The sequence below is a fragment of the Pezoporus wallicus genome, unplaced genomic scaffold (assembly GCF_028554395.1).
Source record: "Pezoporus wallicus isolate ANWC-B61680 ecotype Strahan unplaced genomic scaffold, APGP_CSIRO_Pwel_v1 contig_3489, whole genome shotgun sequence".
In the NCBI taxonomy this organism is placed as follows: domain Eukaryota; kingdom Metazoa; phylum Chordata; class Aves; order Psittaciformes; family Psittacidae; genus Pezoporus; species Pezoporus wallicus.
In genome coordinates, this window is record NW_026635093.1 from 1,235,004 (window position 1) to 1,363,654 (window position 128,651).

General features: G+C 39.3%; 3 protein-coding genes and 2 long non-coding RNA genes across 6 annotated transcripts; all 5 read right to left on the reverse strand.

Annotated features, from left to right (window-relative positions):
- Positions 1-463: 463 nt before the first annotated feature.
- Positions 464-25,835, reverse strand: LOC130595145 (loricrin-like). Its single transcript, XM_057401602.1, has 32 exons — positions 25,785-25,835; positions 25,410-25,451; positions 24,435-24,467; positions 22,830-22,868; positions 22,674-22,712; positions 22,462-22,497; positions 22,316-22,345; positions 21,968-22,006; positions 21,385-21,414; positions 20,183-20,221; positions 19,616-19,657; positions 19,382-19,423; positions 17,882-17,923; positions 15,334-15,375; positions 15,192-15,230; positions 13,931-13,975; positions 13,436-13,477; positions 12,404-12,439; positions 10,801-10,839; positions 10,070-10,108; positions 9,762-9,800; positions 9,452-9,490; positions 9,027-9,065; positions 8,337-8,366; positions 5,114-5,152; positions 4,364-4,402; positions 4,055-4,093; positions 3,648-3,686; positions 3,251-3,292; positions 2,374-2,418; positions 1,914-1,949; positions 464-472 (listed from the first exon to the last, which is right to left on the reverse strand). Exons 1-32 carry the CDS (start codon positions 25,833-25,835, stop codon positions 464-466), a joined length of 1,221 nt encoding a protein of 406 aa, XP_057257585.1.
- Positions 25,836-26,300: 465 nt separating this feature from the next.
- LOC130595571 (uncharacterized) lies at positions 26,301-31,062 on the reverse strand. The gene is made up of 3 exons (XR_008971345.1): positions 31,032-31,062; positions 30,715-30,747; positions 26,301-26,332 (listed from the first exon to the last, which is right to left on the reverse strand). It is a non-coding gene; the product is annotated as an uncharacterized LOC130595571 (long non-coding RNA).
- A 2,636-nt stretch (positions 31,063-33,698) lies between these two features.
- On the reverse strand, positions 33,699-37,187 carry LOC130595577 (uncharacterized). Its single transcript, XR_008971346.1, has 5 exons — positions 37,152-37,187; positions 36,279-36,314; positions 34,929-34,967; positions 34,267-34,284; positions 33,699-33,735 (listed from the first exon to the last, which is right to left on the reverse strand). It is a non-coding gene; the product is annotated as an uncharacterized LOC130595577 (long non-coding RNA).
- A 1,826-nt stretch (positions 37,188-39,013) lies between these two features.
- On the reverse strand, positions 39,014-78,756 carry LOC130595149 (putative defense protein 3). Its single transcript, XM_057401617.1, has 9 exons — positions 78,751-78,756; positions 47,159-47,354; positions 44,837-44,973; positions 44,465-44,556; positions 42,553-42,661; positions 42,100-42,126; positions 41,673-41,711; positions 40,772-40,816; positions 39,014-39,118 (listed from the first exon to the last, which is right to left on the reverse strand). The coding sequence occupies exons 1-9, from the start codon at positions 78,754-78,756 to the stop codon at positions 39,014-39,016; spliced, it is 756 nt and encodes a 251-aa protein (XP_057257600.1).
- A 3,189-nt stretch (positions 78,757-81,945) lies between these two features.
- Positions 81,946-118,364, reverse strand: AGL (amylo-alpha-1, 6-glucosidase, 4-alpha-glucanotransferase). 2 transcript variants are annotated; one of them, XM_057402167.1, is made up of 34 exons: positions 118,305-118,364; positions 117,776-117,925; positions 115,459-115,669; positions 114,414-114,580; positions 113,763-113,966; positions 109,377-109,558; positions 109,036-109,147; positions 108,610-108,730; positions 108,328-108,430; positions 108,139-108,236; positions 107,467-107,606; positions 104,444-104,631; positions 102,816-102,939; positions 102,081-102,244; positions 101,506-101,607; positions 101,035-101,187; positions 100,804-100,954; positions 99,333-99,457; positions 99,116-99,228; positions 98,857-98,991; positions 98,225-98,355; positions 97,089-97,225; positions 95,424-95,557; positions 94,127-94,302; positions 92,272-92,374; positions 90,846-91,071; positions 90,345-90,456; positions 89,873-90,008; positions 87,269-87,381; positions 85,727-85,938; positions 85,074-85,171; positions 84,343-84,430; positions 84,121-84,254; positions 81,946-82,745 (listed from the first exon to the last, which is right to left on the reverse strand). In XM_057402167.1, exons 2-34 carry the CDS (start codon positions 117,855-117,857, stop codon positions 82,628-82,630), a joined length of 4,593 nt encoding a protein of 1,530 aa, XP_057258150.1. In that variant the 5' UTR covers positions 117,858-117,925; positions 118,305-118,364; the 3' UTR covers positions 81,946-82,627. The 2 variants fall into 2 exon arrangements, with proteins under 2 accessions (XP_057258150.1, XP_057258159.1); XM_057402176.1 differs by lacking the exon at positions 102,816-102,939 and adding an exon at positions 103,297-103,420.
- Between the last annotated feature and the right edge of the window lie 10,287 nt (positions 118,365-128,651).

Below are 128,651 nucleotides of genomic sequence, written 5' to 3' on the forward strand. Positions count from 1 at the left end.
GATTAAAGAAGTAAACAATTTAGTGTTAGTTCATCCTCATTTCTTCAAATTATTTGTTTGTAAAGAGAAGTAAACTGATAATTTACATGTTTTCAGTACTTCAGATTCTCAGAAGTGGCATATATCCCATTACTGGTGTATTTATAGCATGTGGGTTTTGCTTGATTTCATAATCTGAGAAAGAGAAGTAGTCATCTAAGCAATTTTGACTCTTCTGAGACAACAGATAACTGAACCTTCCCTTAAAAGTAAATTAGCTGAATTTCAGCAAAGGGGGGGGGGGGGGGGAGAGTTTGTGGGGAAGGGTCTTGTTTTGTTTTTTTTGTGTGTGCATTTTTGTTTTAAGTATTTACCCGAGTACAGGGAATATACCCATTAGACAGAATAATGGAAACAGCTTTAACTTTTTAAATGTACAGCTCTGCTATTTTGGGCCAAGATTTTAGAACTGAGTTTCCCTAGCTCAATCATACTGGTAATAACCATCATAAGAAGAGTACTATTACACACACATGTCCAAACCTCAGCGGATATACTATGAGACACCTGGGAAAGATTCTTAACAAAGTTCCAGGTATCTCTTACAAAACAAAAGAAATAAAAGCTTTGAAGCAGTTTTTCATGTCTGAATATTTTACAGAGTTAGCACTATTCATAGTATTAAATACAGATACCAGGAGTATTACTACTTGTTTAATCCAGGGTGGGGAAAGGGTAATTTATTTCCCACGTATTTCCTTGAAAACAGAAATGTGTCTGGGTGGCTAGTTTTGAATACAGGAACAGTTGCAAGTCACTTTGTATTTTTGTTCTTAGCAGGTTCAAAACTCCTCATTTTAGCACAATGTGAAAAAAACTTCATCATACATATACATTCACAGTCAGAATGATTTCAAGAAATGCAGTTCCTTGGGAATTACATCCTATGAACAATATAGAAAACCAATGAATACTTACTGTACTTCCACCGGGGCACACACATCCACCCTGCATAAAAAACAGCCAAACTTATTTTCCTGAGTCTATGACTGAAGGAAGCCTCTGAATTAGTAAATCAAACTCACATTCTGCTACTGCAAGAAAACGGACTCCAAACTCCTGCTCATAGACTCACCAAACTCCATTTAAAAAGGAGTTTCTTTCTTTACCATCCTTTCAGGCTAGCTGTGTACCTACTGATCAAAGTTTTAAATAGAGTCTTCTAATTTCTCATTTAAAACTTGCAGTAAAATCCTTACCCACTGAAAGAGTAAGAGGCCAGAGCACCTGGAATATACGCAGCACTCTTTCATGCTACAGATGTTACAGGAAACACTACACATTACTTCCAGTGGAGGCTTACTAGGTGATAAAACTGAGAAGTGGCCGGGAGTTCACCATTCAGTGTCTCACTTTCCACATTCATTCTGCATGAAATGGGTAAGGACAGTGTTGGCAGCACACAGTTGTTGTGAAGGAAAGATAGGCAAAGTAAATTGTGAGCGCCTGCCAATAGCACAACTGAACTGCGTGGAGAAAAGAAAGTGTACCTGTCCACCGTACTGGCTGCCTCCTGAAGAGCCCTGGAGAAAAGGAGTAACTGATTATTTCTGTGTTAATGAGTAACATTCTCACTTGTTCTCTGTGGTGCTTAGACTTTCAAATCACTTCTGTTTAAACATAACAACAAAAATGGGCTTCTCAGAACCACAGGTTGTTTGAGGAAGCATTTCCCTGCAGTCACACACGTCCCTGTTTCATTTGCTCACATCATGATATGACGTAGCAGACAGACCCATACTTGGCAATCCTCAATCCATTTGGCTTAAAGCTATTCTTTCTTAAAATGTTCCTTTTTTTGCAAAAACCATGAGTCAGTTTTCCAAATGAATTGTGTCCTGAAACTGCAAATACTATGAAAGTAGAAGCTTTACCTGTCCACCGTACTGGCTGCTTCCTGATGAAGCACCCTAAAAAAGTGAGAAAGAATTTACATTTGGAGCACATTCTTTAACTTAAGTATGACCTGGCATGGAAAAACACACTTTTATTTTCTTCCATGGATTTAAGCATCACAGGAATGCCAACACTTCCTTTCTAACCACACTGAAATCTAGTAGCTTTTACAATGGCTACTGTTTAAACAGAAGAGTAAAGTTTAAATCAGAGTCAGCTTCAGGCAGAGGTGAGCAGTGCTGTTGCACTGGATTGTGTGATGTTTTACTTTCCTGAGTGGGCTGACACAGCAGAAGGTCGTAACTTCATGTATTCTGCCTAAACACTGCTTTGCTGTAAGCCACCCCTTTACAAAATGTTCTGGTTTTCACCCCAAAAAGCCCAGAGAGAGACATGAACAACTTAAAAAAAAAAAAAAACAGAAAAAACAATTCTCACCTGTCCCTGTCCTCCGTACTGGCTGCCACCATAGGAAGATGGACCCTGAAGAAAAGGTGCCAATTATTCTCTATTAAAAAGCTTTTTTAAGGGTTTTTGAAAGAAAGACTATTTCTTTCTCTGCTATACAATGAAGGATTACAGAAAGATAAACACCCAACCTATCCCTGTATGTGTTCTGTGCAAATTAGGGATAGTCTGTAACAGGTGAATCATCCAGAATACTGATCATGAGCTATTGGGATTATATACCTAGTTTCAGGAGACTGTATATGGACTGAAAATGTCTCCTCTGATTTCCTCTCCAATAAATCAGACAATGAATGTTTTCAGAGGCTAAGGATGAGTTTGTTGGGGACTTTACACCATAGTAAAGGCTATACCATTAGGGAGCACCAGGAACCTTTCCATCATCTTTCATTTCACAAGGGCATGGAACACCTCTTGGGAAATCCTGACTTTCTCCCCATTCACTTGGTGAGACATACTGCTTCTCTGGTATCAACTCTGATACAGCATTTTGCTGAAGGGATGAGGTATTCCATAGATTGAGGTAGAGAAAGAATGCAGCCTGCTTCCAGCCACCCTTTACTGTTAGAGGTAAGAATCCCTAACAGAAGCAGAAGGGAAACAGATCTAGAATGAGGAGGGCATGTGGGAGGGTGAAACAAAGCCAGAGCTGCATTGACTGTGATACAACAGAAGTACTGGGCCTTCATAGGTTCCATATTGTTTCACATCACGTATCTTTAGATACTTGATCATCTATTACCCGATTTTATTCAAAACACAATTTTTTTCAGTCCACAGAAAAGTACCAAGTTTTGATGTAGAAGGTAGGTGTTAGAATAAGGACTACACGGGAAGAGATTCTTACCTGTCCTCCATACTGGCTGCTGCCTCCTGAATAAGATGAACCCTGAACAAATAGAATTTAATAATCTCTATATCCATGTCATAGTGCTCCTTTAAACAGTACTCCATATGAAGGAGAGATACCCAATTCCTTCAGTGCAAAACTGAGTAGACTGAACCAGACAGTGAAAAAGGAGTGAGACTCATCTGCATTTACTATGATGCATCAGAAATTACATCTCCTAAAAGCTCTCCTGGGGCTTTGTATCACTTACATTTATAACTACTATATGTTTAGCAACACATTAAATAAAACATGAGGGGGAAAAAACCTCAACCCCCTTAAAATGTTCTTTTACACAGATAAGTATCAAGTCTCTTGGATAAAGTAGTAGACACTACAAGGAAAGGATTCTCACCTGTCCACCATACTGGCTGCCTCCTGAATAAGGTGAACCCTAAATATCAACAAAAAGGGAACTGAAACTTTTTTACACCCATTTCACGGAATCATAGAATCAATTCATGAGGCTTTGAAAAGTTTTGGTCAGCCTCATGAGTTTATTTTTGAAAGACAGGACCTCTAATCCTGAAAATTTCAAGAGCCAATTGAGTCAATCATGTATTTCACATTCTATTTTTAGTCTTAAATAATGCTCTTTATCTGAGCTTGTTTAGTTTAATCATAGTAGCACAGAATGCTACAAAGATTTATTGAGAAGATTTTAGACTAAGATGAGTCAAGCTAAGGTTGACAGTCAGACAATAAATAAACTACAAGTTTGCATAGGTCAGAACTACAAAAGTGGGGACTATCAGTGCTTACCTGTCCTCCGTACTGGCTGCCTCCATAAGAAGATGCCCCCTAGAAAAATATTGAAAACCAATTATTTCTAAATACCTCATTCATGGAGATGAGTGTCAAAGACATCTGCATTTTGTTATTTGACTGTAATCTTCCCAGAATAAACTCTGTATCTTTGTATTTCTTGAATTCACAATACTACTACAGAGAATAGATCATTATAAAGTTTCTTGGAATACTGAGATAGCTATCTGGGTAATCCTTTACTTGACAAGAGTCAAATAACGGTAAAACAAATAAATCACATCAAGTATGAAAGGAAGAGCTTACCTGTCCACCATACTGGCTAGCTCCAGAGGAATACGAGTCCTGTAAAAGGTACCAAACAAGTGAGTTATCTGCTGTAGGGTTTCCTTAAATCAAAACATGACTTTTCCAGGGCAACAGAAGCAAAGGAGCAGGACTTTCAGTATGATTTAATAACTAGAGTTCAAACCTTACAAGGTACCGTGGGAGAATACCCAAGTTCCTAAGCAAGGGTGGAAGACAAAACCCCTGCTGCTCTGTTTGTGTATGACTTGCTGGGAAGATTAAAGCAGCATTCTTTCAAGTGTTTTCTCTGCTCATTTCAGGAGAATGGCATTTCTCTACTTGGAAAGCTGAATCCTGGGCCAAAGCTATCAGTAAAAATTGCCCAACAGGTCTCTGAAAACCAAAATAGGCAAGTTCACTGGACATACAAGTTCATACAACAAGACGTCTCTTTAAAGAGGGGAGATTGGAACTGTTATTCTTCTTAATGGAATTAGGTCCACTAGGAATCAAAAATGCTACATTTTGATTTGTTCTTTACCCACACCTGGGTTTTGTGTGAGCTTCATTATGCAAGTCTTACAAAAACAAGGGCACTATTTACTAAAAAAGCCATAATGTATAATCTTTGGGACATACTGAATTCTATGCTGAATTTCATTTACTGAGTTTTTGCTCTTTAAACATAGTACCCATATAAAAACTGAACTGAATTGAGTTTGTGAACAACCATCACAAGCTGGCTCTCCTGTTGGAATGAGTACTTACTTGGCCACTGTACTGGCTGCCTCCAGAAGAAGATGAGCCCTGGGGAGGGAAAAAAATAAAGAAAAAGAAAAAAAGAAAGAAAACCAGAGAAACTGGTTACTTTTCTCTAACAACAGAACTATTTCAAAGCAAAATTTCTTGAAAGACAGCAGTTTATACATCCCTATTTTAATTTTAATTTGCTTGGGTTTAAAATCTACTTAAAATATAAAATCCAGCCTTCCCTACTTTGTGAATACAGCTCAAATTTACTCTGTACCTGTCCATCACGATATATGCCTCCAGAGACCTTTCAGAAAGGAAATACCTGTTGTTTCACTTTAAAGGATCTGACTGAAGGACAGGCAGCTTCTTTCTTTCTGTTTAAAATCAGCACACTGAAGAATGACGTCTCCACAAAAAGCTTTTAAAGTTCATTCTTGCAGAGTCCCACAGAGCTTTTGAGTACTCTGAGCTTCCACAAGAGCTGCTAAGCTCATAAAGAAATGAAACTGGTTTGCATTTAGTACATAACGTTAAGCATCTATCAGAAATGTGGCCTTCGTTGGGAATTGTAACTGTGTAAAATGGCTTTTCAATTGGCCTCTGAAGAAGATATTAAAGATAATGTTCTGAGGTGGACTAGAACATAGAGTTGGGGGAGAACCAGGATCTACATTCAGTATGCAAAAGCCATTCTCCCATGCTGAGGTGTTGGGTGCATTAAAATAGAGATCAGTTGTGTGCTTTGAGATAGTCCCCACTCCATGATGCAAAACAAACAACACTGAGTCTTGGAATGAATTAACTGGATACTTTTTAGGTTAACCTAAATTGTAGAATGCTTTCTAGGGTAATACTTAGTGCGTTCATGTAGCAAATGGACTTTTGATCCATGGGATCAGACCAGAGCAAACCCTTCCTGAAATGTGTACAGTGTGGCCATCAATTCATCAGCACTGGCTGTTTCACTCTGTAAGGTGAAACAGGCCTAGCAGGTTGCAGTACTTGTTGGTGTAGACATAATAACTTCGTTCCCTCAATCTATGCACAATATCCCTGATTACAAACTGCTGTCCAAAGATAGCCAAGCCAGTAAAAGCAAAACAAAAAAAACCCAGTCCCAACTGGAAGTTTCAAAGGAAACAAATCCCAGCACCAATAATATGAGGTATGTAGAACACAGGTGGGTAAGAATATTTTCTTGACACATTCCTCTTTCCTTCAAGGCAGCAGTCCTGTTTATCATGTAATGCTGTTTTTTGTCTGGACAGAAAGCTGTGTCCAAGCCAGCCTGGTATCTATTAGTTCATGCCACTCCTGGCAACAATGGTAACAATGCCGCAGAGCTCTGTAGCAGGTACAAAAAGACCCAAATAGTTTTTCTCTCTTTAGTGCAGTACACACAGAGCTCCAGTGACATACGCTGCATAACTTCCTAACACATGATGAACAGAACTGGCCTTGGGAATGCTCTAAACAGGTCTCTCCTGCAAAAGAGGAGATAAATATCCATGCAAAAGAGAAGATAGATACCCATGCAGGATAAATTAAAATTCCTATCTATGAACACTAATCTTTCTTGTGGTAAATTATCTAAGAAGAATATAAACACATAAATCCATGCCCTTACGGATATTTTGACATAATGCCAAGGAAGCCAATGAAACTAATACCCAAAATAAATATTGTTATGTACCTGTGTTTGTGCCAAACAGCATTTTCATTCAAAGACTCCTCTTTGAATGAATACCATTTCAGATGGAAAGAGAAACTGTGAGCATTGCATGAATGTCCTGTGTGTACTTTTAATTGTAACCAAGGAAGGTTTTTTACAAAAGTGTGTGACTTTTATTAGGTACTGACACTTTTTAACCTCTCTAGCCATTATATTGACAAAACAAAACCAGGGCACACTGAAAAGCTGATGAATATTGCTTACATTTGCAGAGGTATCACTCCTGACTAAGGTAGGGGATCCACCCTGTAAGGGGGAGGTGGGATGGGGAGAAAAAGAAAAAAAAAGCCTTTGTCTTTGATCATAAACTAAAAATGAAATAAAACCTTAGAATGGCTGTTCTGTGGCATTGGAAAGGAGGAATACCCCGGCCTGCAATTAAATTACACTTACACTTCACTTACGTTTCTTAATTTGCCAAGATAGCAAATAGTCCTTTTTGGCCTGGAAGACCATGTGTCACAAAGAATCATTTGTATCTACCCATAACTCATTGCATAATGAATAAAAATGCTACCCAAAGTGCAGGAATGTCCTTTACATACTAGATATTGATGGACCACAGCCTAAATAATTTCATACGGACTTAAAAGCACAAATGAGAAGTGGCTCAGGTTTTTTGGTTGTGTTTTGTTGTTCTGTTTTTGTTTTTTAAATTTGGTAAACATTGATTTCTAAGACAACTCTGAATGGTTGGCAATTTTATACATTTGATATTATTTTAACTTTCCTACATGATAGATCTTTTGTCAGTTAATTTTGCTGTTTAATGCAATCTGTCCCCCTGCACTGGGCACTGGTGATGCTGCATCTCGAATCCTATGTCCAGCTCTGAGGCCCTCACTACAAGAGAGACACTGAGGTGCTGGAGCGGGGCCAGAGAAGAGCAGCAGAGCTGGTGCAGGGCCTGGAGCACAAGTGTGATGGGGAACAGCTGAGGGACCTGGGGGGGTCAGTCTGGAGAAGAGAAGGCTCAGGGGGGACCTTATCGCTCCCTACAACTGCCTGACAGGAGGATGGAGCCAGGAGGGGCTGGGCTCTGCTGCCAAGGAACAAGGGATGGGACAAGAGGAAACGGCCTCAAGCTGCACCAGGGCAGGTTTAGATGGAGCTGAGGAACAATTCCTTCCCCACAGGGTGCTCAGGCATTGGAACAGGCTGCCCAGGGCAGGGCTGGAGTCACCGTCCCTGCAAGTGCTCACACACTGTGGAGAAGAGGCCTCAGTGCCATGGGTGTGGCCTTGGCAATGTTAGGTTTATGGCTGCACTTGATGATCTTAAAGGTCTTTTCCAACCTGAATGATTCTGTAATTCCTCATTCTTCATCTTGGCATAATGAGAAGTAACTCCTACTATGTCAGTAATATATAAGTCACCAAAGGAGCAATGACTATAAAATTAAGAGTACATTCAAATAAGTAACGTAGACATAAATAGGGCCACAGATAATTTTCCAGTTAAATAATTTAGTAAAAGAAAATAAATAATTAAAAAAAAACCACTTACAGAACTTGTCCCAGAACAATCACATCCACCCTGTAAAGAATGCAGAAAATATTTATCAGGAGCACAGGACTGAGAGGGACCTCAGTTACAACTCAGATGACTTTTGCTATCATCCCAGGTACATTTATAATTGTCCAGGTTCCCATCTTCTAGAAACTAGGCTGTTTTCTGTTCTCTTCATCCTATGCAACTATTCCTGTCCTTACTGCTTTGATGAGGAAAAAATCTTCTAAAATAATTATCTTCTAATTTGTTATCTACAGTCTTTACCTTCAAAACCTTACTCACTAAAAGGACAAGTAAAACATTCCGAGTCATACTACAGAGAGCAATTTTTTTTCCGTACAGAAACATGTGATTTCTACTCTGATAAGCCTAAGTGAGAGGTGGCCAGGAGTTCACCATTCAGCGCCTCACTTCCCACATTCAATCTGCGTGAAATGGGTAAGAAGAAAAAATATATAGCAACAAAGCAGGGGTAGAAGTTCCAGTACAACTGCCACTCAGTCAGTACTGGTGACTCTGGCCTGCAGGATGTCTGAATGACATGGAAAAAGAATATGACATTGCTGAGGCTTTAGGCAGAAAGGACAGTGTTGGCAGAACACAGTTCTCATGTACGAAAGGCAAAGTAAATCATGAGTGCCTGCCACAAGCACAACTGAACTGTGTGGAGAAAGGGAAGCATACCTGTCCACCATATTGGCTGCCTCCTGAAGAACTTGAACCCTGTAAATGTTATATTTTCATTTAAAAGACTTTCTTTAAGTTTGACATGTACGTTTGATTTACCACCAATTGTCTTTTACTCTCAAAAGTTTGTTTGAAGAGATCTATCTGGTTACTAACCTAGTTTTATCTATAGAAAGATTAATGAGGATAAAAAACCCCACAGTAGTCTGGAACTTTAGGTACTGCCAATCTGGTCATATTTTCTTGATATGTGTACATTGGGGGAAAAACAATTAAACAAAAACCTCCAAACCTCAAACAAAACCCACAAAAAAAACCCCTACCAACCAATACCCAACAACAACACCCCCCCCCCAAAAAAAAAATACCAACCCCAAACTCCTTAACCAAAACCAAGCCAACAATGAAGAGACATTTCCCACCTGCCCACCATACTGGCTGCTTCCAGATGAGGAGGAGTCCTGAAAAATATAAAAATAACTTAATTAATAGTTAACAATAGAAATTAATATCAAATATTTCTTATTTTCACTTGTTTCTTGGTGTTAGGACATCAGTTGATAGATGAATAGTGTTTTGACCACTCTGCTTACACTTGGACTTTTACATAGAGATACATAAGGATAAGGTGTTTGAGTACCAAATGAATCTTGCTCCCAGATAAAAGATTGCTGTAGTACAATATGGGGGCTCAAGCTTTTGTATAACAGATACTTGGGGTCAAGTATTTACCTGTCCACTGGAGTAGCCACCACTTTGAGAGGATGAGCCCTGCAAAAAGTAGACCCAATTTATTTTTGTTTCCAATAGTTTTTGGAAAACAAGACTACGTTGTATCTTACGCACATTTCTTTAATCTTTCAATCATTATTCTTTTAAAAACAGTTTGCCATTTGTTTTTACAAGACATGATGCCAGATGTCATGAGAAATTCTAGGAGATAAACAGTTGGGTATCATTTACTCATCAGGACAATCGAAATAGAACAGCCATGTTCTATTGGAAGGGAACTGCAAATAAGGAATAAAATAGATGCTTACATGTCCACCTGACTGGCTGCCTCCTGGGGAATAAAAATCCTGGAAAAATGCATTGAAATTACATGAAAAAAAATCCCAAAACCCCCAAACCCGGAAAGATCAGGATGGAAGCTGAATTTCTCCACATTCCTTAATTTTCTCTTATGTATTGTTTAGGAACAACAACAAAAGTCTTTCTGTTTAACACAGCACATGTTCCTTTATGCCTGTTGACAATTGCTCCTTTAGTGAAAGATATTCTTTTGAATGCAATGATTAAAGAGTTCTTATATCTCCAACAAAGTAATTTCTCAGTCTGTGTCAATTAATTCTCATTAGAATAAATAAAATGTGTGCCATGTATGAAGGACAGGAAGATGGAAGCCTTCAGAAGTGAGTAATACAGCACATTACAGCAAAGGGTTATACTTAAATAATGTTGGACAAATCATGGTATTGAAGCCTTCTGCAGCCAGGTAATGAGTAAAAGAGTACAGGAACCTGAACAAGTAAATTGGGTTACTGTGGTTTGTAATGTTAGAGATTCAAGAGTACACCTCAGCATCACCTCATCACCTGGGATTTCTATCAGTACTTTAGCCATATCCTCATTCCCTCTGTGCTTGTGGGACTTTTCTGTCCCACACTGGAAGCTGCTATGACAGCTTCCACACAAGCTGTAATTTAGGTGGCTAGGAGTTGCCAGGCCCTGGGGCATACACCCTGGCAACATGTAAGGAAGAAGTACTTACCCGTTCATTCTGCTGGCTGCCAGATAGTGAGCTGGAGCCCTAAAAGAGGTTAGAATCTAGTTACTGCACAGCAAATAGTTCCCTTTTTTTCTAAGCAAGGGTGGAAGGCAAGGAATACCACTGCTTGCTGGGAAGGTTAAAGATGTAGGCTCTAGGGTAAGCAGTATTTTTTCAAGTTCTTTCTCTGCTCATTTCTGGAGAATGGCATTTCTTTGGCAAGCTAAATCCTCATATAGCATTAACAAAAGAATGAGATCACATCTCAAACTATGTTATTTCCTCTTAGAATGCTATAGTCGAAAACAGCAGCACTTTAAATGCTGTCTTGGTTCCTGTAAGAGCTCAGTGGAGCACACCAGTGTTGATGTACCTTAGTTTCTTTCATACCATTGTTTCCTTCAGAAGGCCTTGGGGCCCTCTGTGATATCGTATTTTAGCTTAGTTGAATATCCACAAGAAGATTTTGATACAGAAACTGTGGAAACTAATGACATACTATACTTGTGGCTGACATGCACAGCTGAATTTTTAGAGAACAATTTCCTGCTAAGCAGGATACTGGAAAACAGTCGTTAGAGATCCAGTTAAACTGTGAGAAAATGAGACATGAAACCTACAAAGTTGTATTAACAGTTCCACCAGAATAAATAGGAAATATACTGTAGTCAGGAGGACAGGCATGTTCTTAAGCAGAAAAGCAAGCAGTTGTCACCACACTCCATGGAAAGGGACCATTCCTATGCAATATATAGATGCAGGAACTTGAATCTTATATATCCAGCGTCAGAAAAACACAAATGAAATGTGACTTGGAGATGGCAAGAGCAGGAACTAGTCTGTGCAGGATTGAGAAGGGAAGTTGTATTGTAGAAAAAGAATAAAATAAACTGAGAAAATGCTTAAGGGTAAAGAAAACAACAAACAAAAACACCAAGGAAAAATTGAGTTTTTAAATAAATCTGGACTTCAAGAGCAATTGCATTTGAAAGTCTTAATCTGTGGGAATTGTTGAGAGTCCAGAATAGTAAACACAAATGGCATATGCTCTTGAGGAAATAAATCACAAAATATAACCCTTAAGAACAAGAATGGCTGATCTGACATATCGATAATGCTGCTCTTGTAGTTAAATCAGTATTATTAAATTTAATCAGTGAAAAAGTAGCCCAATTAAATTGCTGGAAGTCTCTGGTTCTGTATACCTTGAGCATACACTAATATTGAGTTTCAGTGGAAATCCTGAAATAAAGAAAAAAGAGCTTCCTTTGTAAATGCTACTTCTAATAAAGACTTCCAAGAAATCTTGACAGCTGCAAGTCAGAACTGTTGTAAATGGAGTTTTAATTTGCTAAGTCCTTACCATACCATAGCACAATAATGTGACATAATTTAAATCTATGCTTTCCTTTATCCCTAGAAGAAAAACCCAACATTTCAAGCAAGTTATTGCAGAAAACTACTAACCAACACAGAAGATTAGAATGTACTGGGAAGGAGCTCTTGAAGATAAGATGATGAGATAAGGTAAAGGTCTGGGTAATCACCTAGATACTTAAAAAGGTAGCAAATGCTGATATTGCTATGCTTGAGAAGAAATGCTTACATTGTCACTGTCACTGCCTCCTATGGAAGACGAATCCTGTAAAATAAAGAAAAAACATTTCTTTTCATATAAAAAGGACTCTCACATGACCTTGCTTGTGAATGATATAAAATAGAAGAATAAGAATAAGCAGCCACTTAGAATTTCCTACTTTACCTAAACCAGTGAATGCACAAGAAAAGAAACAAATATGTAACTTCACCTGTTGCTTAAGCAAAGGAGGTTAAAAAATCCCAACTCTCCCTGCAAATGTGTGTTTTTACAAGGAAAAATTTTGTATAAAGTTGATTTGCAAAATTAACCATTCTTTATATTCAGAAATCCCACTATCCATGCTTTATTTCTAGAACCCGCCCTAGAAGTAGCAGCACAGCTATGAAAAAAATGGGATTATATGTCTTCTTAGTTTAAATAAATAATTAGGTATGACTTGGGCTAGTTAAAATGTGTTGCTAAACAAAACATAAGATAGTCTCAACAGAATGATCCCCCAATGACATTCACATTCATAAATACAGACTTCAAATATAGCTTGTGCCTGCCCCTAGACTTGGAACAGCTTCTGCAGAGGTAAAGAAAATGCACAAAACATCTTATTCACGAATGAGCTGATGCATAAACAATCAAATAGAATTATAGAATCATAGAATCATTAGGGTTGGAAACGACCTTAAGATCATCTAGTTCCAACCCCCCTGCCATGGGCAGGGACACCTTACGCTAAATCATATCACCCACGGCCTTGTCCAACCTGGCCTTGAAGACTGCCAGGGATGGAGCATTCACAACCTCCCTGGGCAATAGTTAAAGCATTGAACAGTCACAGTGGCACAGTCAGCAAGAGAGTATTTATAGTGCATCACAACCCCTCCATTATGGAAACATTTGGAGTGGTAAAAGGGTAAACACAGGAGAGACAAGCAAAAAGTAAAATAGGCATCACTTCAAAATAACTGAGATATAGAACCCAGTGCACAGAAGAACCAACACAGTGAGCTTGAGCTTTTGATGTATGAGACAAATAACATTTACCTGACCATAAGATCCAGCACCACTGTATGTGGAAGATCCACCCTGTTCAGAACACATAAATCATTTTCATATTGCAAACAGACCTGTTTCTTTTTATTTTGTTAAAAGGAAAAAGGAAATATTTTAATGCTTATTGTAGGGATATTTAAAAAAGGTGAATATTACTTGATCAGAATGGCTACTGAGCAACTCATGTCCCTGTGAAGCACTCCTTTAGCATCCTTTAAACTCAAATTCTATTTCTACTTTTGGAGAGACTTTCACCTTGCAGATGATTCAAAGCTACTTTTGTTGAGAAGAACAAGCCTTAATGGTTGGAGGCATCCCACTTTTTACTCCTGCATAAATTTTAAGGTTACTTAGTTAAAAGTAGATGTAATCTTCCCTCCACAAAGAAAAAAACCATGTTCATTAAAATGAAGAGCCAAAATACAGAATACAGCTGTATAGAGGAGTCCTCAGCACCCTTTTTACACAGAAAACCACATTACTTACCTGACCATAGGATTCACCGCTGCTGTCATAGGCAGAAGACCCACCCTGTACAGAAAATAAAACCACGTTTATTATTTTGGCTCCCGCAAGAAAGAGTATTTATTCCTTCTTTCAAAGGGTAGTTTAGGAATGAGAATAACAGAAGCCTCCGTTACCTTTTCAAATGAGGAGGAACACTCACCTGTCCGTAAGATACACCAGGAGAGAAGGAGGACCCACCCTGTAGAGAAAACATTAAAAATTACTGGTTTGTAGTTGAAATGGTCTCTCAAGGAGGACTTTTAGGCTGCTCCTGTGCAGGCACAAGTGACCACAAGATTTACCTGGTTACCAGAGTAAGAGCTGTAGGAGGAATCTTGGCCGTCCTGAAAGGAAAATACAGACAAGCTATTTTCTTGCAGACAAGATGAGTATTTAAATACCAGCATATCTGGTTCTCAGCTATACCCTTTCTCTTAGTTTTGAGCTAACTTTTATGTACCTATGCAAAAATCAAGTCCAATAGTGTTTAAGTGGAAGAAATCTTCTGGTGGTAACTTTCTTAGCCTGCTAAATCTGAATTCTGCTAGGAACCTGTAGATTCCTTTCTGTGCTGTTCTCTGTCAAACCTCACACCACTAGGTTACAGCAGAGTTAATGCAAGTTTTCTGCTCTGAGACAACTGTATCATAGCAAGTCACAGCACCCACAGTATCAGGAGTGGAGGAACCAGAATGATGGGAGTCTGTGTTATCCTGGTAAGGGAGGAAGAACAGCTACCTGTCCATAGGATCTTCCAGGATAGAAGGAAGGCCCTCCCTGTGCAGAAGACAGAATGGGTTAATGCTTTATATTTGGCTGCTTCTTCAGGGAAGGTTTTATATGGAGCTTCTGAACAGGGCAATTTATCTGCATGTTTACCTGGTTACCAGAATATGTGCTGTGTGAAGAACCTGGGGCTCCCTGAAATGAAAACACAGACTGGCTATTTTTTTGCAAACAGCATCGTGTAAATAGCAATGGACCTGACTCTCACTTGAGGCCAATATTGTCAAAGAACAAAGATCTTGTTATCACTGATTTTCTTAGCTGGATGAAAGATCATTTCATGGAAGTCGTAAACACAATTTAATATTTTCCTCTGATAGACTTCATGGTGCAAATTACAACTGATCAATTCAGTTCTTGGGTGTTACGTTTCACAACAGCTGCTGTATGGGGAGTGCAGGAATGGGAATAACAGAAGCCTCCGTTACCTTTTCAAATGAGGAGGAACACTCACCTGTCCATAAGATCCACCATGATAGAAGGAAGACCCACCCTGTAGGGAAAACATTAAAAATTACTGGTTTGTAGTTGAAACAGTCTCTCAAGGAGGACTTTTAGGCTGCTCCTGTGCAGGCACAGATGATCACGAGACTTACCTGGTTACCGGAGTAAGAGCCATAGGAAGAACCCTGGCCGTCCTGAAAAGACAATACAGACAAGCTATTTTCTTGCAGACAAGATGAGTATTTAAATACCAGCATATCTGGTTCTCAGCTATACCCTTTCTCTTAGTTTTGAGCTAACTTTTATGTACCTGTGTAAAAATCAAGTCCAATAGTGTTTAAGTGGAAGAAATCTTCTGGTGGTAACTTTCTTAGCCTGCTAAATCTGAATTCTGCTAGGAACCTGTAGATTCCTTTCTGTGCTGTTCTCTGTCAAACCTCACACCACTAGGTTACAGCAGGGTTAATGCAAGTTTTCTGCTCTGAGACAACTGTATCATAGCAAGTCACAGCACCCACAGTATCAGGAGTGGAGGAACCAGAATGATGGGAGTCTGTGTTATCCTGGTAAGGGAGGAAGAACAGCTACCTGTCCATAGGATCCTCCAGGATAGAAGGAAGGCCCTCCCTGTGCAGAAGACAGAATGGATTAATGCTTTATATTTGGCTACTTCTTCAGGGAAGGTTTTATATGGAGCTTCTGAACAGGGCAATTTATCTGCACGTTTACCTGGTTACCAGAATATGTGCTGTGTGAAGAACCTGGGGCTCCCTGCAATGAAAACACACTAGCTATTTATTTGCAAACAGACATTTAAGTGAGTCCATTTCTGAGTTTTAGTTCTTTCAAAATACAGCTTTCAAAGAGGACACTACTGAAATCATTAGAAGAGAATGCTGGCTATTTTTGTTAGAGATAAAAAAACCTTTACCACGTACTTTCTCATTCAGGTTAGAAAATCTCAAAGTACTAGTTACTTTTCATTTTACCCTTTCTAATCCAGGAGTCCGATGTCAAACCTGGCAGACCCTGTATTGTCACAGATGGTCACGACCCTGATCATGTTTTGAAAAAGGCTTTAGGAGAGCAGATTTTTCAGCTCACTTAAAGGAGAAGAATATTTACCAGTATGTAACATCCATTATTACTGCCACATCGCCTTTATTTGCAAAATAGATGAAGTAGTATTCTATGGCTAGACTGCTTCCTCAGAGTCTACTTGTAGACTAAGTTCTTTAGATGAGGTTTAGAGAAAAAATGGAATAATTGCAGAGCGAGGAATCTGAGGATCCACATAAGGCAAACCCATTGCCTCCTTTGACACAAGATAGTTTAAATATGCATAGCTTTGACTATTTCAGCACGCAAAGAAGGCGGCCCTATTAGACTATTAGAATGAAAGATGTCCACCTTTCCCCTTGTAAATGGATTTGCTTACATAGCATTACGATCACACGACACAACAAAGCTTTTCCTTGATGAAGCTTCAATATTAAGTATTTCAATAGAAAAGTCTCTATTTTAAAACATGTAGGTCATGATTGCTGCTCAGTCTCAATTACAGGGAAGAGGCGGTATTTTATTACCTGACCAAAATTACTATCACTCTATGCTAAAGTTAATGACAGTTCAGATCAGGAAGCAGTAATTTCTTTACACAATTAGTGTGTTTAAATAAAGCATGCTTTTTTATAGAAATAATAACCCAGAATATGGTTCTTGTTGAACTTGAAAACTACAAAAATATTACACCATTCAAATGGGTGTATGTAAATGCAGCTTTGAGAGAAGCTTTAAAAACTGTTATTAGGTAGAACACAGGTGACTTTAAAATCCAAGTAGGGCAATTCAAGACAGAAGTTGGGTAAAACTAGTCTCTAATGCCCATGTAATTGCATTCCTTGGGCTTTATCCTGGCAGGAAAGCACTGCCTAGGAGAAAAGTTTATCCAGAGACACTGATCATGAAATTGCAGTGGCTCTTCATGAGAAAAGATAGTTTAAATATTGTTTTAAGAGACTATATTTCAAAATATTTATCAGATTTTGACATTTTAGTCACAGTATTTTATTGCATCTGTGAGAAGGACAAGAAACCTAAAGTGGATGGGATTATATTCTATGGCTACTACAGAGCATATTTACTCTGGATTTTGAAAGTTATGAAAGAGCACATAGCAGTCAACTGACAGAGCATGTGGATTACCAAGCACAGTTACGAAAAGTTAGTGGCCAAACGGTAACTATGCAGTTAAAGTGGGACACATTCATCAGGGACTGCAGCGATAGGACAAGGGGTGATGGAATCAGACTGAAACAGGGGAAGCTCAGGTTGGAGATAAGGAAGAAGCTCTTCCCTGTGAGGGTGCTGAGGCAGTGGCACAGGGTGCCCAGAGAAGCTGTGGCTGCCCCATCCCTGGCAGTGTTCAAGGCAGGGGCTTGGAGCAACCTGCTCTAGTGTGAGGTGTTGCTGCCCATGGCAGGGGGTTGGGACTGGATCAGCTTTAAGGTCCCTTCAACCCAAACCATTCTATGATTCTATGATTCTATGTTTTCATTGTATATAATTCTATCCATACTAAGGAAATTCATCATACTGTTTAGCATTGCCCAATACTATTACTGGTAAGTGTGCTGTCCATACTTACTAGGCAATTAATTCACTATGTAGATGAAAGTGTAAACTCAGAAAAAGAATTACCTGTCTGCTACCACTGCTGCCATCAGGACAAACACAACCACCCTATAAATTAAAAAAAAAGAAATAATTATTGATTGTGGAAGTTTAAAAGAATACCTTATTTCAGATGTGAAACTGTGTTTGGGGAAATAAAGCCTGTGGGACTACAGAGTAGCTGTGACCGTTCCTACATCTAGAACAAATGAGGGGACAGCACAGTACCTTTAACATTTGCTTTGGATGCTAGGCTGACACTACATCTCTCAGTGCTATGTCCCTGCAGATGCCTCATCAAGAGAGAATTATCTGGGTAGTCAAGGGTACAGAGAATCATCATTGTGTTCTCACCAATAAACCATGTGTGAAATTGAAGAAGTATTATGAACTGATTTTGGAGAGACATTTCAGATAAATCTAATCTGAACAGGGTCACTTCAGTTATAACTCAGTGCATATCATCACCAATCCCCCATGCCAAATGACTGGACTTAAAGGCTGACTCCTGAAGTTAATTACTTCAACTACCAGCAAGCTATCTGGATAAAACTAGATAAAAATAGTGAAAATCCTGACCTGACTTGATCCATGGGTTGCAATAAATGATCCACCCTGTGAAGAATCCAATTATTTTTTATAGAAGCATTTTATCAGAATCTAAGATATATTAAATGATGTAGCGTGAAGAAAGAGACAAACTTTATGTTATTTCCCTGAAACAACAAACAGAATCTGTTCAGAACTCTATAAATCCTTGTGAAAATATCAATTTGGAAGAAACTTAGTGACTGGATACAATACAGAGGGAATGGCTATCAGGAAAACTAATGAAGGAAACTGTTACTCTCTGGAGCTCAGAGATCTGACTGTACTATTGAATTAGGCTTCAAAGTTTCAGAGACAGAGGATTATGCTAGTGTTGCATCTAATGTTGGGTACACTGGGATTCTAGATCTCTGGGAAGCTGATGAGTACCAATACAGTACAAAATATTAAGAAATACAGAATTAGGTGTCACTCTGGATCAGTTAAATTTCACATAATTCTGTAACACACAGACCACTGCAGCAGTATGCAAGTCTACACAATGGGAAAGTTGGACCTACTTTTGTAACAGAAGGTACACCATCACTAAGATGTACCTTGTTACCAAATTATAAATGAAACAGAAGTATGTATCTGAGCACAACCATCACGAGAGCAGGAATGTCTCCAAAAATAAGTGTTTAAAAAAAAAGGATTCTAAATCTGTTTCTTTTGTGTTTTACAAGCAAATTTTACAAAATATTATCAAAACAAACACCTGCAATGCTTACCTGCTCAGTGAAGGAATGAGGAGACAGTATATTCTGGCCCCATTGTAATTATTTACAACTGCAAAATCATAATATTATAGGGAAAATGCTGCCAAATCAAACTAGTATCCTTCAGCACAGATCAGGGAGTGAAATCTAATTTTCAGGAGTGAAAATTAGATTTCTCACAAAAGTCTTTGCAATATCATGCAATAGACACTGTTATTACCTGGGGGTTACTGTGGCTGCTATTTGAAGTAGAAGACTCATTCTGTGAGGAAACAAGAAATTACTCATTTTTCTGTAAGGGTAATGAGTGAAAATACATAGTTCTACTGGGAAAAAACTACCTAACCCTAACCAGAATACTCTGTTGTGGGAACTAGATCCTTATTCTTCTTTTTGTAGATAATTACACCAAGGAGCTGTAACACCATCAGAAAAAGTGACAAGAATAGTTTACCTGTGCATCGTAGGCTCTTTTGCTCAAAACATGTGAGGTATCCTGTAAAAACCAAAGACATTTACTAAGAGGAGATGAAAACTCTATGAACAGTGACAGGCCTCTCCTTTTTTTTTTTTTTTTTTTTACTTATTATGTGTTTCTAACAGCTCCAGACCTTTTCATTCATACATAGAATAGGAAAGCCTTATTATAAAATTAAAGCCTATTTGCACATTGTTTGTCTGACTTGAAGCTATACAATACACATATCTGTATCTCCCCCACAACATGCTGAGCATTATTAATTAGAAATATTATTCTTTCTCACTTCACTATTCTACATTTCTTCAGCTAAAATTTTAGCTATCCTCTGGTTTTATGACACTCATTTGATTTTAACTTTAGCTTGGACGAACTCTGTATGTGCTTCCTGAAAAACAGGAATCTGAGCTGCTCTATACCTCACAGCATGAATTTCATGTCTTTTTATTCATATATATACTTTTTTTTTTTAACATAAATTCATCCAAAGAGCAAATAGCCAAGCTATTTGTCCTTAAAGAAAAAAGAAAAGATGCTACTTACTCGGGCAACAAGAACTTTCTTCTTTGCACAACCAGAACTCTGCAAAGGAGCCAGAAGCCAGTTATTTATAGATGCAGCCGTTCACAAAATACTTTCAGCAAAGATTTACTTAAACTTGTCAAGGTGGCATATTTCAAGACAGCAAATGTCCAGATCTATCATTTTACTATCAGTAAGAGTCTTAAAAAGCATATTCTTTTTCTGTTGTCACCCTCACACTCCTTCAGCAGAAGTTCCTGCTGAGCGGAGTCTCCCTGAGCTCAAACACAATGGTTCAGAAGCCAACAGTATAAACATTTGTTGTTCTTCTTTAAATCCCCTCCCCTTCTTTGTGAGAATGTTTCAAAGCAAACTCTTTTACAATGAAATCCAGCAATATGCACTGGATAGGGATAACCAAGGGAATGATAACATCTTTTGTGAACAAAGGAGGAGGTGATGAGACTCAAAGAGGGTTTGTTGCTGAAGGATTTTTGTTTGCAGAACAAAAACCTAATGCAATGCATTCAGGGCAAAGAAAAAGAGGTTTTCAGAAGGCCTCCTTACTTCCTAGTGTACATTTTTTGGGCAGTACTAAAATACTAGAGAGGAAAAATAGGGAAAATAGTGAAGCAGTGAAGTATCTGGCTGGCAACTGAAGGTAAGTGGCTGATGACAGAAGGTTACTAAAATACTAGAGAGGAAAAATAATGAAGCAGTAAAGTATCTGGCTGGCAACTGAATGTAAGCGGCAGATGACAGAAAGTTACTCTAGATGGCAGTAGAACAAAAGGAGGCTGAAACGTATTAAAACCCATGTTACCAGTTTCTACTTGTAGGACAGAATGTTACTTTACACCACCAGCAGATATTTAAGTTTAAATGAGGACAAGTGGAAAAAGCTTGGGATGGCTACATGCCTCACCTATCTAGATGGTTAACTCCCAAATAACTATCCAGTCAACTGTATATACTACAAAAAACCTGTGTTACTACTGTTGAGTTTTAAATAATTGCCCAGCAGCCTTGAGAAGGGCTAGAAGGCACTGAGTACAGAGAACTATAACATCAAATATCTCCTTCTTCAGCTACCTTTTGAGGGGTACTATAAAGCAATCATACTATACAATCAGAGGCCCACAGGACTAATGTTGAAGTGCTCAGTTACTAACACTGTCATTAATCATAAGAATTTGAATACCACAGAAGAAAAAAGTACTTACCTGAACATTGGCACTATAGGTGGTGTCACTCTGGAAAAGAATAAATGATTTCATTCTTTAAGAGTTATTTAAATACAGTAAGCTTATAGAAACCCAATTCTTTCTGCTACTGCTTACAGACATAAAAAATAAATAATACTCTGTTACTCATATTCCCCACAGTCTTGCTTAAATCAGTCTGAAATCCTACTGTTTCAGTCTGAAAAAGATTTTCATAGCCACTGTATCTCTCTTCTTTTTTTCCTAGTATGCAGTTAAAGTTTGTCTATGGGACTTGCTTTTTTTTTTTTTTTGAACACTACTGTAAAATTTATCCTTAGGTTTTAAGTGAAGTTTTCCGTTACTGCAAAGGCACCAAAGTCTTTTTATCCATATTTCAGTTCACCAAGTTAAATGCATTTAAAAGCACAAAATGCACCTGCCAACACTTACATAATTTTCAGTAAGAAAACATGCTATTAGTGTGGGAAATCAACATTCTTTCTGGTTTATTCTGCTTGCAAGGCTGCATCTAGCAGTGCAATATTTTCCCATCTACATGAAAAATACTCTGATGAAAATATACTAGAGAAAGCATACTCACATCATCACAAGCATTATCGTCTGAGTAACTTTGCGAATCCTAGAAGGACATTAAATACCAGTTATTTCCTCACAAAAATGGATGGTTAAAACTAAACTTTGTACTCTGCAAGACAGAATTGAGGCACGTGCAAACAAAAAGCTGAATTAAATTAAGTCCTTTATAAGGAAAATAGGGAGCCAAATACAACAGTTGCTTACAGGGAATGCTGAAAAAAACAAAACCAATCCAAACCAAAAAGAGCATAGAAACTGTTATGTTCTAGTACATCTTTGAGAAAGATTATGCAGGGACTACAATGATTAGCACAAAATAATATGTATCTAGAAGACAGAAAGAATTAATTACCTGATTATCATAATAGGTGTCTGATCCACCCTTTAAAACAAACAAACCAAAATCAGAAGAAATTAGAATACGGGAAACCTGATTTTGGGTAGAGGCTAAAGCTTGTACGAAGCGATGAACAAGTAGGGAAATAGAGCATTACTTACTTGGCCACCTGAATAGCCTTGCGAGTAGGATCCACCCTGTAAAAACAAACAAATATAAACCCTATTTCAGAAGAAACTGTGGTTTTATTTGGGGGCTGTAAAGTTGGAATTACCTGGGATTCCTTTGAGCAAATACAACTTTCTGGATATCTATACAGCTTTATCAGATATGATAAAAGTTCTTACCAGGAGAAAAATCAAGGTCTACCTACCTGGTTGCCACCATAACTTTGTGAGGATGGTGATCCACCCTGCCAACAAAAACAAATAGAATTAATATTACAATGTTGTAAATCAGATATTGATAATTCCTTTTGGAACCTGTGAAGTAAAACCTCAGTGGGAGGAAATAATAATCTAGTACTTACTTGGCTACCATCATAGGTTTGTAAGGAGTATGATCCACCCTGTGAAAACAAAACAGCAACAGGTAATGCTAGAGACCTGAATATGACCAGCAGCTTTATCGGGTTGCTGAATTCTTTCTATGTAAATGGAATTTCTAGGCTGAAAACCCCTTCCTTTTCAAGAGAGTGAGATGCAGGTTAGAGCTGGGGAACCTCTGCAACAGTCTATACCCTCATGAGCAAGGAAACTGTATTCTGGATTAGACCTGCTTAAAAAGTTTTTACCGATGGATAATAAAGAGCTGCCTACCTGACCACTCTGTGATCCATCCTGTAAATGAGACAAAAATAGGTGTGCTTTTGACACTTGCTGGTTGACTATGGCTTATTTTTAATGAAAGCTATGATTCTTTCTGAGAAAGAGTAAGGAGCAGAGGCAGCTATGCGATACAGATATGATGTCTAATGTAGTGAGTATAGATCACCAATAGTGCAAAGGTAAATTCTACATAATACCTATGCCAAGGAACTACAAACTTTTAGCTTTAAGTAATGCCTAGCACACAGATGAGTTTCATTCTGAATTGTCTCTAGAGAATGTATCTTTTTTTCTTCTGTGGAAAACATAACTTCTACAACTGGAATGAAAAATTCCCCTGCTAGCATTATTACACAGAAAGCTGTGAGACGTCAAATACAGTGGCCTTGAGGAAAAGGTTTAAAATAAAGCACTCGGTATGTTTCAACATGCCCTCTTTAGAAGGGGGATGTAAATTCTCCAAGTGAAATCAAAAGAGATATTTGTAGAAGCATTAGTGACAAAAGTGCATAAGAACAGTGAGATCCTGAGCTACTGAAGAGTGGGATATTTGCCAGTCACTAAAATGGGGCTCAGACATCATCCAGAAGAGGCAAAGGAAAATGAAATGAGAAGTATTGTCTGTCAGTGTTCTAACAGTTTTTAGTACAAAATTTAAGTGTTGCCTTTAGTCTTGGAAAGAAATAGCTCTCCTTTATTTAAAAAAATAGCTATTATAAAAAAACATACTAATGTACCTACATCATATATTATTCTTTCAAGTTATGTACAGTGTATCGTGAATACTGTATCTTCTATACCACATATTATAGCAACATCTATGTTGTTTGTATATTTATCAATATATTTAGATTGCTAATACAATGAATGGATCTCATTTTTCTATTTCTTCTGAAAAATCAGCAAGAATCAAGAGAAGTGTGAACAAAAAAAAAAAAGAACAAATCATCTATTGCTGTTTTCTTCATAATTTCTAACATTTACAGAGATTGTTTCTTTAAACATAGTAGACATCTTTTAGGATAGTGCTTTTTAGAGATCCAGCACCAAAAGTTTCAGCTTTCCAGAATCTGGCCTTAGTATCCTATAGAGCTAGACATTTCACAGACATAATGCTAGGAAAAAGGGGAGAACAGCCACCAAGCCCATGTGATATTCCTGTGTATAGGAAGACAGTAAGTGCTAATCTCATAATTGGTAAAATTACATGGATTTACAGTCTATGAATCAGAAGCTGGTTCCAATTGAGTTAGTGGCAAAAATGATTTTGAATGTGTCTTAAAAATCAGAGAAGGAAAAGCATTTACCTGGTGGCAGGGATTGCTGTCATAGGAGACCCCCTGTTAAAAAATAAACCAAAAGGTAAATGTCCCAACTGTCATTTTCTTGCAGAGTAGTCAGCTTTCTTCAAACTTCTATGTGAGAATTAATGGAATAAAACTCTACATAAAACTTTACAGAGGGTGAGTTTAATTGCATTTAACCCTTTAAGTCTGTGACTTTACCCTCTGTCACTCCCATACCCACATAGTCACAAGCACCAAGACATATGCACACATATGATCAAAGGAGGACTACTGTGTGCCATATGGAAAGCAAGGTAGGCTGGCAGCTGAATGATACAGACTCTCGGTATCACTCTAGTTCCTCTTGATTGCTAAAGGTAAATTGTTTTGTTGGGTTGGTTTGGACAGTCCATTTAGGAATCAACAGTTACAGCTGTGTGACCATCTACTTCAGAATCACACTAGATTCACCCATCATAGATCTTAGGCAAGGCTACTGCCCAACAATCATAGAAGCAGCTTGGTTGGAAAAAAAACTTTAAAATCATCAAATCCAACCATTCCCCCATCATTGAAGACACTGTCTTTACACTGTGTGGGCATACAGAAGTTGAAATGGAACCAGGATGAAAACTACTAATGCAATTCTTAATCCATAGGAGCCACTCTTTAATCTTAACACTTTCTGTAGGAAGTAAATGGGCCAACATCCAAAACTCATTCCCAAGAAAAGTTTTTGCCTCTTTACTGAGAAGATACATGAAACATTACTTGGCCATCTTTTGTGTGTAACACTATATGGTGAGAAGCCACTTCATTTTGGTTACAATGACCAACAATATCAGTGCTTCTTGATCTCTGTGCTAGAAGATTCCATGTAAGAATGAAACCAAAAGATTTCAACTAATAAAAATTAGCTAACTTATTGGAAAATATGCTACTACTACAAACAAAGCTAGGTCTAGTTTTCAGATAGTGTGGAGAAAGAGGACTTACTTGTCCACAACCGTTGCTGCCACCTGAGTAACCAGATCCACCCTGTTGGAAAAAAGAAAACAAGAGTTAGAAAAGAGCAGCTCAGTAATCCAAATATTCCTTTTCTTCATTTCAAATACAAAAAAATGTTGGAAAGGGCTTTAGCTGCCTGACCACTTTCTAAGAAAACCAGGCACATCCTAGTGAGTGTTTTATTATGAAGTACTTCCCTAAGTGGGAAGGACGTGTATCAATAACCCTATAGTTAGCAGACCCATATGAATAAAGTTCACAATGTCTAATGAGACCTTACTATACTGTTTCAAGAAAAAACCCATAAAATTCTTGATATATAAAGGAACATCAGGTGTGTTGTATACTAACTGGTGTATTTACCAGGCCATAGGAAATGCTATCTTGAGGCTGATATCCCTGTAACAAAGGCATGAATTCAGTTGTAAACAAAGCTGCTTGCCCTATTGGGCAATCTTCTAGAATAGAATTTTAGGTATTTTTTAGAATAGAAAATGTTCTATCAAATTTAGAATTGTGAGAGCTTGCTGAGTGCTTTTGCAGGGCCATGGCACTCCCCTTGCTACAGTGCTGCGTTCTGACTGGTGAAGGGCAGATACTTACCAGGTTGTAGGAAACACTTTGAGGTCGGGAGCCCTGTAAGGAAAACAAGAACTCAGCTGTAAGTAGAGCTGTAGTCTCAGCAGAGCTTTAACAGAACAGCCCATTTCCACCAACAGTTCCTCTGTGCTCAGTTCTTTTTCCTTCACTCAGTGGCACAAACCAAAACCAAGGACCACTCAGCAACACCAGGAAGGAAAAACCCCAGACAAATCCCAAAGCCCATTTGCAAGGCAGGATCCTAGAGAAAAGCTCACTGCATTTCAGGAAAGAAGTCTCACCTGGCCAGAGTATTGGCTGCTTTGGGGAGTCTGTAAAAAAGAGAAGGTAATTAACACCTTGATAAGAGGCTTCTATAGAGAGCATCATGTTTATGAAAGTATAGCTGCACAAGGGTTTCCCAGAAAGGCTCATCCTGAGCCACAGGAGACAGAACAGGCTGCTGGCATCTGTGCAGCAAATAGGTTGCCCTATTATCAGTGAAAGCCTTGAAACACATTGAGGTGCAACTGCCAAAGGAAATATCGAAAACCTGCCAATGGTGCTGGTCACACAGAGGGGTCAGTGAAGAACTTCCCATGGAACGGCCAGTTTGCTTCCCTGGCCATAAGAACTGCTACTGCCCCAGGAACTTGGCCCACACTAGAACAAGGACATGTGCTTACTCTCCTTTTGTAAGGCATGCAGTCTGCATTAGGAAGAGCAAACAACTACATCCTAAAGCTGTGTGGGGCAGTATGAAGAGCCCAGACCTCCTCCTGGCCCTTGCAATGATGCTGAGTGCAATGATTTCATGTGCTGGGATTTCAGATAAGGAAGTATTTTGAGTGTGAAAATAGAGCTGTCCAGGGAAAACATCCTTAAAAGCTGCAATTGTGCGAGCTTGCTGAGTGCTTTTGCAGTGCTATGGCACTCCACTTGCTCCAATGTTGTGTTCTGACTGGTGATGGGCAGATACTTACCAGGGTGTATGAAACACTTTGAGGTCGGGAGCCCTGTAAGAAAGACAAGAACTCAGCCGTAAGTAAAGCTGTAGTCTCAGCAGAGCTGCAACAGAACAGCCCATTTCCACTAACAGTTCCTCTGTGCTCGGTTCTTTTTTCCCTCAAGGTAACTCAGTGGCACAAACCAAAACCAAGGACCACTCAGCAACACCAAAAAGGAAAAATCCCAGCCAAACCCCAAAGCCCATTTGTAAAGAAGAGCTTAGAGAAAAGCTCACTGCATTTCAGGAAAGAAATCTCACCTGGCCAGAGTACTGGCTGCTTTGGGGACCCTATGAAAAGAGAACTGTCATTCAAAATTGGAATTGTGAATGATTGCCAAAGTGCTTTTGCAGTGCCATGGCACTCCACTTGCTACAGTGCTGTATTCTGACTGGTACTGACAGATGCTTACCTGGCTGTATGAAACACTTTGAGGCCGGGATCCCTGTAAGAAAGGAATTAGTGATTCATAATTATTGTATTGATGAAGTAGATGCCTCTCTCAATCTTGTCTCTTTGCGAGCAAAACCCCCCAGAATACAACAGAGAATGTACAGTCTTCATTGCTTTACTGGAGTTATTCTAATCTTAATTCTGGATGAATATCTGATCACACAGTATTTATTAAATGACAATCACAGAGTATTTTTATGTCCATCTCAGGTGGGACTCTACTATTATAATGGTTTCCCAGCACATTCAAGGGGCACAATATTTTCTCATTGTGTTTCTTTTGTCTGCTGTTCTCAGACATTGGGCTTAGACAGCTAATTGTAAGTGAATCTTAGAGTCACAGACTAGTGTGGGTTGAAAGGGACCTTAAAGCTCACACAGTTCCAACCCCCTGCCATGCGCAGGGACACCTTCCACTAGAGCAGGTTGCTCCAAGCCCCATCCAACCTGGCCTTGTATGAGGCATCTACAACTTTTGATTTCCTGTACTTGTATTATTGGGCCAGATCTGCACAATTCCCTTCCTCTGAGGGAAAATAAAGGTGAAAAATAATTTGAAAAAATTAAGAAAGAATCTGATAAAAAGATAAAGATTCATAAAATGGAAACAATGCAATTAAAAGTAGCAGGTCAAATGAATCAGTCAAGGATGCCAGTACTGTGGGTAACTATACGCTGCTGAAGCAATCTGCCTTCAACAGAATGTCAAATAAATGCAGGTGCTCCATGTACATTCAGACCTGAGCAACAGCTTTCTGGGAGGGTTATGAAGTCAGGGATTACTAAAAAGAATTGGAATTATCTTGTGTATTTCTGCCATCTGACATGAAGATCCTGACAAAATTCAGAGTTATCTTAGGGCTGCTTTAATTCACACAGAAATGGTAAAGGGAGGTGAACATTCATCATCTGCAGGCTTAAAGACCAAATCTTCCTGCATCTAAGGACCTAAGCCAAAATTCTTCAGCTCCTCAACACTGTTTCTCTGTACTGGGACCAAAGGAGACAGCAAAAAGCTTACTGTAAATTCGCCTTGCAACATGTAAATAAACTAGAACAACAGCAAACAGACTATACCATAAAGTTTGAGGTTCCATACACATATAAAATATCAGACATCAACAGTAACTCATACTTCTGGCAGATATCCATTACAAACACAACTGTCACTTTAACAAATAAAGATTTGAAATGAATTCAGATTTGTTCTTTCTGAAGAGATCAGTAAAATTTGGGGTAAAAAAATTACATATTTCCTGCCCTTTGCAGTGTCATGGCACTGCACTGGCTCATGTGCTGTGTTCTGACAGATACTTACCAGGCTGTAGGAAACACTTTGAGGTCGGAAGCCCTGTAAGAAAAACAAGAACTCAGCTGTAAATAAAGCTGTACTCTCAGCAGAGCTACAACAGAACAGCCCATTTCCACTAACAGTTCCTCTGTGCTCAGTTCTTTCTCCCTCATGTTAAATCAGTGACACAAACCAAAACCAAGGACCACTCACAAACACCAAGAAGGAAAAAGCCCAGACAAACCCCAAAGTCCATTTGCAAGGCAGGATCCTAGAGAAAAGCTCACTGCATTTCAGGAAAGAAATCTCACCTGTCCAGAGTATTGGCTGCTTTGAGGAGTCTGTAAAAAAGACAAGGTAATTAACACCTTGACAAGAGGCTTCTATAAGTAGCATACTATTTATGAAAGTATAGCTGCACAAGGGTTTCCCAGAAAGGCATATCCTGAGAAAGCAGACAAAATAGGCTGCTGGCATCTCTGCAGCAAATAGGTTGCCCTATTCTCAGTGAAAGCACTGAATCAATTTGAGATGCAACTGCCAAAGGAAACATCAAAAACCTGCCAGTGGTGCTGGTCACACAGAAGTCAGTGAAGAACTTCCTACGGAATAGCCAGTTTGCTTTCCTGGACATAAGAACTGCTACTGCCCCAAGAACTTGGCCCACACTAGGATAAGGACATGTGGTTACTCCCCTTTTGTAAGGGATCTAGCCTGCATTAGGAAGAGCAAGCAACTACATCCTAAAGCTGTGCGGGGCAGTATGAAGAGCCCAGACTTCCTCCTGGCCTTCACAGTGATGCTGAGTGCAATGATTTCATGTGCTGGGATTCCAGATAAGAAAGTATTTTCAGTGTGAGAGTACACATATTCACATGAATTGCCCTTGAAAGTTGCCACTGTGAGAGCCTGCTGAGTGCTTTTGCAGTGCTATGGCACGCCACTTGCTCCAATGCTGGTTTTGGACAGGTGACGGGTAGATACTTACCAGGGTATAGGAAATACTTTGAGGCCGGGAGACCTGTAAGAAAGACAAGAATTCAGCTGTAAACAAAGCTGTACTCTCAGCAGAGCTACAACAGAACAGCCCATTTCCACTAATAGTTCCTCTGTGCTCAGTTCTTTCTCCTTCATGTTAAATCAGTGACACAAACCAAAACCAAGGACCACTCACAAACACCAAGAAGGAAAAAGCCCAGACAAACCCCAAAGCCCATTTGCAAGGCAGGATCCTAGAGAAAAGCTCACTGCATTTCAGGAAAGAAATCTCACCTGTCCAGAGTATTGGCTGCTTTGAGGAGTCTGTAAAAAAGACAAGGTAATTAACACCTTGACAAGAGGCTTCTATAAGTAGCATACTATTTATGAAAGTATAGCTGCACAAGGGTTTCCCAGAAAGGCATATCCTGAGAAAGCAGACAGAACAGGCTGCTGGCATCTGTGCAGCAAATAGGTTGCCCTATTATCAGTGAAAGCACTGAATCAATTTGAGATGCAACTGCCAAAGGAAACATCAAAAACCTGCCAGTGGCGCTGGTCACACAGAGGGGTCAGTGAAGAATTTCCTATGGAACGGCCAGTTTGCTTCCCTGGCCATAAGAACTGCTACTGCCCCAGGAACTTGGCCCACACTAGGACAAGGACATGTGCTTACACCCCTTTTGTAAGGGATCCAGCCTGTGTTAGGAAAAGCAAGCAACTACATCCTAAAGCTGTGCGGGGCAGTATGAAGAGCCCAGACTTCCTCCTGGCCTTCACAGTGATGCTGAGTGCAATGATTTCATATGCTGAGATTCCAGATAAGAAAGTAGCACATGGATAAAGTTTGAGTGAGAGAATTCATATGTTCATATAAAATGTCCTTCAAACTTAGAACTGTGAGAGCTTGCTGAGTGCAATTGCAGTGCCACAGCACTCCACTGTTACAGTGCCGTGCTCTGACTGGTGACTGGCAAATGCTTACCAGGCTGTAGGAAACACTTTGAGGCCGGGAGACCTGTAAGAAAGACAAGAACTCAGCTGTAAACAAAGCTGTACTCTCAGCAGAGCTACAACAGAACAGCCCATTTCCACTAACAGCTCCTCTGTATATAGAATATATATTTGAGTACATACAATGTGCCCAGTTCTTTTTCCTTCATGTTAACTTGGTAGCACAAATCAAAACCAAGGACCACTCACAAAAACCAAGAAGAAAAAAAACCCAGCCAAACCCCAAAGCCCATTTGCAAAGCAGGATCCTAGAGAAAAGCTCACTGCATTTCAGGAAAGAAATCTCACCTGTCCAGAGTATTGGCTGCTTTGGGGAGTCTGTAAAAAAGAGAAGGTAATTAACACCTTGACAAGAGGCTTCTATAGAGAGCATCATGTTTATGAAAGTATAGTTGCGCAAGGGTTTCCCAGAAAGGCATATCCTGAGCCAAAGCAGACAGAACAGGCTGCTGGCATCTGTGCAGTAAATATTCTATTTGCTATTCTCAGTGAAAGCATTGAATCAATTTGAGATGCAACTGCCAAAGGAAACATCAAAAACCTGCCAATGGTGCTGGTCACACAGAGGGGTCAGTGAAGAATTTCCTATGGAACGGCCAGTTTGATTCCCTGGCCATAAGAACTGCTACTGCCCCAGGAACTTGGCCCACACTAGGACAAGGACATGTGCTTACACCCCTTTTGTAAGGGATCCAGCCTGTGTTAGGAAAAGCAAGCAACTACATCTTAAAGCTCTGCGGGGCAGTATGAAGAGCCCAGACTTCCTCCTGGCCCTTGCAGTGATGCTGAGTGCAATGATTTCATGTGCTGGGATTCCAGATAAGAAAGTATTTTGAGTGTGAAAATACAGATGTTCAGGAAAACATCCTTCAAAGTTGCCATTGTGAGAGCTTGCTGAGTGCTTTTGCAGGGCCACGGCACTCCCCTTGCTATAGTGCTGTGCTCTCACTGGTGATGGGCAGATACTTACCAGGCTGTAAGAAACACTTTGAGGTCTGGAGACCTGTAGAAAGACAAGAACTCAGCTGTAAATAAAGCTGTAGTCTCAGCAGAGCTATAACAGAACAGCCCATTTCCACTAACAGTTCCTCTGTGCTCAGTTCTTTTTCCTTCACTCAGTGGCACAAACCAAAACCAAGGACCACTCAGCAACACCAGGAAGGAAAAACCCCAGACAAATCCCAAAGCCCATTTGCAAGGCAGGACCCCTAGAGAAAAGCTCATTGCACTTCAGGAAAGAAATCTCACCTGTCCAGAGTATTGGCTGCTTTGGGGAGTCTGTAAAAAAGAGAAGGTAATTAACACCTTGACAAGAGGCTTCTATAGAGAGCATCATGTTTATGGAAGTATAGTTGCGCAAGGTTTTCCCAGAAAGTCTTGTCCTGAGCCAAAGCAGACAGGGCAGGCTGCTGGCATCTGTGCAGCAAATAAGTTGCCCTATTCTAAAGTGAAAGTCTTGAATCAGTTTCAGATGCAGACTCCCAGCCTTTTGCATTTGATTGTTAGTGCTGTTGAGTACTTGTTTCCCGGGCTTTGGTCCCTAGAAGTCATACCTACCCTTCTGAAACACATCTTCCTGGCTGCATATAGTGGTACAGATAATATTGACAAACATTTGTCATTTTTTCTTTTTGTCTGCCTCCAAATAGAAGGAATTCTGAATAACCTTTGTACCTGAGCTCATACTACGATTGTGTTCCTCTGCAACAATTTCTGTTATCATTATGGTAGTATTTGTTAAATCACACACTTGGTTTCCACATAAGTAGCTTTGTCTGCATGGTTTTAGTAAGGCCGAAAGACATTGCACGTAGGTTTGACTTTATGATTCTCCATTGTTCACAATATGGATAAGCAACTATGTGAGATCTAATATACATGGGATCTGAATCTACTAGTATATGATTTATGGTGTGATACTGAGCCTAGAATCACTTACTCTCAGTGCCATGACTTTTATGCCCCTTTCAGAGGACACACTGAGTGGAATACAGACATTCCACTTCAACTGACCACAAATGGAAATACATTTATGAGCATTTCAATCAAAAATAGTTGAACAACAATACCAGGTGATAATTTTATGAACAAAACCCCAGAAAAATAGAAGTACCTGCACCCTGTGAAATACATTTAAACATGTAGGAAATAACTGATTTCCAAGCTGGGGAAACTTACCAGAACGTAGGTACTGCTGCTTTGTGGTCTTGGTGCACTCTACATAGGGACCAAAAAATGGTTATTTACTTTAAAAAGAAATTACTTCTGTAATAACACTTTTTAAGAAGCAACTCTATCCTTATATCTAATAGATGGTAGAATCTAATGTTATACATTTTGCAAACAATGATGTTCAATAAACATATTTCAGCTGTGGTAACTTGCTACTGATCTTTCAATGGAAGTGAGAACACATTACAGTTTGAAGAACTATCATATGCAGGAAGGAAAGCCTAAACTGTGAAGAATGGTAGGTAGGTTAAAATTGCAAAGGACCCAGAAAAAACACTCCTGAGTGATAGCCATAATACTAAACTAGTTGTTTACATTTTAAAAATAGACTGTTTAAGTGAACATGGAACTGTTCAGGTTAGGATTTATGCATATTTGATTTAATAGTGAATAACATTCAAACTTAAGTTCTAGAATTCCATGCATCTTGCTGAGTAGACTGAGATGATTAAATTTCGCAGATTTTGAGAGTACTATGGAATGAGCATACAGAGGTTTTCATATTTCTTGGCTGTGGAAAACATGCAATGGTCTTTAATCAGCAGCCAAGTACAATACCACTTTGCTGTAACCATAGAACCCCCCTACTCCACCACTGTAGTCTATGGATATCTAAGATACCCATAAGGTATTCATATTTAGTCATTCACAAAGAGATGAATCATTAGTTTATTGACACAGGGCTTCAGTCGAAACTTGAGCATAATGGAGAAAGAATGTCTACCTGTATAACGACCCTAGCAGCAGAACTTCCCAAACTCTGAAAGAAAAAATAAATCAAAACCCCACATCAGATAACATAGAATTTGACTTGTTTAAATGGAGTGCAGTTAAACAGAAAACACAAAGTTGTACTGGTTTGCTTGGGAGAATAAAGGGAAAGATTGTATATGCAATATATTGAGCATTAAAGTGCTAACACCCAGCAATAAACTAGTTTTTTTTTTATCCTCAGCTCTCTACTAAGTAATTTTCTGCATTTGCGTCTGGTTCTATTGCAGTTTCTGGTGAGAGCAGCAGAGCAGAGGCTATGCCCTCTTTACACAACCAGTGAGCTTGGCTTAAGATATGGTGAGTGAAGGTTAAGACACTATCAACCCTCCAACTTGGCTCACTGTCATCTGCACTGGACATATATCACCACACAAACTAATTCAATTACTGATTTAGGCACTTGTTTGCTGTACTTGGTGGCATGAGGGTAAAAGGGTAGCAGACACCACCCTGAGGCAACTGGTTTGATCCCATAAGAACCACATTCCTATTATAGAAATAATAAAAGTCTGCTTACCTGGGGATAGGTGTGACGCTACAAATGAAAGAAAACAACCTTTAGTTATTTTGTACAACAGCTTGTCCAACAGAACATTGCAGCAGAAAAAGGGCCCTATCTTTTGGATACAATACACAACCAAACATGAAAGAAAGATATAGGAAGGACAGTATAGGACAAATGGATTATAATCATCACTCAGGTTAGAACAATAAGATGATTGATTAGAAACTAGGCATCAGAAAAACATATTATCAAATGTTTCATCACACAAACTTTCTTTAACCATCTTCAGGCTAAATTTAATTTTGACTGACTGTGTGAGTTCCAAGTGAGCAGAGTGGAAATTGAACAGTTTAAAAATGAGAGTAAAAGTGAATTGCAATAGATACAGAAAAAGACCAATCAAACTATTCAGGAACAGAGATTGTATGCATTGAGAGACCTGTTATCTGCAGCTAATCCAGTATCTCTGCAAGTACTTATAGCAATCATAGAACCATGAGTTTTGTAGCTATCTTAATACTGGCTTTCCCTGAAGATAACTATGCACCTAGGGTAAACTATGCCTGCCAAGGGCTGTCTCCATACACCAGGAACCTTTCTGACAAAGTAAGCCTGTAGGTATTTCAAAGCTTTTTGAGTCAGAACTTTGAGTAGTGTAGAGAAAAAGTGCTTACCACGGGTGGAAAAGGGTTGCTGTTGGCCACCACCACAACCTACAGAGGAATAAGAGAAAGCTGCTTATTCATCATAGAGTTTACTTTGATAGTTCAATATGTTAGGAAAAAGAAGAATACAGAGTTCTCTAAATTTACAAACTCTAACAATAATGCTATGTATGATCACTTTTATAAAATACTATTTTTATAAAGTCATTCAATGCACATTACCAAGCAAAAAAGACTATATATGTATATACAAGAGTATAAGGAGGTAAAACACTTGCTCTCAGTCACACAAGAACTCAGCTGTATAGGCAGGAGCAGGATTTCATGTATTGTACCAAACCCACTGGCCTATATTGTGTGTCCTTTTTGATCTTCAACTTTCCACCTCAAAATGGAAGAGCAATTTCTTTTCTCTTTATTCAGCATTATGCTAAAAAAAAAAGGCTTCGTATTGAGTCCATTCAAAAAAATGAAGCCAAATGCAGTAGTAGTAACTTCTGTAAAGGTTTTAATATTGTCTAATTGGAAGCTTCTCTTCCCACCTTATTTTAATTTTTTTGACTGAAAACAGTTTGTATTATCCAGTGGTGTAAAAAAGGAAGAGGAGAGTTAGTGCTATCAGAAGAATTCTAGTATAAACCAGGGAGAAGTATTATGCTTTTAAAAGTAGCCATTACAAAAAATAATCTATCAGGATGTTTTGAATTCTTAGAACAATGGGAAATTAAATAAAAAACTATATCTGTGAGGACATGAATGGGTACATTACATTTACACAATGGTGTACATACACCATAGAATTAGCCCTGCACTCCTGGGGGCTGAACTGAGAGGAACAGTTGATGTAAATATTATCAGTCAAATACAGTAATATGAATTCTATTCATTTCACTTGCTTTGAGCCACACTCATTCTCCAGCCCCATCTAAATAATAACTGCATAACCTATAACCTTTAAAGTCCTCATTACCTCACAATCACTATGCTAACTCTTTAAAAGCAAGTCAACATAAACATGTATGGATTTTATTTTACATACAGTTAAGTCAAATACCAACAAAAGCCACCACAGCACAGCTAGTTAGCATAAAGAATCTAAGAGCCAAACTGATTTAAATCATATGACTCAGTCTGGGTTAAAACCTTGAGAAGCCTTAGAATGATGGAATGGTTTCGGTTGGAAAGGACCTTAAGATCATCCAGTTCCAACCTTCTGCCATGGGCAGTGTCGCCTCATGACCATGTCATCCAAGGCTCTGTCCAGCTGGTAAAAGGAACTGTAGCACCACTGAAATAAAAGGAGTAATGCCAAGCTATCTCTAAGTATGTTTTCCCTTTGAATTGAAAAGGAGAGCTTACCTTCTTACTGGACTCTGAACTGCTTGAAGGCACAGACTGTAAAGAATGCAGAACCCATTTGTTACTTAGGTAAGTGTACGACAAATTAATTACAGCAGTATTTGTCACAAGAATGTTAGAGCTAACATAATTTCCCTAAAATACCAAGCAAAATAAGATTCTGATGAAAAATATTAAAGTATTGGCAATTAATAAATGAAAGACTGAAAGAAATTGCCTGGTTTAATTTTTTCCTACAAGCCCCAGTTATTTTGTGAGCTTCCCACAGCACTGTGTAAGAGCTGCAAATGCTTCATCTAACATCCAATTGGGAATTTGTTCATAATAAACTCTTGGTAGAAACAAATTAATCTCTTCTACCATCACCAAAACATAAACCAACCCAAACTCCATTCCACTCAAACTGAAAAGCCTACTGTTGAAATGTGAACTTGAATAAATGGGATGTGCCATGAGAAATGTGTTAAAAGAAGCATAAAATAATCTGCAGCAAAGTTTTGCATTTCAGCAAATCATGTATACAATTGCATAGGCAAAATCCACAAAATACACTTTTAATTCATTGTAACTATCAATGAAAGCACTGACTTTTGGAAAATCATAATAGAAGTAACTGGTGTTCATTCACAGAACAAATATGGAGTTTCTGTGCAAACCAGAAGTAAATAACTTCTAACAAAGCTGATATTACAACATGAATTAAGCATATAATTCATCTGTTGAAGTTATTTCCATTACTACTTAACCATTTGGATACAGTGCTCCTTTATCCCCTTCCATGAAATTAATTACTATTTGGTAAAAGTTTGGCATTACTGCTTGGTTTCTGAATAGCTTAGGAAGCTGAAAACATGTTGGAAAGCACATAGTTACCAGGCCATAGGAAATACCACTGCTGGAGGGTGCACTCTGAAATAAAAACAGAAATCAGGTATATATTTACATAATGATTTGTTAATTATATAGATAAGTCATCACTTCTTTTTTCTTAGAGGATCTACACTTCAAATCAAACTGATTTTATCTCTATGTAAATAAATCTAGGGCAGTAGTAAACAGAACTTGCTTAAACGCAACTGAAGAAAAGATTTTCCAACATTCTACTGCAGTCATAAGATTAATGTTGCTCTATCACAAATACAGTTTACACTTACATAGTAAGCAAAGGTGAAATATATTTAACGTTTAGGAATTAACATATCTAATGATTTATTTAAAGTTAAGCATATCATTAAGTAGTTTCTTGGCTACAGTTTCAGTTTCTAACAGATATTTGACAGTGTTTTCTTACTTGCTTTTATGGTTTTAAAAATGCGAAATATGTCAGGTTTTGAAATAAACCTGTTTTCAGGTGAAAATGAAATAACTGAGATTGACAATAGAAATTACTTATTAAAAAATCATTTGATTAATACACAAAGATTGCAAAAAGAAACCCAAATAGTATTGCACAATATGCAATAGCCAAAGACAATTACTCTTATCGGACAAAGAGCATTATGCAGTTAGGAATTCTGACATTTTAGTAGGCTAACAAATTAGGCATTTATAACAGGCAATGAGTACCAACTGTAACATAAATTATTACTTTCTGAGGAAGTGAGTGCAACACCTTTTAATTTTGGTTTTTAACCTCAGAATAATACCTCAGCCTACCACCAGTTTCCTTAGTATATTTAGGAAGAATAATGTAACTCTGCAGACGTGAACAAAAAATTTTCAGTAAGGAGATGAGCACAGCATTCGACAACCAGTAAACACATATATAACCAACTTACATCTCTACAGGCTTGTTGACTATAGGCATCCGCAGCACCCCCCTAAAAACAAAATGAAATTAGTTATTTCTCTTCTGCAATTGCTTAAAGGCACACTTCAGACACCAGGCAAAATAGCCCCTTGTATATTCATGATTATTTAGTGGTACTCAGGAAACATTTTAAAACAGACACTGTCAAGACATTTATTAGAAATAAATGATCAAGATTTAATGTAAAGCTTGTGATTCAAACTTATCATCTATGTTATGTGTATGTACATATATATGTAAAACTCAGGAAGTGGGAACTTGAAAGAAATAAGAATTAACACCTCCCTGACTGACTGACACCAGTCAATCAACTATAAAATAGCAAGGTCCAGCATAAGTACTGATAGCTCCGTCTTTGAAGGAAATCTCACTTATTAATACCATCAACGGTCCCCCTCCGAACTGTAACTTTGTTGTTCTTTGCAAACACACAATAGACATTGTGATGAATTTTACAGCTTACAAAATGACAGGAATGGTTTACATTTTTGGAAACATTGTCCTTGTTGGAGCTGTGTCATCCTCATTTTTCTAATTGGAAGTGGCAACTGACAGTGCTTACCTATGACTAGCTCATTTTTGTTTACTTGCTATACTATGAAAAAACAAGCAAAACCCTGTCATCAACATAGAAAGACTAAACTTGACTGTTTCAAGCTTTTTTTGTCATTTTTTGTATTGAGTAGCAACTTAGAACATGCAGACCAATATGCATCATTTTTATCTTGAGTAGATGTATGAGTGTAATGTCATGCATGGATCATAATTCCATGATCCATAGGTTTCCATTTAACTTTTTAACATCTCTGTTTGCCAAGTACTTCATAATATTGAATAAACTGTAATCATCTTCTTGCTCACTCCAGTATTTTCTACTTACAAAAGAAACTCCCACATGAACACTCATAAATAATGCAGTCAAAGGTTAGGAGTTAGTATAAATATAGTTTATAGGGGACAAAAAAGCAAAAGTAAGAGAAGTGCTTACAGGGCCACATCCATTCTTGCTTATTGTGTAGACTACTGCATTCTGAAATAAAAACAGGAGTCAGTTATTTCCATGTAAAGAATAAAGGCGGGGCAGAAAAAAAGAGAAGCCCTACTGCTTACGGTGTGAAAAGCTGTACAATTGAGAATGTGTACGTGCAAACAGGGGATAAGCAAGTGCAAAGGTTACCAGTTCACTGGCATCTGGCTGTATCAATTCTAAGTCAGTCATCGTCTGGATCTTGTATAACTTTGCCATTGGTTGTACAATCTTTCAAAAGCTATAAGTTGTTTTACTAAATGGTCTGTATTTCAGAAAAAATAAACAACTTCATGCAGTTAAATGACAGGATGAGAAACCTAACTCTTAGGAAAGAGTATGTATCATATCTGAAGAAAATACAACGAAGAAAAATCAGTATTTAGTATATAGACATCAAAACAATTGGTATTCTCAGAGGCTGGTGATTCTGCTTACAAGTAGTGAAGACTGAACTAATGGAGTATTACCAGATAATTCATTAATAAGTAGTAAAAAATACATCTTTGAGAAGCTCAGTTCAAGAAACTGGAGACATACCAGAAAGCACCTGACAGTTCAAGTGCAAATAGGCATGTTATGGTAGTGGAGGTAATTAACTAGAACACAAGTATCCATTTCTGTGATTAAGGAAGTGAAAGCAATCGATGAGAGTGCAGACATACACTCCCCAGAAGCTTTAAAAGGCTAACTAGTCAGCGAAGTCCCTAAATTTTCAACTGCAAGTATAATCTGCTGTTAAAAGTGATACAGACATTATAGTGGAGCTTTAATGTACACATGAGTATCTGGTGAAGTTTGGAGAAAATCTGTGGGGAAGTCAGTGAAACACACGCATAATTCCAAAACTATAAAAGAAATGATTTTATGGTTCTGTATTTTATAAATACCATAGAACCACAGAAAAATTTAGGTTGGAAAATACCTTTAAGATCATGGAGACCAACCATAGAGGGGTTGGAACTAGATCTTCAAGGTCCCTTCCAATCCAAACCATTCTATGATTTTATAATAATATATTTGGATTACAATACAAATGCTTACGCTTGCTTTATAAAATTATCATTCTCACTATGACAAATAGAAATTATTCCATCTCTGCAGTTTCCTCTTTCTGAAAGGCACTGCACACAGTGAGGGGGTCCTTTTACTTCTTAGAATCATAGAATCATAGAAAGGTTTGGGTTGAAAAGATCATCCAATTCCAACCCCCTGCCATGGGCAGGGACATCTCACACTTATTGTTTCTATATGCGAAGGCTTCAGATCACAGGGAACACTCCTAAGGGTCAGCAACAAACCAGCTTGACTGAATTCACAGAGTGTTTGCTGCATACACAGGTAGGAATCCCCTAGGAAGATGGAAGGAATCTTTCTGCAAAAGGGTCAAGTTAAAGCTTGATAAAAATGTTTAATGTGTGAGATCAGAGGTGGTGAAGCTTTTTGTAGTTAAGAATACTGACAGCAATCTACTGAATTCAACAGAGTGTAGGAAGCTGAACCTAGTCCATGTACTGGACACACAGTTCAATGGAACAATAACTCATTCTGCATTAGCTAGCAGAGGTGGTATTTCAGTACAGTATTAAATCACCTGAGAACGCTGTAGTTACAGAGTTTTAGTCGTTTGAGGTTACTGGAAGTTAGAACTCTTACCGGACTGCCTGAATAGCTGCTCTGAGAGGAACTGGAAGGTCCAACCTGGAAAGAAACCAAAATGCTATTTATTATTTTGCAGAAAATTGATTTTTAGCTTATTTTTAGATTTTTTTTTAATGAAAGAAGGATCTACCTAGTGGGAAAAGGATCAACATACAAGATAGTCTTCTCTGACTTCATTATATCGACTGATACTATTGAAATTATCTCACAGATCTTTAAAGATCTCTGAATTTTTAATCAAATAATCAAAAGTTAAAATCAAATAATCAAAACTATACCAAAACAGCTGGCATAAATCAACATAATTCAGTTGCTTGCACCCTTTTTTATCTGGCCTCATATACTTGATGTGCATCATTGAGGAGGAGATCTACACTGTCAAGACCATTAAAAAGTATATGAAAATTTTTTAGTGGTATGACTATCTAATCACTGAACACTGTGGCATGTAGGGCATATTTGCTGGGAGAAAGGAAAGAAGAAAAAGAGGTTTTTTCTCTTAGCTGCCAGTGATAGCTTTCAGAAAAATAAAATCAAATACTTGAATTCTATAAGTAGATGATGATCTGCAAAAGGCAAGTTTTCAGAGCTGTTGCAATAAGTGGTCTTTAAAAGCAAGCAAGCACTATGACTAAAAAGAGAAGACAGAAGAAAGGAAACTTCTCTTAGAAAGTTACTCCAAATCAGCTCGAGAGAACCGGCAGGAGGAAATGGGAACAAGGTTGATGACCATTTAGGAAGTTTGGGACTTTCATCAACCAAGGTAAATTGCCAAATAGAAAAATTTATTGTGCAACAAGATGGATAAAGATTTGAGTAGAAGCAGGTTTTGACTGGCTCTTGAGGTCTTGAGCAATTAGCAGTGTTTCAATGTCTTTGGAGAAAGAATACTTACCATGACGCATCCGCCTTGTGTTGTGTAAGTCCCCCCAAGCTGCGAGAAAATACAGGTTCCAGTTACTGTTTATTGACTGGTGTATAAGTACTACACTATTTTAAACAGTAAATCAACTGAATGCACATTCATGTCTGAATGAAGGAGCCAAGTGTTTTATTGCTTACAATACCTCACACATTGTAACAATCCGACCCAAGAACTGACATTAAGTAATTAAAAATTAATTATTAACTAATTTAACTAATTAATTAACTAATTAAAAACTAATTCAAAACTGCATACAAGAATATAGGCAGAAATGAGATCTTACTAGGAAAGTAATTTAAATGGGACAATATAACTTTTTGTGCTATAACCATGAAACAACTGGGCCAGTATGACAGGAATTCTAAAAACTGGGAAATTGAAGAAAAACTGCTCTTACCTTCTTACATTCTAGTGCTATCATAACCTGTTGGGGGGAAAGAGCAGAAATTATTTACTAAAAAAAAAAAAAAAAAGCAACATATTATAGGAAACAGGAGAGGTGCTCACTCTTGGTTAGATCACAAGATGACATAAATCAGTATTGCTACAGCCAAGAACCAATACTGTATATTTGAACAGACTTTCTTTGCTTTAGCTGCCAGTCATGTTTAAGATGTTTCATATAAGCATAATTCTTGGCTAAAGAGTAATCAAACTCATTTCTAAGAATATGCTACACAGCTCTTGTTCCAGTGACTGAGGCTTCAGATGGGTGTACTATGCTTTAGATTAGCATAGTACACCACAAGTATAATTGAGTTATCCTGATGACCAATTTGGTTTTCTTTGTCTTTATGCTATGGATTGTTCTAAGAACTAGATTGTTAGTTTCCTTTCACTCAAAACATACCTTCCTTTTACTTTTTCCTGTCCCATTAACTGACTCAGAATGTGTAGGTGTGAGAGTTTTGCTTTGAATTCCAACCCAGAATTTCTCTAGATCTTGAACAACAGTTGCACTGGAGAGAGAACAAAATAACCATTATCTTTCTATCAAATTATTTCAATATAAATTACCAATGAACTCTCTTCCCTCCTCTGCCCCCAGCCAAGAAAATCCACTCTGTTTTGATTTTAAGAGTGTGCAGTCCAAAATTGACAAGAACATCATCATTTCCCAGAACGCTTCGCTTTCCCAGTTACTGTGTTATCATCTTGCACTATTTTGAAGATAAATAAAACAGATGCTGAGAAGGAGCAGAAAGGGCACTATTTCAAGAAGCATTGACTTCAGTGAGGCTTATCTGCTCAAATGTCCATAACAATTGTCACACCTCTTTCCTGCTCTGACAAGCTCCATGATTGTGAACTGATTTTCACCAATTAATGACAGGAAATGACTGTGGTTTTAAGTTTTGTTCTTTTGCCCTTTTTTGTTTTCCTCAAGATTTAATGAAGCAAGGCCCCTATTATAAATCTATGCTCAAACAGTATTGAGATCAAATATTTAGATATTTTCCAATTACATCAAACATGCATTTTTGTAGATCAGATGATATTTTTACAAGCATCAGATCTGCAAGAAAAGTAGCTCTGAACATAGGATAAATCTGTCTTCTATTTGCAACAATTAGTTCATGGATTGTAAACTTAAATTTATCTTACAAGCATTTACATCAAACTACTGTTCTGCTGTTCAAAAAGAAAAAAGTTTTAACTAATTAGTTCGAACTTCACTTACTCACTTAGTTATATTCATATTGCTAACCCTGTAATTAAAGAGGCCAAAGTGTAAAAACTAGTTACTCAAAGATCCATTAATAACATTATTTACATATATTAACATCTGTAGGACAGTGTTAATTTTATATTATTATAATAATTGATAATATAAATTTATATAAACATCTATATAAATTTATATACACATTTATATAAATTTATATATTTATGGAAATATAAATATGTTTATTATTATACCTTAAAATGGAAAAATGTTTTGAGAGTAGCCCTGAGGAAAAAGACTTGGGGGTGCTGATGAGAAGCTCAACATGACCTGCCAGTGTGTATTTGCAGCTCAGAAAGCCAACTGTATCCTGGTCTGCATCAAAAGGACCATGAGTAGCAGGCTGAAGGAGGGGATCCTGCTCCTCTACTCTGCTCTCGTGAGACCTCACTTGGAGTATTGTGTGCAGTTCTGGGGCCTCTAACACAAGAGAGAGATCAGAGGAGGCCACAAAGATGCTCTGAGAGCTAGAGCACCTCTCCTAGGAATACAGGCTGAAAGAGTTCAGGTTGTTCTCTTCAGGAGAAGAGAAGGCTCCAGGGAGACCTTAGAGCTGCTCCAGTGCCCAAAGGGGGCCTACAAGGATGCTGGAGAAGGATTTCTGACAGGGCCTGTAGGGACAGAACAAAGAGGAATGGCTTTAACCTGCCAGAGGGAGGATTGAGATGAGCACTTAGGCAGAAGTTCTTCCCTGTGAGGGCGCTGAGGCCCTTGGACAGGGTGCTGCCCCATCCCTGGCAGTGTTCAAGGCCAGGCTGGATGGGGCTTGGAGCAACCTGCTCTAATGGAAGGTGTCCCTACCCATGGCAGGGGGTTAGAACTGGATGAGCATTAGGGGTTTTCAACCCAAACCATTCCATGATTCTATGATTTTATGTTATTTAATGGATACAGTGGAAAGTTACAGCAAACTATGAAAACCCCACAATTGCGGCAAGACAAGAACATCAGCAAGAGCAACACAAACCCATGTCAAAATAACCCATAGAAATAAAATTTCAAGGAAAAAAAAGAAAAAATGTAAACAATTATTTACATAAATTGAAGATCTTTAACACCATGGGGAGCAATCCATGTTGTTGTAACTTTCTGTTTCACATCTGAATTGGCATGACTTACTGCTGAATTCTGCAATTAAAAACAAATACATATAATTATATAAGATACAAAAGTGACTTTTTTTGTCTCTTGAGGTAAGACTGATGTCCTCCTAAAAAGCGCCACAGAGATTCTATGAAATTCATTCCACATGCAGAAGATACATGTATTTCTTGTGCAAGTCTAAATTTTTTAACTCTATTAATGAAATAACTTTGCTACAAAAAATGCTCACTACTTCTGTGAATTCTGATTAAAGTATTTAAAAGGAACTAAGCTCAAGTAAGTATTCCAAAGACTGAACACGTACCGTCACGTTATGACACTCCATGCCTTTAGTGTTTGGATCTGTAATTTTAAATGTACCAACAGGAACATCTCCATCTATTTCTCGAGCTTGTAGATTAAATCCTTTAAACCCAACATCTTGAAGTGCTTCCAGAGTCACTGTGAAAACAGACATTTTGAGAAATTTAAGTTTCACACACAACTAAAAGCTCTTAAATGTTTCACAACTGATTTCCCTCACTGCAAAGCACAAGACTGCATGTAGAAAAAGTGCTTTAAAAATTGTTCAGCTTTTAAAAATGTTAATAATCAGGGAAATGGCAAGAAAGAAAAAGGAAGAAATTTGGAGAGGCATTTCTGTTTAAAGTAACATGAAATATCTAATTTAGTGGCAATTTTAGAAGTAACCCTGCCCTACTGAATGACTGCAACTGTCTTATTAATCTCATTTGCTCCACATTCATACTCCGAAAACAAGCCAATGGCCCTGCTGAACAAAAGGTTATTTATTTTCTGTCTAATTAGGCCTACGGAGTCAAAATAGCTACAGAGAATTACATTTCTTTCCACATCTGTTTGAACAGAAAAGATTAACTTTTGCCTAATGCTGAATCGCAAGACCCCTTTTTTTTATGTGCTAGAACTGGAAAAAGAGGAACCAGAGAGTTTGGCTCTCATTTTCTCTATTAAATATGAAAAATTAGTGATTATGAGCTTCTCAATTTGACTTCTCAATTTTGTTACTGAAGGAGCTCAGAAGACTGTGGAAGAGAACAGTTTGTGCATATCCCAGTTAAAAGTAAATTTAAAGAGGCATAACCAAATTTGTTAGGATCTGTCATAAACTTGCTCTGCTAATGCCAATATTAAGCACTTTCACAAATACAATCAGAATAACAGGTTTATGCCCAAATCTATGTGTAGTCATTAAAAATAAGGACAGACAGACTAGGAATGGCACAGAAGTCAAGGCAAGGCTCAATCATTCCTTGACAATAACACCTCCATAATTAGCCTTCCCATTTGTCATCGAATTTCAGTCCTAATTCACCAATTTTTCACAGGTCTCATAGGAGGGATGACATCAAAAGCTTAGACACACTGTTAAATCAAGCACAAACGCAACTGCAAAAGTGTTGGGACGTGACATGCCACAGGTGAAACTGCAGTGAACTCAACTGGGGGGTAACAATGTAGCTCCCTGAGACCAGGTACTGGACACTTTACAATCTGAAGCAATAAAAAGTAGTGCTAAAGCAAGAAAGGCATGGTTAAAAGAAAAAGGGGGAGAAAAAAGGTTATTAACATTTGGGATTCAGTATTTTTGTCATGGTAAATCCCATACAAAATCACAGAAGAATCCGTCTATACTTAAATCCAGCCATTCAACATTTTGCTGGCAATACTCTTTAAAAAATTGCTACCAAAGAGTCCTCCCATCCTTGTAGGAGCTATTCACATGTTTTTCCAAAAATGGAAGCTGTAATAGGACACTTCTCCATTCTTCTCCCTATATACCACCCTCTGTGGAAGCACATCCATGCTACTGGGCTTAGGTAAAACAGAATGTGAACTAGGCAATAGCATTAGTGAATAATGCTCTTTTTCAGCTACTGAGATAGAAGAATAGGTATGTGACAGGTTACAACTCCCACTTCCATGCTTCTAGCAAATGGCTAGAAAAAGCAGCATTCACAAGCCATTTAAAGTGCGATAGCACCATGAGATGGCATCATAGTATGGAGAAACAAGGCTGTCAGGGTGTTCCTTCCAGAGAGCAATTTTGGATTAAGAAGATAAATAGGTTGGTTTAAGCCACAATAGATCCACCTCCTGCAGTACGATAAAATCTGGGATGCAGCTCTTAGAAGTATGACTCAAAATGTCTCACTCTTGAGTTGTCTTATACTGCACCCTGAGATTTTATTTTCCTGTAAGATGACAGCATGTGAGCATCTACTGAGTAGGATCCCTTTGTATTGCAGAGGCCTGACACAACAGCAAATACTCATATACGAAGTTGAAGAGCAACTAATTATTAGTCTGGTTTGGCCAGTCATCATCCCATTTCATTTTAACTTTGTCATAACAATCATAGCATAAAGTTAAAATAAATTTATTAGCCAAGGAAGATAAAAAAAGAGATATACATGTGTATATATATATAAAAAGGACACAATGTATAAACAAATATATACATATATATAAAACATTTTAAAAAAATTAGTATCTCTAGTATAGATGAATGAGATTTAAATAAAAAAATAAATTGAACTAAACTGAGAGGGAAATTGGGAGAATTTTGGTGAGAAGGGGGAATTGTGGGAGAGACAGATTTTTTTACCTTGGACTTCGTTTCCTGGCTCAAAGTTATCAAAAGATACAGCAATAATATAGGGTGGTGCAGATGTCTGTGGGACAGCTTCATAGTTTGGTAACAGAGAATCACAATCAATTGAGGTATTTGTCTGTGGAAAACCAAGGGTTCCGGGCAAAAATATCCCACAGAACAAAAAAACGAAGCTGGGGTGTCTCGTCATCTGAAATAAAAAGACAATATAGATTAAAGTGACTTCTTTTGAGTAGTTGCCATGTTTGACAAACAGCTGCTTTTCTCCAGGGTAGGAAACAGAACAAGACTAGAGAGCTGGGCTTTCATTGCATTCATGTCTTTTGAAGAAAATAAGTTAAACTAAACTGCCTATATACACTGGCAGAGCAGTGCAATATATGACACAAGTATTTCCATTTGAAAATACAATCTCTCGTTATACACATGCCAGCAATCCATGAACAGCCCTGTCTGCTGCATTATGGCTTTAGACTGGAAAAGGATTTAAACAAAAGTCCTCCTGGTTAAGCCAGCAGATTTAGCTCAGTCCCTTTGTTATTCAAGAGCTAAGACACAATCCTTAGTCTCTCAAACTGCTTTGTGTAGCTCTAACCATGATTAACATGGTCTCTTTTGACTGCTTTGCCTACTCCCACTTCCAAGAGACAACCAAGAAATCTATTGTTAAATGCCCCAGAGAACTCTTAGAAGTTTTTAAAGATATTTGTTTCCTGAAGGACTTAACAAGATTTCTGCAAAGTCCTTTGGAACTTCTAAACAAGTTAAAACTACTAAATTGTTCAGCGTGCTTCCTATAGGATAAGAATATTATACCCAGGACAGAAATTCACAGAAATAACTAAGAGGCAGAACTGAAGTCCAGTCTCCAAGGACTCTCAGTGGAAAGAAAATGTATTTTCTTAAATGAACTATAAATTCACTTGTAGCACTGACATTGATAGTAAACTGTTTCCAGGAAAGAAAAGAAACATTTCCCAGCAGTATTCTCAGGTGTCTAATGCCAGATTTTCTGGCCCATTCTCAAAGTCTAAACATTCAACCATGGCACCACAAAATTTGTCAGGCCATTACATCTTATGAATATCATCACTGTTCCAGCTACAAAAAGGCTGATACAACTGTTAAATCACAAGAACTTAGTCAAATACTATATTCGATGCTGTCTGCTACAGGGTTGCCTTGTGCGATACAATAAGCTGTAAGAGAAAGGAGATAATTGACTTGAGTTTTTTTAAGTTTTACAAACACAAGAGATATGTTCAGTTTGTATCATCAACCTGTGTATCTTCATTTGCACATGAATGTGGAAGACCATTTGGTTTTGCATGTGCTAATGAATTAAGTAACAGGAGCATTTGGAAGCAGCAGGGAAAGCTTCAGAACACAATTCCAAACACTCATATACTTAACTCTGGGTAGCTTTTTAAAAAGCCTCATGAGTCAATAGATAATAAAAGAGGTGACTGTGAAGTGTTGAAAGATTTCCTATAGGAAGATGGAGGTTTGCATGGTGTCATAACCAGTAAGTGCAGCAATCAGGATACATATGCAAGTTACCATGTCTTTAAAGCAGAGGGAGACTATCCCTCCCAAAAGTGCCATGAAAATGTCACTTCAATGGGATCCTGGGCAGCATCATGTTTTGGTATCAGTGTGCTGGGTGCGGTTGTCCCATCTCTTGTGACGATTTGGACATGGCCTGCCTCTAATTAAACTTTAAACACAGCATGTAGGTGCTATTATGGCGACAGATGTGGTAAACAGTGATTTAATATGAACCAGTCTACGTGTTGTTGAAATCTCTGTCTGACTCACAGAGAGGTGGAAGAAAAAACTGTTCCTAATTAGATGTTCTATTTCAAAGCACAGAGTCCTTAGCACTAGTTCAGCTAGTACTGAAAAACTGTTTGGAGCTACACTCCGCCACGAAAGGAAAGCAGGGTGAAATCTCCTTTCCTCTTTTTTCTGACTAGAAGAAAGCACAACAAGTTGAAACACAGCTGAGATGCCTTCTCCATGCATCAGCTCTCTGACTTAACAGTTCCAAAGCTATCCTAGGCTCAACATGCCATCCTTTGGAAGCAGGTTTTAGATGAGAAAGAGGGAGAGAGCAGCATCTTACAAAACTCCAAGTCCAGACTTGAGGCAGGAGCAGAAAAAAATTCCCATGGACCCTGAGTTCCAATACATATTCAATGCAATCATGTTATCTTGCATCACAAGTTGACCTTTTCTTCATGGAAAATGTAAAGAAATTAAAAGTAAATATTTATAAAATAGAAGCAATTTTGTCAAAAGAAGGAATTTTGTCAACCAAATATCATTTGCAAGCTTCTAATTGGATATAATTGTGAAAATATGACTGTCTTCTCAGTTCCTTTATCTAATGGATTCTAATTCTTTTTATCACAGATACAATCCCTTCCTCCTCTGAGCCTACATGGCCCTCATCTTTGCAGTACCTGAGCTGCTACCTTAAATATCCACTTCAACATTTAGTTTACTACGACTTGGGGCCAACAATTAAATCCCCAGGTACTAGTTACTTAGCTACAGTATTCAAAGTCTAGTGGACTTGGGAAGAGGTGCTTTGGTGGCTTGCTTCTCCAGAGCCTTAGGCAAATTTCTGAATAGAGACAAAAGTCGTTTTAAAAGCCTTTAAATATAGAGCATTTAATATAATAAACACCTTTCTGTAATTTGAAAAAGCATAGTCCTGGCATGCCCATCCTGCCAACAGTCCTGTAGACCCCTTTCTAACCCCATCATTTATGAGTATTTTCCTCTCTTTTCTTCTCCTAGATGCTCTTGATGAGCCACAGACCTCCTCCTTAGCCTCGGAGAACAAGTACCAGCAGTTAGTGTGCACCCATCCACCACATCCCCACCAACACACCTTCCCTCCGTGCGGGCACCTCCGGTCCCTCGGTGGTCAGCGTGGAGGAGCTGCAGCCTGGCAGTGCTGGTGGCCCAGCAAGATGAGAGGGAGGAGGTGGAAGGCTCAACCAATCCGGGGCGAGGCGGGGAGCTGGTGTGGCCAATCAGGGCCAGCCATGCTCCTGCCCTGGAAATGAGGACAGCAGAGGTGGGACCGCGCTGCCCAGATGGGGCGAGGACAACACACGCCGCACTCCTCATGGGTGAGTCATGCCCCTCGACCTCTAACTCTAACTCTAACCTGGCACAGGGAAGGCTTCTCCAGGGTGATAGCCTCAACTGCTGTGTTGATTACAGTCACAGAAGTACGCTACACGAAACACTTAACTAACATTTCATGAGCGGTTCCCTTAAAGTGTTCTACACTGGTTGGTTTAACTTGACCTCGGAGCATCTCTGAGAGTATCTAGGAGATGCTCTGCTGCTGTTTTTTCACTTTTCTATGCCTTTCTTACACCTGGAAAAGACATGGACAATTCCAATCACGTATTGGAACAGGCTGCCCAGGGCAGTGCTGGAGTCACCATCCCTGCAAGTGTTCACACACCGCGGAGACGAGGCCTCAGTGCCATGGGTTAGTGGTGGCCTTGGCAATGCTGGGAACGGTTGGACTGGATGATCTTTTCCAGTCTACTTAATTCTATGATTCTACAAATACCACCAAGCATTTTCTCAGAGCAAAGAGTTATTGAGGCTGTTTCATTTCATGTACCTTGTGGGAAGGGCCTGAAATTATTTTATCTGACCTGCATTAAAAACTAACTTATTTTTTCTTTTCAGAAGCATTTTCACAGGGTCTCTGCTGAAGACTGGGAGAAGCCTGAAAGCTGGATGACATAGAGGATAGAATATTTTCAGCTGGAAGAGATATACAATCATCTAGTCCATCTGCCTGATCATTTCAGCGCTAAGGCCATTGTACAAATGCCTCTTAAATGCTGCCAGGCCTGGGGCATTGACCACATTCCAGTGCTTGACCACCCTCTTGGTGGTTTCACCTCTCATGCTGAGGTGAAACTTCTTGTGTTTTAGTTTATAGCCATTGCTCCTCGTCCTGTCACAGAATACAAGGGAGAAGAGCTCAGCACCTCTCTCCCCACTTCCCCTCCTCAGGAAGTGGTAGAGAGCAATGAGGTTGCCCCTCAGCATCCTTTTCTCCACATTAGACAAGCTCACAGTCCTTAGCTGCTCTTCATAGGACTTTCCTTCCAGCCCTTTCATCAGCTTTCTTGCCCTCCTCTGGATTCAAGAACCTTAACAGTATGACAGATATTTCCATTTAACCAGTGAATAACAGGAAATCCACGACGCAAAGACTTTTCACAAGAAACTTCTTCAACTTCTTGATGGTCGTGCATTAAAATTACAATTCAAAATGCTGACAGTATTTTACAAACAGTCTCTATTTTTAAGATTTAGTGAATTTAACTAACTGTATTCCCTTTCAGTTAATTACATTTAATTAATGAGGAGCATTTTATTTACATTATTCCATTATGAAAGACATTACTTCCTATCTGTTACTATCCACTGGGGAAGAGATTGTAATCTGCCTTCTCTTACTGTACCACCAAACTAACCATTGATACCATATTATAAATAGCAATGAAAGTGCATGTTACACACACACACCAGCTTACTGACAACACCATCAAATACGTGACACAGGAAAGGAACGGCAACTGACTGCCCTAGAAACACATAAACAAATGCACATATGCAAGACCTCCTTCTACCATCTAGGAGATACTAATAGGTCACCAGAGGGATCAGAACTATTACTCCAGGCTACTCAGAGCAGCAATCAGTACTCCATGAATATTTGGTTTGACAGATACACAAATGTCAGGCAATGAATTGCTGTAATCTTGGTAATATCATGGTTATAAAGAACCATAGATAAGACAAGCAAGATGATTATGCTGGTTGTAACACTAATAAAATACTACACTGAATAAGCTGGTAAAGACTCAGACCATTAGTTTACAATGTGAGAGTTGTAAACCTGCTGCCCCAGCTCTTACACAATACACTGTTTGTGGTTTATTTCAAAGGAACAGTATTTCCACTGAATCAAACCTAGGGCACTGATTCAGTTTTAATTTACCTGCTCTCCAGAACTGCCAATAAAAAGAAGTCTTTTCAGGTCTCCACACCTGAAAGGACAATTTGGAGATCATGAATTAAATACTGACTGAACTAGTGGTGAATTCCTCACTCTGGTGAAACCATGATTACAAAGTTTGCTACGTACTGAAACTACTGTGCCAGAGCAGATCAACTCAATGCTGGAGCACATGGGCTTTCCTGGTGCTTGGAATGCCTTTGTGCATATTCTTGTGGGAATCTTAGCTATTTTATTTTATTATTTTTAAAGATACCTGAATGTATAGTTGCCCATACAGAGTTTGTTGGTCTTTCTTTAAAATACACACATTAGATTTGTGCCACCAATTCATTTCAGGAACAAGCCAGGAGGCCAGAGATTAGAACAATGAAAGAAAGGGGATCCCTCCTGTAAAGGATACACAGAGGACAACGGGGAATCCAGTCAGCTAGTCACCTAAGCAAAAGAGCGTCTGTTTGAATAAAGAACTGGAAATGCTGGTGGAGTTTTCTAGAAACATTTTGCTTCTACTAAAAGCTCTTCAAACCAAATCAGATCAAAAAGCCCGTTTCTTTTTTCCTCACTGACATCAGGAGCTCCAACTGCCTTCATGACCCTCAACAACCTTCAGCCTGCTCTCTGCAGCTTCTGAGCCAAAGATTCTTTTTGATCTGGTACACTGCCACTGGAAATGCAAGAAAGCATAACAGTGCTTCAGCTAATGTCAGCATAAACAACAAGGTAAAAGATGTGAGGGTTATTTTCATCAGGGTCTGGTATCCTAATCAAACTGCTTTGATTCTTCCAGTAAGCATCACCACTGAGTCTTTCTGGGAGAATTGACAGACTATTTGCTTGGATACCTCAGGTGTGCTGGGAGACAATGAATGATAATCCAGTCACCACCAGAAATCATTTTCAGAGACAATGTGCAAAAGAAGTGGGTTTATGGATAAGAAGAGGTGAGTTTATAATCATACACATCTTTTGTTGAGTACTCCAAACTGACTTCATGCAACAATAAAAGTGAGTGGGAAGAGAAAGAAACTTTATTTCTTCCAAACACTATTTTCCATTGTGCTGACAAAGAAAACAGTTATTACTGAACATCATTGCCTCCTCTTCATGCCAGCTGCCTTCCCAAACTCTCCCAGTCCTTGTCTTTGTTTCCTCCTTGCTCAAAGAGGGAAGGTCAAGAAAAATCCCTGTATATCTTAAAAAACAAAATTTGCATTCCTGATGCTTACTCTGACTATCACAAGAAATATCCACAAGAGATACTTCTGGAAGATCCTACATTTCATCTCCAAATGAAAGTGGTTTGCTTACTGTTCACTATTAGTGCTATTAAGCGGATGTTATCATTGCTGCAATCCTCCAGCATACTCTCTGTAACTTGAAAGTACTCAACTGAGGTTATTTTGAAACACATTCTAGTCTAAATTTAGTGGTGAGAATCCTTACTAGGCTGTGTGAATTGTATGATAATGATTATATGAAGATATATATTTATTTACTTTTCCTTCAAAACCAGTATTTCTTCTGCCTTATACTAGTGTGTCAATATTTATATCCTATTTCCAAGGCCTTTAAGTATTACCACATTTTTTATTTGTAAGGGAACATTATACTTCCTGCTTTCAATAATTATATTGCCTTCTTAAAAATACACCAACATATAATACAGCAGAATGATTTACTGCTCAAAATAGCTCTAGCTGTAACTGAGTATAGTGTTGTTCTTCACAAAAAGAAGACTGCATTAAAATAGTGCATTGTAAGTGCCAACTAAAATTTAGACAGTATATGTTCCACTATTAAGGAAATATATTACATGTACACTGAATAAACATGTAACTAGTAATTCAGTAAACTTACATTTTTACTGGGAAAAATATATAAAAATGATCCTTTCTCACATATTAAAAACTTTCAACTCCTTGTTGTCTTTCATTTTTTGTCTTTGCTCATGTTAGTTGTCTTATCTAAACCTTGCCAACAGTAGTCTAAGTCTGGTACTCTATAAATAACAATGGTCCACACCCCGAAAGTCCTAGTTAGGTGATGTCACTGGGAGCCTAATGAGAATTAGCAAGCAAAAAAAAGGTTTGACTTGACTACAAAAGAGTAGAAAGGGAGTGAACAAATGGATTATTTCTACTGAACCTTTTCTGCCATAGTAGATGAGGGTGAAAAAGATGATTGTGCACAGCTTATGAATGCCATAGTCTTATGTGCTGCTCAGGAGAAACACCTGACATGGACAGCACACACAACAGCAATGACATGTGAACATTGCACCACCTTATCTTGTGCATTGTGCAAGCTAACAAACAGTATTGTCCTATGTGCTTTAAGGTGAGTGCTTGGGTGTGGCTGCAAACATAGGCAATACTTCATATAAGCCACTGTGACTACCATTCGTTAGTGACTTACCAGACTCCATGGGCATCATTAAGCAAATGTAAACATCTGTTCATAGGACAGAAGATACTGTAGAAGAGGGATCCCACTACTGAGATTCGCAGTCTAAAAGGAAACAGCAGCTGTAAGATTAACAATCAAAAATTCACCCTTTTCACAGTCACAGAGAAGCTAAATGATCTCTTAAACATACATCCTACTGGTATTACTGACAGGCTGAGAACATTGGAGCTGTTCAGCCTGGAGAAGCTGCGTGGAGACCTCAGAGCACCTTCCAGTGTCTGAAGGTGGCTACAAGGATGCTGGAGAGGGACTCTTCATCAGGGACTGTAGTGACAGGACAAGGGGTGATGGGTGCAAACTGAAACAGGGGAAGTTCAGGTTACATCTAAGGCAGAAGCTCTTCCCTGTGAGGATGCTGAGGTGCTGGCACAGGGTGCCCAGAGAAGCTGTGGTTGCCCCATCCCTGGTAGTGTTCAAGGACAGGTTGGACAGAGCCTTGGGTGACATGGTCTAGGGTGAGGTTGGAACTTAAGGTCCTTTCCAACCCAAGCCATTCTAGGATTCTATGATTCTAAAATTTTCTTTGTATGTAATTTGCATCTTTGGATCCAGAAGACTTCAAGCACAGATGAAATAGATTTACAGGTTATTTCTAAGTTCCTGTAGCCTAAAGGATTCACCTGGATAGTGGAGCTAATGCAATGCATATATTGGTTAATTCATTCAGCTAGGGTTCATTAATATAAGTTTAGCTTTAGAGCTCCTACCAACCTGCCATTATTGGGTCAAAATATCATAGGTGCATGATACAAAACACTGACTGGTATAAATTCACATTGTTGATTCAGTCTCATGAATTCAAAGATGTTGACTGCTTAGACTGATTGAGTTTTGGCTAATATGAGAGAAATGCTGTTGCATATCCATAACTGATATCCTGTGTGATGAGAAAAATGCACACATCTGGTACTAATAAGCACAGAGCTGCAGCTTGTAAGAGTTTCTTTCAATCTCCTGGCCAAAAAAAAGATGCTCACACTAATGGCAATTCCTTTGGACTTCAGAATCAACTTAAACACTTGGGATCCACTTCTTGGAATCTGTAACTCAAGGAAGTTTATTACTTACCTTTATGTCATTCTATACAGAAGTTCCTAGGTAACAGAATGGGACTTCAGCTTTGGGGGGAGTGGGTGTGGGGTGTGGGGTGTGGTATCTCAGGTTCATCATTTATAGAAGCTAAAAGCAGCCATCCTAGAATGTGCACAACTACTTGAATACAAGAGCATAAATGTGGCAGAGGAAAAAGGGATGGTATGATGGGCTTGTGTGGTTACTGATAATATCAGATTCCCCAGCAACAGCCAATTAACAATATATTTTCCAAGACACGATCGACAAGGTGGTTTAGATTGTACAGGTTTCCAGCAATAACTAATCACATTTTCACTGCATCTTTTCTGTTTGTCTCTGAACACACCTGGCAAACAGTAATGAAGTAATCTCCACAGCTCCTTGTAAGGCAGGGAAGTATTATTATTTGTACCTAATTCTGCAGATGAGGAAACCAAGTCACAGAGGGATTAAGTGACTCGGCCAAGGTCATATAGAAAGTCTGCTACCACTCACGGTATGCGTCAGTCCTTGTCAGCACTCAGTGACACTCCCTGAAGAGTTCACTCAACCCCTTTCTCTGTGTAGGACAGCATCTTTAAGATTTCATAAGTATCATCTTCCACTCTAACCTTGACTGAAAGAAGAAACTCCATCAGCCCAGGTCAGAGTCAGGCTGAGCATGATTCCTAGTTAATGGCTTTCCTGATGTTTCATTTAGGACACATGATTATCTTCAAGATTCTACTTTGTTTTCATCCTGCCAGGAATTCCTCCTCATGGACATCTCTAATTTAAAACTATGTAGCTAGGCAGGATAATAGTCTACAAATGGACCAAGAATATATATCTGCAGTAATTATTTTCAGAGATACATACATATTTCTGTCAGAACACACTCAGGGCACAAATCTCCCAATTTCTACTGCTGCATGTAAAAACCCTACCTTCCTTCTCTACACAATATAAATCAGCTCCAAGTTTCACACAGTTCATGTCATACTATGCATATATATACACATACAGACAAATCACAAATAGCAGAATACCTCCTGTATAGACACTTGTACTACAGCCGGAAATCCATAAGCATACAATCCTTACAGTAAAAAATAGATAGAATAATCTTAAAAAACTAGAACTCACATGCTAGAGTATTTCACTTTTACACTAACTTTCCAAAATCTCTGATATGTTTTTATGTGTAAGCATTTATGTGATGTATTTCACATATTATTATTTCACTGGGTGTTTGTGTATCAGAACAGTTTGTGTACTTAGTTTGGGTGACGAAAAACTTAAGGGCACATCATGTCCCTTCCTTCTTGCTGGTAAAGCAGAAACATGAGCCTCATCTTTAATCTTCAGTTGCTCAAACTTTCTTTTAATTGAAGAAATGTCTTCACAGCATCTTGACTTGATTGTTTTGTTCCTGAATTTGAACAAACACCCTGAATCTGTTGTTTTGAAGCTCTATTTTGTGCACATAACAACAGAATTTGTATTTTTTTACTGTTTAATAGTTTAACAGCTTTAACAGTTAAATACTCTGAAATTTCACAAGAGCCTGATGGCACCAATACCTTTTGTAATTTAATTTACTTTTACTTATACAAGTATAATTTTCATTTCAGATGCACCTTGGGGAACAGTCCACTGAATGCTGGTCCTTTTGTAAGCTCAACATGGCAGACAACAAACAGAGCAACTAACTCTGTGAAGTAAAAAAATAGTATGAATTTGTGGAGACTGGTTAACCCACTAGGGGAAGTGAGCTGTGTTGGATGGGGAAAGACAGAAACATTACTCTTTTATCTGTGTTAATCTGCAAAGTAAGAAACTGGGCATATCTCATGAGTCAGCAATTGAATAACAGCCTCTTCATTCAGCAAATGAATTAACATGGATACATATACGGATCACAGAAGTGATCAGTGCCTTTCTCACATGCTGGGGAAGAGGAAACACCACCATCATCCCCTGTGACCCACACAGCGAACACTGCGTTTTGCTCAGTACAAACAGAAATGCTGACATTCAGCCACAGCCAAATCAAGCAGCCCAAGAATGAATCAGTATGTTCAAGCCTCCAGACCAGATTAACAGTTGTTTCTTCCGTGCTCGTCATACTGGATTTTGGGTGCTGCATCAAACTGCTGAAATCCCCCTTCCCCTCCCTCACCCTCTTCAAAGTCAGGGCTAGGTTTCTTCCATCTTTTTAACCTGTCTCTACTTAAAAGCAATCCTATGCCAATAACAGCTCAATTTCTTCATTAAATTAACAGTAACGAAGCAGAGCTGCTTTTATGGTTTTTGTGTTTTGTGAGGTTTTTTTGTTGTTGGTTTGGGTTGTTTGTTTGTTTGTTGGGGTTTTTTAACTGATTTTAACTGATCACCCACCTTTTCAGTTCATACATTAGTAGTGCTGCTCCAAATGCACGTAGTACCTTTTCTCTGGGGACAGAAAGAGTCAGTTTGTAACCAAAAAAATAGGCTGGGGAAGCTGCCATTCCTTGCTCTGTCACAAATTTCCTGTGTGACTCTAACAAGTCATTAATCTGCATGTGCTTCATCTAGAAAATAGGATAATGCTGGTTAACTATTTCATTGGGAGACTTAATGGTTGTGAAATGTGCTGAGCTCCTTGGATAGAAGGAAGCTGCTGTCAGTGTAAACAGTAATAGCATGATTATGCTTGGTGGGAAGGTTTTAGGAGAGTCACTTTGTCACACCAATATCACAATTCTGCATTACACGGACAAGCCTGGCTAATCAAGTGAGTCACCAAGAAGTTTGAGGTTTAGTTCCCTTGTGCTATCTATGCACACTATCTGGACCCCAAAGTCAAGATGAATTGGTAAGTCTATGGAGATGCCTTCTTCAGAGGATGACACATCCTTTTTCTAGTCTTAGAATCTAACTGCAAGCATCAGCCTACAAAAGGTTTAGAAACATGCCTGTGGGCTTTCAATTCTGCTACAGACTAGCGCATCCCACTATGTGATAGATGAGAGTCATAGACAGTAGCACAGATGTTAGCTTCTTGTTGATTTTTCCTCTGATATTCTAGCAAACAATGAGTCTTGAACTGACTGGCATTCACATACTCTAAGACAGGAATGCACCTCCAGCTTCTGAATGCATATGTGAAAAAGAAACAAGAAAATTAATGAATTTGGTCAGTGGGAACCACAGATGTTTAGAATCTCTAGCAAAAGGCACATAAACTTTTCTGGAACTACTGTATGCATGTAGGTACCTATTGTTAGACACACATACTCAGCAGTTCTAACTTTCCAAAGTCTCACCTCTCTCCAGTGTCCTGTCCTGTCCTCTCTCTCCTTCTCATCAGTATTTCCTGATTTTGTTTTTGTTTTATATTCCTTTAACTGAGAAAAGGCCATGACATCAAATACCCTTCTATACGGCTTTTGGACAGCGTAACATGAAAAATGTCATGACTATCTCCTACAGCCTCAATCAACTCATGCTGACAAATTACTGGTAACTTATTTTGAGGTAACAACTTCAAACTGATGTCCTGCTACCACCATAGCAATCCTCATTTAATGTTTGATAAAAGGGTTAATACTGGTTACTTAAATCCTCTGTGATGTTTTAGTGTTGGTAAAATGTCAATGGACGTGTGCTGTTTTCCTCTTCAAATTAAAAGGTCACCTGAAGTAAACATATCTGTTTACATAAACTGTTTGCAAGTATCTAATACGCCGTTACTGATACCTTAACAAGTTCTTGATATCCACAGCCAGTACCTTGACTAGGAAAGGAAACAAGAAGACACCTCTTCATTTGAAAAAGGAAAAGGAACTTAATCAGGTGTTCACTTTCACCAAATGCATGTTACTAAATGACAAGGAATTAGAACAATGTTATGTACTAGTGAAAACAGTATACAAGAGACAGAGAAAGCTATTCCTGTATCACTGTCTACATAACACATTTTCAAAGTGAAGGCATGGCTTTCATGGTATTACTAGGAATGTTGTTACAACCATAGCAAAAATAAAGTCTTCTGATGGGGGTGGCAGTAGAAACTGCTTCTATCTATCTAATCCATTCAACTGGCAATGCATTGAGGTCCACCACCAAATGACTTGCTTCATGTCAACCCTATTAAAACAAGACCAATTATGATATGTAAGTGGCCAGAATACACAGCGTGGTTCAACAGGTTAAAATATTTGTTCTAGAACCAGCACCTAGGGACATACCCATGAGAGAATCAGTCAGACTCCTAAAAAGAAGAAAAATTTACCATTTACTACAGCATTTTTAAAAAACTCGATCGCAAATGAGTTTTGAAATGGAAACTTGTAACACAGGACCCCTGTGGTTGTTCCTGCTTGGCACTACTGAATAAGGCAAATCTTGCTAGCAGCACTACACTGAGTAGATGACAAACTATAAATTATGATGTGAAGGTTACAAATTAGATGTAGGAGTATGTGAATGGACCGCTCCTGTTCTCTTACTGTTTTCTGCCTGATTCTGGGCTCTTGTAAGCCTTTGCAACAAGAATAATTTTAATATCTATGCATTCTAAAGGCTCTTGCAAAACAAACCATAGCAGATATTGTACAAGAGACAGCATTAAACCTCCAAAAGCTCTTGGATTAACTTTACTCCAATTTTAAACTAAGAAAGATTCACCTGTTTTGCAGATTACTCAAAAACAGATGTATTCTGATAAGGCCTATATTCAACACCTAAAAATGACCATCCATTAAAGCTGGGGCTTTCTAGTATGTGTTTATGCTCCAGATTCTGTGGGTTTAAAATTAAATCAGGACATGTAAGTTCCAAATATTTGCTTTCTGCCAAAGGAATGCAGTAACTACACTGTGTAAGCTGACATCACATACAGGTCTGTACAAATCTACACTTGCTTGTAACAACACAGAGATTTACAGCTGAGAATGAGCCCTACTTTTAACTCAGAAGGCAGTGTCTGCCAGCAGAACCTATCACTCAGTGGAGAAAAATGTGAGCTTGGTATGACTAAAGTAGGCATTAGAAGATGTACAGCTGGGAGTGGATAAACTGGATTGGGCAACATCAAGAGTATTAAAATTTGGCCTATTTCTTCTATTGAAATGCTCACTGAAGGACTGTGCAGGGACAAGGTGCCATAGAGTTGGTATGAAAACAACGGTGAGAATAAACCACTCCAAAAGAAGTGTCAGGAAGAAAAACATGTGTAACAAATATATGCAAATTCAGGAACGTGAAGAGGCATTTAAAACACCAAAGGAAGAAGTTAGAGATTACTTTTTCCCACTGAATTTTGCTCGATATGCTTTTGGATATATGGGTGGGCAAAAAGGATATAATACGTCTCATGCTTATCTCAAACTCCCCAGTTGCTTCTTTCCATCTCATTTGAACTGTGAGAAATGAGAAAGGACATACTACCCATGTAGCTACAGAAACTACTGTGCCAAGACTTCAACTGAATAAAATCCTGTGCCTTGCTAAGAAGGTAGGAGCATATAATGGTTGAAATGAGAAAACTAAAAGGGAAGAGATTAAGCCAGAGAAGCAAGTCCTCCACTGGACTGAATCCCAGCAGTAAGAATGGCAAACACTACAGAATTCCCAGTTTGTTTTCAAAACTTCAGCTCTGAGTGAGCCTGGAGTAGCTCTAAAGGACTGAAAAGGATACTGACAAGTACCTTCAAATCAGCTCTTTCCCATTTGGTAAGAACAATGCCAGGCCTTTGAAAGTCAGGAGCTTGCTATTTTCTCCCCATTTAACTCCCCCTCACCCCCAGCATGGACAGTTACAAGATCAGGTCTTAGATAACCAACAAAATGATCAATGGCCTAGCCATTCATTCTGAGTGAAATTTGCTCCTTTTCCTCTATCAATATTAAATGTTTAATGGGTAACTATAGGAAATTTATCATTTCAGAGCATAAAAATTAGCTTTCATTCTAATTCATATTTGCAATGTATTGTTAATAAGTTTAGAGTAGAAAACTTTCTTTGTAATTCATATATATAAGAAACCTCAAATTGCAATGTTTATGTGGTTAGATGCAAGGTACCTAACATTTATACATTTATAATTTATACTTTGCAAGTGTTTAAGTGTCTTTTAATTGTAGAGGGCCACTTTGTTAGAAGGGTACAACCCAGAGTTTGAGGGCTGACAGTGACCTGTGTGGTGATGACTTGGAGCCATAGGGAACTGGGATATCCCTTAATTTATGATGATGCTGGCTGAGGCACATCACACAATTTTCTGGCCTCTTGATTAATGGTAACCTCAATTCTCATTCCCTCGCTACAGAAACATGAGCTAGTTAGGATACACATGTTCCTAAGTATGCTGTGGCAGCTTCATGCAAACCAAGTGGAAAGCAGGAATAAAAAAACACAACAGAAAATCTAGGCAAATTCATTTGAAGGCATGCAACTTCATGGGTTTTGCAAAAGAAAAGAACTAATTTTTATTAGAGCAACGCAGTATTGGCAATTCTTGTAATATATGCACTGTCAATAGGCATATATGCATATGTCAATAATGCATTTATTTAGGGCCAGAAGTGACCACATCAGAATATCAGCTTTCTTTTTTCACTGTAATTATGTCCCCGAAAAAGTAACTGAAAACATAATTTGTATTTTAAGTACTGATTATTTTTCAAACCTCATAGTTTGTATGGTTAAATTTGCAATGCTGGATATAATCACAGTGCTTTTGCTTTTCTAGATAAAGAGGAGACTCTCCTCCTGTAGAAGTACCTTACTGCAAAAATGAGATTAGGACAATGGTTTTGGCTTAGAATGTTGGGCATGATACAGCTCTTTATTTGCAATGATGCTTGTGGAAATGAGAAAACAGATTTCTTGTAAGTTGTTGAGAGACCTTTCATTCCTTAGACCTGCTACTCTATTTAAGAAATGCTAGTAATAGTAAATTAGAGCAGCATTTTCCACTTACCTCTAAAGCAGAAAGCGTATGTTCAAATGTTTTCAAGACACAAACTTCTAGGTAGGTTCAGAGCCTTTTTGACCCTCTTCTTGTCTATCAGAAATCTAGTGCAATAAAGCTTTTTGAACTTTTGGGTAATACAAGACCTACAGAGTCTACACAGGCTGCAGCATTGCTAAGCTGGACATTTTTCACTACAGTGAAAAGTTTGGGACAGGGTGCATCTGGGAGTTTATTACTGCAATATAGGAGCAGGCTCAGTCCGTAGAGTCTTAAAGAAATACGGGTCCATTATGACCGTGAATTTGTACCTAAGCAAACATGAATGGTAACAGCTATGAGATAGTCTCTGAAATCAGAAAAACAGCAAAAAGATGGGAGATGGATGAATCTATGTAAGTCTCACTTTCCAGTATTTAGCAACCACAGCAACCTAGAAATTAAAATAGAAAGTATAGCATTAGTGGCACTCTGATTCCAACTAGCCATAGCTATTTATTTTGAGAGAGAATATATAAAGAGGAGGGAGAGATTTGAGAGGGAGTGCTCTGTGTTTCACCATATCCTGTTTTGAACAGTTTCATTAGGCTTACCCTACAATTAATTTTAGGAACAATCTTGCAGCAGCCTAAGGATACCGGCTCTTTCCTGGCTCTGTGCTCCAGAAGCTCACACTCAGCTGATGATACTTCTAGACCCTAAACCTTTTCCAAGCTCATCAACAGTCAATAAAGCAACTTATTTGCTGCATTCCAAAGTTCTAGATGATAGCATTAGTCTTGAATTGCTCTGCTAGGGACTTAGTAACAAGCCTTAGTAATTTGAGTTACTTCCTACTTAACGACCTCTGACCTACTGATATTATTTTGCAACTTAGAATGAGAAAAAAATGAAACCTATAAAGAAATTGTTTGTTTTACATGCAGAAAGACAGTAGGTCCTACAAAACTGAAGTGCTAATGAAGACTGAAAACTAAAAGCACAGCATATACTGTACATATGATGGCCTAAGATAATTTTTGTTAACAAAACTAAAACTCATAATAAGCACATTCAGTATATTGGAAAGACTAGAAGCGAAATTCTAAATACAGAATCTACAGCAATTTCTTAGAATACTTTTTTCCTAATAAAAATATTTCTAAAAAATAATGAAAAGTTGAATAGAATGTGAGAGAAAATGTAACCGAGGTGAAGTTTCAAGTAGCTGTTTTTTCTGGTACTGAATAAAATGAGGTTCCTAAAAATGAAGTTTTGGAACCAGTAACAGCAGTGTCACTGAAAGTACAGCAATGGTAATTATCCTCCGCACTTGCAAGCATATCAAAATGATACCTAGTGTTATGAAAGTAGGAAGGTGTCTGCTTCAATCTACCTGCTAATCTAAATGGAGGACCCTTCTTTGCTCAGAAATGTGACAGGAGAGGTGTGGATACACTTATATATGCAAAGACAACTATTTATTTATATGGCCTGGGAAACAAGAAGTTAGGTGTGACAGGCTTGAGCAATGCCTATTATCATTTCTGCAGATATCTTGCTACACTGAAATCAGGCCTGCGATAATTACTTCCAAGGGCTTGATTGGGTGGCATTGCATCAGAACTCCATTCTCAACTTTACACCTAAACCATTTTTGCAATTCTGAAACAGATTCATCCCAAAGCACTTGACAGCTATACAATGACAGGCGATTTACTTTCAGAAAATGATGAGGAAGAACACAAACGACACAGGAAGAGGCAAGTGGCACTGAGCAGTGGCACTGCACATGGGATGCTTATTCATAGAACCAAAGAATGGTTTGGGTTGGAAAGGACTTTAAGATCATCTAGTTCCAACCCCCTGCCATGGGCATGGACACCTCACACTGGACTAGGTTGCTCCAAGCCCTTGGGATTTTGGGAACAATGCTATCATTGTTACCTGGTTACTTCTGATAAATTAGTTATGCTTCATTGTTTTAAATTAAATGATCACCAGTAGAATCTTTATCCTTATAAATCAAGGAGATTCATAAAGCTGTACCTCCTCCTAAAAGCATCCGTAGCTTAACTTGAGCTTAGTTCAATAAGAATTTAGTAAAGAGCTATTGATAATTGCAATAGAAAGAATGTGGATGTGATCACCTAACACCACTCCTTGTCTCTTCTCTCCTGAGAATCCCTGAAAATTGCAGTCTTCATTTTGATATCCTGCCTGCCTCCATCGAATGAAGGAAATATGCTTGGTAAATTTGACTTCAGATTTAAAACTCCAAATACCAAAGACTGAGCAAAAACATGTTGAAACGTGTCTAACAAACCCAACAAATGTGTCACTGTCAAGTGATACTTCTGTCAAAAATAAACAAGATTTTAATGATCCAAGATAGAATCTGAGAATGTGAACTGAAATCAAGAACAGACCACAGATTAGGACAGTTGTCAGGCTCAGGCAGTTTTCCTAAGCAAAGTCTGGCTGGACTAACAGTAATGCTGTATTTCAGACTAGAAGTATACTTTCACATCACTCCTCAAGCACTTGTATTCTTTATTTTAGAAAAATCAATTTTATTCCTCTTTTTTTAAGGTCCTTTACAGTTCTCATCCTAGTGCATCTAGCCTTGGCAATAACTATACTGTTCTGCCTGATCCACAAGGTCCTTATTTATGCTGAGTCAGCATCTCTTTTTTGTAACCTAGGCACAGAGTGAAAGATTTCTTTCTTGTTTCTTTGCAGAAGACTATTGATGAGCTACAGTGAGCAGGCAGCATGGAGATGCTGCATGTGTGACTATTGATGAGCTACAGTGAGCAGGCAACATGGAGATGCTGCATGTGTCTATTGGGCTAAATTCCTACTAGATTGACTCATTTAAAGAGGTTTTGATTTCAGTGGTTAAGGAACTGACATTTTTAACCACTTAAGACTTTAAATTTGTTAAAATGAAAGGACACCTATTAAATAAATTAAAAAAAATTGTGTCTGATCAGAGGTAGTAAGCTTCCTGGAGGCAAGGGTCATGATTGCCGTGTCATTATACTCAGCACATGAACACCTTCTTGGGCCTTCTAGATACTGCTTTAATAGAATAGATAGAACAGAATTAATATCCTGATAGGGACTTGGAAGGTGCAAGAGAAGCCCACAGAGAAACTCTTTAACAATGGCCTTACTCGGTACAATCAGCTAATCTTTATTGTTTAATATTCAAAGGTCTCTTCCAGATGTGCCAGGACTGGAATGTGTGTCTTGGCACTCAGGACTTCTCAGTCAGCCAGAGTCTAGCCAGTTCCGAAGGTATTCCCTGACTGTTTCCCAAGCCCTTCCTTTCACTCTGCATAGCAGTGAGAAGTCACGGCAGGATGTGCTCTCATGATGCTATGTCACAGGGGTTGGGGTTTCACTTTCAGCAGATAACACTATACGGAATACTCAGGTTACAATTTCTTTTCAGTATTTTTAACATCTTTTCATGGTAAATTTGAAAACTACTATAAGAAAAAAATCAACTTACTTTCTGTAGACAGTTCCCCAGACCTGGAACAATGTCTTCCATGTTGTTTCAAAATGCTAAGCATGAATCATATTGGAAACAAATAGAAGTGTTGTATATTTAGTATGCCTGTGTTTTCAGGCACATCTATATCCTCCAATCTGTTTGACTGGGATGGACAGTTAATGCCTTACCAACATTATCCCCACATTGTCCACCAATTCACCCACAAAAGAGAAGTATCTGACTGGCATTCCCATTGCATGGCAATAGATAGAAGTGCAGTGACATATAAAATTGGTAATGGATAAAGCTTCAGAACAGCTAATACATCATACACACTTTCGTAGGGCAAGTAGCTACAGAGCCCGGTTTGCAAAGACTGCTTATTACAGATAGCATAAACCGAAGGACCTAAGCATAAACCGAAGGACCTAAGGCTGGAGACAAAACATCCCTACTGAGGCCTCATAACCTTTTGCTTTTTTACTTTATTTTTTTTTCCTTCACTCTTAATCCCTTTCCTACAACATCACCAACTCCTCTGTCAGACAGAACATGGTCTTCCTGTGCAGGCTGTCACTTATTCTGACTTTCTGGCTTGCAAAGTCACTTTATAAACTTTCATGTTCTTCTAGCAAAGCTTTCAATCCTGACAAGGCTTCATTGACAAACCTTGGAATATCCAAAATTCTCCATCCTATAGACCAAGCCAGAGACGATGTAAGTTTTACTTACTACTTCCACACAGACTACGGAACCTATGTTTTCTCAAGTACTCAACAGTCAGGTACTGAGTGACATGCCAACAGACATGTGATTTCCTAAATGAAGTCACAACATGAGAATACATACAATTCATAGTATTCTGAGGAGAAGAATCTGCTTTGGAGGACAGTGGGAATGGAGCAGAACAAAGAAGTCCATTGCTTCATTATCACGTAACTTTGGGTAGAAGGGGCACACAAAGACCTGAGCATAGTGCAGAAGTGAACTGAACATAGCAGAGCAACAAAGAGCTCCAAAGGGCTGAAGGACAGGCATGTAAACAAAGGCTGTTGACAGGGAAGCCTGACACACAGGGTCCCCTTCTGTGGAACTGAAGAAAGGAGTCCCTGTTGTGTAAACAGTCCATTTAGTTCACAGGACTGGTGAAGTGCAAGTGCTCTGTACATTGGACTAGCACAGCTGCCCTCAAGACAACACCGTTTCTAAAACAAAATAACCTTCACACTAGTAGTATTCCCTTCCATATCTATTCCATTACGAAAATGCTTTGAGCTCAGAGTTTATTTAATTACAAATACCTAGCTAGTTAACTAAGGCAAAGATCATTTGTTTTTGAAGTGGTCACTCTTGTCCTTCCATCTAATTGTCCCCTTGTCTCTTGCTATAACTCATGATGTTAAGCCTAAATGCAGGATTATCACCTTTTGCAGGCAGAGACCAAGTATTATGTCTTTGAAGCACAATGAATCCTAATTAGGTATAATCAATAATAATTATAGTTAGGTAATGGAAAATGGGAAGGTGAGGAAAAGGAAATGGCTGAGCTCATAATAATTACTTTGTATTAGGAGGGATAGGGAAAACTAGTGTGAGAAGTTGGCCACCCAAGGAAACAGATACCTATTTGTTTGGGTTTTCCTTAGAGTTGAAACAGCCAAATTAAAGCGTACAAGGTGTCACATTATATATGGCACAAATAAGACATATTTAACAAACTCTGGACGTGAAGCTATACTTTCTTTCTACTTGAGGTACATGTATCTCTGAGCGTTTTGCTGCGGTAACCTCTTTGGAATGCAGCAATTATCACCTACGTGGCAAATTGGAAGTGTTACATTCCTCTGCTGGTAATCCACTCCTCCATTTAGCCAGAGGACAGGGAGGGGAAGGAGGTGACTACTGGAGGGAACAGTCAGAGACACAGAGTATTCTACTGCAAGGGCAAAGAAGCACTAGGCATTAACCTCACAATGTAAGATTTAAAAGCCCTTCATATGGAGTGTGAAAGCCCTGTATATCCATCACATACAATATAATTTGGAAATATAAACTGAGCTCCATGATAGTTCTGATCGAATGCTTCATGCTCCTACTGACCACCGAACTCTGCCATTCCCAGAAACGTTGCTCAATGCTACCTTGCTAGCACAAGAGTTTGGTTTTTTGGTTGTTCTGACAGACTCATGATACCTTCATGCTATGGCGATTTGATGCTTTCCAATCCAACAAGTTACACTACAAGTCTGCATAGATAAATATACACATATGTAAATATATAAATATTAGCATGTATCAACATAATGTCAGGACTCAAGTTTTACAAGAAACATATTGTTTTATCTCCCAAATATTTGTGGCTAAAAGGCAGAGTTTCTGAATGCATATGTACTTCAAACGAAGACAAAGTAGTGCTGCACAGGCATAGGCTGCTTAAGTTATTTTAAGAACCACTGTGTTATTCTTAACAAGATGAAAAAGCAGTAAGAATTTCACACATTCTAGTGTTCTTCCTAGTCCAGTTAAAGCCAAACAAGGAAAACCCAAATACCACCACCCCAAACACATAGATCTCAGTCTTTTGGTTGCAGCTCCACAACCTTATGCAATCTCCAAGAATAACTACAAGTGCTCTTAGTTCTCTACCTAATTTGACACCTCTATTTTAATAACCATAAAAAAAAATCCATGTTTTCTCAGCTGTCATTGTTAATGTTGGCCCATACCCAGTTCTTCTGCTAACAAAGTGGTACTCATGCTAACTTTAAAAAGCTGCCTTTCCACATTGCATGAATTCCTGCTCCTTCTACAACCTGTACTTATATTAATGCTAAGAAACAGCACTTTGAAGACCCAAAAATACTCGATTCAGTTGTGAGTAGGTGTAAGATGATGCAATGTTTTGCAGCTTTTATTGATGAAGATAAACGGTAGTAAGATGGTGATGAATACTCTTAGTAGTAAATAGCTTAAATCCGGCTTTTTAGAGCAGTGCTGGATTGTACTCTAAGGTCAGGTCATAGGTCACTTCTGGTCTTCAGTGGGGCTTTTCTTGTTATGACGGTTCCACAGAAGACCTGCTGACCACCAAGGCTGTCGTTGGCAGCTATGCTGTCTCTCTCAGCTGTGACAGACCTGTAGTGACTGGGTATACAAAAAGCCAGGTAATAAGTTAGTGTGTGACGTGCCTGGCAAATAGAACTTTTAAGTCCTCTTATTCTTCCAGCATTTTTCAGTATTTTAGCTCTGCCTTAAGGATCCTGCCCAGCCTTCTTTGGGCCATCAAAGATGATCATGATCAGGTAGATTTCCTGCTCATGAGGACTGGCACATTAATTTTCTTGAGTTCCTCCAATCTGATGTTTCATCTATTAAGTGGGTTCCTTACAGAACATATTCTTTTTGCAATAAATGTAAACGCAATTATAATAGATAACCATCCTTATGGAGAAGTATTAATTTACTACAATCCATTAATTTAAAGACTTTCAAGCTTAGTATGATATTATTCACAGTAGGAAAGACAGACTATTTGTTAACATCTTATTACCCTCTCACAAAAGAATAGCATTCTTGAGGGAACTGTAAATATAGAGAAACAGTGATATAAATACCCTTAGTGTTACTTTTAATTAGGTTTTGCAAGTGAAAATGTTTTGGAGAGTCAGTTCAAGGTCAGATGTCTATGGACCACCTGGCAGTGATTCAGCACCCTGTAGTGATCCACAAAGCACTGATGAAGAAGCTCTGCAGTAACTTATACTATCTGCTATAGCTGTATAGTCAATACTATTGGTTGTACTACTGATACATATATATGCCTTTGCAAAGGGTTAAACCACACCTACATCCACAGTGTAAGATATTAACTAGATATTTGAAACTACGTCGCTGTGCATAGTTTTTCAATATTAATTCAAATAAAGTAATCCAGCTGGGAATAAAGCACGAACAGAAGTGAAAGACAGCACAGGAAAAGGGAAAAAATGAGAAGAGGAGCACACCTCAAGTCAGAAGTAGTTGAAGGAAAAAATACATCTCATAACTAGGTAACTCATAACTCCACAGGATTTAGCTGTGGAGCCGGGTGCTTTCAACTTTGCATCTAAGTTCACAGAAAGACAAGCTTCATTTTTAATTTAAGGAATCTCTTATTTTTACATTTCAAATGTTTTCTCCATCAGTGTGTAAGTAAAACAAAGTCAGGAGCGTGTGACTTCCAGTAATAGCTACTGGTGATTTTATCATAGTCTACAAATCTGTGGCCTACGCATCTGAAGACCTAAATTATGGAATAATCATTTAGCCTGCATGAAAGTTATATCTAGATACAACTCTTATACATCAGTTACTCAAATGCCACGTCACTTTCTGCAGAATGCAACATGGTGAATAACATCTCCAAAGGGAAGATCAATGGATATTTGAGCTGTTTCGTCATATAAAGCCGTATGATGATCCAAAGAAAGACCTGTCCTGGACTTCTGGCAACCTTTGTGACACACTTCAGAACTGAATTTGGAGATCATGCTTGAAACAGAGCCCAGAAAGCTGTGTACAGTTAGGTCAGAGACGAGCATAGGCTGTGATTTCCTGATGGCTAAACATGATATATGTGACAGATGGGAGAGCAAAGGAGCTGTAAATTGTAGGACATAAGTATTTATCACAAACTACAGGCACACACACAAGCTGACCTTCAGGCCTACTGCAAAACTTTGTGAGACTGGGAATGGTGTAAACGGCTGTGTAATCCCTGGCACATGTACAGTAGGATTACATATCAAGCATTTATGGAGGACGAATCCAAGGTTTTACCACTCCTCATGACAGTCATGATAATAGGACAGATAAGTAGCTCCTGATGAGTGCAGTGCTCAGATAAATGTTAGTGTTACTGCTACACTGTGTGAGTGATCTGACAGGCAGAATTAACACTGTGTGGATGGGTGGCCTGGTTTTGGCTGGGATAGAGTCAATTTTCTTCCTAGTAGCTGGCACAGTGTCGTATTTTAGTGTTTAGTCTGAGAACAGTGTTGATAACACATCCATGTTTTAGTTGTTGCTCAGTAGGGCTTATTCAAATCAAAGATTTTTGAGTCTCTCATGCTCTGCCGTGAGTAAAGCTGGGAGGAGGCAGAGCCAGGACAGCTGACCTGAACTACACAGAGGGATACTCCATACCACAGCATGTCATGCCCAGTATAGAAACTGGGGGGAGCTGACTGGGAGGAGCCAACTTTTTGTTATTTCCCTTTTCATTATTATTATTAGTAGTAATATATTATAACTTATTTTAACTACTAAACTCTTTTTATCTCAACCCAGGGCTTTAACCTTGGTTATGATTCTCCCCATCCCGCTGAGGGTAGTGAGCTGCTTTTGTGTGGTGGTTAATTGCCTGCTGGGCTTAAACCATGACAATGGGAAACAAATACCCGACTTCCTGTTTTTAAATGTCTGTGTTGTGCTGAACTTGACACTCTGCAAGAATATGACACCCTACCAGTCACCCACACCCATATGTTGACAAGAGGAGGGTTTTTCTGTTAATAGCACCACCACCAACAGAAGCAGCAATACTTACAGATCACAACCAACAGCAGCAGCAAAAGCAATGGTTCTTTGCTTAGAAGCTACTTGTTGAGCCAAGCAGCACTCTTGTTTTCAGTAGAAAGCCATTAGTGATTAAGTGGGAAGGGCAGTGAAAATGACGGAGCAGGAAACCAAAATCAAACCTTTCCTCAATAAAGTGTGTTAACCAGCTAGAACTAGCTCTCCTCCACATCTGCATGGCCTGAAGCTACCAAAAGTTCTCAGGGTACAACAGTGACAATTTTCCAGGAAAGGAAGTTAGGTCAGAGAGACACCAACCTACTATGCAGATGCTTCTTCAGTTAATTCAAAGCAATCCTTAAATTCATAGCACTGGAAACACAGGAAACTAATGTGAATGGGGTGTACTGATTATTGTCACAACTGTTAGCATTGCAAAGCATCCTCATGTCTGAGTTTCATGCCAAAATTTTAACATAGAACAGCTTAATAGAGCATTAGTGCTAAAAAATGCTAAGGATGTTGTAGTATCCTTGACTTCTACTGCTTTTCCCCATGTCTGGAAACATATAAATCAGACATATATACATGTTGAAAGAGTGTGTTTATTGGCAGCACATTGAGTATATAATTACAGCAAGTTAAATAGAGAACGCTGAGAATTAACTTTATGAGACAAAAGTTACTATTATAGTAATTATTATTATGAGTTACTTTTGTATATGACATCAAAAGACTTTAAAATGTGACGTTCGAGCACATAAAACCTTACAGTCTGATGTAGTATTTATGTTTCCAGTGGTTTTGATGATTTCTGGGTGGAATTCACAATAGTACTTTAGCTACACTGAAGAAGGGTGAAGTGAAGGACAGAGACATTGAGAGTCCTGTCTAAGTGACCTCACTATAGTGAACTGGTTGAAGAGCTAAAGAAAGAGCTGACCAAATAATGCAGAATTCTAAGCAGTCAGGTGGAAAATGTTTTATTTCAGCCTCTACAGGAGTTCTTTGTCCCCTGATATTTCAATATGAAAAAGGATCTGCTTTTCAAAAGTGATAAACAGGTCACAAAAAGTGATAACCAGGTCACAACTGGAATATATATGGAAATGCATCCGTGGTTACAATTAGTTCCTCAAGCTGCTCTTCCCTTCTGTGGTCCAGAACTCCTAGTAAGACTACTATTTCATTCTGGTCTAATATCACATGAACTCTGTGACTGCTGATACCTGCTAGGACATACAGTGCAGCTGGGGAGATGGAAAAATAGGACATAATGTCCTTAGGATCACACATCTCACCAGGCAGTATTTCCATTTCAAGCTACACCTCAACCACCACCATCTCCTCCTCCTCCATCTTCCAGGATCTGGAAATATGGCCCATTTATTTGTTGGACAGCTGTGTCCAACAAAGGGACTCTTTGATTCTTACATTTATTATCGTGGTAACAGACTACAGATTACCTTTGTTGAAGAGCCTCAGCCCATGCATTAATGAACACTCCATGAAAACTTGAGAATGTTCTTCTTTGTTTTTCATTCTGACTTCTTCTTGAGTCTCACACATAGATTATTTTATTCCAGGCTGAATGCCATGCTTCCTGTTGAGCAAAACACGAGTTTTTTTAGTTGCTTACAGTATAAATACAATTAGGGAAAAAAACCTAAATTAACTTCTACTTAGATTTAAAAAAAAAAATAAAAAAATCTGTGTTTTTAAATTGTTGAAAAAAGTTTCTTTGCAAAGGCTTCTCCTAAGTTGTAACCCAAGCCCATGTTTTTTGTATTCAGAATCATCTCAGAATTCATCTATTAAAGAAACAAAAGTGATTACTCAATGCAACATTAATATAAGTAGTTTAAGCAGCCTCAGTTTAATAATTTGGGAGTTTATACAGGATTAGAGAATCCAAAATAGATAGAGTTGAAGAGTTCAACGCTAAAAGCTAACTTACTTGTCAGCATCTGACGAAAGGCTTTGTAGTATGAAAACAATTACAGACAGATCTCTAAGCAGTCTAACAGAATCTGTGTTGTTTTTCTTTTGTATAACGTGAAGGTGATGAGCCAAGACATTCCTGTACAGTTAAATCCCACAAATAACACTCACAGTAAAATGCCTGTTCTTTTTCATAATTCCCAGAACATAATAAAACTTTGTTGTTATACTGCTGAACAGGAGGCTATTCAATTCTATTTCATAATTTTTGTTGTAGTGCTGAATCCAGCCACACAAGACACCAGAGGGGCCTCTCTCTCCTGCCTCCTCCCTTTGAAACACTCCACAGCTGAGGAAACACCATCCTTACCCCTCTTTGATGTCCTCATAGAAGCCCTTTTCTCATATCCAGCCCTTAACCATTACCACATCTCTGACTTCCTTGAAGGATTCACTAACCACCAAGCAGCAGGTTGCTCTTCAATTAGTCTGAAGTCAAAATTGAAGCACTGAAGCATGACCTAAAACACAAGGATTCTGTCTCCCTAGAGATTCTCTTCCAAACAGCAACTCAGCAGCTCTCCCTCTCAACAAATATTTTAAGTGCTTTATAATTTGAACCCTGGAAAGCAGACACAGAAACACCTACCCCCTACAATTAAATAGGGCTTTCTATGGTAAATGAACTCAGGGAGAAAGCTGACATTTTAACAGCAACATTCAGTTTAGGACACCCAAGTCATCACTGATAACAAGTATGTGCCGAGATCTGGAAGAAAGCTTTCATTGCCTTCCTGAAGGACTCTTATCTTACCTACTAAACTAATGAACATTCCCTTTGAGAACATTCTGACTTTCAAGCTTCTCCAGTCAACCTTCCAGCAGCAGCAACAGAACAAAACTTTCTAATAACATAAGCTCAAAATGTCAAGATCCTTCATGTTTTTAAGGAATTTTTGTGCAAAGGTCAGCTTGGAACCATAACAGAAAGAATCAGATGAACACCTGACTACTGCTACCTTATCATCAACTGATTTTTATTTGCTTTCAATATTCTTGCAGAGAATGTTTTCTCCAATTGGATAAACCCAAAGTACATAATCCTACCAGCTTTTGGAGAATACAGCAGTCTGTTCAGTTAGAGTCCTACAAAGGTACCTACTGTGTTTCAAAGAAGGCAAAAGCCCCTGTGTATGACTATTTTAAACAACCTGCAGTGGCAACATATCAAATCACAGCACAGGCTCCCCTGGAACAAACAATAGTTTATAGCATTAATACTCCTGATTTCTACTTTTAACTGCTGTTTCTAAAGGTGTATAAGCTGCCTAAAACCAAAATTATGTGACGGTAAACCTGCAGTTACTCAAAGCATGGAAATTAAATTACCCTGCATTTACTCTGATCCAGCTGATAACAGCATCTGGTACTTAAATTTAACTGAGTGGTGCCTGGAGGCTTTGGGAAAAGCTCTGGAATAACCTAGCTGTACCAGAGGCCTGGGGAGAGACATGGAGCAGAACTATCCAGCTAGCCAATACAAGAGAACAAAACCACCTCTTTAAATAGGTGTCACAGTAAGTCTGATTATAGGCTTCACAAACTACAAAATTAGCTGGAAAATGTGGTGTTCCCAGCCAGCTTCAGCAAGTGAAACAACTGCTAGAAAACGTGGCCCGTTAAAAGCACATAAAGCTTATGGCTGTAACTTCAATCTTTTCAGCTGCACACTCCATGGTTTTGCTTTTGTCATAGTATTTTATCTAAAGCTATTCTAAGCCACTGATTTACCATTTCATGTAACTCTTCATTCTTTATTCTTACCATGTCTTTGTGCCTGAGTCCATCGCAATTCCCCCCTGCTGCTGGTATTCTTATCCAGACTTCTCCATTACTGGATTCATTCCTAGAGTACAGCCTTACAACAATCCTTAACTAACATCACAACAGAAATCTCAGACATACGGATTTTTCATACTCTGTCAGAACAAATGCCTTCAAAGCAAACTGTGGCAACTAAATATCAGCACTACACAGTTTCTTCTGAGTCCCAAAAGATTCATTTTCAATTGTAGTTCAATCATTTTTACATTCACGGTTTGCAACTGACTGTCCTAGAAAACTGCTGTGTGCAAGTTCAATGCCATTAAAGAAACCAATGTAACAAAATACTTCAGTTCAAATCACCAGTTAGAGGGAAAGGTTGCCCAGGCAGAAATATTGCAGGTTTCCTAGTATGTTTATTTGTAAATAAACAAAACATATACGAGGCAGACACAAAGGTGAACAATTACAGAACCATTAGATGAACTATGACACAAAAAAATGCCTAACATACACCTGGTTTCACATCCTTGCATTTCCTTGCACTTTAGGAGATAAATAGATTCTTTAACTTCTTAATACTGAAGTCTACTAATTAGCTGCAATTATTGTAGAATCACAGACTCCCATACTGGTTTGGGTTGGAAAGGACCTTAAGATCATCCAGTTCCAACCCCCTGCCACATGCAGGGACACCCTCCACTAGAGCAGGTTGCTCCAAGCCCCATCCCACCTGTCCTTGAACACTGCCAGGGATGGGGCAACCACAGCTTCTCTGGGCACCCTGTGCCACCAGCCCAGCAGCTCACAGGGGAGAGCCTCTGCCTTAGATCTAACCTGAACTTCCCTTGTTTTACTTTGAACCCATCACCCTTTGTCCGGTCACTACAGTCCCTGATGAAGAGTCCCTCTCCAGTATCCTTGTAGCCCCCTTCAGACACTGGAAGCTGCTCTGAGCTCTCCACGCAGCCTTCTCTTCTCCAGGCTGAACAGCCCCAGTTGTTCTCTTTAAAACATTGAACTATCAAAGGCAGATATCCGTTTTTTTCTTCCTCTACATGGGAATATGTTGCCGAAACATTTTCTAAACATCTAAAAATCCTATATTGACCTTTGGGAACAGAGCCTTCAGCCATTAAACCACAGAAAAGCAAGTGTGGATGCACAGAAACATCCAAACCTCAGAAGGAAGACCCAGAGAGCTGAATGGCCCAGCCTACTCTTAGCATGAATCTGAACTGCTATGAACATGTTAATTTTCCAGCTATGATTTAAAGGTGCATTATCCTTACCCCATCTATCACCTCCATCTTTCTACTGAGATGTTTACCTCCAGCCAGCCCACAGTGCTGACTTCCAGGTTACCATCCATTCAAGTTAAGATCCTTTCTAACATGTCACCCATGATGTTTAAACCAATCATTCACATCCACAAAGTTTATATAGCTACCTATGTCAAAATACTACTCCAAACTCTCCTGAGGCATAATTCCACAAAACTTCTCCACAATAGCCTACTAATGCCCTCCAATGCCTGCTCTTGCCAAGACAATATAACCTCTTTAGTTTTCTACTCTTGAGGTGTTATGTGAGCAACTGTGAGCCTTACTTTTGCATTTAGAGCCAAGTTTTCATTGCATATTATTAGAGCAGGTACCATTCTCCACGTCTAGGCTGTATGTAGGACCCTTCTAGACAATGGCTGTAAGAAAATTACAAAGAAATTTAAAATACAGCTCGTGAATGTATTCCACAAAAGAACAGATCTTTCCTTTTGTAGAAAACTTTTATTTGTGATGTCACTTGCAAAAAAAAAAAAGATCTTTCTTTTGGTTTTACTGAATTTTTATATGATCATGACCTTAAAAAACCACTTAAGAGATTTCCACTGTGACCATTTAACTCCACCTTATGGCATCATGCTTTGAAATAACTGTACATGCAAGTCTGTGAGTCATAAGTGGCTGCAATTATCTTCCTTTAGAACGATTAGAAAATGCCATCTTACATTTCCCATCACTACACAATATTAGGCCTGGGTTTATTTGCCAAAGTAAGAGTTAGCAATATAGAACTCCATGTCTGTTGAAAATGTAATAATGGGGAACTTACCTCTACTAGTGCTTGGAGCTCCGATCACCCAATTTAAGGCCCTTGCCAGGCTGCAGCACAGTTGTCTTCTGTTGCGGCCACCTTCCATTCTCATTGCAAAAGGGAGAACAGTGTCTCTGTCTGAAGTTGTATGGAGATACTGCTGCAGCACACACATAGGCACAGAGAAGGGAAGCGCTACTGGGTCTCACAAATCACATGAATTGAAGCGAACAGTTACAGTGTTTGTCAAACAGTCAATGATACCAGCATCATTTCTGCTCAGATTATTAGGCAGGGGGAGCAGCAGCCTGTTGGTGAAAGGCTGCAGACAGCACAGATGTAGCACAATGAGAGAAAGATTTCTGGGGGGAGCAGATTAGGGAGCATTCCAGCATGAGACAAACACACCACCGGCCACAGGAGCATGCAAGTGCCTACAGCAACTCAAGAGTCTACAACAGCACAGATGGCTTGTAGTGACCGACCACCAAGAACACAGTTCTCTTTCTGCACTGCTCTCAGGTTCGTTTCCAACCACCACAGATTCTGGAAAGTCCTAATTCTGCTCTGGAGTTTAACCCTGTGAGGAACAGTGATTTCTAAAACAAGCCACAAGAAGCTGCACCTTGGTCAAGGTCTGTACTTGCTGCTCCTGCTCTGCAATCAGCATCCCCTTTGTCCGCGTTCCGATGGGACCACTGCACTTGGTGCACAACTCCAAAGTAAGGTGCCCCCGTTTTAATGCACAACTCTGAAGTAAGGAGCCCCTGTTTTAATGCACAACTCCGAAGTAAGGAGCCCGTTTTAATGCACAACTCCTAAGTAAGAAGCCCCTGTTCTACTGCACAACTCCGAAGTTGGAAGCCACTACTTTAATTCAGCGAGCTACCACCCACAGGCAGCTCTCACTGGCGGCAGTAGCTCTGAGGGCTGAGCTCTCCCTCACGCTGCTACGCTAATACGCCAGGCGCATAAGCCCCGAAGCACAGCAAAGCACATACTCATGGGCAAATCCCTTTTCCTTCTTACTGTTTTAAGCACAGCCACAAGTTTTCTGTCAGCCAGGGCGAGTTTGACCGCCTCGGGCCGGGCGCGGGGCTCGCCGTGAAGAGGCGCTCGCTCCCCCCGGACGAGGCCGCACCGCCATGGCGCTGAGCGACCCCTCGCACCGCTGCACACGGGTCTCTCCTCACGACACGGCTCGCTCCGCGCTAGCTGGACTGTGCTCTGGTACCGCCGCTGAGGCGCCGCTTCCCGCCCGCTGCGGGCTCAGGCGGCGGGCGCTGGGCGGGCTCCCGGGCCTCCCGTGAGGTACGGCTCGGGCCGCGGGTCAGCGGAGGAAGCCCTTCCTCAGGCCATGGGGTGAGCTGTCACTGGTGACCTACCACGAGGTGAGAGCTCAAGTGTCCCGGTTGGAGGTGTTTCCCACCCGGGGGGGCTTTCAGCAGGAGCCTGGCCGCTCAGCGCTAACACTTAATCCACTGACTCCCGTCTGGCTGCTGGAGGTGACAGGAAGCTCCAGGGCTGGCCGCTCGGAGGGTACCAGCTCCCTCCATCAGCAACTCAGCCGCTGGTCACTTCTCCATTTCCTTAACAGCTTTTCAACAACTGAGATTATTTTCTTGAAGGAAATGCTTGAGGACTAGAAAAACCCTGATTGTATAAAGCATGCCATGAAAAGGGGTAGGTGCAAACCCCATTATATCTGTCAGTCACCTGTGCAAGGCTGGAAAGTGAAATCCCTTCTCTGTAGCCGCAGGGATTTTGCACTGCATTAATAATTGTATATAGCACTTGGGCAGTATCCTTGAGGAATCTGCAGTACCATGGCTTCAAATCACACGATGACTTGTAGCCCGATCCCATTCTCCTGTTCAATCCCAGCTGGGACAGCCAACGTGGACACAAACCTAAGAATCTGTGTATAGGGCTTAAGTTAGATTTTGCTTTGTTTTCAAATGAGTTGATAAATGTTGTTAGCATTTACTAACATTTGACCTGAGAAGTTCATTGCTCTCCAATGTGTGTAAAATGGGCAACAACTGAACAAGCAGCAACAATAATGTTTGGCTTTCTGTCCATCCGTCCCCCTAATAACCACACGAAAAGGTTACTTTGTCTGAAAGAAAGAGTTTTATTTTGTGCATTTCAGAAATAAGTGAATAATGACATCTAAAATCAGGTGTTGCTGTGCTAGGCAGACACATGTAAAACTTGTCTTTCCATTTACATGACAACACGCAGCATGGAAGGATACCTGATTTCACCTGAATTCAAGTTAATAATCTCCGAGTAAATCAAGAGCTATTAACTACGAACACTGGAAACAGTCAAAATTATTTCAACTGAGAGGAAGAGAAGACGGATGTGTCATTACCATATAGATCAAGAAACACCAACTGGAACACATGGATTCACAGTTCTTACCGAGTTACTTAGCTTATTTCTAAAACACATTTTAGTGATTATAACTTTGCATTACTGAGTTTCTGAGTGTGTAATATAAATGATACTAATGAATGAAAATACAGTTCAGGATCAGTCAACATGTCAGCTATTTTTAGGTGATAATGGTTTAGGTATAGAGTTCATCTAGATGAATACGAGCCCATGAGTGTTAGATGTAACACTGCTTTCTTCCCTCTTCATTTTTAAACTGTCTCAACACAGTGTTGAGTAGCTTTGTGATAAACACCACCACCCAAAAAATCCCCCAACAGTTACAACCTCAAATCTTACTTCTGTTGCTACTTAACAGCAAAGTCAATCACTAGGATACGTATTTTTTCCTATTTAACTATGCTCAACAAACCAGTGCAGAAGCAACATTATAAATGGGCATGTTGAGAAGTTCCATAACACGTACTTTGGTGTACACAGTGGTGATTTAGCTTTAAAATTGTACTAGTGAATGGGAAAAAAAACCCTAGCAGTGACAAATATGCAGTCTCTATCACCAGTGCAGTTTGCAAAGCAGTGGAAGGTCATCTGGAATAACATAGGAAGGCTTTGATGATTAATTTAACATTTCTTTTTCCAACACTGAAAGAGGGCTATTGCCAATGTACACAATTTAAAATATTTTTCAAAAGCCCTCAGTAGCTCTTCCAATTTTAAAATGGTTTCATCAAGTCAGAATGATTTTTCCTGCCATATTGTTCCTGCTTTCTAAGCCATAGGAGCTATAAAAACATACCTTCAAATAACAAATGAGAAAAAATAACGAGAAAAACAGTAAAAAGCTAGTGATACACCTCAACATCATCAAGAATTTTGGAAGGTTCAGTAAATGGTGAAAAATATTTTATACGCCTCTTCCACAATACAAAAGTAAATCTGTGGCTGACCTTTCAGTAATGCTTTCAAACAAATGACATCTCTCGTGCACTGTGCTGAGAAATATAAGCTTTCCAACCCATGCACTGCAGCACTCAAACTGAGGTGTAATACAGGCCCTGCCTATTCAATTCAGAAGGGACTTCAAATGTTTCCTAGCCTTTCAAAGTCTAAATACAGCCACTTCTTACAATTCATCTACCTTCAGCCTGTTAACTGGCCCTTAAGTATATCTACCTGTAACACATCTCCCAGAACAAGACAGCACACTTGCACTGTACTTAGCGTATAGAAACTTTAAAATATGAATATAGTGAGAACTTGACATGTGTTATTAGTGCATTTTAATTACATCCTGTGTCTATTTTTTCAGCTTGTGCTGTCTAACATTAAGAAATGCCATTAACAGTTTTGCTGTCCCTCCCTTGTGATGTAGGAAGTGTTGTCATCTTCGCTCTGTCTCCTTATTATACTAAGATGGAAAACTCACAGAATCACAGAATATCAACAGGGAGTTGAAAATTACCAGCTGTGCTCCTGTCAAACACCCTTCCATGTGGGAACACTGAAATGAACTCCGTTAGGGCATATAGGCATCCAAATCTGGCAGAACATGGTTTACATCATGTTCACTGGTGCCGTTCCCAAACAACAGTACATAGAGGTAGGATGCTTTTTCTTATTGGTGTAATTTCAAAAGGCCTAGAAACATTCTGTTCTCTGGTAGCCTACTGCTAAACTTTCTTCTCACTACTGTTGTGTTTCCACCTGCTTCAACAGAGCTAGGATCTTCCTAAGAATAAAGGGCCAAGGTGACTATATCACTTCCATAAATTAAGCAATTGAACACATTGACTTCTGTATCCTTGGCCTCCATCAACATGTGTTGTATGGGCACATACACGCTTCTTATGAATTCCCCATGGGGAAAGCCAGGTTTAAATGAAGGTTTCCTGCATGGCCCACAGTATTTTAAATAAATGGAAAAATGGAGCAGTGTGGGATATTGCCTTATTCTTGCTCAAGTTAACTTTCAAAGTAGTTTAGAAGTTTTGAAAATTTTTTATACAACTTAAAAGGTTGGTTTATTACAGCATTTGTAAATTTTATTTCTGGGGCTGCTTAATGGAGTGTTCAATTGAACACATAAAAAACATCCTGTAATATAGTTCGAGAGACAACAAGTTATGCCTTCATTAATGTATAGTGCCACATCACAAACCGTACAAAACTCAAAGGTGTACGATAGTGTATGCCCCTTTAAGCATGCATTTGCAAAACAGCCATTTACTCTTTATGAGACAACAAAACCAGAGCTGTGCTACTCATTTTTAGCTCAGCAAAGAGCTCCCTTTGTTACATTAAGATTTTGATTCAAAAAGTCTAAAAAGAACAAAGCTACTTTTAAGTTTGTGCATATGCTTAAACTTGCTCCTGAAGTAAAAGTTTCTGCATTAAGTGTGCACTGCAGTTTTGTTTGATTGTCGTGGCCTGATTTTCAAATACACCACCCAAGCCCCACACAGTTAGAGGCAAGGGAGCTGCTGGCATTCAGCATCTTTGAAAGTCAGGACACAGCTTCACTGGTTGTGCAGAACAGGACATTTCCCTGCAGTATAAGCCAAGTGTTCATTTATGCCCAATAATAAGACCACAGAAGTTTGATCAAAATCAATGAACTTTTACAGGTCATAAAGGATTTCAAGGATAACCCCAATAGACCAGGCCTGACTTTCACAGCTGAAAGGGCAATACTGTCCATTTTCATTGGTCAACTCTGGAAGCCCCTTCCAGGATGATCTGATAAAAGAAAAAAAAAAAACAAACAAGTACTCTTGTTAGATTATACATTGAAATTAATAGAACATTTCGGTTTAAAATCATTCAGAAAGTTACCTAGTAGGGATTGAAAACCATGACTAAAGGTCTGTTGTCCTACAGGCAGTCTGTACTTTAATAACTGTGATGTAGTGATTTTTCCTGCAGCTGGGAATTGTGGTTTTTGCGGGTGCCTCTTCTTCAAAGTAGATTCTCTGCTACTAGTAATATCTGAACTTACACTGCTGTCATGCTGCTCCTCTTTGTCATTCAGGTAGTTATGCAGTTGGAAGAACAGGAATGATATTTGAGATAACTGAATGGTATCAAGCCACACTTGAAAGTGGATTATGGTGGATTATTTGGTACTACTACAAAACAAGACACTGGGACAAGACACTATGTAGTCCAAAAAGTTGCTTAACAAAACCCTTTTATCATGACCAGTTCTACTGAGTTACTTTTATGCATGTCTGAAGTACTGCAGAACAGATTGTATGGAAGAGATATCAAGGGCAAGATCTTTGTGTGTTTGTTTTCATTTGTCTCAAATCCTTAAGAATTAAAAATATAACAGAAAAAGGGAAAAAAAACAGTGCGGGGTTGGTGGTTTGGTTTGAGGGAGAAGTCAAAATGCAAAGGTAATTCTGCCCTCTCAAAATATGAAGAGTATTAAGATTCTGAAATACTAATTTCCTCATTTCTAACATAAGAAGTCCTAACTATGCTTTGCAGCAGCTTATCTGAAACACAAGTTTCACCTCAACATGAGGAAGAACTTCTTTATGTGAGGGTGTCAGAGCCCTGGCACAGGCTGCCCAGGGGGTTGTGGAGTCTCCCTTCTCCCTCTCTGGAGCCATTTCAAACCCACCTGGACGCATTCCTGTGTGCCCTGCTCTAGGTGGCCCTGCCTTGGCAGGGGTTGGACTGGATGATCTCCAGAGGGCCCTTCCAGCACCCATGGTTCTGTCTGATCTGCCCCAATTTTATCTGTCACTACCAGCCCCTTCATGATTTTGTTTTGCAAGTTGTTTGGAAATATGTTTTATTTTAAAAAACAACTCACCAACTTTTTTTGTGAAATTAACTTTTTGTATGACACTAGATCCTAATTTTTAGATAAGGTTTATTTCACCCAGTCTTTACATGGGTGTTAGTAATTTTGCAGTCACTAAGAAGCACTAGATCTCAGCTGTACTTAAAACCTGACTTGATATCTGCAATAGCACTTATAGCAGTGAACCTTCTATGTAGAAAACAGATGCTGTTGATATTATAGATGTGTATAGATGCAATTGGATAGTGGATATCAGTAGGCTGACTGAACACTTGGAATCTGTATTAGTTGGTGTCTTACCTTTCAAGGTGAACATAGTGTCGAGAAAGAACATTCTTAGTCATAACTACAGTTTTTGCATAGATCTCTGGACCAAGCAGCTTGGAAAAGTGCAGTTTGGCACGAAGAAAATAGCCAATTGGCCACAGCCATTCCTAAGCAAAGAACAAACAGAGACAATTAGAGCTGTCAGTTTGAAATGGTAACAGCACTTCTTCTAAAGCTGAAGAAACTGGCTCTTACAGGTCCTTGGTGATAATTAAAACCTCTGGCTACATTATAGTTGTCGTTGTCAAGAGCATTATCATACACTCCACAGTAAACCATATCACTGCAAGGAAGAAAAAAGAAATTATACAAAGCCTTAAGAATAACGATACATAAAAATGGAATGCAGAAGTGGCCCAAAAATTTGTTATATTTTTTTTACATTTAAGGATGGGTAACGTAGGGAGTTCTCTGCCAGGTTCTGTGTTTTGTGTGACAACGGAATTCCAAATACAGTTTAAACTTGTAGGAAAACAGTTAAAGTCTTGGAATGACTTCAGATTAATAATTTTACCCTTGTATGTTTAACTCAAACTGTAGTGCTGTTCACTGTATCATATGTAAGTATGTATCAAGATACAAGTTCAACACATCTCTTATGACACCAAATTTGACTAGCTTACTGTGTGGCATCCAAAACCACAGGTGGCTGTCTACAGGAATAACATCAATTTCATGGGTTTTTAGAACATTAAAAGAATTGTTCTGGAAACATTTATTGGAGCCTTATTTCACAGGTATATACGAAATAAGAAATACTACGCCCATGTGTCAAATAATCACAACTGTCATGTTCTACAATGAACATTTATTTCTACAATACTTACTCTGGATCTAAGGTTAAGAAATAAGAAATACTACCCCCATGTGTCAAGTAATTCCCACTGTCACATTCTATAATGAACACTTATCTCTACTATACTTACTCTGGATCTAAGGTTTTCATGCCTAATGGACCAAGCAGCTTTTCCTCTGCTATCTGCAGAGCTTTCCAAGCTCTCTCAGGTGTGAATAACTCAGGGGCCTAATCAAATAATAAACATTTAATGAGTAAACTCTATGCGTGCACACATGTAAGACTGCGCATACAAATGTAGAAGAACACAAAAAGCTCCAGTTTTATACTACTGAATCAACTTCTGGAACCTACAGGTCAGAGTAAGCAAGAAGACAGAAGACATCAATGCTTTCCGGCATTTAAAATAAGAATTAACTTGCCAAGTATTATTGCTGAAGCTCTTCACAAACCCGATAAAGACAAACAACCCATGGTTTTTAGCCAATCTGACAGGAAAAGCAGCCTCCCAGATCTAACCTAAAGAGACATTCTGAATACAGCAAACACTCCAAATTCATCCTAGCTATACCCTGGACAGCAGGTTCATTTAGGCAAGTCTAGCCAAGGATGTATTTCTTAGGACATACTCCAAGATGGACCAATATTAAAAGCATGGAAAAGCTTTCAAAGTTATTCTAAGCAATATAATGCCAAGCAAATGGACCTTACCAGGCAAGCTTAGCTCAATAATAAAGAGAATTTCAAGTGCAAATGCTTCCCCCCCCACTGCTCCTCACTTACCACAACCATGGCTATTGTAAAGTTTGGTCTGAGTTGGTAATCACACCACGGACTTGAAGCTCCGTAGCTGTCCTTATAAATGCCACGTTTGTGAACGAGATTGGGATGTTTCTCATTAGGATCTGCTGGGTTCTCAGAGACAAAGAAGAGCCTTTCAAAGTGCTCTTGGATTTTTCTGTTCCATTCATCATATGTGATGGTCTCCTCCCTTCCTGCAAGATGTTACATACAGGGGTTACTTTGTGAGAACAGCCACAGTGGTAACACCAGCAGTGTATGTATGTGTGTGTCTGGTTTTTACTGTTTTGCTTACTGAAGTTTTACATAAGATATCCTAACACAAGAAAGGCCATAGTAGCATTGCAAAGAGTTACTATCTAGAAGTTGAATTCTACTGCAGATGAACTCCAACACATGCACCACTTTTTTACACAGCTAGCTAGAGCAAACAGTGTGGGGTACTGTGATCTACAGTAAATAGTAAATTAACTTTAAAATCTATACTTAACAGTGCAGCATGGTAACATGTCAGCTCTTTTATAGTCCTTGGTATACATATTCGTGCTCTTTTGGACACTTCAAAGACAGTCTCAAAACATTAGGATAAGCAGCACTTAAAAGCTTTCTTTTCATATATTTTCTATATAGTTTTAAAATAAATTCAACAGCAGAGGAATGAAATTTAAACCCAGTTACGTGAGATTAGAAAAAACAGGGAATGTCCACAAATCAAACTGAATGTAAAGAAGCTGCTTACAACTCTGGGACAAAAAAGGTAAGGCAACTCCTATAAATAATATTTCTACATCTACAGATTATAACATTGCTGTGCACTGAAATCTAAGCTGTCTTGCTCTGGCTGTGTATTTGAAGAAATCCTGAGATGACAGGTAAGTTCATGACCTAAGAATCTGTTGTGTCTAGGACTGACAGGAAAACACATTCATATTTTCTAAAAGAGAATAAAAGAACCAGTAAGCTAACTGCTGTCCAATATTCTCCTTCACTGGAGGGTAAGAAAGCTTTACAGGGCATGTATATTCACTTGGGCTAGGTAAGCTCAAAGTAACTCTGTAACAGAGCAGCATCCCTCTGAAACATATGGGACAGCTAAAGATATTGATGTAAAAATTCAGAGGAAATGGTGTTCTGTGTTGTGAATATTGGGACAGAAAGAGTGTCTTGGACATTTTACTTGGCATCCTTGTAAAGAGTGATGCAGTCATTGTAACATACACTAATCCCATCACTTGCATCCATTTTGAGAAATGTTATTAGACTCAAGAATCCTTTGGAGCCCACACCTTGATATATGGAATAAAATACTTGAAATAGAGCAGACTGTCAACTCAATCATTTTTCTTTTTTTAGTAACAAAAGATATTAAATCATACAAGTTTCTTTCCCAAGTTTTCCCCCCTTTTTCCCTTACGCCTTCCTGAGTAGTCTGATAATCATCCCTGATGCTATATGGCCATGACTGCACCATTCTGGTTATTTTGATACTCCAGTAAGGCAAGTATGAGATGTGCTTGTTTTTACCGTGTCTTTTTACAGTGACTCCATGGAATGGAAACACATTTTTCCCAGATAATTCCAGCAACCAGCGAACAGCTGACTTGCACAAGCCAACAATTTCCACAGCAGAGCCATCTCTAAAGTAATGATACAAAAAAGTGCAAGAATTACTTTAATAGCCTCTCAAAGCAATAGGTAACTGAAAAAAATATATCCGTATCTTATTTAGACACTTCATTTTCCCCGATTCTTCTGCTATTCCCCCATTTCTCCTATGTGAGCATCCCAAAGTTCTACAGTATTGCAGTATTACGTGAATTGCAGTGATTTGTGAATAACAGCTCCATCATCACCACTATTCATCATTTCCTAAACTGCAGTCAGACCTTTCCCACCTATGAAATAAGACTGAAAATGAGTTCTTAGACACTCCAGTCTCTCCTTGCAAGGCAGCTACTCCATCCCTTTGAGCCTTCACTGCCCTTCTCCATACCACCTTTATCATGCCCTTCCTGAGAGCAGCACTACACAGAACACTCAAGATAACAAGTGTATCTCTCAGGCACAAAGTTCCACCAAGAGGCAGAATAATGCCCTCTGTCTTGTTCTAAAAACCTTTACTGATGACACCCAGTGTTACTGGGTTTTATCAGCTTTTTTGGCTGCTGCTCAACACTAAGACATGATTTCAGAAAGCCAGCAATTGATTTCCATCCTGTGTGGTAGCTCAGTTCTGACAGCACTGTATAGGCATGGTTTAGACTATTTTTGCCCTAAATGCAAACTTCATCTTAACTCCATCCACACTGAAGCTTATCTGCCACTTTAAAGAATGCTCAGTTTTATGTGGCACTTTTGAGTTTCATGAAGGGCCAAAAATAAAAGACCCAAGCTGGGTCAATTTACTTTTGTTTAGATCAGTAGGATTCTAACTGATGAAGAAACTATGGAGGAAAGGGTGGAAAACAGGTGAGGTTTTCTACCAGCTAAGAGCAAGGAAACAAGCTTGATTGCAAACTGCCCAAGAGATACTTTTTTTTTAATCATATCCAGCTAATTTGAACAGATTTAAGATAATTTCATACCAGTGACTAAGAACATGTGGTTAAGAACATGAAAAAAACAGATCATTCTCAAGCAAGTTGGTCCTCTGCTGTTAAAACTGTGTTCAACACATTGCTTCTCTGCTTATCTTAATGCACTTTGGTAACTTGGGTAATGCTTCTACTGTATTAGATTACTCAAGTAAAAAATGAAGAATTAAAATAAGCACTAAATGCACTTCTTGGACTTGCCTTTTTTGTCAGATGATATTCAAATAATCACCATGTGCATAGATCTCGTATTGTATTGAATTTTACTGCCTGCTTGATGCAAAATTTCTCTCCAGCAGCATCAGTGATTTAGCCTCTTTAGGGGCAGTTCCCTCAATATCCCCCAGTTCTCAATTCAATTGCCTAACTTGTCTTCTTCCAATTCTCACCCACAGATGGCAATAGTACAGCATCAGTTTCAGATCCAAAGTCAAGCAAGGATGCCTGCAGCAATTTGTGAACACAGAATTAAGAGCTTGTTTTTAACATGTTTCATCCCAACTTCAAGAATTTAGATAGAATCATAGAATCCAATACTGGTTTGGACTGGAAATAACCCCCCTGCCATGGGTCTTGAACATTGCCAGGGATGGGGCAGCCACAGCTTCTCTGGACACCCTGTGCCAGCACCTCAGCACCCTCACAGGGAAGAGCTTCTGCCTTAGATCTAACCTGAACTTCCCCTGTTTCAGTCTGATTCCATCACCCCTTGTCCTATCGCTGCAGTCCCTGATGAATGTGTCCCACTTTAACTGCATAGTTACCGTTTGGCCACTAACTTTTTGTAACTGTGCTTGGTAATCCACATGCTCTGTCAGTTGACTGCTATGTGCTCTTTCATAACTTTGAAACCATCACCCCTTGTCCTGTTGCTACAGACCCTGATGAAGAGCCCCTTCATCGCATGGTAGGTATTTTTGAATTGTAAATAGCAAGTACTCAAACGATACAATTATCAACAGGTATCTCTTCTAGTATGCCTAAATAACAAAATACTGCTAATACTACTTGTACACAGTTTTTCCTAAACTACATTTTACTACTTGAATTCCAAAGCCAACTCTTAGCAGGGAGCGAAGACCATGCTAGAAGCTGAGGGCTGCATCTGCTAAGAACACACCTTTCATTTTACTTCAAATGAACAAAAAAAGAAAAAAAAAGCATGAACATTTTAGTAGGCACAAACTGTTAGAATATTTGAGAGATCACCTCTCAGATGTGTTAATGGAAGGCACAGTAGGCCTCGAGCTGTGCCAGCGGAGGAACAACTACTTCCCCACAGGGTGCTCAGGCATTGGAACAGGCTGCCCAGGGCAGGGCTGGAGTCACCGTCCCTGCAAGTGTTCACACACTGTGGAGACGAGGCCCTCAGTGCCATGGATTAGTGGTGGCCTTGGCAGTGCTGGGAATGGTTGAACTGGATGACCTTAAAGGTCTTGTCCAACCCAGTGTATTCTATGATTCTGCAGGAGAACTGAAGTTTAAAACTCCCCTCCGTTCAAAGATCCTCCCCTTCCCAGCCTGGATTTCACACCTTGGAGTAGCTGGAATTCCTTTGTTGCGAGCTCTGTCACTCTCTCCCATTTTATCCATCCAAGTGCCACAATTGAAACGGTTCCCTCCAAAGACAAAGCCAGTTTCATGGTCAACCCCTGCAGTTACATTAAAACCTGCCAAGAAAGAGTATCACATGTGAAGTCATTTTTTAAGCAAAACAAACCCCCAACTTCTCCCCTCTTCCCCACGCCAAACCTTCTAAATAAACCAAACCCTCCTCCAAACAACAGATCTGAGGTGGGTTTCTGAAGCAACTTTAACTTAAGTCAAGATTTATTTAAGGATAATTTGTACCACAACATGTAACAGTTGCTGATAATAAATGTATTTAAATAAATATAGTTTTAGTTGCATTAAACATTATTAGTTTTTCAGAAACATACTCAAGACCTAAACAAATATAAGCCATAACCAGCACCTTTTAAATTGTATAGCAAGTGTTCTGTTACCTTCATCTCTCATATTTTGATCTATCTGTGGACCGGCATTCCTTTCGCGGAAATTTATGCCTTCCATGTGTCGTTGCATTGCTTCCTGTATTACTTCATAGAGTGGCTGATCCTAGATGGATTGCATGTTGGGATGATACGTGAAAGGCAAGATGAAAAACGAGCAGAAAGGCTGTATCTAATGTGCAAACAAGTAGCAATTCTTAGCCTCTAGTTTGAGGCTTGAAAAGCCCCATCTATTATTTTCAGTAGCATCTTTGTCAATGGCAATACATTGCATACAAATTTTAATACTTTAACATTCCAAGGCAAAAAGCAAAGAACAAATTTAGAAGCTCATGGAATTTTTTCTCTCCATCCTACTCCCCACACTTGTCTAATCGCGTGATGCAGGTGAAGCAAGAAGTGCCTAAAATATGGAATTAAAATTTCACCATAAACACAAGATTTAACACAACTATACATTCCTAATGAAATACTTAAATCAGAAGGGATCTTTACCACAGTGCCCGCACGCTGAGGAGAAGAGTCATCTGTTGGATACATCCGAGAAACAGGACACCTGAGAATGTCTAATCCATTTGGCACAATTGTACAGTAGTCCTGGATACACTGAAGCCACCACCATACAGCATCTCGACAGTTGTACCTCGCATGTGTCCCCTGGCCAAGCAGATTGGGAATGAGACCATGTCTTAAAGTCCCACCAAATGCTAAAATGATGTTTCTAGAACAAAACAAAAACACAGTCTTGACTAAGTTACTTTCAAGACCCTTACTGGACTGAGCACTAAGTACAAAGCATACAAGTTTTTAGCAAGGTGGGTCAAGGAGACACACAGGATCTCAAAGAGAGATGCCAGAAGTTTGCTGGTGAAAGCTACAAGTTATTTCATTTGGCATTACTTCTTCTATAATAAAACCTCTATTCCCTATCAATTCCCCAACATGCATGCATTCGAGTCAGTCTGTGCAAAACATACAACATCTGCTGATATGACAAAGCTAGTTTGCTTTTTCATAGCTAACACTATAGAACCTATATCCAAATCCCACCAAGGTCACAGGGAAGGATTTTATTGACATTGTTTACCCTGGAATTCATTCTGATGGGGGTCTGGGGTGGAAGGGGGATGGAGGGCAGGAGTAGATCGGAATTTCCTATTAAGATACAAAGAGGTGATGGCAACTGAAGTTATGAGGAGTTTCATTTGAGAACCCTTGCACATACCTTGAATAAAACATGAATTCCATCCAGCTTTAGAAGGGAATATAAACATACTAGTAGACTGCAGATCTTACTGCATGAGAAAGGTAATAGTTATCATAGAATCCCAGACTGGTTTGGGTTGGAAAGGACCTTAAAGCTCATCCAGTTCCAACCCCCGGCCATGGGCAGGGACATCTCACACCAGACCATGTTGCCCAAGGCTCTGTCCAACCTGGCCCTGAACACTGCCAGGGATGGAGCATTTACCACTCCTGTGGGCAGCCTGTGCCAAATGTACAACAGCATGAACAAATACCAACTTAAACCAATCAGTTTAAGCCAATATTTATGTCTGCATCATGTGGCAATCTCTGTCCAAATTAAATATTAACAAAGTATCAAATTAATGCAACAATGATGCGGGTACATGCGAAACACAGTGGCTTTGTTTAAGGATAAGAAGTAGTGTTACAGGAATTAGAACTACCTTAATCTATACAGAACATTGGGTTCATGGTGCTAAGCAAGCAAGAGAAAGTCATTTAAGTAGTATTGAATTTCACTTTGGGAGTGCTCCCAAATCCATCCAGGGCCATTACAGTTTTATACTGCACATCAACTGCTTCTAACTCCTGTGTGTCATCTGACTTTGAGACCATGCCTTTTTCCTAACTAACTGCAAAACCAGGAAGAACTGAATCTAAGCCAGTCTCCTACCTTGCTTCTAGATAGCGCCCAGTAACCAGCATTAGACCTCTCAGTGCAATAAAGGTATCCCTTCCCCAGGAGCGAAAAATTCCAGAGGAAAAGTGAGGTAAACCTAAACAGAAAGGTCATTGTTTGTCTCATTTGTTGATAGAGCAGAAATCTCCATGCACACACGTACACATAAAATAATCACAAGTAAGAATATATTCACGTTTATCATGATTTTTCTAGATGAAGGTATTGAAACAATCTCCCCAGCCAAGTTCTTGATAGAATTAAATAAAACCTCATTTTAGAACATCTGCTAGAATTTCGAGATCATGCAACAGAAATTCTCACCTCAGTAAGAGTCCCATTTTAATTAAGTCACTTTGTAACTTAACCAAGTGCCACCCTTTTAATTACAGGAGCAGAAAGAAAACTAACAACCAAAAAGCCAGAGCTATGTGAGGATTTACACTGCTTTGTCAGCAGGGTTACTGCAGGAGGGCCATCCATCTCAGTAGTACAAAGGGGACAAGGCTGAAGCGCTATGCATTTGTTCAGGCCAAAACTGTTCTCAGCCAGTATAAAAGGAATCCTCCTTCTCTTTTCCAGCAGCTTCTAGTACTACATCTTATTGCAGACTTCTAATACCTAACTCATGATTCTGACTGATACAGCTTAATAAGTACGGTTCAGGAGGGTCCATCCTTGTGTTTACTTCCATTTATTAACCTGAAAATTTAACTTACTGGACAAAAAATTCCCCTTGGTGAAGTCTTAAACCAGCAGCCGCTGGTGCATGCTTGACAGAACAACGTTTCAACTTCCCTCACCTACCTGTCCAAAGTATTTGCTAACACTCAAATTCTGCCTCCACACTTGTGGATTTTATGGTACATGACAAGAACACTTGAGAATGAATCCATGTACAAGTTTAAAATCTGAGACACAACTACCACTGAGTATGTGAAGGGAATACGTAAACTCAAACCCTTTGGTGTAATTAATCTTCATGACCAGTTTAAGGGAACACTGTGCCTCTTTCCTGCTAGGTAACACTAAAGCAGTTAGATGGAATGTAACTAAAACCCAGAAACTAGAAGCAGTAAAATTCTGTGACAGATTGCAGAAAGGAGGAAATAAACACCCCATTGACACAGATGCCACAGACTCTGTGGATGTGAAAAGTTTCTGTGGTTGCAGAAAAGGAATGGGCCAGCTCAGAACAAAACTGAATTCATTCTAGGCCACTAAACACAGGAGATAATACTTTGGACATAGGAAAGTGCCCAGTTTAAAGACTGCAAGATGCTGGCTGAACATTAGGAGCTATAAGCACTATTTGCTGACTGCTTTTATGCTCTTTCCTTTTGGAGAGTTTCAGATCAGGCGTTTTGCTCTGCTAAAGGCTCTTTTTCTCTGAGAACTTGTGAAAAATGAATTCACTCTTGTACTTCATTACAATTCAGTTTTTAAATCCATGTTTAAAGGAAGATAAACTAAAGCCTATCACACCAAGTCTATTTATCTCAAGCAAGTCTCCTGGAAAGAGAGAACATACTTACGGATCTCCATATATGATAAAGAAAGGTATTTTTATCTATATCCACTAAATAAAGTGTTTATAAGCTCCATCTCCCATTCCCCAAGAGCAGTAACAAAATGGGTTTCTCAGAGTAGTACCACTAGACAGAGCTCCCATAGTTTTAAACCTGAAACCTAGGGGAAGGGCAAGTAAAACTGCTGCCTATGTTTTATACCTACATTTTATTCCTGGTTGCTGACATATGGATCCCAAACACAATGGAGACACTTCTAAATACAGTTACTAAGGACAGCTGAACTATTCTGGAAGACTTTTAACATTGTCCTCACTTACCAGCTGCCAAGGAAACACAACACTGCTCTTTCACATTCGTAATCTCATTCAGCCTATAGGGAACATCACGCAAGGAAGGAGACAGATCTGGCAGGCAGGAGTATCTTCCTATGCCACACATCTGGATCGAACCCAAGGAAAGGTGTTTCACAAATGTTGATCCATTCTGCACAAAGCTGCAATGCAACATAATTCAATTAAAATAAATTCATGTTCAGCAACATCAATCTATCCTTTTTCATTTACCAATAACTACTGTAAGTATTAGGCATAATGAATACAATAAACTAACAATGGGTTAATATTTCTATTTTGCAGTACATAAGATTCAGTTTGTAAATCAATTTTTTCCCCCAAAAATGGATGCCCAATATTAGTCTTAAAATTCAATTTAACAACGGCAGTGGGAGTATTGATGACAAATATTTCTAGGGAAAAGGGCAAAACCAAAAGCTTGGTTTACATGATGCCTTCATAGAGACCTCAGACCTGAAAAATATGAGGAAAGATATTTTACCGTGAACAAGAGCTCCTGTCAAACCTGTTGTTTTTTTTTTAAAGAAAGATCACCGCATATTAATATATATTATCATACATAAAAATGTATAGATCAGTGAACACTGTCCAAATTAATGCAGCCTGTGTTCCTGACAAGTCCAGGCCCAAACCTTTTTTCATGGAATGTACCCCTTTGCACAGGAGTTCGCTGCCACTCCAAATTCTAGTCCCATTTTAACATCTGTATTTAAAACACCCCAAACCTGACTTGCTCAGAGTGCTCATAGCTAGAATAAAGCCTCCATTAAATCCATCTCCCTTCCCTTTCCAAGGGAGAAAAGAGAAGCAGATGCTGAAGACTAAACAGTTATCTGAAGAAGTAAGAAAAGTGCTCAGATAACAAAGGTTATTCAGCTGTGTTAGAAACACTGAACAAAGCAACAGCCCAAGGACAATCTGGTTATATTCTTCTTTCCCTGAACTTCAGGAATCGTTGCAGTTGTACTAAAATTACAGCAAAAAAAGGTTTCTGAAGCTTGGCAAAGAAATGCTGGCTTAAGACTTCCTCCTCCTGCTGCACACCACCAACAGGAATTATAGATTCAAGCCCTGCATAGCTATGCAAAACCTCAGCCTTCCAAACCACCACCGGTAGAAGATAGATTTGATATTCATTACCTATTTTACCCTTTGACACTGGACAAGTATGAAGAGATTTAAATCACATTCTCCAGCAGATAAAACTGAAAAGGTGCAAATATGTGCAGGTACCTCTACAGCTCTGATCTGCCCAGCATACCTAGACATCTGACGCCATCCGACATCCAGAAGCGTTGTGTATGCACCCACTAATATGGCATCAAAGTAACATGGGATGAGGTAACGTGGAATTCTCTTCAGGTAGACAAACATGGCTTTCAACCATTTACCAACCTATTAAAATACAAGAGAATCAGAACTTGATAACACTAGGGTTCAAAACCAGTGCTTTCAGGATGCAGCTAGCTGAAGTATGTGTACATTTATTACACCCAAGTTATGCTTGGCTACCACAAAAATGAGATTCTCTTCTGTTACTAACACCACCATCAGCATGCAACCATTCACATTTTCAAAACTGTCCATGATAGATATTTGTGGTAGAACTGCTGCACCCTCCTGCTCCTAAAGCAGTTGGGAAAAATCTGTGCTATATTTATTATGTCATAAATGGGCAAAACCACCAACTATAGAAAGAGTTTATATTTTGCTAGTCTGGTAGGAAAAACTCCAAATATCACGAAGAAGTTATCAAAACTGAGAAGCAAAGGAAAGCTGCACTTGGAAAGCATCACTGCAACCCATGGGAAGGGTTCCTCATTGCTTATAAAGACAAGGTTGAAGAGATGAAGCTTGAGACAGTGATAGAAAAATTACCAGAAGGCTGAATTATTTACAGCCACTAGTGAAAAATTACTGCAGATCTGGGCCTAGGGCTCGAGATTCTGGAGCTTCACCTCCTCTGTGTCACTGTAAAGCATTCAACACATAGGAAGTATTTCTCCTGTTAAAAAAGCATTTTGACAACCTACTAGGAAGTTACTTGAGATTCAAACCTTGCAGATGAAGAAAGTAAGTGTCAATGTATTACATGATGACATTGTGCTTGTAACCTGGAAATTAGGAAGGGAAAGTACCTATCGCTATAGGTACTTTATATTTTCTGCAAAACAGAGTAAGACACTACAAAAGAACTCAAAAACTACACAGGAACAAACAAGCAATAGTCTTTGAGGAGCAGTAAATTTGGCAAGTATCAGAGCAACTTCCTTTCTATAAAAGCTCTGTCTGTGAAGTCGAACTCAACATTCACTTCAGTACATCAGCTGCTTTATCCATTCTTCTGCTTTCTTACACTTGACTTCAGGAATAAAATGAAGTAAGAATGCTAAAGCCTTTATTATTATATTCATTATGGAAGTTACTCAAATCAGTTCATCTTGTGAACTACAGCAATTGCCATGCAGGAAAATCAAATATGACAAAGAAAGAAAAGGACTGCATACAGGTAACCTGAATCTCAGCAATCCCTGTCTTCTCAGTGATTGACTGTGCCATCTTACAGTAACTCTATCATAATAATGTACACCTGGTGTTCAGGCCCTCTTTTGAAAGTACTTAAAGAAATAACAGTTACTTCATTTTTATGTGAGGAAAAGTAATAAACAGGGAAGGACCCTGCAAGCCTTTCCACCACAGCTATTCATCCCTCCATGCCCTAGGCAGTTTTCACTTTCCTTTTGCAGTCTATTCTTAAACAGGATTGAAGAGAGGGAAGAAAAATGGTGTCCTGGAAGTCCTACTAGAACTTGCCTAGACAAAAGGTGTTACAGACAGACTGAAGTTCAGAACAGAGCAGCAACTGAAAAGGAAATAAACTAGTCATTTAAAACCCCAAGGTCACCAAGTAAGTATTTTTACTCACTTCTGCACAGGCTGCTGCACGTGAAATCAGGCGATTACTGACATAATCAATCATCCAGTCACCAGATCTTAAATTGTCACAAAATGGATGACCTAAATCATTCTTTGGTCTAATGTCTGCCATCACGGACATTAACCCTGAAGATACAAACCCAACTCTGTATTAAAAGACACGCTGTTATCACAAATAGCAAGTACAATTCAGGAAGAAAAGGTACACAGCGCAACAGATGGTCTGGAGCACAAGTGTGATGGGGAACGGCTGAAGAACGTGGGGAGTTCAGTCTGGAGCAGAGAAAGCTCAGGGGGAACCTTATCGTTCCCTACAACTGCCTGACAGGAGGATGGAGCCAGGAGGGGCTGGGCTCTGCTGCCAAGGAACAAAGGATGGGACAGGAGGAAATGGCCTCAAGCTGCACCAGGGCAGGTTTAGATGGAGCTGAGGAACAATTCCTTCCCCACAGGGTGCTCAGGCATTGGAAGAGGCTGCCCAGGGCAGTGCTGGAGTCACCGTCCCTGCAAGTGTTCACACACCGTGGAGACGAGGCCCTCAGTGCCATGGGTTAGGGGTGGCCTTGGCAGTACTGGGAATGGTTGGACTGGATGAGCTTAAAGGGCTTTTCCAAACCAGGTGATTCTGTGATTCTCTGCGAATTTAACTGCATTCTCTTGGTCTGCACAATGAGGTAGACTACAACTCAATAGCTGTTTCCACAGCATACATCATACAGAGTTACGAAAGTTGTGGAATAACTAGCACGATGCAATTAATACATTTGAGAAGTGGTCAACAGTGCTCAGAATTTAGTAATGCTGAGTTTCATTAATGTGACTTTTCACTGCAGATATATGTATTTTGGTTTTATTGTAAAAGCAATGGCATTGGGGTTAAAACACATATTGAAACTTCATTTTGCAGCCCAGAGTATCAAGAGAGAGGAGCTTTGGTTTAGTATATGATTTTTCTGGGTACAACTCTGATTAGCAGCATGGTCAAGCAGAAAAAAACCCTCACTTATGTTCTTTACTCAAACAATGGCACTAGTCATAAACCAGCATTAAGGTATGACCTATACTGGGCAGCTGTATGCGATGTTTTTTTTAACTTGACAGAAAAAAGAAAGCTGAAACTATTACCTTGGAGGCCTGCATACTTCAGTGATGACCAGTTTGGTATATTATAGCAGCCTCCACCATCTTCTCGCTCTTCTGCCTCACATCTATACAGCACTTGATTTAGGTCAGCCAAAGTCAGTTTAGATGCAATACTTTAAAAACAGTGGAGAAAACAAAAACAATTCTAAACCCAAAGAGCAGCATCAGTAGGGAAAGACAGAAGAGGATTTCATAAACAATGCTAGCTTCAGACTTCAATCAAAATAACTCACCACTTCATCCTGTAAATTAAGAGCCTAAATTTTGAGATGCTCTGCTCTGTTGCTTCACTATTTATTTAGAAACACAGTATTAAGTACAAACCCTGAACAGTCAAACCCCAACGCTGACAAGTACTCCATGTAGCATGTCCACTTTAAGCAGCAATTATACAGAACATGAACAAAAGAGCTCAGGAAGTTTTGAAGTTCTGAAGTATTAAACTTGCTTGTATTATACACAAAAAGAATCTCTCAGAGTTTTTGTTGCCTTCTGACAATCCAAATCTACCCTCAGAAGCAACAACAACAAAATCCTCACTGAGTTTGCAGAGCATTCTTTGCTCCCAAGTGTAGTTCTCTCGGTTCTACTTTAGAAACTGAAAGCATACTCACGAGGAGAACAACGTATTTAATATGGGTGCTGAATGATCATCAGGAAGACTTCCAGATTTAAAGTGAGGGCTGAACTGGATCAAGTGATTGCGGAGTACACCAACAGCCTCTTGTGCCTTTGGGTCAAGACTAACTCTGTAAAAACAAGTGCATAACTTGGAGAAATGGAGCACTTCAAATAACTATTCCCCAGTCTCAAAGCAAAGCAGCCCATCATTCTGTTTGCTAACACAGCTGTTGCCCAGCTATAACAACATACCTGAACACTATTACACTTCCTGGCGTCAGTTTTTCAAACTCTATTTCTTGAACAAATTCATTCGGCCCTTTTATGGCAGTTCCTGCTTGCTTTATGATTTTACTGTCCTTGATCTTTGAAAAGAGAACACATTTGCAACTGAAATTCAATGTTTTTTCTAAGGTAAAATAACACAAATGACAAAGTATTACACGAGAACATAGGGGAAGGAGGCTACCTGGATGTGCTCTCTGAGTTCCACTGTGAAATTAGGCAATCCATTTACAAAACGCTCATCTTTTTTGTAAGGACTGGCACTTCTCTCAATAGTCCGAGCCTCAAGTACTACTTCTTCTATTTTTCCTAAGAAAAGTTAAATCATATTGTAGCTGTTAAGATACTTGAAAAGGGGTTCTTTTGAAAACATGAAGCAAAACCTAAAACTAAATACCCAAATACTCCGAATGAAACCCTCAAATATTGAAAATACAAGTCTGTTATACAGCTAAAGAACAAGCAGATGTGAGGAAGTGTTTTAAATATCCTATAAACACTCACTACACACTCACTGTTGCACTGTATTTAAAAGTTTTGCTATTTCATAACTGAACCATAAAATCAGCCACCAATTAGTGAATTACAAACTGACTTCTCCTGATCTGTTAGTCTCTATTACCTTATAGGAGAAACCATAAGAATGGTTTCCAAACTGCAGCTACAGATGGATGGATCTAAGGCAGAAGTTCTTCCCTGTGAGGGTGCTGAGGCACTGGCACAGGGTGCCCAGAGAAGCTGTGGCTGCCCCATCCCTGGCAGTGTCCAAGGCCAGGTTGGACACAGGGGCTTGGAGCAAGCTGCTTTAGTATGAGGTGTGCCTGGCCATGGCAGGGGTTGGAACTGGATGGGCTTTAAGATTCTTTCCAACCCAAACCAGTCTGGGATCCTATTTTTATCTTCAAAGTGTAACAGCTACCATTATTATTCAAATGATCCAATTTTCTCTATCCTTTCAGTAAACTACAAACTAAGGTATACAGGTCTTGCAGCTGCTTGTAAATGTCTTAACATGTAATGTGACTAAAACAGGCACATGCACACAAAGAACTGAATATACTTAAAAAGCCAGTTTGGAAAGCTTCGCTTCAGAAGTGTGTTGAGGTAGTGTATAGAAGTTGTTATAATTTCCTGCTATTAAGTATAGTAAATACTTGCATATGGAGGTAATACATACATAATATTAATATTATCTCTATATTAACTTATGCACTACAAAGTTGTTTCTTAATATGTATTTTAAAACTACAAAAATAGTCATACACAAGGAAGCTAAACATCAATGACTTACAAATATGGTATTTTAGCCTTCACAGTATAGCACTTAATAGCAATCCCTGCCCCAGCTCTGTACAACTAACTTTCTTGCTGTTATTTCTTACCAGCTCACAAACAAGACAGCAAACAAAAGCACACCCTCATGGGGAGCTTCTAAGAGAAAGCAGACTCAACATGCCTTTGAAAACCCTAAGCAAGGTAAGCTTCTTATGGTTTATTTAACCACTTCTGGTGGATGCATGTTGGTACATATAAAAAGAGTGTTATATACTGAAAATTCTCAATCTGAAACACATGAAATCGGTATAAAAAGGATGGAATGAGAATAACTTGAATTTTTTGTATGCCTGCCATCTCTTGAAAAGAAATCTGATTACCTGGGATACACATTTCAGGTACTTCTTTACTGTAGAATGAAGTTTTAGGATCCCTGAAGGCAGTTCGACTTACAGCCACAACAGACTGGTGTGTGTTAGGGCAATGCCTTGTCACTGCCACTATGTCTTCATCAACTTGATCTACATACACCTAGAAAAGACAGACCATTGCAACTGTGCTCACTCACAACAGGAATATAGAGAAATCACAGTGGTACTCTCACTTCTTGCCTGATTAAAGCCTTTAGCCCCCAGCTCCTGATGCAGCCTGTTAATGGCCAGCCTTCCTGCTAGAATTCCCGTTTGGAAGTTAACTTCACCAGAAGCCAGGTGTGCTGCTGGATTCCATTTTGCATAAAACCTCTCTTCAGATACCACAGAGATCTGCAGAGAAATTAAGATTTAAGCAAATATCAGCTACTCTGGAAAAACAAAACAAACAAACAACTGGGGGTGACATGCTTTAGTGGTAGGCTTGGCAGTGCTGGCTTAACAGCTGGACTTTATGATCTCAAAGGTCTTTTTCAACCTGGCTGATTCTATATAATCAATTCAAATTTCATATGAAATCAGATAATCCAAAGTAACGCCAGCCAGTTAACTGCTTGAAATTTCAAATAAACAGCATAAAAGTATGTCCTAGGAGAAGAACAAAGCTTACATATCTAAAAAGAACTGAAGAGCTCAACTGCAGACACTTACCTGGTGTGGTACTAGTTCATCATAGCCTTTGGTGCTTCCTGTAGCACAGCATGCCATGGAAACAATCATTGCGCTGGGAAGGGCATCATATGCGGATCGATGCTACATTAAAAACACAGTGGAACAAAGACATAATTCATCCCTCCCAATTCAGCATGCAGAAGATATTCTCAGTTTAAAAGAGGAGTAAAAGTAACTACAAATGCATTAACAAAAGCAACTTGAGAGAAACCCATGAAAATAAGCATCCAGTTCCCACCACACTCTCATTCTCTCCTGTAGAGTGGCTTAGGAGAACAGGCTAAGAAGCAGAAACAGTGGCTGAAATGAAAAAAATCAAACCAGCTCATGAAGCAGCTTTATACGCTTTTTCCCTTAAAAGAAAAAATCCTGAGCACCAGAGGGAGTTGTGCTAAAATTCTATTCTCTGCACCACAACCTGAAGAACTGAAACACATTTTCACTCAATATTGCTCAGGGAAAACATTCAGCTTGTACCAAGCCTTCTCATGGCTCAGGCACAGCAAATCAGAAAACATTCAATATAAACTCTGGGGTTTCGTTTAGGTGCTCACCTGAATTGGACATTCATTATCATGGGTAATATCCATAAAGAGTGCATGAGCAATAGCCGGCATCAAAGGCCTCAAATGCGGCTGAACAAAAGAGCCAACGGGTTCACCTCCAAAACGATAAACTAACCTTCCTTCTTCATGGCTATTATAAGCAGTCATTGCCTCTAAAGAACAAAACAGGTAGACATTTGCATAAGAGTAACTACCATGGAGTAAAACATGCAGAAAGATGTTAATGCAGCACTTCACAGTTGTTACTTTGGTGTGTTCTATCATTAAAAAAACACAAAAATTGCATACAACTATATGCTCCAGTATGAATGTGCAACCCAGGAGTTGTTGAGCTAGTCAGTGTCATAGATTAAGGTAGAGAAAGCTAAGGGGGAAAAGGGAGAAAAAAAAGATCTCAAACTGTTCCTCACAGAAACTGATGTGACAGAAGTCAGACACAATGCAGCACCTGCACAGCAGAACTGCACTACAACCTCTTCCCTCACTAGAATAAGAGGGAAATATTTAACCACCTGTAAACTGATACAGGATGTCTTCTTTTACAGCTAGTACTGTATTTTCTGCTGAAGTATCAAGGAAGTCACAATACAAAAAAATGTACTTCTAGCTGCACAGAGTATGAAATTCATAGTGCATAATGCAGAAGCAACCTTTCCTTGGAACAAGCATGTATGTCATCTATCATCTCTTGTTGGGAACACAGTACACACAGAGCAAGCCTACCTCTTATTAAGGAGGTAATGCCCAGCCTATTCACAAAGATATTGTCCAGCTCCTCATTTCCAGTGAACAGCTCAGCCACTACATACAAATTGGCTCGCAATTTCCTAGCTGTGTCCAGCATGTACTGCAAAAAGCACAGCCAAAAAAGCCACAGAAAGGGGGGAAAGGTAGATACAAAAAAAGGACAAGTTTCAAAGCTAGGCAGGGAGTGGACAATAGGAAAATGCCATGCAGCAAAGATAAACCAGCAAAATTAAGGAACAAAAAAGTTCTTACACAGAAGAGGACACACAAACATAAGCAAAAATCAAGAAGTAGCATAAAACACAGGCAAGTTAAATAGAAAATGAAGAAGAGGTAATTGCACAAGCAAAGAACATGGATATTTAAGGAAAAAAAAAGGCATACCAATGTTAGTTTCACATTAAAAACCCCAAACCATACATGACAATCCTACATCATTTCCATCTGCTTATTGTACCTCTGATCAGGCTGGTAATTCCCAGGCGGTTGACAAAAATATTGTCAATGTACTCACTGCCCGTGAAGAGTTCAGCTACCACATAAAGATTAGGTCTGACTGATCTGGCTGTCGCTAGCATCTCCTATAGATCGTAATACATTTTTAATGCAAGGCATTGTCAGCTGTATATATGCAATCATGAACACAAACAGTAACCAAACTTAAGTAACTCATATATGCTGTTCATTAAAGAAATTCCTAGCAGTTAAGATGGATAAAAGCACATTTGTATTTTACAATCGATTCTAGGAAATTCTTTTAAAGAGTTAAAGCTAATTACAACTTTGGTTTGAAACAAAACTTAGCTCAAAATGGAAAAACAAAGGTTGGATAAAAGCGATACCTGTAAAGACTTCAGTTCTAGACTTCAAAGTTACCATTCCAAACCCAGTAACAATAAATGAAAGAATGGCAGAAGTTTGGAAATGGTTGCATTTAAGAGCTCCTGTGTGCACAACTCAACTCGTTTTAGAGAGCTCTTCACAGATGTGGGTAAGCTCTGTAACCAAGCTAAGGCTATGCACTGACAAGCTGTACTACTCAAACTCTACTTAAAGCTCATTTCCTAGGGAAGTACAATGTCTGGATGGAGTCAGCACCATAGTAAACAAGAAGCACTAATTGTAACAATAAGCCTGCCAGACAACTTGTTGCAGGTGTTCTTTCCCAACTTTTCAATTCTGGGAAGTAAACCTCTTCCTGATTAATTCAGCAATAGCAAAAATATGTATGACAAAGACACACCAAGACTTTGAACCATGTCTTGGCAATGACCCCAGATAAAACTGACATACTGCACCTTGGCAGTCACTGCACTTAGTCTGTAGATATGTGAGGGAAAGTTTAGCCAGGTCCATCTGCATGTGTAGTATTTCAGCTAAAGCAGAGAGGTGAAAGACACAATAGCTATACCCCTCTGTGACCTGCTTAAAGGAGCTGAAACCACACCTAACATCACCAGTCAAGAAACCTTTCTTATGCTATGAGGAAGATTCATTCACACCTGAACTCTGCTCTGTAGATCCTGCAAATTCCACAGCAGTGGAGCAGGACTGAGTTCAAAGGCAGAACCTGCTTTACAACAAACATGCCTAATTTTACATACCTCAGCTACATGAATGGGTGTTGAGTGACAGTTGTCAAGACGAACACCATGGAAATACTTGGCAGTGATTTCAGTGTATTTTTTCATGTGAGCCCACAGATAGGGGCAGTCTTCAGGTTTATTACCATAACGCAGCTTCACACTGTCTCCCCAGCAAATGAGCTCTCTTCTCAAGTAAACATTTGAGCCTGCAAGGGAAATAAATTCATTATAGCGTATATGTATAGTACAGAACATGTACCAAAACCAGAATGTGATATTTCATTTCCTAGAACACTGTGATGAAGAATAAAGATTCTAATAACTGTTATCAACTCAAAATCTACGTAGTCGACACTGACACACAATTTCAGAGTACTCCAAGGGAACAGATAACTTCTATAGTGATATTAATTCTTCAAATTGAAATAAAAATCCTTTTAATTCTTCTAAGCAGTATAAAAACGGTTCTTGAGAGGAAAAAAAAGAAGAAAAAGGCAGCAAAAAAATGAAGGGAATCAGTAGTTGGGGTTGTTTATACCAGCCAAATAGAAAAGCATATCTCTGTGTTACCATATACAAACTGCCACAGCCACAGCTTCAAATTCCATTTCTGTTACCAGCAGACCGATGCTGTAAGGCAAATTTCCAAAGTACTTAGGCCTGTAGGGCACTTAAATAGACAAAGTTCCTAAATAGCTTTTGTATGTATGAAAATAGTTACCCTTCATCTCACCTACTTTCACATACTAATTTTTTGCCTTCTTTTTGATACAATCAGTAACAAAAAATCTTTAAATCCGAGTTCATCTGTAATGTACTTACTGCACAGAATGCACTTATGGAGATTTAACTGTGACAAAGACTTAAATAATCAGTCAGATCTAAACCAAATGATTTCTGGCCTATATAAATCACTTATTTGACAGTGCAGCAATATACCACTTAAAAACCAAACACCAACACCCCACACTGTTTGCAACATGTAATATCCAGGACAAACATGGAAATGTCAATATACAGACCCACATAAGAGAAATACAATTGTATTTGAGCCATCAGTCTTCTGAAGGTCTATTTATATTCATCTTATCTAAACCTGATCAAAGCACAAGCAGGGTCAGCACCACTCAGGATGAGTAGGACATAGCTACTCCATTGCTTTCTGCTTTCCCAGCCCTGCTATACTGATGCACCACAAGTTATTTTAGTCGTTGAAGCTTGAATTAGATCAGGAAACTTGCTGAAAAGTAATCCTGGGTTAGCAAACATGGTTTTTCAGCCACACTGATTTCCTAAGCTCACATTATGGACACCTTACTGATTGGGCCTATACAATGAAAGATGCACAAGAGTATGAAACTAGTAAGTAAAGCGCAGGGACTGTAACTCACCTGAACTTCCAAAAGCATTCATTGAAGCACAGCCGACCTTTTATCTTCACTAATGGCAACACAGCCACATGGACAGAAAAACGCTTCCTTTGGATGAACACCATTCTTTTTGTAAGGGCCATTTACAGAACTAGCCACAATAGTTTTGCAAGTCCTATATTTGTGCCCTTATGTATCATATTTTCACAATGTATTCTCAGGTTCAGTAACATGTGTCGCAAACCAAAGATACAACACAAGTATAAAGCACTCAAAAAGCTGTAGATGAATTAAGAGGATTATCAGGGGCTGGAGCACCTCCTGTACAAAAAGATAGGCTGTGAATACTGGGGCTGTTCAGCCTGGAGAAGAGAAGCTGCATGGAGACCTCAGAGCAGCTTCCAGTGTTTGAAGGGGGCTACAAGGATGCTGGAGAGGGACTCTTCATCAGGGACTGTAGTGATAGGACAAGGGGTGATGGGCTCAAACTGAAACAGGGGAAGTTCAGGCTGGATCTAAGGCAGAAGCTCTTCCCTGTGAGGGTGCTGAGGCACTGTCACAGGGTGCCCAGAGAAGCTGTGGCTGCTCCATCCCTGGCAGTGTTCAAGGCCAAGTTGGACACAGGGGCTTGGAGCAAGCTGCTCTAGCGTGAGGTGTCCCTGCCCATGGCAGGGGGTTGGAGCTGGATGAGCTGTAAGATCCTTCCAACCCAAACCAGTCTGTGTTTCTATGATTCCAAAAGAGAAAACTCAGTAATAGACATTATGTATGCCAACTAAAGCCAGAGACTGAAGGAAAGTCTGCCAGAAGAAAGGGCAATTAGCTGAAAGGCAACTGAACAAAACCCACCCTTGACACATACATTTTCATCCTTGTGAAGCAGGTTTAAAAAAAACAAACAAACAAAAATGAAACAGTAAATAAAAACTAGTGAAAGGGCTGTAGATTACTTTGCAAAAGTGAGGCATTTTCAAACTCCAGAGCACTCTGGAATATCAATTAGATTAGCTTCTAAAGCAGACTGTAACTCTTAGATTAGAATTAAACTGACCTTTGTTTGATTCAGTTTATGAAGTGAATGTCTACTCTGAAAACTAGAGTTGCCAATCTTGCTTTTATTGGTATCAGTGCTGTCCCAAAGGAGTTAGAATGCACTACTTTAGTGCATGGTTATTTCATACCCTGTCTTCCTTTCACAAGTAATCTGCATTCTTAATTTGGATGAACTGAGTCATCTCTTGACTGCCACTAAGTGGCCTTTTCAAGTATCCACTTTTTGCTCACTAATGCAGTAAAACACTATCCACCTTTCTATTGCATTAGCTTTCCGCCGCTGCCATTGTCTTATGGAAATGCAAACAAGCAGTGGTGTTGGAACAAAGTACAAAGTAAGCAGAAAAGACAATGACAAAAGCAGGGAGGCAGGATATCCCCATTTCAGTGGCAGAAAGCTGGTTATTTCCCTCTCAAATCTTGCAAAACTGCACCTCAAATCCCAGTTCTTATAGTTGATCTGTATGCTGAAAGGGAAATAAACTGCTGTAAACTGTCTGCTATTCTGCAGCTTCACAGGAATACACCTGGAAAAAAAAGGTACATTAAATAAAACCCTTTCTGCTTTGGTTAGAATATCAAAAGGTTTATAAGATCATTCAAAGTTTGTTTACAAACCTGGTTCTGCAAAGTTTCTAAGAGGATCATCTCCCATAACCCAGCCATTATGTGCCATGAAATAACAAGCTTTATCTGGTTGATGTATCATAGTTTCTTCTTCCTCCACTGTAAGCTCTTTGAATGGATAAGTGAAATACCTACGGAATAGACAGGCAATTAAAACAAGCCAACTACATAAAGTAACCTAAACTGAAACTTGGTGGTTTTGAAATTAAAATATCTGCTATGAAGTGGCTAGATAAACCAGATACAGACTAGACTATAAGTGGAGAGCTTCCTGTTTGGTAGCATGCCCTGAAGGAGAAAAGACAGGTGCTGCCACTATCTTGGTGTCAGCTGGTAGCACACAACTAAAGCCCTAGCGCTTCAGATACATGAATGGTGTCAAGTACATCAAACCTGACAGGTGTAAGCTTTCCCACTTCACCCCTCTTCCACCTATAAGAGCCGTTTCCACTACATATGACTTCATCGTGCTAAGTATTGTTTCATGCCCTGGTCACGTAAGTTACCACTGTGGCTTAAAAAAGACAATCAATTCATTAGGAAGCATTTTTCCATGGGGAAACAAAACTACACTTGTAGGTATAAATGTATACTTTTAACAAACTTTGAAGTCACTTTTCCTGGAAGATTCTGATAATTAAGAAAAAATAAATAGATATGTACCTGGTAACTAAAGGATATTTTCTAGTGATAGGACCCAGCTTAGGACCACCACCAGCCAGTCGTTCATAAACCACAGTGCCCACAAGACAATTGACAGCCTAGAAGTGATTAAATTAGGCATTATTGAAACTCCTATATTTCTTTGCAATTTAAAACAATTCAGCATTACAACACAAGTAATTATAAGACCTGCTCTTGATGGTGATGAGTTTGTCTCTGCTGTTCAGCATTCAATTCCTCAAGTCTCTTGCGAAACCAGTTACAACACTCTTCTATTGCAGCTGGTCCATTGCTTCTCAGGACATTGAAAGCAGAGAGCAATTTGAATAGTTTATTTTTAAAACATGCACTATGCATAACTATAAGAAACTTAAAAAGTCTTTTTTCCCATTTCTGAAAATAGTTCCATTTATTTGGTTTTACAAATTTAACTTCATTTGTGATTTTAACTTGTAATCAATAATACAATACCTGTGTGGTATGAATGTTGCCAAGGCTATATTCATATCTACAGTACAGCCAAACCGCCTATAATCAGGGTCCTGAACTACTTGAAGATGTTGATTTGGATCAGATTTAGTGCTCATTTTGCCTGAGAACAGGATAAAAAAAAAAGAGCATTCACCATAACATAGAAACAGGAATTTAAGAGGCACAACTTCCCTTTTTCTAGTATAAGCAAGATGCAGGTAGATAAAGGCTTTGAAGGGGTACAAAGTGTTCAAAGGCTTCACTAGCCCTCAGAGCATTTTTGTCTGCTTAAATCTGCGTGACAGATTGCTCACGGAGCAAAAACTGGTATTAGTCTGTTCTCCAGCTTACTGTTAAGTTTACCTGTAAGTTTCTTGTACTATAAATACATAACCCACATGCTTCAGCAACATACTCTTACTTTACCTTGAGTTAGAAGGGTTTTAAATTGCTGCACAGCTTTGTTAACATCCACTTGGAAAAATTCCCATAGTTTAATTTTTGGATACACATCTTCCCATATTATTTTACGGATACACTATAAGAATAAAAATCACGTTAGTTAATAATGTTGATAACTGATAGAATTAAGAAAAGCTAACTGCTCATGTGAATGGTTCAGGAAAAAGGAGTAAAGAGTTATTTCATTAAATATAACTGTAAAGCATGCGCCATTTTTAATGCATTTCCACAATCTTGGAAATATTACAGGTTTATTCAGCTATTTATAGTGTTCATTAGCTTATACTTGGTTATCAGTCACTTACATTCAGGTGATGATCATTTTCAATCAAGGGAGGAACCCCTTTAGCAGTATACTTTCCATCAGCCACCATACAGGTTAAGTGCCACAGAGCTCTATCCAAGACCCAAGCTGGCTTCAGGTGAGGAGAATTTACAAGGTTATAGCCACATTCTGGATGCATCCTGAGCCATTCACTGTTAGTGGCTTATTCCAGAAAGGGAGGGGAGAAAGAAAACAAAGTAAGTACACACACTGAACACTTTGTTGTTTTGTGTAAACATCCTAACACCAAGAAGTTAAGGTACTATGGCATGTATAGTTAGCTCATGTTTCAGCTAAAGTTTTCCATGTCTTATGCAGGTGTGCATTACTGCTAGCAGTTGTTTTGCAACAAATACAGTTGCAGAGGCCACAGAGAAACCTTGATAATTACATAAAAACATGCAATAGTACCAACAACTCTAAAACACTAAAAAAACAAAATCACATTTTTGTTGCAGGAAATACGTCAAACAATGGCCATGAAATGTTCTCTGTGTATTAAAAGCTAAACATACATCCCAAACCAAGATTTAAGATTACTCAAGTTTTTTGGGTTTTAATATTCTTAACCCTATCAGATGTTACACTCGCAGCCAGAGAGCAAGACTGCTACACACACTGCCCAAAAAGTGAATGAAAAATGTAGTTAAATGAGCTTTTTAGAAAGGCTTAGCTGTGAGCCTGTTGTGTACATAGGAAGTAGCAGACTAGTGGGCAGCGATGCCATCGAGCCTTACACAGGAAGATGAGTGCACACAAAGGGAACACTAGTTCAGCTCAAACATGCCACTTGACTGTTCTATCTTCTAAACAACCCTTGTAGGTATTGACAAGCACCAGAAGATGCACTGGACATTAAGAATTAAATCAGAGAAGGAAATGAGCCTTCGCTAGAAAATGGGTGTAATATTTGACATTGTTTAGTGGTGGAAGGGTTGGACTTGAGGTTCTTAAAGGACTTTTCCAACCTGGTTGATTCTATGATTCTAATAGACAGTAGTGTGCCTGTAGCAGCATGAGTAAATACATGTATGGCAGAGATGAATTTGATTTTGAAAGTATGACATGGAAGAAAAAAAAAAAACAGGAGTTCATTTATTTCCATTTTTGGAAGTGTCCTAAACACTGTTCAGCTGAAAATAATTTTTATAAATGCCTTTGGATGAATATCTGCAATTGGAAAAATAAATGTGAAAAGCACAGAATGCATAGGAACAAATACAATTTTTACTCAGGGTTTACAATTATTTTGTTGATAATCACTTCTCATAGAACACATCTTACTAGTCCACTGCATTAGAAAAGCAGGAAAAAACAGAAGTACTACTTCACACAAGGGAAAAATTATATTGCAAACATGAAGAGCCATTAATGTGTCAAAATTGTAGCAAACAATGAGTACCTAAACCCCAAATTTGCTTATTTCAAAGAAGTTCAAACAAAAATGTTAAAGGGAAAGAAAAGAGAATCCTTTCTCAGTCTACAGTACAACCAGCTCTTCTGAGCACACTCTTACATTATGTCTCCAAGACCACTATGGAGCATGGCAGAATTCCATACTTATAAGGTCAAACCATTGGTGGAAATTAAGATCATCCTGGCTCAAATGCCACCTACAACTAAAAATACCTTACTTATTTTAAAGTTGCATAAAGCAACAACGAGCTCAGGTTGTTACAGGCTGTTGCATTCTTATTTAAGAAAATAATTCCACATTTTTTAAAGGACTGTATTTCATATTTTTCAAAGGACATTGTTGTATAAACTAAGTTTGCTCATTGCCCTAGGTGACATTTTTTCCTTCCCTTCATAAAGCTGAGAAAAAAAGTGTTTGATATGATTATTCAAGTGCTTAAAGTAAGATTTGCCCAAGTGTTAAAGTCCAATTATACAGTAGTAGCCTCTTCTGAAAGATAAAGCAAGATATGATTTATTTTTGTCCATTTTTATTACTTCATGTGATTCATTATAGCCACTGAAAGCTCAGAAGAACAACCAAGCGACATTCCATTTTGCGTCTCCTGGTGAAAATTAAATGCCAGCAAACACAGTACTTCTTATGTGAGGGTGTTTGAACTCCTCAAAGGAAATGGCAGCCCTAAAAGGATACATCTACCCAGTTAACCAGCCATGGTTTGCAAGTTTATCTATGCTACTCAGGGTAACATGCCAAAAGGCGCATCTATATTTAACATTAGTACATGCACTGACTTTCATTTTCAAGCCAGGCCACAGATGCTGGCTTTCACTAGAGCCTAAAAGACACATTGCCATCAAAGCCTGACTCCCACTGATTTCCACTGTGCACACAGCCTGGCCTCCACTCCAGTGTGAAAACCAAGCACCTTAACTGCTTAATGCTGAGAGTGAGCTGCCTGACTTCCAGCAGGAACAGAGGGGAAACACTCCCACTTTTACACAGTGGTCTCAACTAGAATGCAGGGACTACCAACAGATACAGCCACTGTAGGCTGACGGGTCATGAGCTGTGAGAATTATCAGCATTAGAGGATTTACCTCGAGACAACTTAAGCTTTAATGCAGACACTCTGCAGAATTAATAACAACGTACAAGTATTCATCATCTGCTCTAAGTAACTGCCTACACATTTTGTGACTTTTCCATTCAAATGGGGCTAATTAAACCACCCTAATGTGCAGGAATGAACTAATTTCACTACTAGAAATTGTTGTTAAATAAAACCAAACAAAAGTAAAGTTAAACTTCCACCTAATCGAGATTCAGACAAAAAGAACCCCCAAAACTACTTGCCTATTTTCTTATTTCAAAAGACCCCAAAAAAGCTCTACAGGCATATGCAACATTATTGCTTACTGACACATTTCTCAGCATATGCTTCTGTTTATGCCAAATTTGATGTTTAAGCTTGGAGTCTGTTGTAAATCAAGAGGTTTTGATTCTACACAACAAAGGTGGCCAGGAAATAGGAATTTAAAAGTGTGAAAGCAGGAAACAAAGGCATCAAAGTAGTTCTTGCTTAATGATGTTAAGTCAGGACCCAGACATCTTTCTATCCTGTTAGGAGACTTCTAAACACCTAAACATCCTTTTACCATAGTACAAATCAATCATCCATCCCAATGAAGGTTACTTCAAACTCTGAATGTAACCTGAAAAAGCCCTTCTACAAATGTAGCCAATAAAGTGATATTTTTCTTCTCAAGCATATTTTGGAGTCTAATAGTTAGGTATTTCTGTCCATAAAAACATTTTCCTTGACAGCATGCATATACACACAATGAAAAGATGACAGTATCTCAAGCACATGCGAACAAAACTGGACTTCCCAGTTGGTGAAATGCAAGAAGTTTTTGATCTGAAAGTGGGAGGATGTTTAAAAGGCCTCATGTTTAACTGATTTAAAATTCCCTCAGACACAGAGCCAATAACTATACTTAGTAACTTCTCAGCAAACAGATATGGCAAACACAGGACCCACGCTGCATTACAGACTGATAAGAATATTGGGCAGCAGTCAACACCAAAGAACTAAAGCAAATAAAGTGAATTTCAAATTCACAGGTATCTCTTACTAGGTTTTTTTAAGCCTCAAAGGACTGCAACATAAACATACATAACTATTTGCTGTACTCTGCTATGAAGAAGTATGATCTTTAGGATTGCAGTGTAAAATGACAAGTGCATTATAAACATAATCAAAGCGAACTTATCCAAGTAATCAGCAAAACTACAAATGATGAAGTACTGTAAGTTTTATCAGATCACACTGAACAAAACCTGCTGCTCCTCAAGCAGTGAAGTAAAGCCTTCAGTGCATTGGCTTATATATGCTTAACCTCTCCCCCCCAAAAAAAACAAAGCTATGTCACACACACACAAACTGAGCTGTAACATTTCCTCCATAACTTAATCCCAGCCTCTTGTCCCTATTGTTTGTTGTCTGCATGTTAGATCCAAATTTGGACAGTTACTTTTAAGCAGCTACAAGAATAATCTCCTGTCTAGCAAGAGAGTACTCAGTTCATGTTCACCAAAAAATTCATACTGCAGATGCCATTCATTTATGTAGGAGCTGCACACTGCAGATCATAAAAATAACCATACTGTAAAAATACAGACACATGAACAGCTCATTAATTCTCTCTTAAGAAGGGCTCTATTCACTCTTTCACTAACAATAATGAATTCTTTTACACTGTTACAGAGACATATCAGTTATAATTGTAGAGAGTTGTCCTGGATTTGAGAGATTCAAAGGCAGAGACAAGTAAGTTGCTTAAAACAGCTACTAAAAGATGGTTTCAAGGGAGTGAAGTTAAGGTAAATAATGAAATACAATTATAGGACCAATCTGGTTATTAAACACACACAAAACAATCCTACCAGTATGATTGTAGACTACATCTGTGACACAAAGCATATTCCATTCAGTTTTCAGCTTTTCCACAAGAGCTCCTATATCACTCCAAGTGCACTGTTTACTAGGGCTTGAAAAGTCAGGATTTACTTCTAATTGATCAGCCAGTGAATAACATGATCTTGACAGTCCAAGCTTCTGCAGCGGCGTAAAATGAATCATGTTGTAACCTACATATTAAAAAAGCAATTTATTTAGTAAGAAAAAAAGATCTCATCCAAAGTGAATTGAAAGCAGCATAATAAATCGCAGTTATAACACGTACTTGAAGCTAAGGATTGGAATAACCAGTGTAAAATGATCTAAATCTTCCCCTTGAAATTCTGTGTAACACCAGCTTTAAATGACCCTGTCAGTTCTAAAAACTTCCAAGTCTATCTGAAATCAAAACAATAAAACAAGAGAGGTTTCCCATCTTAGGAAATCCCTGAATTTTTACACCTCCTCAAATATTTTAATCATTTCACTGAATCTGTTAACTGAATTGAATCTAGTGGGAAATATTTAGTCTATAAACTGAAGAACAAATGAGCTGTTCCCACTGAGGCTCTTCAACGTACCTCTGGGTTTTGATCAGAAGATGAAAGTATATCCTTTAATACATGTCTGAGCATTACCTGTTTCTTTTGCAACTTTAAGCCTATCCTCCCATTCATGAAACGGTCCCATACACTTAGCGAGGAACGTCTGAAGGGTAACACAATCCAAAGGTAACACATCATTATCGGCTCCGACACGCAAAATAGGATCCACAACGATATAACCTCCACCACTTTTTTCATTTCTAGGGAAAAAAAAACCCAAACATTTTCATAGGTATGGTAAACATCCATTGTACCAGCCAGTTTCAGAAGGAGAATCCAACAAGCACAACTATTTCAAAACCACAGTAACCCAGTACAGTGGCTGGGGGGAAGTGGGGAACAGGACTGCAGGGCACCTGAAGAGATGTTCATTTCTTAGGCATCATCTTCTCTCTACTAGGCTTACAAGAGTACAATTGCGATACAGAGCTTTAAACTCTCTGCAAAAGTGAGATGCCCTTGTTATTTTCTGAGGCAGAGTACTTCTACCTCCTTGTGGGATAAACACAGACACAAAGAAAGCAAGGCTGCCCATCTTTTGTACAAAGTCTCCATTTAGAGCACCATCTTTGGGAAGATACCCAGAGCTAAATGCCCTTTTAAGCTTAAGGGAATTGGACCACCCAACTCAGAATACCAGACTACAATCATTACAGATGCTGGTATAACTTCTGCACTTGTCCTGTGAAAACAAAGAAGGAAATAAAGAGTGGGAAGTAAAGAATGCCAGAACCTTTTTCTAGAAAGAAAGCAACTTTCAAAGTCAGTGAAGAAAGTACAAATTAATCATCCAAATACTCAGAATGCCGATGACTTTGAAAACCTGTAAAAATGGCTTGGCTCTCCAGCAGTCACCAAGAGTCTGTTCTGTGTATTCTCCAGAGTATCTACGCATCAGAAAGTATTAAACAAGCACCACAGCTACTGCCTTTCACTAGCAGATTCAGAGAGGCCCCACGATTGCAATTTGAAAAATGCATTTAAAAAATGCTTTTATTCTTAACTGTGGTTTCTTCAGGTTAAAAAGTAAACCAAGGCAACAAACTGCATCTGGCTGCAAGTGTATAATTTCACTTACCCGAGACTGAAATAGTACTGGTATGACCCAGAAATTTGGAGATCCAGCTTGCAGTATTTGTCAGAATCATCTTCTTTTCCTGTGGGATTGTGCCACGATAGCGTCCTGAACTTGTGGCGATCAAATACTTCTCCAGGAGCTGGATAATTTGTGTACACAGTCACAGGCTTGCCTTGAAGAGTTGGGCCCAGTCGGAATTGTAGTTCAAAGCCTCAAGAGATAAAAACACTTTATCAGGAAGATATTTCTATTCTGTAATTAAAAATCACTATTTGATATGACATTAAGAAGAAAGGGCATGAACATATCTGCCAAGAATTTTGCAGAATGATGTAATTCTGCAGTATTACCTCTCCCTACTTTCTTAACATTGTTCTCTGCACGTTACATATAGTCCTTTACTTATATGGATGGCACTATTCAACTCATTGAACACATTTCAAAACAGAAAATATTTCAAATCCCTTCCTTCTTTATTGAGGGTTCACTAAACAAGGCTAAATTCCTTATGTTTTTAATTTTAGAATGATATATACTTCTGTGCCATCTACAGCATACAAGAAAGTTGCTAAACTTTCAGAGAGCTCAAGAAACCAAAGGGGGTTTTGCATACCTGCTGCAGCTCACACATACATAGAAAGAGCAGTATTTAGGCTGAAGATACTCATGTTGGGGACAAAATTAAGTTAAACTATTAGGTACTAAACCCATAGTGTAGTCTGTTAAGCTGGAAATGAACTATTCAGTTTAATCAATAGCTTTCAGAATCAGTTTCCACCTTCAGGCAGAGGGCCACCATCGTGTGCATGGCTAAGTACAGGGCCCCTTCAAGTGACTGGAACAGGTGTAAGTGCTTGCACAGTAACTTTTACTACATTACATGCCAGCCATGTAGTTAACTGTAGTGAACCACCTACTAGCTGGAGCAGTCTACAAAATTGGGAGTAAAAGAAACCTGAGGATTTGCAAAAAGAGGAAGTTCTTAATACACAGGTAACTAATTATAAAGTTTAAAAAAACCTGAACAATGGCAAGTTTCACTATCTTAAGTTGAAAAAGAGCAATTCATGGGTTCAGCATTCAATGTCTGAATACATTTAAATGTAAGTCTCACCAAGCTCACAGTTCCTCTTACTAACATAATGACCATTGCACAAAATCCCACTGTGTAAAGCAGTGGCTTTAGGATCTTTATGTTTGTCAGATAAAATGAAGCTCATTTACAGAGGAAAAAAAAAACCTTAACAGAAAAAAAAACAACCCACTTTTGGAAGGCTCAGTAGCCTCTCCCCAGCACTGTCCTGACATTTCATTGCAGGGATTACTAAAATTAGAAGACAGGGGTATATGCCATTGATATCTTATTTCCTGTAACGGTTACACTGACATCAGGAAAGCTGTGCTTAAAAGTAGCTCTGCCCTCTCAGTGACTGCCACCAGCAGAGCACTTTGATAGCCACGCAATGTGTGACTCCTTCCAACAAAACTCACACAATGAGATAAAAACAGAGGTTAGGGTCAACTCTGCACATCTTCATTACTGACACTTCCTTAGCTCAGACTGTCAGGAAACTTTGAAATCCATACAGTTGAAGAAAAGACTTACTCCTAAGAGCCAAAATCTTACTCCTTCACTAAGACACTTTGATATTAGGCTCCTAGATCAGTAAAATGAAGTAATAAATCCTACAAAATTTCATGAGCAGTAAGATTCGTTGCATCATTAAAGAAGGTTTCTAGAAACGGCTTTAGCTTTATATTCTGAATTTGTTGAGCAGCATAATGGTGGACCAACTAGTGGGGATGTGGGTCTTGTTTGGTTTGGTTTTTTAGAGGGTTTTGGAGGTGTGTGTTTGTGGTGTGTGTTTCCAAATAGGCTTAAGAACACTTTCAGAGAGAGAGAACATTAAGATCTTACAAGCAGGCAGCCGGAACACTAACACAGCACAGCTCTAAGACATCTGACAGGCAACTTAAGATTCAGGAGGACCTAAAGAGCCCACATTCTGAAACGTTACCTCAGACTTTGCAAGGTATTACCATTATTGATATATTTCAAAATTATAAAGGGTGCAACATAACAGATTGCAGATAAACACTGGATTTATAAAGGCTTTTTGGAGTCACGTCAGTACATTATAAATGCTTTGCACTTCATTCCCGGGAGACCGGCAGCAGCAAAACCCGAACCCCACCGCAGGCTGATCTCCCTTTCCACTGCTGCCCGAAGGCGGTGGTGAGCTCCCGGTCCCAGGGACACCCCGCGAGGAGAAGGAGATGCAAGCAGTGTTTGAGGAGGCCGCTGGCCCCGACCTACCTTGCTCCAGCCTGAAGAGAGTCTTGTCCAGCTTCTCCATCTCGCCGAGGTGCAGCAGCCGCGTCTCCTTACCGGCCAGCATGGCTGCGGCCGGCTGCCCGAAGCTCCTCCCGCACCGGCAAACTCACTTCGGGGACGGAAAAGCAAGCCCTGCCATAAGGAAACACAAACAAAACCCGCACAGGTCAGCGGCGACCCCCGCGGGACGGCGGCCGATGGGCACGCCTCACGCCGCCGCTCCCGCTTACATGTTCCCCAGCGCCGGGGGAGCGCAGGGACGAAGCGCTGCAGGGCAGGGAGAAGGGTGCGAGGGAGCTGTCAGGAGGCGCCCAGCCCTGCCCTGGCACCGCCGCCGGCAGCACCTCGGGTGCGCTCCGCGTCCCACAGCGCGGCCCGGCCCGCAGCCAGAGCCCCGGGGGGGCAGGGCTGACACCTGTCACTGCGCTCGCCCGCCCCGGTACTGCCGGGCCCCTCATCGCCGCGCTGTCTGCGCGCAACGGCGCCCGCCTCACCGCCCCTCCATACTCACGAGCGGGCCCGCGGAGCGGCGGAGGTGCAGCTCCCCGCCGAGGCCGAGAGAAGCCGGGGCGGGAGGTGCGGGGGCAGCGGCAGTGCGGGCCCGGGCAGGCACTCGCGCACTCGCCCGCGGCAGTACCGCGCTTTTTCCTTCCCTTTTCTTCGGTTTTCTTGACACAAACTTTATCGGCTCCGCGGCGTACGCGCACGGAGACGGGCGGCGCCTGCGCAGCTCCCGCGAGAGCCCAGGGCCCGCCAGGCCGGGCTGGGCCCACCCCGCCGCTGGAAGCGCGCCCCGGGGGAAGAGTTGCCTCAGGAGGGACCTCCGTCCCCGGTGCGGCTGCGGGCGGGCTGAGCTCTCCGCCAGCCGGACCTCGGAGCGCACCAGGACGCGCAGCGAGCCGATGGCCAGCCCCTGCGTTTACAGCCATAGCCCCCACCACGGCGTGAGGGGCCGCCCGCCACCGGGGGCTCGGGCCAACGCTCCGTGTGATTTAACGGGCGTTCCGCTGAGGAAAACGTGGCTTTAAACGGTGCCTGGAGTAGCTCCTTGCGGCGATGGAAACGCCGCTCCAAGGGGCTTCCGAGACCGATCCCGCCCCGCCGCCTCTGGGGCCGCGCCGCAGGCACACAGCGGCCGGCTCCTGCAGAACAAACATGGTGTCAGCCAGCGTTTAGGTGCTGTATATAGGGTGTGGAAAGGGGCTGCGGGGATCCGCCTCAGCAAGAGGTAAGGTGGTTTTAAACAGAAACACCACTCCAGACCCCAAAACCCACCCTCCTTGTTTTGGAGCATCCTGGTGTGATAAACACATAAATGTATTGGCTTTCGCAAATCGTAGGTGTGGTTATGTGGATATAACTGTACGAGTTTACAATAACAAACAAAACACGCTAAAACCACAAGACTAGACAAGAAGTTAAAAAGGTTCAGATCTCGACCAAAATGGAGTCACATAGCAAAAGAATTTGTAAAGGTAAAAGAAGGGGGGGGGGCGTTGAAGCTTGATGTAAGAAAAGCTAGTGCCTAGAAAACATGAAGTACTTTTTAGCTTAGGTTGTAGAAAGAGAACAATGTTTATGTTGTAAGTCTGTGAAATGTAGTGGCCCCACTAAACATGAGTTAATTGTTTCACACTAGTTTCTAAAGTAGTTTTAAAGAGCAATGTTTGTGTTGTAAGTCGTGAGATAACAGGATTTAGTGGCCCCACTAAACATGAATGAATTATTTCACACCATCCTTCTACTTATCAGTTAGTTTAGAGACAGAGCCTCCCAAACATCTGCTAGCTTGGGATACTCCTTGTCTGCCCATCCTGCAATAAATTTTGCAGGAAGGTCACACTGTTTTAAATCTTTGCTAGTTATCAGAATAATTACACATATAGCTGGTTGTGTGATTACTGGAGGGTCCAACTGTGCCAAAGGTGAAAAGTACACTGTGAGGAAGACTGCTTACTTCATCTTGAAGACACCTACTCACAAAAGGAAGACTGTTTACTTCATCCTCAAGACCCCTGCCCACAATCACCACAGAGCAGTGCGCAGACGCCAAGAGGAGGAGACTTATGATAATAAGTTATAATATCCCCTCCCTATATGCGGGAATTATGAATATGTGTGTAACTAATGTAATAGTGGAAGTATATAAACCTGTAACAAATACTAGTCACTTGCGCCTCTGGTTACGGTCATGCACCCAGCGCTGTTGCTTTTGCTTTGTTGACTTTATCCCTCAATAAAAGCTTGTTATCTTGTTTAGAGGAGTGAGTTCATATTTCACACTGGTCACCAGACAGCCCTTCCCATTGGTTTGTGTTGCAGAATACTTGGAACGGTTGTTCCAGGCCTTTCACCACCTAAGTCATTGACTGCACCCCACTGCAAAGGTCACCCACCCTTGCAGCTTCGGAAGGTCAGTTTATTTTTATTGCCTAGAACTACCTAAAATGAAACAATACCACTAACAAAGTGCTTCTCAATTTACAGCCACGGTGTCATTATACTGTTTATTGCTTTTTTATTTTCAAAGTATTTTGTGGACTTGGGAGGAGCCTGTAAAACAATTTTAGACAACTATTTTACTTCCAGTCATCCCATGCATAGCCTTATAATTGTGTCTTACTGCAGTGTGTTCACCTGATTACGACACATTTAGGGTCGAATGTAAGGAGGAAGTTCTTTACTGTGGTGAGGCACTGGAATGGGTTGCCCAGGGAAGCTGTGAATGCTCCATCCCTGGCGGTGTTCAAGGCCAGGTTGGACAGAGCCTTGGGTGACATGGTTTAGTGTGAGGTGTCCCTGCCCATGGCAGGGGGGGTGGAACTGGATGATCTTAAGGTCCTTTCCAACCCTAACTGTTCTATGATTCTATGATATGCATGGAGGCACTTCCACCCAGTTCAAACTGAGTCTTTTACCTTTTGGTAGCTGTTTTTTTGCCTTGCCTCCTTCACTTGCTCCTCCCTCTGAACATGTGCTTATTCTTCATTACAGTTCATGTTTTTCTGGTATTGTTGAGAGAGGTTTTCATGTTGGTGTAAGTGATGAACATGTCAGCTTTTATGCCCCAACAATATTACAGTCCCTAGAGAGACTGGGGGAAAATTCCTAGTAAAAGCCCCTGTGTGTTTGTGCAGTTCCCTTAAATTCACCTCAGTGAGACTCATTCAGATAGGATTCAAAAGTGATACTTTCAATCTGGATTATTTTACATGAATGTTTCCTGGGGGCCCAGTAGGATTCTCTCATCTTCCTTGTCTTTCCTTGCCCCCCTGTTTCCTACTCAGCTTTCAGGCCTGTGTGCTTTGTGTACAAGGACAGACTTGCACCTAGCAGAAACCCACCTCTCCTGGTTTGCTGGCTGTTTTCTCTGAATAGGATGTGACCTAGCAAAGAAGATATAACGTAGGAATGGGAAACACAAGATGCTCCAACAGGTATGGAAGTTTTAGGAATAAAACCAACAGACATATCGTTGAAATGGATCTAGACCACCTCTTTGCTGTGGTCCTCGGCAGGCTTCAGCAGCCGGAAGTGACTCTCTGCCGCAGAGCCTCGTACAAGAGTCTCTGCCTCCAGGCTTGCTATTGTCCTGCAGCATTCTGTTATTGTGGGATTTAGAAATTCCCTGAGCTGCTTAGGCAGTGAATGCTTCTAAGAGAAGAAGAGCAAATAATGCCTATGTAGTCAAGTCCTTTGCATTAATAGTTACCCTAAAGTGCATGTTGAATACCTTATGAAAAGAAAAACCCCAAAGGGTACCACTAAAGGCAATTTCACCACTGCTACTAAGTTTTAAAATGTGCCTCCAACTATACTGTGCATTTAGACAGGTTTTGAAATGCATCCAAGTTTGTGAAAAGGGATTTTGAAGTTTCTCAAGATAAAAAACATTAGGAAACCAAACTAGCAGAGAGCCTCCTGGTTCCAAATCCTAAAGCAGTTATTTTGACCAACAGTTGTGGCTGTAGCTAAAACAGATGTCAACAGTCTGAATGAAGGACACGATCCATTGCACATCAAAAAAGTTCCCTGAGTACTATTGAATCACTTAGTGACTAGAACAGTATCATTTCATTTGCCTACAATTCAATATGAAAAAAATTGCTATTACAAAGATACTGAATGATTATAGCAGGTTTATGAAGTTTAATCAGGAAAACGGAGCAGATTGCTCTAATCCTTTCTCTGTCAGCTTACGCTGACACATCCCCCACAGACTTTGGACTGTGTTAGCAGACATAAATTGAGCAGTCTTTCTGTATATGGGAACCACATCAGCAAAACATCAGTGCACAAGTGCTACCATTTAGCATTGTAGATTTTGTGTAGGACACGGCCAACAGCAATCAATCATGGCATTTGCTATACTAGCATCTAAATGGTGGATTTGACAGTGCCGTTTTACCTTCAGTTTGCAGTTTCTCTATGTGTGATATGATATACCACAGCAGGAAAAGATCAATAGTTGCTTCAAAGTAAGAGTGGATACCATATCAATGTCATTATCTGGAAATAATTTCCCAGCTTTTTCAATTATATTCATACCCAAATCCTTCCATTCTTTTACATCCGTCTTCTTAGTACTCCCTCCCCTCCCACTTTCTGTTTTGCATCACAGGATTACAGAACACTTCCCCTAGCAGTGGCTTCAGTACACTTTGGGGAGCCCATTTACTAGGTGTCAGATGTCATATTGCTTTATGCCTGTTTTAAAGGTTATGAGTGCAAAGTGGGGGAACTTTGAGTACTTGCGTAACAGTCCTCCTTTTTAGAAATAATTAGTTTTAATAACAGAGCAATAGCTCCCAATGACAACAGTAAAAGCCAGCTAGCAGAGAGAGACCTTAACTGACAGCTAACTAAAATTAAATGCAGATTCCTTTGGCCTGTGTGCAGGAGTAAGAGACTTCATAACATTTAAAGTGAGAGCACAGTTTTCCTCAATGCCCCACACCCATGACCTGTAAATTCATGAGTTCACAGTGGGCTGTGGTTCAAACAATAGGAAGCTTCAGAGTTGTTGACTCTTCTGTCGAGCTGTCCTCTTCTAACGGGGCGATCTCGTCCAGAAATGCAACCCTGATTGTAAAGAAAGCTTGTTTTCTTTAAAACTCTCTCTGCAATTTGATGAGACTGAAGTCTTTTCTGTGAGTTAGAGCTTTCCTATGCAGTGGCTGAAAACAAATGCTGTTCTTAGACAAGTTACATGCCCTGCAGGAAATTACACGTGGCCTTGGACCTTAGAATCTAGTATTAAGAGAAAAGATTGGTCAGAACATTGAAGTAGTGACCTGTAGCCTATTTTTCTCAAATGCCTTTTAAATAGATAAACAGATTGCATTAGCCTGATAGGCAGTGAATAACTAGTAGGCTGAAATAAAAATATCTATATAAATAAGAGACCAAATGAGATGGAGAGGCTAGGACACTAGCCTGTGCAGTTTGCTCTTACTGAACTTGTAAATGCCCTTTCCTCTAGTTACTTGGCACTGTTGGTTTGACCTTTCAAAGGTGAACCTGGTGTCATCAGAAAATTTTGGATTGCAGACATATTTTTTGTTTGTTTTTAATCCCAGTCTGACCATTCTTTTACTGTGTGGCCTTAAAAAAGCGATGCTTTCTGTTTCAACTTCTATATAAAGTTAGGCTGCTATAAATTTTTAATAGAAGCTAGTAAAATTTAATGCATTTGTCTTTAAAGAGGTCTGAATAAAATTTTGTTATAGTTAAATGGAGCTTTTCACATAATTGCTTAAGATTTATTTGAGCATAGTTTAGCTAACAGTATCACATTTATTTGATATTAATAATCTTCTGCAATTGTGGTGAATTGGCAAACAACATTTTAAACTAAGTGTCTGGATGGTATTCTTATACCGTTTAACTTAGTTAAGAGTAAAAGAAATTCACACGTATTGGGACAATTTTTTGTTTTACAAGGACAACATATTATACCAGTTTGCTGAATCACTAACAGCACTTTTCTCTTCCCATAAATTGTTCCATTTACAATGATATATGCTGAGATTTAAGACTTCAGAGTATCTATTCTTAAAGGAGCTCTAGTAGTTTTATCAGACAGATCTGCTCTTTTGGTTTTATATTTCCTCCTCAAAGATAAATATTTAAAGAGTGTCTCTTGCCCAGTCCATTTTCTTTATGATACCCCTTCCTACCATATTGAACTACAGTGAGATTACTGTATTTTTCAGATCCATTAAAATTATAATCCTTATATTTTACCTAAACAGCTCTCTAAGATCAAATGGCAAACAACTGATAGCACGTATGTCTGTTGTATAAAATTGGCATCTGATTTTTAAGTGAAGAAGTAACTATGTACTATTCCCACATAACCTGAGGTTGTCTGAAAGCTAATACTGGGGTCTGTAGGCCTGCTTTGTAATCATTCAGCGCAGATAGAATTCAAGCCATAGCAATTTAAACAGTCTATCATGCTGTAATGTGTTGCAGCAGGAGAATATTTCACCAGATGTATGACTACAGAAGCATTTGTTTTAAAAGATAATTTTCATCTCTTCCTCATCTTCATGCCTTGGAACAAATCCCTGATTTCTCATTGCTAAATCATGTTCAGTCCCAGGCCTCTTTTCAACATGTTTTTACATTCTACCACCAAGTTAAACATGAGCAGGGAAGGTGATGCAAGAGTGGTTTGCTCTAAAGCTAAAGGTTTGCACTCCAGAGCTAAAATTCAGACTGACAGCTCTCCTTTTGCTATATAGCAATCGGTGCGCCTAAATTAGCATTTACAGTTGAGCCATCATCAATTGCTGCTACCAGAAATTCATATTTAATATTTGTCTTATTGATATTGTCACATCTTCTGGTTACCCATGAATTTGAGTTTAGGATTGCTAATCAGAGGTAGCTTGCCCAAAGCTGGGCAGCAGCTCCTATGTGTACTCACAGGGGCTAGGAATTACTGCTGTATGTTGAGATAAACTGTTGCTGCTGCCCAGCTTTTCAGAGTATCTTATCTCTGTGCAAACCCCGGCTCTCCATTCCAGCTGGATTCTTGGTGGTGGAGGAATCACTGTCCTCTACAGTAGTACAGAACCGATATTTTGCCTCTGAGTGTGTCTGTGACATATTTGTTGGGTCACTTCAGGTGCCATGCAGCAGGTTCCCCCAAGCTTTGAAACTTCCTTGGAAGTACCAACTTGCAGAGAGACTATGTACTAACCTGGTTCTGCAGGAGGCAGCTTTCTGTAGCATCTCTGGACTGGGTCACTACACCTGACTTCATATTCCCTTGTGCTCATCAAGTGAGGATTGCTGCTTGTAGGACTTGAAAGCTGGGATGAAATAATCTCTTTTACCCTTCTCCCAACTCCTGTGTTGGTGAAAAATACAGAAAACTCAAGAAAGTGAGTAATTCAGTATTTTTATCAAATAAAACTTCAGCAATGTGCATCAGATAAAGTGATGGCCCATATAAAATTACTTTATTGGATTCCTTTATCCATTGATTTGATTGTGCTGTGCACTGAGTGGAGACTTTTCCAGAGCAGTGGCAGGTTGTCATCGTAGCACCCGTACAGACCTGGCTCAAATTGGGATCAGGGAAGCAAACTTCATTCTTTTACTTCACATAAGCAAGGCGCTAGTTTTTGGAAAGAATTCTCTTGAAGTCAGAGTAGATATACATTTTGGTAGAAACTGGTGAGAGTACTTCAACTGCTGGTGTGCGGGGACACAAAAGCGAGGTTTCTACGTAATCGAGGGCAAAGGCTTATTTACTTAGTGGCTAATGCCACCAGGTGGTTGCGGAGGGGAATCGGCTGAAAGCCGTAAAATGCGGGTTTCTTTTCTCTCTAGATAAACACATACCGTCGTATAAATACGTTTCAAGGGTTCATTTTTATAAGTGAAATAATGCAATGTAAAAGTAGTGAAAGTAGAACGGACTGATGAGAGGAAGAAACACCAAAGGGAAGGATACACGAGGGTATTTCCGGAGGTTAGTGGGATACATGTATCTCTTTGATACATGTATCTATTTTGTATCCATTACTCTATTTCCTTAAAATAGACTAAGTCAGTTGGTAAAACACACAAGCATGAAACAGGAAGCTTAAGGGTGCTACACTGGGACATTTATTTCCTTTTAGATGGTCAGGGTTGTTTCAACGACTCACCATTCCCCTCTCTTTGGGGAAAAAACGCATATGCAAATTGCTTTGGTAGGAAAAAGTTTTCCGATCTAGTATTATCATTATTATTTCCCTAATACGTATTTAGCTAAGATGATGCTGCTGAAAAGCTTGACAAATCTTGAAAAAAAGTCTGGTCCTGTAAGTGTAGGATGCACAGAAGTGGGGTGAATAAATATGGGTGTCTTCATAGGAGGACCAGTATCCCGCATGTATTGGGCCAAATCTAAATGCATTCTTTCTAATGCATATTAAAATATCAAAATAGAAAGGAGCAGTAACAAAAACTTCTTAGATCCAAGCTACCCATCACCAAGACAATCTGATAGGGTTGCAGCCTTTTTGTACATCGCATGATTTAAGCTCAAGTAGTGTTTTACTGAGATAATCTTTCCAGTAATACAGAGAAACCATTTGTCTCGTGCACACATATGCAAACCTTGAGCAAGGACTGACCTACCAAAAGACCACAGTCTTGCTGTGTAGTTAGTTTAATACCTCAGAGGAAAACTGATTACAAGGAACCACATAATAACATGGGGCCTCTTCAGACCTAGCTTCAATGGCTTAGTGTTTTCCATATTACTTTGGGCTTAAAATATAGCACAGTGATCAGTATATACCTTGGACTGTGCAGGATTTCATTTCCAAAATGATATATATTTTACTTAATTGTTTCCTTGGTTCTTAAGCAACAGAAATTCCCCTTTAAGTACATGGCATGAAGCCTCCCTGTTGCTTTCCAAATTATAAGCTTTCACTTACTTCCTTGAGGTTCTGTAACGAACTATGCAAAAAAAGTCATCGGCTTCTTTTCATGTTAGATGTTATTTTGCTTATTTGCCACTTGATGTTGTCATCCTCTGACATAGTTCAATAGCAAATTATATGATTTTATCTCTCTTCAGGCTTGTAGGAAGCTAAAACCCCAACTCCCCAGCCCTCTTGGTCTCTGACTGATACTTTGGTTAAAATAGAAACTAATGCTTTGCAATAATTACAGAATTATTATGAACTATAATTGCAGAACACTTACAAAGAAGATGCATCTGTGGACTCTTTATGGTTCATATATCCTAACCATAGAATTCTGGACAGGGTTAGGTTGCAAGGAACCTTAAGCTCACCCAGTTCCAACCCCTGCCACAGGCAGGGACACCTTCCACTAGAGCAGCTTGCTCCAAGCCCCTGTGGCCAACCTGGCCTTGAACACTGCCAGGGATGGGGCAGCCACAGCTTCTCTGGGCACCCCGTGCCAGTGCCTCAGCACCCTCACAGCATTTTATTTCCTTGATATATGTTGGATGTTGATGCTTCACAAGTCAGCATGCAGTACTCTTTCATAGAAATATTTTCATTAAGGCTGTAAAACTTGCTGACAATTTTTCCTTTAAGGAGACCAGTATGATTGAAAAGAGTCCTTCCAGACAGACTGATGATTGCCAGTGCAGGAGGAGTATAAGTACTCATACTACGTACTTAAGAGTAGTTGTTTTTTTTTTTCTTGGTTCTCTTGGTGTTTTCCTGGTTTTCTTGCTTTATAGCCCTACGGCAATAGAGCCAACACCTTCTGAAATAAGAGAAGCTATAAAATGAGAAGCAAACCAGGATTCCCTCCCTTACTTTTCACAGATAAATGTTTTTTTTTCCTTAAGCTCTGATTACAGTTTCCAGCAGGATTGTTGCTTGCATCTTTATCCCTCCTTGTAGGTATTAATGAGGAAATTATGTCTATAAGTATTTTTATATTTCTAACAATGTCTCAGACACTCCTTTTTGTCCATGAGCCAAGACCCTAAGATAAGATCTTAAAAATATTTTGATATCGATTCCATTATAATCTTTGTAAATTAAGAATCTAAAGTTCATCAAGAATGTTGGTCATTCTGGCCATCAGTTTTTGTACTGTAAATGTATGTTTATTAGTATTTGTCATACTAATACTGTATCTGCAAGGAAGGCAGCTTTTAGTCAGCATATGTGAATTAGAAACGCATAAGCACTTAATAAAGCATGGATGTACTTGGGCTTAGAATTCTGTCAAACTCGTATTTTGGGGACTTTGTGAATAACTTGTTATTCATTAAGTTCATAAATTCATTAGTTTATTAATATTCATTCATAAACCTAATTATACAGCCCACTTCCCTCAGCTAGGAGGAAATATCCATATTTCATTTTAAGCTATTGATTATGTGCTGTGTTTCTTCAGGTGCTGTAAACTTAGTTCAGTTGCTGTAAGATTAGTGAAAGTCTGAGCTTCCCGGTTTCATAAGCAAGATAATACAAGTGTGACAGACAAGTCATTTGTATGGTTAGGCAAAGTAGTTCATTATTGTTTTTCATGTTAAATATATCTCATATATACATATTTTATAACCTCTAGGGTTAATACTGCTTTTATAGAAACTGAGAAATCAGTAGAATTCTAACAGAGCATTTGCAAGTTCTGTTATATTTTAGTGGATAAGTGGTTTTAAAGAAAATATGTCTGAGGCAGGACAAAATTCCCATGGTATTTTTATTCAGTAGTTGTCTTTCTGTGCCGATTTATGAGCAATTGAGGACTAGGAACAAGAGGAAATAAAACCAAACTCACAGAAGCCTGTGTAAGTAACTGCAGTTTCAGCCGGTAAAATCCCAGTTACAGCCAGTACTTATTTGCTTTCTCGATAAGA

What these genes read in the sequence shown, in the direction of transcription:
- LOC130595145 (XM_057401602.1), bottom strand. Translation starts at nt 25,835, where the DNA reads ATGCCTTTGTTACAGGGATATCAGCCTCAAGATAGCATTTCCTATGGC. An exon ending in GCAGCCACAGTAACCCCCAG is followed by an intron (nt 17,924 to 19,381) that starts GTAATAACAGTG and finishes TTTAATTTATAG; the next exon opens with GGTGGTTGTGTTTGTCCTGA. An exon ending in GCAGCCAGTATGGTGGGCAG is followed by an intron (nt 9,066 to 9,451) that starts GTGGGAAATGTC and finishes TAACATTTACAG; the next exon opens with GGTTCAAGTTCTTCAGGAGG.
- AGL (XM_057402167.1), bottom strand. Translation starts at nt 117,857, where the DNA reads ATGCTGGCCGGTAAGGAGACGCGGCTGCTGCACCTCGGCGAGATGGAG. An exon ending in AAATATCCTTTAGTTACCAG is followed by an intron (nt 107,607 to 108,138) that starts GTACATATCTAT and finishes TCTATTCCGTAG; the next exon opens with GTATTTCACTTATCCATTCA. An exon ending in GGATGGCGTCAGATGTCTAG is followed by an intron (nt 94,303 to 95,423) that starts GTATGCTGGGCA and finishes GTTGCATTGCAG; the next exon opens with CTTTGTGCAGAATGGATCAA.
- LOC130595149 (XM_057401617.1), bottom strand. An exon ending in GCCAGGAAACGAAGTCCAAG is followed by an intron (nt 44,974 to 47,158) that starts GTAAAAAAATCT and finishes CTGTTTTCACAG; the next exon opens with TGACTCTGGAAGCACTTCAA. An exon ending in GCAGCTATTCAGGCAGTCCG is followed by an intron (nt 39,119 to 40,771) that starts GTAAGAGTTCTA and finishes TTTTTATTTCAG; the next exon opens with AATGCAGTAGTCTACACAAT.